At 50.6% G+C, this 139,801-nt stretch overlaps 7 protein-coding genes and 2 non-coding genes across 9 annotated transcripts in view; 4 read left to right on the forward strand and 5 right to left on the reverse strand.

The window, feature by feature from the left end:
• The first annotated feature begins 20,033 nt into the window (after nucleotides 1-20,033).
• On the forward strand, nucleotides 20,034-20,624 carry LOC133750590 (cytochrome c oxidase subunit 6A2, mitochondrial). Its single transcript, XM_062180170.1, has 3 exons — nucleotides 20,034-20,117; nucleotides 20,261-20,397; nucleotides 20,501-20,624. The coding sequence occupies exons 1-3, from the start codon at nucleotides 20,045-20,047 to the stop codon at nucleotides 20,582-20,584; spliced, it is 294 nt and encodes a 97-aa protein (XP_062036154.1). The 5' UTR covers nucleotides 20,034-20,044; the 3' UTR covers nucleotides 20,585-20,624.
• Nucleotides 20,625-29,582: 8,958 nt separating this feature from the next.
• LOC133751125 (U6 spliceosomal RNA) lies at nucleotides 29,583-29,689 on the forward strand. Its single transcript, XR_009864760.1, has one exon. It is a non-coding gene; the product is annotated as a U6 spliceosomal RNA (small nuclear RNA).
• Nucleotides 29,690-41,424: 11,735 nt separating this feature from the next.
• Nucleotides 41,425-92,278, forward strand: LOC133750477 (uncharacterized). The gene is made up of 4 exons (XM_062180077.1): nucleotides 41,425-41,733; nucleotides 43,411-43,484; nucleotides 64,269-64,465; nucleotides 92,202-92,278. Exons 1-4 carry the CDS (start codon nucleotides 41,425-41,427, stop codon nucleotides 92,261-92,263), a joined length of 642 nt encoding a protein of 213 aa, XP_062036061.1. The 3' UTR covers nucleotides 92,264-92,278.
• Nucleotides 67,540-67,646, reverse strand: LOC133751123 (U6 spliceosomal RNA). Its single transcript, XR_009864758.1, has one exon. It is a non-coding gene; the product is annotated as a U6 spliceosomal RNA (small nuclear RNA).
• A 191-nt stretch (nucleotides 92,279-92,469) lies between the features above and the next one.
• Nucleotides 92,470-92,989, reverse strand: AHSP (alpha hemoglobin stabilizing protein). Its single transcript, XM_062180963.1, has 2 exons — nucleotides 92,915-92,989; nucleotides 92,470-92,703 (listed from the first exon to the last, which is right to left on the reverse strand). Exons 1-2 carry the CDS (start codon nucleotides 92,987-92,989, stop codon nucleotides 92,470-92,472), a joined length of 309 nt encoding a protein of 102 aa, XP_062036947.1.
• An 11,176-nt stretch (nucleotides 92,990-104,165) lies between these two features.
• RUSF1 (RUS family member 1) lies at nucleotides 104,166-118,224 on the forward strand. Its single transcript, XM_062179650.1, has 13 exons — nucleotides 104,166-104,498; nucleotides 104,696-104,810; nucleotides 109,736-109,781; nucleotides 110,784-110,816; nucleotides 110,920-111,025; nucleotides 112,759-112,860; nucleotides 114,696-114,766; nucleotides 114,845-115,029; nucleotides 115,111-115,168; nucleotides 115,512-115,582; nucleotides 116,141-116,284; nucleotides 116,410-116,487; nucleotides 116,924-118,224. Exons 1-13 carry the CDS (start codon nucleotides 104,208-104,210, stop codon nucleotides 117,019-117,021), a joined length of 1,398 nt encoding a protein of 465 aa, XP_062035634.1. The 5' UTR covers nucleotides 104,166-104,207; the 3' UTR covers nucleotides 117,022-118,224.
• On the reverse strand, nucleotides 117,270-122,506 carry SLC5A2 (solute carrier family 5 member 2). Its single transcript, XM_062179649.1, has 14 exons — nucleotides 122,381-122,506; nucleotides 121,780-121,851; nucleotides 121,596-121,700; nucleotides 121,060-121,224; nucleotides 120,715-120,820; nucleotides 120,272-120,352; nucleotides 119,912-120,141; nucleotides 119,490-119,625; nucleotides 119,176-119,283; nucleotides 118,941-119,091; nucleotides 118,674-118,842; nucleotides 118,380-118,595; nucleotides 117,585-117,714; nucleotides 117,270-117,496 (listed from the first exon to the last, which is right to left on the reverse strand). Exons 1-14 carry the CDS (start codon nucleotides 122,504-122,506, stop codon nucleotides 117,270-117,272), a joined length of 2,022 nt encoding a protein of 673 aa, XP_062035633.1.
• Nucleotides 122,507-128,657: 6,151 nt separating this feature from the next.
• TGFB1I1 (transforming growth factor beta 1 induced transcript 1) lies at nucleotides 128,658-133,793 on the reverse strand. The gene is given in 14 exon segments (XM_062180405.1): nucleotides 128,658-129,338; nucleotides 129,475-129,590; nucleotides 129,593-129,622; nucleotides 129,782-129,860; nucleotides 130,089-130,265; nucleotides 131,313-131,456; nucleotides 131,458-131,511; nucleotides 131,606-131,711; nucleotides 131,816-131,903; nucleotides 132,045-132,170; nucleotides 132,173-132,186; nucleotides 132,303-132,355; nucleotides 132,471-132,586; nucleotides 133,728-133,793. Coding segments are annotated over 14 exon segments (1,383 nt in total). The 5' UTR covers nucleotides 133,741-133,793; the 3' UTR covers nucleotides 128,658-129,071.
• A 1,820-nt stretch (nucleotides 133,794-135,613) lies between these two features.
• The window catches only part of ARMC5 (armadillo repeat containing 5), an 8,367-nt gene continuing 4,179 nt past the window's right edge, over nucleotides 135,614-139,801 (reverse strand). Inside the window, 6 exon segments of the mRNA XM_062180169.1 lie at nucleotides 135,614-136,680; nucleotides 136,682-136,742; nucleotides 136,745-136,809; nucleotides 136,912-136,948; nucleotides 136,951-137,043; nucleotides 137,577-138,085. Coding sequence (XP_062036153.1) covers nucleotides 135,993-136,680; nucleotides 136,682-136,742; nucleotides 136,745-136,809; nucleotides 136,912-136,948; nucleotides 136,951-137,043; nucleotides 137,577-138,085 — 1,453 coding nt within the window. The 3' untranslated portion in view covers nucleotides 135,614-135,992.

Here is a 139,801-nt window from a genome sequence, read left to right on the forward strand (position 1 = left end):
TTTCCTGCTCACTTTGAAATAAGGAACAACGTTCTGTTTTCTGGTTTTCAGGCGACTGCCCAGGTGTCCGCTACCTGCACTGAGAGGCTTCCTCTAGGAGGTTCCGGCTGCTTTCTGGAGTGCGCCTTCTACGGTTCCTACCTGACACGTTCGCTGCACTGTTGCAACGACTGGAGACTCATCACTGAATGACTTTGAAGTAACGGCGACCTCTCTGTCACAGACTGGACAGAACTCGGCTCCCCGCACTCAGGCAGATTTTGAAACCCTGAGGTCTCAGGTTTGCAACCAGGGGATGGATGTGGTGGGCACTGGTGCTGGTGATGGTTGGTCTTGGTGGAGGTGTCGTGGCCCTGGGGGCTTGGCTCAGAAGGAAGTTCTCACAAGGCTTTGTATGTCAGCCGGGCCGGCCTCTGTGTCTCCTCTGCTTCCCGCCTCAGCAAGGGATCCTTCCTGTACTCACGCCCAGCCCCTGCCAGCCTCCCCCTGACGCCAGTCTAAGCGGGCAGCCCAATCTGGAGCTGGGACCTCCAAGTCAGAACGAACCTCACCCTTTCCAAGAAACTCCTCTGACATATTTCATTTAAAGACAGGAAAATCTGGTGAATGGGACTTGCACAACCAGTTGTGGCCGACACTTGGTCCTTGTGCGTTAGGGATTCCAGAGCAAGGTGGGAATTGCAGCTGGAACGTGCTCACTGGGCCAGTCCCCTGCCCCTAGAGACCAGCAGCCGACTTCATAAACCCAGGACCACGGTGCAGTCAGGGGAACCGTCTGTGCTGAGCCGCACCAGCTCTGAATTCCGCAGTGCGCAGGAATGCTCCATCCTCAGGGCCCACTCTGGGCAGGGGAAACCGGAGCTGAGTAGGGGACTCTGTGAGTGTGCAAGGGGAGAGTCAACCAGTGAATGAAGCCTCATTCACTGCTTCACCCTTCAAAACAGGACGGAGGTGTTTCCCCCAACAACCAAATGTGACCTGGGCCCCTCCCAGGTACAGGGCTGCACAGGGTTCGCTGGGCCACAAGGCTGGGAGCCCGGAGTTCAGTGCCTCCTCCTCCTCCTCCTCCAATTTCCAGAAACTGACAGAGCAACCCCCAGGCCTCAGCCTCCGAACTCTGCAGCTCCTGGGGTCACACCAGCTCTGCAGCTCCTGGGGCTGAGCTGGGAAGGGAGAGCCCTGTAGGCTCTGGGGGAAGATTTTGCTTTCTGAAATGCTGAAGACACAGCAAAGCTATCACAGAGTTCAGGAGACACAGGCTGGCATTGGGGCGCAGCACTGGGCCACTGCCTGCAATACCAGCATCCCATGTTGGAGCACGACTTCCAGTCCCGGCTGTTCCACTTCCCATCCAGCTCCCTGCTCCTGGCTTGGGAAAAGCAGCAGGAGATGTCTCAAGTGCTTGGGCCCCTGCTACCCATGTGGGAGAGCTGGTTGGAGCTCCTGGCTCCTGGCTTCAGCCTGCCCAGTCCTATCTGTTGCAATCATTTTGGAATGAACCAAGGATGGAGGGTATCTCTTTACCTTCTCTCTCTCTCACTCTGCCTTTCAAGTTAAAAAATAATAAATCATTAATAATTAAAAAGAGGACACAGAAGGCAGACCTGGGTCCAGGAGAAGGTGTGTGTGCAAGGAGAAGCTTTCTGAATGCATCGCGTTGAAAACGACCGCAGCATTTACCTTGTGCTCCGTGTCTCCTCGGGGCCCGGCCTGTGATGCTCGTGGACACTGCATGCAGTCCTGCACCTGCTGAAGGCCAAGAAGGGACCGTGCTGCCTCTGACTCATCGTTCTGCGCAGGAGAGCCCTGCTCGCCACACTCACCACCTTCCTCTCCATCCCAGGTCAGACCCCTGACCAGAGGCCCGGGATTTACCAGGTGGCTCAGATGAGCCTCGAGGACCAGGGGGTGGCCCCTGCACGGACCAGCAAGAAGGAGGGCACCTGAACCCAGGCGGGGGTCTTTGACAGCAAATCGCCTCACTGGGACACAGCAAGGCTAAAAGCAGCAGAAGCCTTCATGGAAACAGCGCCACTCAGGACACACAGGGGAACTACAATTTAGGGACAATAAGAACAGCTTGGGATAGAAAGATCAAAAAACCCAGGACAGGAGCGGCCCCAGCCTGTGAGCCACAGGTGGCTTTTCAGAGTCTGAGTCTACATGAAATCAGCTTTCCTTGTATGGCCAGGTATTATATCAACAGTTATGCCCCAAACGGACTTAAACAGACTAACAATCAGATGCTGAAAGGAAAGTGCCGTGGGGCTAAGTGCAAATGGTGAGGGTTCTGTTTATATAAGAGGCATGAAATTGCAGAGAACTTTGATTTACCAATGGAGTTCTATAGTTGACAGTAAAAAGATTAAACAAAAACATCCTAAAATAGCAAATGCATCAAAAACACCCCAAAATAGCAATTGCATCAAAAACATCCCAAAATAACAATTGCATGCCTGTTGTATCAGAGCAGACCTGGTAGGATATTATTCCAGAAGACAATGAAGATAATTGCACCTTTCTGCAAATTACACAGCATTTGTTCTAAAATGCCAGTGTCAGTTTTCTCACGCGAACCTAAGTAAGGCTGCACTGTGGACTCCAGATGGACAGGAGGCGCTGGCACGGGTTCCCTCTGGGCTTTGTCTGTGACGAGGAATCCCCAAAAGCCCCAGCACTGTGGGAGAGGCCCCGGTCAGGGTGGGGCCCTGAGCTCTGCCTTCCTTGGGGCCCAGCACAACCTCGCGGCCGGGGCATCTGCCACCTGCAGGGCAGGGCTTTCTTCACCCTGAGTGCACAGGGCTGTCATCAGGAGACAGAAGGATGCCCCTGGAGCAGGCATGGGGGGAGGGGGCTGTGGATGAGCAGTAGAAGGGAAGCCCCGCCCTTCCCCGCTGCTCCGACCTCTCCACAGAGGCCTCTTGGGGTCAGATCTTCCTAGCGCTGGCTTCTGCCTCCCTGCGTGTCTGCATTTTTCCAATCTAATGGACTTAAATAACAAGGACACCAAATCTCTTGCTAGATCTCAACATCCTGCTCTCATCAGAGTCACTCTTAAAATATTTGCTCTGAGGCCAGTGCTGTGGAGTAGCGGGTAAAGCCACTGCCTGCAAAGCCGGCATCCCATATGGGCACTGGTTCAAGACCCAGCTGTTCCACTTTTGATCCAGCTCTCTGCTAATGTGTCTGGGAAAGCAGAAGCTGGCCCAAGTCCCTGTTGGAGACCTGGAGGAAGCTCCTGGTTTTGGATAGGCCCAACTCCAGCTGCCGAGGCCTTTTGGGGGAGTGAACCCCGGCTGCGAGGTTGCCCAAGGAAGGCAGAGCTCAGGGCCCCACCCTGACCGGGGCCTCTCCCACAGTGCTGGCGCTTTTGGGGATTCCTCGTCACAGACAAAGCCCAGAGGGAACCCGTGCCAGCGCCTCCTGTCCATCTGGAGTCCACGGTGCAGCCTTACTTAGGTTCTTTCTCTGTCTCCCTCTCTCTCTGTAACTGTGACTTTCAAATAAATAAAATAAATATTTAAAAAGAAAAATGTCTGCCCCTTCCAGCAGCTGGGGCTCACGTGGGCAAGCTCCCTCCTCCTGGCCCAAAGCACAAGCCTCAATCTGTAGCGTACACATGCACATTCCACTGGGCATGTGGAAGGAAGGCAGTGAAGTCTTCCCCCGGTCTCCTGCGGCTTCTTCTCATAGCAGCCTCCTGGAAAAGCCCTCACCCCGGAAAGAGGAGCTGAGGGCTTCTAAGGCACTGTACCCATCTGCCTGAGGGGAGGAGAACTTTGCAGTGATCGGCAGAATGCAGGTTCCTCGCTCCCGCCGTTCCTGCAGTTCCTGAATTGTTCTCCTGTGATCCAGATACACGTTCATCAGATGCCGAACAGGTTTTGGCTATGATTTGATGTAACGCGCCCATGTGGCCAGTATCCTCCCACGGGGCCACAGCGTGTGCACCCAGATCCAACGTCTTACTCCCCCAGTGATAAAGGCTCAGTGGAACAAGAGCGCTGGCTGTGTCGTTTCCTTATTAAGAATATAAACCCACAGGGCTCTGAGCCGATGCAGTCTCCTCACCCATTCCATTTCCCCGGCTGAGCCTCCTGGGAGAGTCGTTTCTCCTGTCCCGCTGTATTTCCCAGAGTGGCCACATCTGGGATTACAAACTCGCACCAGCAGTGTGCTGGTCATCAATTATTCTCCAGCAAACTGCCTTCCTGCAGACCCCAACAACTTCCCCCCCTCAGCAACATCCTGGGAGCCCCGACCCCACAGCCTTTGGCCAGCATTAGGCACCAGGGACGGTGAGTTCACCATTCTGGATCATTTGTAAAATTTCCCTTGCCGGGTTCTTTCCACTGTGAGTTCTTTTTTTTTTTTTTTTAAGATTGTATTTATTGGCTGGTGCCATGGCTCACTTGGCTAATCCTCCGCCTGCAGCACTGGCACCCTGGGTTCTAGTCCCGGTTGGGGCACCAGATTCTGTCCTGCACCTGGCTCCTGGCTTCGGATTGGCATAGTGGCCATTTGTGGGGTGAACCAGTGGAAAGGAAGACCTTTCTGTCTCTCTCTCACTAACTCTGTTTGTCAAAATAAAGATTGTATTTATTTATTTGAAAGTCAGAGTTAAACAGAGAGGGAGAGGGAGAGGGAGAGGGAGAGGGAGAGGGAGAGGGAGAGGGAGAGGGAGAGGGAGAGGGAGAGGGAGAGGGAGAGGGAGGTCTTCCATCTGCTGATTCACTTTCCAATTGGCTGCAATGGCCAGAGCTGCACCAATCTGAAGCCAGGAGCCAGGAGCTTCTTCCAGATCTCCCACGCAGGTGCAGGGGCCCAAGGACTTGGGCCATCTTCTACTGCTTTCCCAGGCCACAGCAGAGAGCTGGATCGGAAGTGGAGCAGCCAGGACTCAAACTGACGCCCATATGAGATGCCAGCCCTGCAGTAGCGGCTTTACCTGCTACACCACAGTGCCAGCCCCTCATTTGTGAGTTTTTATCTCTGTCTGCAGCCCACTTGTTCCTATTTGCTTGTTATCAGGTGTGAGCATCACGCAGAATTCAAACAGAATCCAACTCAGGTTTCTGGGGAGCTCGGTGTTCAGTCTGGACGCACCTGTGCTTCTGTAGTTGTTGTTCGGCCGACTTCAGATTCCCCTCTGCCTCTGGCGGCTGCCTCTCCTTCCCACCTGCTCCTGTGGCTTCCTCACCTGCTGCCTGAGATGGGAAAGAAACGCACACTGCCCGGAAGCCCGTGGGAAACCCTGACCTTCTGCTAGTCTGAGGCGTGATGGGAAGGCATGGGCCTGGCCTTCCCCGTAAATGCACAGACCTGCTCTCACAGATGTGAACAATGCGCAGGAAGCCTGCGTCTTACAGGTAGGTGACGCTCGTAAGCACACCAAGCAGCCCGGGATTCCAGGCTCCTCTGATGCCCCAGAGCGCATCCTTGTCCTGTGCTTGTGTTTTCCCACGGTGTGAGCTTTGTGGCCCTGCAGTGCGTCTTCCCAGCACCACCCGACAGCGTTCACTGTGAGAAAGCAGCACTGTAGGCCCCGTGTGTGTCAGACAGCTGATTTGGCTCTCAATGGGCAGCATCATGTGAATCATCATGGTCTGTGAAGCCCATATGGAGTTCGTTACCCCCACTCTGCATCAAGCTCATCTCCATTCATTCTCTACTGGCATCAAAGGCTCTCTCCACGTAAGACTCAGCACATGTGAGTCAAAGCTCTCATGGGGCACACATGTTGTCCGGGAACCTGGATTCTCCTCTAAGCCTTAAGCTTGCTGTTAGGCTCAGGTCCTGACTGAATTATCTTCCATTTCCCCAAGAGCCAGGTCGTGCCAGGATACTCCCTCCTCCTCCCCCCTCCTTGCTTCCTAAACATTTCCCAGTAAAACTAAACTGATCTCATTCTCCAAATCCAAAGATTTCTCCCTCTTCCTGTTCTCCTATTTCAATAGATGACAACTCCGTCTCTGTCACCATTTAAGATTCACACCAGGAACATTAAACCATTCAGGGAGAAAGTAGTCAAGAAGATATCACAAATCACAGTATTTGCTCCTACTTGAATTAGACACAAGTGAAATACCAGTACTGAGAAAGTACTACAGTGCAAATGAAAGATGAAAATCATACCATATTGTAGTGGAGGCTTTACCTAGGAAAGGAAGAAATGATTATTTTTGATGAAAAACATCAGGAAATGAAGCTCCCAAGGAAAGTGAAAATAGGAATCCACTGACATTACAAAAATCATTTGAGTTAACATAATGGATTCATAGGGTTAAAAATAAGAAAAAGTTTGAGTTTCCTGTTTTCATGTTGATCCTTCATCAAACAATTTCTGATAAAGACCACAAAGGTAAATAAATTATTTTTTATCAAAACATCTGCTTACATTACATTAAATGAACACCAAACAATTCATCATAGAAATGGAGAACATTTTTCTAATTATTATACAACTGTACCATTAACTAATCCCTGTGTGTGTGAATCTCAATATCCATAATGAGTCCTGAACCAGGAATTGTTTTCAGAGTCTCCAAGAAAACAGATCAAAGGACAGAACTTTTGAACATTATTTCTCTTGAATGCAACACAGCAAGGGTGCGATCTTAAATGCAGCTGCACATTTGCTGAACTGAAAAACAGTTTGGACAAATTAGGTCTTCATGTTTCCAGACCACAGAAAGAGAGGAGGCTGATGTCAGAATAAGATCAGGCTGGCGCCGCGGCTCACTAGGCTAATCCTCCGCCTTGCGGCGCCGGCACACCGGGTTCTAGTCCCGGTCGGGGCACCGATCCTGTCCCGGTTGCCCCTCTTCCAGGCCAGCTCTCTGCGTGGCCAGGGAGTGCAGTGGAGGATGGCCCAAGTGCTTGGGCCCTGCACCCCATGGGAGACCAGGATAAGCACCTGGCTCCTGCCATCGGATCAGCGCGATGCGCAGGTCGCAGCGCGCCTACCGCGGCGGCCATTGGAGGGTGAACCAACGGCAAAAGGAAGACCTTTCTCTCTGTCTCTCTCTCTCACTATCCACTCTGCCTGTCAAAAAAAAAAAAAAAAAGAATAAGATCAGGCAACAGAGAAGGCAGCAGCACCAAAGACAGAGCAGCTAAGTAAGGAGAGGGAAAACAGTGCTTCCCAAGCCCGAGTCAGCCCCTGACTCCATCGCAGAAGTCAGGCTCCACAGCGCGCAGTCAGGTGCTCATCTTAAGCCATGGAAAGACACATGTGCTAGCCTCCCAGAAGAGAGGGCCCCCCTCAAAAGTTGAAAATGATGATCAGACGCCGAGAGCAGCCATAACCCTTGCCAAATGGCGGGGTAACCAGAGCATCCAGAGACCACTTGTTCCAATGTCGTCACAGGAAATCCCAGCCCGGAAGGGCAAAGAGGACGTCGGGGCTGTTCCTTTCACTGTGCACCCAGCGGAGGAAAGAGCAGTGTCCCTGCCCCTTGTCCCCATCCCTGTGGGTGGGCAAATAGGAAGAGCAAGGAGCTCACCAAGATTTAAGGTTTATTCTTGCTGTGTGAAGGGAAGTTCTTGTCACGTGGGTGTCTCACTGGGACTAGAGAGTTGTCTTGCTGAGATTCTCACTAAAACGTGTGGAGTGTTCTCGGGAGTAGCTTCCATCCCCACCACTAATTGTGTTCATGTGGGGAATCTAAGAGCCACAGGGTAGCTGGACTCTGGACGTAGGTCAGCCTTGTAAGGAGCTTGGAAATGGTCATTCCTGTCTATATTACGACAAAAAGGTGAACAAACTAGAAATCAAAAGCCCCCTTAGATCCATCAGGGAGTGGATGCTACAGCCCAAACTATTGTTTGCATTTTTTTCAAACTAAACTTACCTTAATATTCATGTTTACTTATATGTAACTATATATAATATTTGTGTTTTCCTATATAGAAATTTTAATGAAAAAATGTATAAAGAAACATGGACTACTAGTTCATGGTATTCACGTTGGTATTTAGGAGAAAGCATATTGATGTCTGAAACTGAACCTGTAACACAGCCACAATAAGGTGGGCTGACGGCCAGAGAAATGGATGCAGATGGCCGGATAAAGGTACACCCGGTTTGGTAAAATGTCAGTCTATCAGGTGTTCCATGGTTTAATGTTCTCGTAGGAAGTCGGTGGCATTTAGCTAAACTCAAATGTCTCCCATCAGTGACTTTTCTTCTGAAGAGTCCCCAAAATGCTTAGAATTCTACACATTTGGAAGAGTGTAGACATACTCCCAATTAGAGTTTCCCCCAGTGAATTCGGCACGGAGTAGGAAATGCAAGGACATACTGAGAAGTTTTATGGAGATTTTACATTTAGGGTTTTTGTTTTGTTTTGGTTTGGTTTGGTTTTTAGGGAGAGGATCAATGGGAAAAACAAGTCCCATGTCCCTTCCTAGGGAAATGATAGAGAAACTGTGGTATATCCAACAAACAATTCTACTCAGGCAAGGAGGGGAACAAATTACTAATACATAAAGCAATATGGGTCTGTTTCTGGCCATGCTGACTCAAGTGACCCAGGATAATAATAACCAGCAGCCGATCACAATGAGTCCCTTCTGTGACGTGTGGCTGACTGGGATCAGTGGTGCAGAGGGGCATGGGAGGACAGGAGGGCGGAGGGAGGGGCTCTGACAGATGCACAAGGGGCAGAAGCACCTGTCTGGGGGTGAAGGGTGAATTCCATCTTGAATGAGGTGATGGTTTCATTGCTTCCACAATGTTAAAAATGAATCATCCCAGGGCCGATGCTGTTGCATAGTGGGTAAAGCCACTGACTGCTACTCCCGTATCCTGATGGGCTCTGCTCCATTTCCAATCCACCTCCCTGCAAATGTGCCTGGGAAAGCAGGGGAAGATGGCCCAGATGCTTGAGGCCCTCCATGCAAGTGAGAGTCCTAGAAGAAACTCCTTGCTCCTGGCTTTGGCCTGGCCCAGCCCCAGCCATTGTTTGAGGAGTGAACCAGCAGGTGGAAGCACTTTCTCTCTCTCTCTCTCTCTCTCTCTCTCTCTCTCTCTCTCTCTCTCTCTCTGCCTTTCAAATAAATAAATAAATGAATCTTAAAAAATAAATCATTCGGGGCCAGAGCTGTGGCGTAGTGGGTTAACACCCTGGCCTGAAGCACCAGCATCCCATATGGGCACCGGTTCTAGTCCCGGCTGCTCCACTTCTGATCCGGCTCTCTGCTGTGGCCTGGGAAAGCAGTGGAAGATGGCCCAAATCCTTGGGCCCCTCTACCCACATGGGAGACCTGGAGGAAGCTCCTGAGTCCTGGCTTTGGATCCATGCAGCTCTGGCTGTTGCAGACAATTGGAGAGTGAACCAGTGGATGGAGGATCAATCTCTCTCTCTCTCTCTCTCTCTCTGCCTCTCCTCTCTCTCTGTGTAATCTTTCAAATAAATAAATAAATCTTTTAAAAAAAAATCATTCTATTCTTTAAAGAAATACTGCTTAACTTTACTGAACTTGATTTGTAGAAAAAAATCTGGTATATTCGCTGAGAGTTTTATTTTTCTGACAAAAACATGGACAATATTAAAAAATAATTGGGCCAGCGCCACGGCTCAATAGGCTAATCCTCCGCCTGTGGCGCCGGCACACCGGATTCTAGTCCCGGTTGGGGTGCCGGATTCTGTCCCGGTTGCCCCTCTTCCAGGCCAGCTCTCTGCTGTGGCCTGGGAGTGCAGTGGAGGATGGCCCAAGTGCTTGGGCCCTGCATCCCATGGGAGACAAGGATAAGCACCTGGCTCCTGCCTTCAGATCAGTGCAGTGCACTGGACGCAGTGTGCCGGCCGCAGTGCGCCAGCCACAGTGGCCATCGGAGGGTGAACCAATGGAAAAGGAAGACCTTTCTCTCTGTCTCTCTCTCACTGTCCACTCTGCCTGTCAAAAAAAAAATAAATAAATAATTGAAAGCATTTCACCTTTGAATTAATGTCAATGTATAATTGATTAATAAATAAATACGAGCTGACTTTGGGTGAGAAGCCAAGATCATCTTTAAATATTCATGAACTACCTGTTAAAGAATTTTGCAGCACATAATAAATAGTAACTTTATGAAAAATGAAGAAAAATGCATAAATGTGCTTAACATATCGGTAAGAATCTTATTTAGACACATGTTTATAGAAACGGACTTTACAGAGAGAGGCAGTTGCTGTAGCAATAATACTGAAGTCCTTTTTGCAGCAGAAATTAAGTGCAGATTCTTGTTTAGCCAAGTTTCTAAAAAGATTAACATTTTCTTTCACTGTTCACTATTTTTTAAACGAATTTAATAATAATCAAATTAACTTCAACAGAAAATGACTGAAGAAAACACACAGGTCAAATACACCAGCTGTGAGCTTCTTAGGCTAAGTATAACAAAGACAATCCCACTGTTTGAGTGCTTATCAGAGCCTGCTTGTCATTTCTTATGATGCAACGCATGTCCTCCTGAAAGCCACTGTGTTGGAGCCGGGGACGGGGCACAGCAGGTAAAGACACTGCCTGCAGCACCAGCATCAGCCATGGGCACCGGTTCCTGTCCTGGCTGCCCCACTTCCAATCAGCTCCCTGCGTATGGCCTGAAAACGCAGGGGGAGATGGCCCGAGTGCCTGGGCCCCTGCACCCACATGGGAGACCTGGATAAAGCTCCTGGCTCCTGGCTTCAGCCTGATCTGGTCCAGGCTGTGGGGGCCATCTAGGAGTGAACCATTAGGGGGAAGATCTCTCTCTCTCTCTCTCTCTCTCTCTCTCTCTCTCTCTCTCTCTCTCTCTCAACAAAACCACTGTACTGTGCACAATCAGCAGCACCACAGGTCTTAGAGGGAAACGGTTCAGCAGCACAACACTAAAATCCCCATCAGTGCCGCAGGAAACACACGCACTCCCCAAGGAACCTAACACATGGCAGCACTTGTTTTTTTGAAATATTTCTTTTGCTTTTCTTTCTTTCTTTGTGAGATGTAGGAAGCCGGGGGTGGGGGAAAGCTAAGAGAGCGCCCATCTGCTGGTTCAGCCCCCAGATGCCTGTGACAGCTGGGGCCAGGGTCAGGAGCCAGGAGCTCAGCCCAGGTCTCCCATCTTGGTGGCAGAACCCAAGCACTTGAGCCATCGCCTGCTGCTGCCCGGGGTCGGCACAGGTGGGAAGGTGGAGACAGAGTCCGGAGCAGGGAATCAGCCCAGGCCCTTGCTGTGGGCAGTGCGCTTTCCACTGCTCTCTTAACTACCAGGCCAAATGCCCGCCCTGACAGTAGGCTACTTTCATTGCTTTTTTAACACTTACTCAACAGTTAGGTAATGCATGAACGCTAAAGCAAGTGCGGCACTTTAACCTGGAAGCCCTGAGCCAGCTGTGGGCGCAGTGCCAGCGAGGTGCAGCTGTGAGACATGGTGGGGAGCAGGCGGGGGTTCCTGGGGCAGAGTGGTCACACACCATGGGCATTCAAATTGGCAGGAACTCCTGAGCTCCCTCTCTCAGCTGATGACAATCTCAGGCCCCCACTGGCTGCTGTCCACAGACCTGAGCCCTTTGCTTCCTAAGCCTCCTCTTAGGGAAGTGCCCAGTGTGGCAGGCGGCTTCCCCAGACCAAGAAGAGAGAGGAAGGTCACCCAAGTGGAATCCACGGTCAACTAGAGGGTGTCCATTGCCACCGGATACTGATTGGCATAATGGACCTTGCAAATAGCAGACAAACTCTCTTCAGAGGCAATCCAGAACGCTCAAAGAGAAACGGTGCTAGCAACAGGAAGCCAGGACGTGTGCCCGGAGCTGGCTAAAGGTGAAGGGTTTGGAGCCAACAGCCTTGGTCAGTGCATTTGGAGGCCCTTCCTGAAGCTGCCACTAGGAACAACTTACCCACCTCGTTCTGCACGTCTCCCCCACCCCAAGTAATCAACCTCCAGAATGTACTTCCTTAGAGAGGTTTGCTCAACTCTGTGAAAGGATCTTTCAATCAGACTGGCCTACATGTTTTACAAGTCTGGTAGGGATGAGAACCCTTGTGCATTCCACCCAGTGACTCGGCTCTTCTGGGACCCTAGGTGGACCCCAGCTCTCACAGAGGGGCCTGCACAGTGTAATGGGGATGTCAGGGGTGCTAATGGGGGGCTGTTGAGACATCCCCTCCCCTTCTCCACCTCAAGTTCTACACACATCCCACAGTACCTACACCTTCTCAGATTCCAACAGCAGCCTGCATGTGGCCATTCTTGTAACCATGCAAAGTAGTTGGGGCTGGCATTTTGCAGAACTAGGCTAAGATGAGTTAGGTACTAGTTTTTAACTCAAACTTTAAGAGGGCGCCAAAATACTCTCCCATCAAGATGAATAGTACCTTAACACAATTTTTAAAAAAGATTTATTTGAAAGGCAGGGTGGCGGGGGTGGGGTGGGGGGAGAACCAGAGAAAGAGATCATCTATCCACTGGTTTACACCTCAAATGGCTACAATGCTCGAAACTGGGCCTGGCTTAAATCAGGGGCCTGGAGCTCCCCTGGGGTCTCCCACATAGGTGGCAGGGGCCCAAGTACTTGAACCATCTTCTGCTGCTCTCCCAGGCACATTGGCAGGGAGCCAAAGGGGAAGCGGAGAAGATGGGACTCCAACCGATGATCAGATATGAGATGCTGGCATCACAGGCAGTGGCTTAACCCACAGCACAACGGCCCCTCTTAACCCAATTTAAAAAAAAAAAAAAGGGAACTACAGTCAGCGCTGGCCATCCGGTTTTGTACATCCCTCTGCCAGCAGCAGGCCAGGGGTCAGGCCCATTGGCTTTTTCTCAGGTCAGGCGCGCGCCTGCGAGCTGGGGGGGGGGGGGGGGGGGCGCCGCGGGCAGCCGAGACCTGCGCATGCGCATGCAGGTCGGCCCCACCGCCCTGGTGTCAGCGCCTCCCGATTTATGTAGCCTCGCCTGGCTTGGCCCCCCGGGACCTAAACCTCCTCATCTGAAGCGGGGTCGCCGCTGGCCACCTCCCCTTGCTTCTAGTTAGGGAGCAGAGCGCAGCGGTTCCTGGCGGCCTAGCGTGGCCCCGTGTCAGGAGGGGCAGGGGCAGGGGCAGGGGCAGGTCTGGGGAAGTAGGAAGCAAGCGGGGCGGCCGGGAACGGCAGTCCTCGTGGCCGAGGCGCGAGAGAACGAGGCACCTTCGCTTTCCTCGTCCTAGGGCTGCGGGGACTCCCTCACAGGCGGCCTTCGGACGGCTCAGCCCCCGGCTCCCAGCACCCCTTGCGGGGACTACATTTCCCAGCAGGCTTCGCGCGTACTCGGCGGCCAAGCCACGCCCTCATCTGCCTCCTCACCCGGGACCCGCCTCTGGTCGAGCTGGGGGCCTCTGTGGCGCTGGACTCTGGCCTCTCCGGAGGGTGGGGGTGAACACCGAGACCCGAGCACCCCAAGCCCCCACGGTTTGGGGCAACGCACCCTACACCTCGACTAACTCAGTGTTACAGGGCTGGGAAGGAGCGGGACAAGCACCCTGACTGCCCTCTTCAGCTGTTCCGAGCTGACTCCGTCCCCAAACTGCCCTGGCCGCGCCACAGCGGCTCGGCCCCCAGTCCCGGCCTCCGCCTGTTCCCGGATCCTGCCCCTTGCCACGCCGTGCGCTGGGGGCGGGAGCTCCCACTTTCCCTGCGGCCCCCTTGCTCTCAGACCGCTGTGACTTAAGCCTGTACGGGCTAGCCCCCCGCCCAGACGCTCCCTGAGGCTTGCACAGTTGGATGAGGTTAAAATGTAGCCTGTGACCTTTAGTCCAGCTCCGAGCGCATCCAATGCCTCAGTTCAGGGCCTTGACCTTTAATTATTAATAGCCTGGAGCCGCCCCCAGAAGGGAGACACTGTAGTGAAGACAGGATAAGCTGTAGAGGTTACAGAGAATTAACTTAGATAGCCCTCACCCCAACCAAAAGGGTCTCGGTGTTCCCTGTTTCTATTGCTTCTTGTGCAGCCTGGGCCAAAGGTAGACACACAGAATGTTTTGTTAGAGCAGGTGGATTATGGAGCAAAGAGGATTTAAAAAAAAAATTATTTATTTGGAAGTCAGAGTTACACAGAGAAGGAGAGGCAGAGAGAGAGAGGTTTTCCATCCGCTGGTTCGCTCCCCAATTAGCTGCAACAGTTGGAGCTACGCTGATCTGAAGTCAGGATCCAGGAGCTTCTTTCAGGTCTCCCACGCAGGTGCAGGGGCCCAAGGACTTGGGCCATCTTCTACTGCTTTCCCAGGCCATAGCAGAGACCTGGATCGGAAGTGGAGCAGCCAGGATTCGAACCAGTGTCTGTATGGGATGCTGGTGCTGCAGGTGGTGGCTTTACCCGCTACACCACAGCGCTGGCCCCACAAAGAGGATTTCTTTTACAAAATTAGCTAAATGAGGGGAATTGTAGCAGAGTAGCTAGGAGAAGCCAAACCTGAATCCTGGGTCCGTCACACACATGGTTGACCTCTGGCCAATCACTTAACCTTTCTGTGCCCCCAGAGATAGAGTAATGGTGGCCACCTATCTTAGAGGTGTTGTGATATTTAATCAGTATAAGGGGACTTCAAAAAGTTCATGGAAATATGGAATTAAAAGGTAAGTTTATTTCAGTGCAGAGTTTTGAAATCCATGCATGCAAGGGGTCATCAGTTAGTGGAAAATACATATTACAAAAAACTGCATGAAGGCCAGCGCCGTGGCTCAACAGGCTAATCCTCCGCCTGTGGTGCCGGCACACTGGGTTCTAGTCCCGGTCGGGGCGCTGGATTCTGTCCTGGTTGCCCCTCTTCCAGGCCAGCTCTCTGCTATGACCTGGGAGTGCAGTGGAGGATGGCCCAAGTGCTTGGCCCCTGCACCTGCGTGGGAGACCCGGAAGAAGTTCCTGACTCCTGGCTTTGGATCGGCCCAGCTCCGGCTGTTGCGGCCATCTGGGAAGTGAACCAGCAAATGGAAGACACCTCTTTCTCTCTCTCTTTGCCCCTCTGCCTCTCTGTAACTCTGCCTCTCAAATAAATAAATAAATAAATCCAGGGAGCTGGATTGGAAGGGAGTAGCTAAGATTTGAACCGGCACCCATATGATATGCCGTTACTGTGGGCAGATAGCCAGCCCACTATGCCACAGCACCAGCCCCTGCCTCAAATATTTTAAAATATGTGGAAACTCGGACCCGTACCTGGCATGTAGTCAGTATAAGTGCTAGCTAATTAACCTGTTTATTTATAATTTAATAAAAGGTCTTCAGAATAATTGGCCAGTCAGCACCAATGCTTTGTCCACCCTCGGTATCTGAGAAAAGGCTTAGCGTGTCTGTAGTGATAGTGTTATTGAAGTATAAGTTACACATAAAATGCACCCGTTAGAAGTGCACAGTTTGATGATCTTTGATGAATGTCAATACTGGTGTGACCACCTTCACCCTCATGCTGTAGAATATTTCCATCACCCCTTAAAGTTCTGCCACACCCCTTTGTTTACTTAATTTTTGCCAGTTTAACAGGTGCCTGGTACTCACTGGAATTTGCATTTCCCTGGTGAATGATGATAGCACATAACTTTTATTTTTCCATAACTTTTTGTTTCAAAGGCAGAAGGAGACAGGCAGAGAGAGCTTCCAGCCACCGACCAACTCTCCAAATGTCCACACGACAGCTGGGGCTAGACCAGGGCAAAACCAGGAATCAGGGACTAAATATGGGTCTCCCGCAGGGATGACAGGCACCCAAGTACTTGAGCTATCTTCTGGTACCTCCCGAGGTGTGTGTTAGAATTGGGACTTGAACCCAGGGACTTCAGTGTATGGGATGCAGGCATCCAAAGAAGCAGCTTTAGCATTGTGCCAAATGCTTGCCCCATTGCGTCACTTTCAAGTGGTAACTCACTTCTAGGGAAAGAATGAAAGGGGTGGGTCCGAAGAAGGCCCACCTGGAGCGGGCTTTGTGCCACAACAGGTTAAATCACTGCTGGGGATGCCTGCATCACATAACAGAGCGCACAGTCATGTCCCAGCTAGCGTCCTGCTACTGCATCCAGAGGTGACCGGCCATGGCTCAAGAGCATGAAGCTCTCTGGTGCTGGCTGTTGGCGGGGTTCAGACACTGCCTGAGATGCCTGCAGCACATCTCAGAAAGCCTGGGTGAAGTCCCAGCTCTGCTCCTGACTCCAGCTTCCTGCTGACGAGCAGCCTGGGAGCCAGCCGGTTGGGCCTCAAGCACTTGCTCCCCTGCCATCCACATGGAAAACCTGGATTGGGTTTCTGCTTTCAGCCTGGCCCAGACCTGGCTGCTGTTAGCATTTGGGGAGTGAAGCAGTGCATTGAATAGCTCTATCTTTGTCTTAAGTAAATCAATAAAAAATGAATGACTTTTTTTAAAAAAAGATTTATTTATTTATTTGAAAGTCAGAGTTACACAGAGAGAGAAGGAGAGGCAGAGGTCTTCCATCTGCTGGTTCATTCCCCAATTGGCTGCAACAGCTGGAGCTGCGCTGATCCAAAGCCAGGAGCCAGGAGCTTATTTCGGGTCTCCCACACAGGTGCAGGGGCCCAAGGACTTGGTCCATCTTCTACTGCTTTCCCAGGCCATAGCAGAGACCTGGATTGGAAGTGGAGCATCCTGGACTCGAACCGGCACCCACATGGGATGCTGGTGCTGCAGGCTGCGGCTTTACCGCTATGCCACAGTGCTCCCCGCCCCTTTTAAAAGCTTCCTGCAAGGGGAACTCTCTGACATGTTTCAGTTTAGGGCCCTGCCCAAATCGTATATCATTCTTTGCTCAAATAAACCTTTTTATTTAATTTCTTTATTTTTTCTGTTAAGAGAAGTTGGGCAGATGACACAAGGCAATGGATGTTCACTAGAACAGGCTCCCAAGCCTCTCCCAAGGGCTGAGGGAGACAAGAGCCCCTCTTCTGAGGCTCCCATCCTACTGCCATCAGCCCACGGGTGGGCTCCGCCCTTGGCTCTGCCGTATCTGCAGCTCCCTCTGCCGGTCAGCCTGGCTAGTGCAGGTCCTGTAGCATTACACGGTTGCCCTTGAGAGATAATTCCGACTTCGAGTATTCTGTCCTAGGGCACCATGAACAAATTTTGATGTAATAGATTGTATGCTGTGATTGAGCTTTTTTAAAGGTTCAGTTGTTTTATTTGAAAGACAAGACAGAAAGAGAGAGAGAGAGATCTTCCATCATTGGTTCACTCCCCCCAGTGGCTGCAGTATCCAGGGTTGGGCAAGGCCAAAGCCAGGAGCCAAGACCATTTCAGCCTCCCAAGTGAGTGGCAGGAGCAAAAGGAGCTGAGCCATCATCTGGTTCCCAGGTACGTTGGAAAGGAGCTGGACTGGAGGTAGAGTAGCCGGGACTTGCATAGGCACTCAGATACGGGATGCTGGCATTACGAGTGGCGCAGCTTAACCCACCATGCCACAATACCCACCCCTGATCTTTTCAAGGTATGGCCAGGGTACAGAGCATCCCAGAAGCCTAGAGAAATACACTGAGCTGTGGACCACACCCTCACTGCCCACAGCAGAGGTGTGTGTGGCACAGGGCTGGGATGCTGTGGACTGAGTGTGCTCTTCCCTCATCTACAACCAAGAAGAGCTGAACCTCTAGAAGCCAGCAGCCGTGGAAGGAACCCAGTTACCCACTCGTGTTAGGAAGAATGTAGGACACAAAGAGGGTAGCAACGATTGCAGAGGACAACTCTGCTCGCCTACATTCAGAGGCATTGGAGACAAAACCCAGATACTCCTGCGGAGCCAAAGTCTCTGGGCACTGCGGCCAAGCACCGCACGAGGGCGCAAGCGACCATGCACAACAAGAGGACGCCAGGTGCAGAGGGTGGGAGCAGTGTTGGGGGCATTCCTTGAATTCTCAAGGTTGGAGCTCCCACGCTGAGAACACAGGATGGGAAGCCGCAAGGCACTGTTAGACAATGTCCATCAAGACATGGTGTCAGAGGAAGAGGTGCTATATAGTGGCAGAAAACGGAGGGCGGAACCTTCTCAAGTTAAAATTCCCCTCCTGGTTTCATGTCTCCAAAGCCATTCTCTTACATGAGCTGGGAGGGAATCTGAGGGGCCTGTGTGGAGGGAGACGCCAGGTCACTTTACCTGTACTAAGGCCCCATGTCTGCAGCCATGCCAAAGGCCAAGGCAGGAAAAGCAACCATCGGCAATGCTCCATTTCATCTCAGGGCTCAGGGGTACTTTAGCAACATGTGACAGTTCGACAAGGTCCCTAAAAGAAAACAGCAGCAGCCTCTTGGAAGCTACTGTTCAGCTGAGAATCTGAGGAGGAGCAGGTGCACAGCCCCTTCAGGAAATGCACCTTCCTCACTGTTCCTCCCTTGGGTTCCTCGGCCTTTGCTCACAGCTGAGACATCCTGCTGGACGGCTGCTCTGAGACGCCATTTCTGCAGGGGCGCAATGCAGCAATGCTCACGCATTTACCAAATACGGGTTTCAGGACAGCCACTCTGTGCCGGGTGCGGAGGACGTCGCGGCGAACGCGCCCAGCCCTGCAGCTTTCCCGAGCGCTGCTGGGGTCTAGAGTTGCTGTAGTCCTGCCCAGGCTTTCTCTCTCCTCCAGGCAGTCCGAGTTTCAGACTGCAAGGACCTGATTTGCAGTAGGCACCGTCAGGTCCGTGGCTACCCCGGATCTTTTCAATGGTCTTCCTGTGTTTGGGGATTTTCTCTGCAATGCAGCTCCCACTCCATGCAGCTGAAGGCAGAACTCGCCTTCCCTCCCAGCCTTTCTCAGAGCAAGGGCACAGCGGTGATGCAGGCACAGCTGATGGGTGCACCTGTGTGGCCTGCTGACTCAGCAGAGAGAGACCCAAGGGCACAGGCATGGTGCAGCGCTCCTTCGGGTGCAAAAGGGAGCACGGTGTGAGTGCGTGGTTCTCCAAGCAACGCTGACGAAGGTTCTGGCAGCAAGAGTGCAGCAGTGGGGGCCCTGGTGGGCTCTCGGGGCAGCTGGCCCACACGGAGGCTTCTGGCTGTGCAGTTTGCAGTGGCCATAGCAGAGACACTGTGGGCTACCCACGGTTCTCACGTGCTTACCTTATACCATGCTGAGAGTGAGTCCTGCTCCTTGCAAAGAACTGTGACTTGACCGGTGCACTCCCAGGTCAAAGGGCGTGAAGGGCAGGTGTGGGGTCAGCAGGGGAGACGCTGCTTGGGATGCCTGCATCCTGCAGTGCAGGGCCTGGGTCTGATCCCAACTCCACCTCCAAAACCAGCTTCCTGCAGGTGCATCCTGGGGCAGCAGAAGGGGCCCAAGTAGCTGAGTCCCTGCCACCACGTGGGAGACAGGGGCTGAGTTCTGGGCTCATGGCTTCCGACCAATGCCTTCTCTGTTGTGGGCATTTGAGAAATGACCAGGGAATGGAGATCTCTCTCTCTCTCTCCCTCTCTCCCTCTCCCTGCCCCCTCCCTCTCTCCTCTGTCTCACTCTGCCTTTCTAAGTAAAAATTGAATAAATACAGCTCTCTGCTAATGCACCTAAGAAAGCAGCAGAAGATGGCCCAAGTGCTTGGGCCCTGCACCCCTGTGGGAGACCTGGATGAAGCTCCTGGCTCCTGGCTTTGGCATACCCAGCCCTGGCCATGGCCAACATCTGGGGAGTGAATCAGCGGATGGAAGATCTGTCTTTGTCTCTTTCTCTGCCTCTCCCTTTCTGTAACTCTGCCTTTCAAATGAATAAATAAATCTTTTTTTAAAAAATGAACAAGCAGAAGACACAATGAATTCCACAAATATTTATTAAAAGCATACCCTGTATCAGCCAATTAGCCTAGGTACAGCATAAAATACTTCTCTCAGCCACAGTAACACTGGCATTTCAGACTCCAGATGCCTGCTTGCTAAGATAAAAGGCAGCCGCGGGCAGCTGTCCGCAGAGCCCTCCTGCCAGTCAGGGCACATTTTAAAGATAGAATCGCCCTAAAAATAGGCCCGCACGTCCCAGGCTGGACAGGTGATTGGCCAGAGAGAGGGGAGGAGAGCGCTGCCTCAGGGAAGGAGCCTGGAGCACAGAGCCCTGCCCAGCGTCCTCGCCGCCATGGCCCTGCCGCTGAGGTCCTTGAGCCGGGGCTTGGCCACCGCAGCCAAGGGCGACCACGGAGGCGCCGGAGGTGAGTGGGGCCGCGCCCTGCCCCTGCCCAGCTGGTCCACCCCCGGGGTCCCGGAGACTGCCCTCCCCTCGTGTGTTGCATGGCCACAGTGCCACGGGGCCTCCTCCAGCCTGGCTCACTGGCCTTCCCCTGGCCGCCCGCAGCCAACACCTGGCGCCTCCTGACCTTCGTGCTGGCGCTGCCCAGCGTGGCCCTGTGCACCCTCAACTGCTGGCTCCACGCGGGTCACCGCGAGCGCCCCGAGTTCATCCCCTACCACCACCTGCGCATCCGCACCAAGGTAGGCGGCGGAGGCCCTGGCGCCGGGCGGGACGGGGTGCAGGACTGGGTGCGGGACCCCAGGCGGGCGGCGCTGACCTGTGCTCCCCTCCCTCTCTCCGCAGCCCTACTCCTGGGGGGACGGCAACCACACGCTTTTCCACAACCCGCACTTCAACGCCCTGCCCACGGGCTACGAGAACCCCTGAGCCTGGGCGGCCCAGGCCAATAAAGGTGTAGAAGCCCCGAGTCCGAGTCCGGCTCGCGGGGACGGCGGGGTGGGCGGGACCTCGCGCAGGTGCAGTGCCCTCTGCGCGCCACTAGCTTTCTCCTCCTTGTCCCCGTCGCTGATTCGGGGGTGCCCGAGGCCGTGGCCTTCGTGAGTAAGTGGGAGTCCCCTCGGGGCTCTAGGCGGCAGAGGGCTTTCCCTTACACGGAATTGTCGCAGGAACGGGGAGAGGGGACAAGATAGACTCGCTGAGGTGCCGGGAGATTCAATGGCTGGTCTCGGCTCAGGCAGCTGGGACGAGGTCCAAGCGAACCCAGGGTCGCAGACCTTGCATCCCCACTGTCCCCTGACGCGCACAGCCCAGAGTGACAGCCTCTGAACCCTGGCCATCTGGAGGGAACCCCATCTCAATCGCGGCCTCTGAGCCAATGCGTGCGGCCTCGGGTCCTAAATCTGGGCTCGGAATATTCTAGTCACGCTCTACGACCGCAGTCAGGAGTCTTTCGGGGTAGTCTGGGAAATCAGCTCCTTCCTGGAAGCCTGGACTTCCTGGCTTTTGGAGACCAAATTCAGGGCGGCACTGGTGCATATGAGCTGCGTGTCTCATTCACCTCCTAGGACAGCCTGCCCCCTGGCCAGACGGAAGCCACTACTGAGACCCAGGACACACACCCACATACATGCACACTCACACACAGTCACACAGGTGCACACGTGTACCAGTACACACACGAACACACACGTACACTAGCACACACATACATGCATACATGCACACTCCCACACACGGGTGTACACCTGCATGCACACACATGTACACTCCCACGTGTACATTAGCACACATGTGTGTGCAGACCTACACTCGCACACACATGTACACTCCCACACACACGTGCACGCACACGACCTTGCCCCACTCCCCTTATATTCCTCATGGAACATCAGGCAAAGATGACCTACGGCCCAGGCACAAGAGAAAAGTGAGAGAACTTTTTCTGCACACATAAGTGGGTTCCCTCAACTCTACCTACGGTAGCACCCCAGTGCCTGCATTAGGGCGTTTTACATTCAAGGCAAATGCATCATTGACATCCTCATTCCACGTGGCCATTCTTCCACACGAGCACATCCTTAGTCCTGCGTCAGCAGTCTGTCACTGGAGCAGCCTGGCAGAGGTGCAGACGTAGAAGAACCTTTCCACTGTTGGGACGGGCTCAGCACCCAGGGATGCTCAGACCAGTCGACTCAAACAGAGGTTGCTCCCATGGAGACAGCTTTACAGCGGGAGGCAGGACCAGCCCCAGGAGGAGACGGGCAGGAGAGGGGATCACTGGGACAAAGGCAAATCTGAAGCCCCGCAGCTGGCGTCCTCCCCGGGGAAGGTGGCCGTGTCTCCCGGCTTCTCACCCAGCATCTCCTTGTACTGGTGCTTGAAGAAGCCAAGCTTGGAGGGGAAAGAAACCACAGAATCTGGGTGAGAGGGCAGGGGCGAAGGTGGGGGCAGGAAGGAGCTGAGTGGGGAGAAGGGTAGGGGGCTGCACGGGATTGAGACTCTGGGCCAGATCACGAATGTGCCCCGCGGCTGCGATGCTGTGTCTGGGGGAAAGCAGGCGCTGGGTCCATGGCTGTCTCACTCCAGCCGCTCTGTACTGTGGGTACTGTGAGTGTTTAGAAGGGACACACTGACTCGGGGAGGTCGAGCGACTCCTCCGGCCTTAAACAGGAGTCGGGAACAGAGCCAACAATGAGGCCAGGCCTGCGGGACCGGTGCTCTGAGCACTGGCTCTGCCGCCTGTCTGGGGAAGACTGGTGGGTGCAGGTGGTGTGGAGGGAGGGCCACGCGCTCACCTTGTACAGTGTGGCTGAGATGAGAGCCAGCAGCAGCAGGCCGCCCACGCAGCTGCCCACCACCAGGGGGACGGGGTCGTGCTCCTCATACTCCTCCAGCACCGTCTCCACCTGCAGGGCATCAGGCCTTCTGCCCCCCACTCCCTCCCAGCTCCCGCCTCCTCTCCCCCCTGCCCCTGCTCCAAGGGCTGCCAGGCAGAGACCCCTGACCTCAGGGACAACTGTCCTGCCCAGAGACCTTCACCCCTCCTCCTCCCTGCACGCTGGCGACCGCCACCCAGCATTAGCGATGCAGCACCAGGAGCCCTGGGGGCCTGGCCTTGGCCTCTCACGCAGCCCCTACCTGGGTTCTCATAAAGCGATTCTGGCCAGGAAGCTGGGAGTACACGGTCCTGTTGAAGGTGATCTCGGCCTCGCTCACCACCGACACCTTCTTTTGCAGCATCTGCAGGGGGGAAAGAGCCTGCCAGTTGGCTCTGGGGGCGCTCAGAGTTCCAGAACTGTCCTGGCTGGAGCATGGCCCAGCCACAGCAGGTGCCGCCCGCGGGTGGGGGAGAGGCGCTGCCTCTGGGGCCTCCGCACCTGGCTGACCCAGGTGAAGCTGAGGTTGCCCTTCAGGGTGAAGTGGAGCTCCTCCTGGATGCCGAAGGAGGGGATGTGGCAGCGGAACCTCAGGCAGTGCGCGACGCTGCAGTCCTAGGGACAGTCCAGAGGAGCGTGAGGCCGCCAGGGCTTCACTTAGGAAGGGGCCCAGGCAGAGAACCCAGGCTGTGTGGGTGGGGCAGCGCGGAAGGAGCCCAGGATGCGGTCCTGCCCCTAAGCCCAGCGCTGCACCTCTACCTCCTCAGCGCAGCTGTCCCCACACTGACTGGGGGCTCAGAGCCTTTCTCACCAGCACGGGACTCCCTGAGACCCGGCTCAGGTCAGAGGTCCTCGGAGGTTCCTTCTCCCGCACACAGGGCAGGCTCTGGAGAGAGACGCAAATCCTCAGCCACCCAAGTGTGGACGGTGCCCCTGCCAGGGTGTGCGGGCTCTGGGACGGGGTCCTGGCCAGCGAGGCCAGGTGGGCACCTGGGCAGGGGCCTCCACCGCCACGTCCCACACAGCCGCTCCGTTCAGGTGCACGGGGGCCCAGAAGGCTATGCTGACGGCCAGATCCCACACACTCAGGTTGTTCACCTGCGGCAACCCGAGACAGGACGTGACGGTGGTCCCCGGAGCGGCCCAAGCCCACCTCTTTGCTAGAGGGGCCCTCAGCTCCTCTCCATCTTCCCCCACCAACTTCCTGCTCGGTCCTCCCGTGGATGCATGGACATGGGGGCTCCCCGGGCGCTCACCCGATAACGGTGCTCGGCCTCTTTGCTGCTCTTCTCGGCGGAAGTGGAAAAGTTGAAGAACCTGGTGGAGCCTTCGTGCCTGGACAGAGAGGCCAGCTGGTGATGGCCTGCCCGAGGCTGTGCCTGGCTGTGCCCGGGTCAGGCACAGGGACTCGGAGGGGCCCAGCAGAGGACCTGGGGGCAGAACGGGGTCTCCACCGCCTCCATGCCTTTTGCCTCTGTCACTGGATTACGCACTGGTCCCCTGCCAGCCCTGGGTCCTCCATGACGTTGCCCAAGCTCTTGTTCTGCCTAGAGTGTCCTTACTCCCACTCTGGAAATTTTCACCTAAAGTCCCACCTGAACCTTCACCCTACTCAGCATCACAACATCTCCCGGTGGGAAAAGGGGTTCACATTGCATCTGGAGCAGGTGCATGTGAGCCTGGGGCTGAGCTTGGGGAGGCTGCAAGGGGCCTGCAGGGACAATAGCTGGGCCACCTGGGAGACGTGGCAGTGGGAGCCTCCATGGCGGGAGTGCAGGAAAGAGCTGGTGGCTAAGTAAGCATGAGGCAGGAGGGCACATGGTCACCAGGCTGCAGGAGGATTTCTCTCCTTCCTCCCCGCCCCCCATCATCCATCCAACCCACTCATCAGTCCCTCCTCCCTTATCCCCTTTAACTGTCCATCCATCCTTCTCTCTATTGGTCCTCCCACCCACCACCCATCCGTCCATCCGTCTTACCCACCCATCCACCTGCCTATCACTCTGTCAGTCCACTTAGCATCCCTCCCTCTCTGTTGGTCCTCCTACCCAGCCACCCACCCATCCATCTATCCATCCAAACCACCCATCCACTACTCTTGTCAGTCCACTCATCATCCCTCCTTCTCTTCATTTTCCACCCACTCACCCACCCATCCATCCACTCACCCACCCATCCATCCACTCACCCACCCATCCATCCACTCACCCACACATCCATCCACTCATCCCCTCATCCATCACCCTGTCGGTCCACTCCTCCATCCATGGCCTCCATCAGTGTTTTGTGTGCTTCTGTGCTGGCCCTGGAGTCAGCAGTTAAGCCACAACCTCTGCCCCCTTGGAGCTGAACCTCTCAAGTCTCAGCAGAATCAAGGGGACCAGCAGAGGAGCCTTCCCTCTGCACAGCCCCCAGCACCCAGAAGCCCTGCAGGCCAGGCAGTCTTCTCCCAGCCTGCCTGGCGACTCAGAACACACGGGCACTGGGGCAGGACCACCTGGCTCCACGTCTGAGGCCCCACTGCCTGAGTAACCCGAGGCAAGCTACTGAACCTTGCTGGAGCCCTGCCTGCATTTCTCCCTCTTTAAAAGAGATGCTGATGGGGGATTTCGCCTTGTGATGAAGACGCGCACATGTGGGGCCAGCGTTATATCTCAGTGAAGCCGCGGCTTGTGCCAGTGTCCCATAGCAGAGCACGGGTTCAAGTCCTGGCTGCTCTGCTTCTGCTCCAGCTACCATGCCCACCCCAGAAGTATTTCTTAATCAGGACAAAGACACTAAATACAAATAAGATTGATAAAATCATCTACAATCAAATTAAAACATTCTGCTTATTAAGAGACACTATAAAGAGACTGACATGACAAACAGCCAGTTTGGAAAAATATTTAGACACATGTAACTAGTAAAGGATAGTAACCTTGGGGCTGGTGGAATGGCACTGCCTGCAGTGCTGGCATCCCAGTGGGCGCTGGTTTGAGTCCCTGCTGCTCCACTTCCAATCCAGCTCTCTGCTATGGCCTGGGAAAGCAGTAGAAGATGACCTAATTCCATAGACCCTTGCAGCCACGTGGAAGACCCAAAGAAGCTCCTGGCTCCTGCCTTCAGATCAGCTCAACTCTGGCCATTGTGGTCATTTGAGGAGTGATCCAGCAGATAGAAGACCTTTCTCTCTCCCTGGCTCTATCTCTGTATGTAACTCCATCTTTCAAATAAATAAGAATAAATATTTCAAAAAAAGGATCAATAACCAGAATACATAAAGAACTCTTGAAAAATACAGACCTCCCACTGAACATTGAAAAAACAAATGTGGAAATTCACTTCTGAAATGGAAATATCTAAATGACCCAGGAAAACATGAACAGTTGTTTAATGTCATTAGAAAAATCCAAATTAAAATTGCAAGGAATGATGAATGTTTGGAGCAATGGTTAAGATGCCACATGAGACATCCACATACCATACCAGAGTGCCCAGGTTAAAGTCCCAGCTCTGTTTCAGATTCCAGCTTCCTGCGGCTGTGCACACTGGGAGGCAGTAGATTGTGAGCCAAATAGTTGGGTTCCTGCCACCCACAATGGAGACCAGGATTGACTTCCCAGCCCCTGGCTGTTGTGAGCATTTGACAAGTGAACCAGCAGGGGGCGATCTCTCTCTCTCTCTCTCTCTCTCTCCCTTTCAAATAATTAAAGTAAATAATTTTTAAAATTTTACATTTTTTAAAGATTTTTTCATTTGGAAGTCACAGTTACAGAGAGACAGAGAGAGACAGAGAGAGAGAGAGAAAGAGAAAGTCTTGCATCCACTGGTTGACTCCAAAATGGCTACAATGGTTAGACCTGGGCCAATCCAAAGCCAAGAGCTATGAGCTTCTTCCAGGTCTCCCATGTGGATACAGGGGTACAAGGATGTGGGTCATCTTATGATGCTTTCCCAGGCCATTTGCAGGGAGCTGGATTGGAAGTAGAGCAGCCAGGACACAAATGGGCACTCATATGGGATGCTGCATCCTAGTTGGTGGCTTTCTTTGCTATGCCACAATGGTAACCCCTAAATTATCTTTTTTTTTTTTTTGGACAGGCAGAGTTAGACAGTGAGAGAGAGAGAGATAGAAAGGTCTTCCTTCTGTTGGTTCACCCCCCAAATGGCCACTACAGCCAGCGCTGCGCCAATCCGAAGCCAGGAGCCAGGTACTTCCTCCAGGTCTCCCATGTGGGTACAGGGCCCAAGCACTTGGGCCATCCTCCGCTGCCTTCCTGGGCCACAGTAGAGAGCTGGACTGGAAGAGGAGCAACTGGGACAGAACTGGCGCCCCAGCCGGGGCTAGAATCTGGAGTGCCGGCACTGCAGGTGGAGGATTAGCCTAGTGAGCAGTGGTGCCGGCCTAAATTATCTATTTTAAAAAACCCAGGAATGGACTCTGAAGGTTAAAATGTATGACAAAATCTCTACCTCTGGCATAAATTATTTTGGTATAGATGTGGCAATTATTTAAAGCATTTATAATTTCGATCAGTTGTCAGCATTGTGGCACAGAGGGTTAAGCCATCACTTGTGATATAGGCATCCCATACGAATGCTAGGTCAAGTCCCAGATGCTCTACTTCTGATCCAGCTCCCTGCTAATGCACTTGGGGGAGGCAGCAGGTTATGGACCAAGTGCTTGGGTCCCTGTCACCTGTGTGGGAGACCTGGATGGAATTCCAGACTCCTTGGCTTCAGCCTGGCCATTGCAGCCATTTGGGGAGTGAAAAAACAGATGGAAGATCTCTCACATTCTCTGTTTCTCTCTCCCTTTCAAATAAATAAATAAATAAATCTTTAAAAAAATCATCATGTCCATGTAATCAGAAAAAATAGCAAAGAGCTGGTTTCCTAACCTTTTCAAAATAACTGGGGGGGGGGGGCATTGTTCCAACCTCTCCCCCAGTGAGCCCCGCCCTCCTCGGCCAGGGAGAGTGCGGCCCACAGCTCCCCCAGTTGAGGACCAGAGCGGGGAGGGGTTGCTCCTGTTCTTCATTGTCATCACCATGTGTTGTTTGTGTCTCGGTGACACCTAATCTTTGTGTCTGTTTAGGGCCTAGTGTGATATTTCAACACACGAACATGCACCAACCATGCCAGGATCAGATCAGGGTCAAGAGCACCTCCAGCCCCTCAGACATGCGCTGGGACCCTGTGAACTCACTTGCAGTAGTGAGTTTGAGATCCATCGTAAGCCGGTGGTGTAGACAACAGCCCCCTGTATGAGGACGACCAAGCCTGACTGCCCCCACCTTGTCTCCCTGTGTAACTCTGTGCTCTGTGCCCTTGCTCCCCTGTCCCTTGCTCCTGTGACCTCTCTCCCATGCCCTTCTTCTGGGAGATCCATTTTTCAGCTTCCAGAAATGAATGAGATCATGTGATCTCAAGTGTTGGACCCCTCCTTCCTTGGGGAATGTCCAGTGGGAATGGACGACACCCCCTAGTTGACCGTGGCTTCCACTTGGGTGACCTTCCTCACTCTTCTTGGTCTGGGGAAGCCACCTGTCACATTGGACACTGCCCTAAGTAGAGGCTCAGGAAGCAAAGGGCTCAGGTCTGGATGACAGCCAGGGGGGGCCTGAGACTGTCGTCAGCCCAGAGAAGGAGCTCAGGAGTGGACCCCTGCCAGGCAAGCCTTGTGATGACTGCAGCTGCCATGTGTTAGGTTCCTTAGGGAGTGCGTGTGTTTCCTGCGGCACTGATGGGGATTTTAGTGTTGTGCTGCTGAACCGTTTCCCTCTAAGACCTATGGTGCTGCTGATTGTGCACAGTACAGTGGTTTTGTAGGGGGGTGGGGGAGTGAGAGAGAGAGAGAGAGATCTTCCCCCTAATGGTTCACTCCTAGATGGCCCCCACAGCCTGGACCAGATCAGGCTGAAGCCAGGAGCCAGGAGCTTCATCCAGGTCTCCCATGTGGGTGCAGGGGCCCAGGCACTCGGGCCATCTCCCCCTGCGTTTTCAGGCCATACGCAGGGAGCTGATTGGAAGTGGGGCAGCCAGGACAGGAACCGGTGCCGATGGCTGATGCTGGTGCTGCAGGCAGTGTCTTTACCTGCTGTGCCCCGTCCCCGGCTCCAACACAGTGGCTTTCAGGAGGACATGAGTTGCATCATAAGAAATGACAAGCAGGCTCTGATAAGCACTCAAACAGTAGGATTGTCTTTGTTATACTTAGCCTAAGAAGCTCACAGCTGGTGTATTTGACCTGTGTGTTTTCTTCAGTCATTTTCTGTTGAAGTTAATTTGATTATTATTAAATTCGTTTAAAAAATAGTGAACAGTGAAAGAAAATGTTAATCTTTTTAGAAACTTGGCTAAACAAGAATCTGCACTTAATTTCTGCTGCAAAAAGGACTTCAGTATTATTGCTACGGCAGCTGCCTCTCTCTGTAAAGTCCGTTTCTATAAACATGTGTCCAAATAAGATTCTTACCAATATGTTAAGCACATTCATGCATTTTTCTTCATTTTTCATAAAGTTACTATTTATTATGTCCTGCAAAATTCTTTAACAGGTAGTTCATGAATATTTAAAGATGGTCTTGGCTTCTCACCCAAAGTCAGCTCGTATTTATTTATTAATCAATTATACATTGACATTAATTCAGAGGTGAAATCCTATCAATTATTTTTTAATATTGTCCACGTTTTTGGCAGAAAAATCTTTATCTCATCTTATATATCAGGTTTTTTCCTACAAATCAAGTTCAGTAAAGTTACTTATATTAAGCAGTATTTCTTTAAATAATAGAATGATTTATTTTTATGAGATTTATTTATTTACTTGAAAAGCAGAGCTCGAGAGCTTGAGAGAGAAAGAGAGAGAGAGAGAGAGAGAGAGAGAGAGAGCGCTTCCATCTGCTGGTTCACTCCTCAAGCAATGGCTGGGGCTGGGCCAGGCCAAAGCCAGGAGCAAGGAGTTTCTTCTAGGACTCTCACCTGGATGGAGGCCCCAAGCACTTGGGCCATCTCCCCCTGCTTTCCCAGGCATATTGTCAGGGAGCTGGATTAGAAGTGGAGCAGTGCTCGCTTCAGCAGCACATATACTAAAATTGGAATGATACAGAGCAGATTAGCATGGCCCCTGCGCAAGGATGACATGCAAATTCATGAAGCATTCATATTTTTTTCAGGAAGCTTAGGGATAATTTTTAAATGAAAGGAAATTAGACTTCTGTTACTTACTTTTCTTGACAGTTTTATTGAGTATGTAAAAGATGGGCTGAAATACATGCATGTGAAATTCTACATTGAGGGCTCTGAGCCAGGGAAGCAAGGAACAGTGCACATAGAAGTGAAAGAGAACCCAAAGAGTGGCGAATGTGATTTTCTATATATATTTGTAGAAGTTGAATCTTATCCTTCAAGAACTATTGTCATTGAGGATAATCGATTTCAAGAGAATTAAAGAAATCCTGCAAGCCTGCTGTTTCTGGATGGGTGGGGGATGGTGCAAGCGGTCTTTGCAGCATCTTCCAGGATCTATTCAGAAGAATAAGACAGGAGAGAATACCTGTCTCACAAAAGTGAATTTAGACAGGCTAGAAAAAGCATGACATAGGGCATTTTTTTTTAGTTATCTCATTGAATTGTCAATCAGTTACAGTATTTCTGCTGTACTTATACATCTTTTGTGATGGGAAATTTTGCTACTGAAAATTTCACACTGTTAATAAAAACAGATTTCAATATTTTGTGCTTTTTAAAATATTGGATAACTATATAAAGCCTCCACAGTAAAAATTAAAACCAACAAAAGAAGAAGAAGAAGAAGAAGAAGAAGAAGAAGAAGAAGAAGAAGAAGAAGAAGAAGAAGAAGAAGAAGAAGTGGAGCAGCCGCTCCCTAATGTCATATGGGATTGGGGAGTTGCTGGTGGTGGCTCTACCCACTATGCAACAGCACCAGCCCTGGAATGATTTATTTTTAACAAACGTATAAGCAATGACCCCATCACCTCATTCAAGATGGAATTCACCCTTCACCCCCAGACAGGTGCTTCTGCCCCTCGTGTATCCGTCTGAGCCCCTCCCTCCACCCTCCCATGCCCCTCTGCACCACTGGTCCCAGTCAGCCACACGTCACAGAAGGGACTCATTGTGATCGGCTGCTGGTTATTATTATCCTGGGTCACTTGAGTCAGCATGGCCAGAAACAGACCCATATTGCTTTATGTATTAGTAATTTGTTCCCCTCCTTGCCTGAGTAGAATTGTTTGTTGGATATACCACAGTTTCTCTATCATTTCCCTAGGAAGGGACATGGGACTTGTTTTTCCCATTGATCCTCTCCCTAAAAAACAAACCAAACCAAAACAAAACAAAAACCCTAAATGTAAAATCTCCATAAAACTTCTCAGTATGTCCTTGCATTTTCCAACTCCAAGCCGAATTCACTGGGAAAACTCCAGTTGGGAGTACTCTACACTTTTCCAAATGTGTAGAATTCTAAGCATTTTGGGGACTCTTCAGAAGAAAAGTCACTGATGGGAGACATTTGAGTTTAGCTAAATGCCACCAACTTCCTATGAGAACACTAAACCATGGAACACCTGATAGACTGACATTTTACCAAACTGGGTGTACCTTTATCCGGCCATCTGTGCATCCACCCCTCTGGCCATCAGCCCACCTTATTGTGGCTGTGTTACAGGTTCAGTTTCAGACTTCAGTATGCTACTCCAAAATATCAACATAATTGTCATGAACTAGCAGTCCATGTTTCTTTATACGTTTCTTCATTAAAAGTTATATATAAGAAGACTTAAATATTATATATAGTTATATATAGGAAGACATGTAAATATTAAAGGTAAGTTTGCTTTGCAAAAATGTGGGTGTGAAGCCCTAATACTGATCTGTAAGTGAAGGAACTGCCTAATCCCAGGGAGGAGTGTGCTGAAGAAGGACTCCTGCATGGCACTGGGCGCTGGCGAGGGTGGAGCCCGTGGGACCCTCGCTCTGTGACGCCCTCGCCACAGCACCCACCAGGCTGCTAGCCACGCAGGAACTGTGAGACCTGAAGCAGTGGGCTGCCCTGCCTCACTGAGGAGTAGGATCACCTCGGGGAAGCTTGCTGATTTTTTGCACTGAAATACTGTACGTGGTTGGAGACCTCTCACAATTGCAAATGTCATCATTGCACATATTCCCTCTCTGGCCTGGCCATTTTCATTGTGTGCGTGATTGCTTGGGAATTTCTTGGAAGTTGCTCGGTGTTGCTGGCTCCTTGGGAATTTGCCATTTTCTTCTGGAGAACTGGCCTTGCTGGGAGAATCCAGCAGTAGCACACGGGTGTCTGTGGAGTCACACGGCGCGTGATGGGGGGCATCCCGGGACCCTGTGGCTGCACTCAGCACTCGAACCTGCCCTCAGAGCTCCACGTGGACCGCCTCCTGCCCCTTGCACTGTCATTTACGCTGAAGTGTTTTGTTTGTCTCAACACTGCTTCTCTGACTCAGGTGCTCTCTAGAGTGCTGTTGTCTAATCTCCAAGTACTTTGTAGCTTCCCAGCATCCTTCACTGTGGATTCCTATGTGAAGTCTGTGATCAGAGAGGAAAATCCCTATCACGACTGTCCCATTAGCTTGCTTGGTGAGAGCTTCACGGCCCCATTTAGCCTACTGGAGCTGCTGCACCTGCCATGCAACAATGCCGGCCATCAGGGGCTTATATTAATTCATGTGCTTCATATTGATCATACTGATTTCTTAAAAGATTATTTATTTATTTATTTATCTGAGATGTAGAGTTAGAGAGAGAAACAGAGACAGAGACAGACAGAGAGGTCTTCATCCACTGCTTCACTCCCCAAATGGACACAACGACCGGAGGTGAACCAATGTGAAGCCAGGATTCAGGAGCTTCTTCCAGGTATCCCATGTGGGCTCAGGGGACCAAGCACTTGGGCCGTCTTCTACTGCTTTCCCAGGGCATAGCAGAGAGATGGACCGGAAGTGGAGCAGCCGAAACACAAACCAGCACCCGTATGGGATGCTGGTGCCACAGGTGGAGGCTTAGCTGGCTTTACCATACCATGGCTCTTTAAGGAGATATTTTTTCTCCAGTATATACTGGGAGACTCTGTTGAAACGCACTGAGAGAAAACACACAAAGTGTGGCAGCCCTGGTGTGACCGGGCACTCGTGGCATTGTGAAACATCATGTGTGTCCCCATGGGCCTTCAGGGCCTCAGCAGTTACATCCCAGGTTGCCCTAGCCCCGCGTACTGACCCCTCTGAGAATTCCACTCTGGGGTGTGCTCAGTCACTGTATCTGGCTGTCACTCCAATTTTGCAAGCAATAGTTTGGGCTGTAGCATCCACTCCCTGATGGATCTAAGGGAGCTTTTGATTTCTAGTTTGTTCACCTTTTTGTCGTAATGTAGACAGGAATGACCATTTCCAAGCTCCTTACAAGGCTGACCTACGTCCAGAGTCCAGCTACCCTGTGGCTCTTAGATTCCCCACATGAACACAATTAGTGGTGGGGATGGAAGCTACTCCCGAGAACACTCCACACGTTTTAGTGAGAATCTCAGCAAGACAACTCTCTAGTCCCAGTGAGACACCACATGACAAGAACTTCCCTTCACACAGCAAGAGTAAACCTTAAATCTAGGTGAGCTCCTTGCTCTTCCTATTTGCCCACCCACAGGGATGGGGACAAGGGGCAGGGACACTGCTCTTTCCTCCGCTGGGTGCACAGTGAAAGGAACAGCCCCGACGTCCTCTTTGCCCTTCCGGGCTGGGATTTCCTGTGACGACATTGGAACAAGTGGTCTCTGGATGCTCTGGTTACCCCCGCCATTTGGCAAGGGTTATGGCTGCTCTCAGCATCTGATCATCATTTTCAACTTTTGAGGGGGGCCCTCTCTTCTGGGAGGCTAGCACATGTGTCTTTCCATGGCTTAAGATGAGCACCTGACTACACGCATGTAGCCGCACTTCTGGGATGGAGTCAGGGGCTGACTCGGGCTTGGGAAGCACTGTTTTCCCTCTCCTTACTTAGCTGCTCTGTCTTTGGTGCTGCTGCCTTCTCTGTCACCTGATCTTATTCTGACATCAGCCTCCTCTCTTTCTGTGGTCTGGAAACATGAAGACCTAATTTGTCCAAACTGTTTTTCAGTTCAGCAAACGTGCAGCTGCATTTAAGATCGCACCCTTGCTGTGTTGCATTCAAGAGAAATAATGTTCAAAAGTTCTGTCCTTTGATCTGTTTTCTTGGAGACTCTGATAACAATCCCTGGTACAGGACTTCATTATGTATATTGAGATTCACACACACAGTGTGGTGGAAAGAGAAGGCCATGCCAAGATGGCCGCTGGCAACAGGCTGTGATTGGATAGCTTCAGAAATTGCCTGGCAATTATTTAGGGCATAAACTGCCCCTTGACCGGATTGGCTGCCTCAGCTATATAAGCTGCTGTACCAACTGAAATAAACGAGCCTGCAGGCTGCTCGTCTTTGGCCTGCTTTCACCCGACTCCCAGGGTCTGTGTGGTAACTCCGCGCCTCTTGCCCCCACCATGCTCCTCCTCTCAGAACGAATCCACCTCAACAACACAGGGATTAGTCAATGGTACAGTTTTATAATAATTAGAAAAATGTTTTCCATTTCTATGATATAAGTTAAATATATTGATGCTCATTTAATATAATGTAAGCAGGTGTTTTTATCAAAATAAGTTATTTCTAGGGACTAGTGTTGTGGCATAGTGGGTAAAACCACCTCCTGCAGCTCCTGCATCCCATATGGGCACTGGTTGAAGTCCTGGCTGATGCACTTCTGATCCAGCTCTCTGCTCTGGCCTGGGAAAGCAATAGAAGATGGCCCAAATCCTTGGGCCCCTACACCTGCATGGGAAGACCTGGGGTAATCTCCTGGCTCCTGGTTTTGGATCAGTGCAGCTCCAGCCACTGCAGCCAACTGGGGAGTGAACCAGCAGATGGAAGACCTCTCTCTCTGCCTCTCCTCTCTCTGTATAACTCTGACTTTCAAATAAATAAAAAAACCTTTGGGGCTGATGCAGTGGTGTAGCCGCTAAAGCCGCCACCTGCAATGCTGGCATCCCATATGGGTGCCAGTTCAAGTCCCTGATGTTCCTCTTCTGATCCAGCTCTCTGCTTATGGCCTGGAAAAGCAGCAGAAGATGGCCTGAGTACTTGGGCCCCAGAACCCATGTGGGAGAACTGGAAGAAGCTCTTGGCTTCAGATCGGCACAACTCTGGCCATTTTGGCCATTTGAGGAGTGAACCAGTGGATGGAAGACCTTTCTATCTCTCCCTCTCTCTGTAATTCTACCTCTGAAATAATAAAAAAAAGATCTTATTTATTTATTTGAGAGGTAGAGTTACAGAAAGTGAGAGGGAGAGACAAAAAGAAAGGTCTTCCATCCACTGGTTCTCTTTCCAAATGGCCACAATGGCCAGAGCTGGGCCAATGCAAAGCCAGGAGCCAGGAGCTTCTTCTAGGTCTCCCACGTGGGTACAGGGGCCCAAATGCTTGGAATATCCTCCACTGCCTTCCCGGACCACAGCAGAGAGCTGGACTGGAAGAGGAGCAGCCGGCACCCATATGGGATGCCGGCGCCACAGGCGAAGGATTAACCTACTGCGCCACAGTGCCAGCCCCATGACTTCTGTTCATTCTTCCAGGGTCCTGTCTCTCACCACTGAATACAAATACTGTGCTCATGCATCAGAACCTGCTACCATTAGTTCTGGCTTCCATGCACACAGCGCACTGAGCTCCTGTGACCCTGAGCCGTGCTTTTCCTATGCTCTGGAGGAGTGCAGTAGTTTCTGGATTCTCTTGTAGAACCTTCCACTTGCTGCTCTGTGGGCCTCTGCTCTTTGCAAGTGGCCAGGATCATCTTAGCAGCCTTGTGGAATCATCTTCCAGGGTCTTTGCCCAAGACCTTGGGAGATCCAGCAGATGGCAGGACTGGAGAGATTCTGAATCCAACTGCGCACAGCACACTGTAGTGTAAAAGAGAAGAATAAGTTAACTGTGAGTATTTTCTTATTGCAGGGCTGCTGTGATACATTATTTTACTTTTTCCTTGTGTGTGGATATTTAACCATTTTAACAAGTTTTGGTCCATGGAAATCATCAAGGAATGGTTGGAAAAATATTGATTTGGGTTGTCATAATATGGGTCTGATACTATTATCTATATGACTGAACATAAGCATAGACCTGAATGGTGTTATTTTCAAAATAAGACAGCAAAGATAAGTCAGGTTACTCAAGGAACAAATTGCTCTTGACCGTTAAGTCATTCAAAACAAATATCAATTTGCAAAGGATCCACACAAAATGTGCTATTAATCTTCATGTGAATATGTCATATAGCAAAGTAATCTCTTTTTTTCATTCAATACATATCTATTTCAAATAGTTGCATGTGACTAAGCCATACTGTCAGAACTAGTTTTTTTTTTTTTAATTGTAAAACAGATGAGTTAGACATCAAGTAAGTTTGGCAATTATCATTAGCGTTATGTTTGTAAAACTAAGCACAAGTCACCATATCTAGTAAAATGAAACAATATCCTCTTAAACTAGATATCAGCTCCAATCAAGGGAAAATTCTATCATGATCTATTTCTATTCATTGGTATGTCATCACCATTTCTGATTTGTAACATCATTTCAGCTCGTGAACTCTGAACAAAGAATATGAACAATATCAAGAGGAAGAGATAGCCATCATGAGCGACCACTGAGGTAATGGCGCTTGTAGTGATTGCTGTTCTTTGTCCCACAACAGAACTTCCACCCTCTGAAGACAACGAGTCTTTCAATATGGCGTCCACACAACCTGGATCAGTACCTGGCACATTGATGCCCAAAGAAGGTTAGATAAAGCAAAGTCCATTTGGGAAACTGGTCATCCATCCCCATTGTCCAGAGGTATTAGAATAGATTATTTGTTGAATTCCCAATGTTAATTTTATATAGACCCATAACCCTTATCATCAAACATCAAAATTCTTCAGTAATTAAAAACTGATTAAAGGCCGGCGCTGTGGCTCAACAGGCTAATCCTCCGCCTGTGGCGTCAGCACACCGGGTTCTAGTCCCGGTCAGGGGGCCAGATTCTGTCCCAGTTGCCCCTCTTCCAGGCCAGCTCTCTGCTATGGCCCGGGAGTGCAGTGGAGGATGGCCCAAGTGCTTGGGCCCTGCACCCCATGGGAGACCAGGATAAGCACCTGGCTCCTGCTTTTGGATTAGTGTGGTGCGCTGGCCACAGCGCGCCAGCTGCAGTGGCCATTTTGGGGGTAAATCAATGGCAAAGGAAGACCTTTCTTTCTGTCTCTCTCTCTCACTGTCCACTCTGCCTGTCAAAAAAAATAAAAATAAAAAAAACTGATTAAAATGTGTTACTTATGACTTTTTATTCTTGGCTTAAGGCAGAAAATTAAAATTTGGACCCTAAAATTGTTCGATTCTGATCAATGTTTGTTTATTTCTAAGTCAAAAATAATACATTCAAGACAGTTCAATGACCAGCTTGTATCTATTGTGAATTAATCATCAAATTTAGTGCTTAAACTTGGACAACTCAATGACTACTAAGATTTCAATTACATCTTAATTAATCCAGAATTATTAAACTATAGATTTATAATTAGGAGCCAGCATTGTGGCACAGTGGGTAAAGTCACTGTTTGTAGCATCCCATATCAGAATACCAGTTCCAGTCCGCTGCTCCACTTCCAATCCAGTTAATGTGCCTGGGACAGCAGTGGAAGATGACTCAAGTACTTGGGCCCCTATCACCCATGTGGGAGACCTGTATGAGTTCCTTGCTCCTGGTTCAGCCTGGCCCAGCTTGACCACTGCAGCCTATTTGTGGAGTGAAACAGTCAACGAAAGATCTCTCTCTCTATCTATCTATCTATCTCTCCCTCTCCCTCAGTCTCACACTCTCTCTCTGCTTTTCAAGTAAATAAATCTTTTGAAAAACTTATAACTAAAGTACCAAACATTTCTTTAGTGTTTGCTTTTAGCAGCCAGTAACAAGTGAATGGACTTCATTCTGACATATTATTTTAAAACTTATTAAATTTAATCCATGTTACATCTTGGATAAATGTCTATATATACATATTTATATATATAAAACAATGCCAGTCAATGAGATGGGTATGGTGTTGGGTATTTAAAAACTTGAATTAATTCTAAACCTTAAAGTTGGCTGTAGCACAGTAGGTTAATCCTCTGCCTGTGGTGCCGGCATCCCCTATGGGCGCCGGTTCAAGTCCCGGCTGCCTTTCTTCTGATCCAGCTCCTACTTTGGCCTGGGAAAGCAATAGAAGATGGCCAAAGCACTTGGGACCCTGAACCCACGTGGGAGAAATGGAAGAAGCTCCTGGCTTTGCATTGGCCCAGCTCTGGCCATTGTGGCCATTTGGGAAGTGAACCAGTGGGTGGAAGACTTTTCTCTCTGTCTCTCCCTTGCACTGTCTGTAACTCTATCTCTCAAATAAATAAAAAAAAAAATCTTAAAAAAAATCGTTGGCTCTCTCTCTCTCTGGCTCATCTCATCCAGGATGTATTGGCACAGCACTGTAGTAAAACATCCCTAATGCACGGGTGGAGATACTTCTCCAAGGTTATAGCCAGAGCTGTCACATAAAGAAGACTGGCAAAGCACATAGAATTCTGAGATAAAACAGGAAGAAAGACCTGAGCACCTGGGCTTGGGCTGATCAGGAAGCAGGGAGGAGCCAGATGACAGCTTCCAAGTGATAAGGAGACACATCTGCTCACTCTCTCCTTAGCATTCACTGTCAAGACAGACGTTTACTTCTCTCCATGTTAATCAGTGCCTGCAAACCTGCATGCCCCCTACATTCCATGTCGCGTAGTCCCCCTGGTTGGGGCCAGAATTGCCTGACTGTTCCTTGTTTGCAGGGAGGGAGTGTATGTGTTAGAACAGCACACGGATTCATGAGAGCGTTTGTGGCCAGGTGATGACCTTGTGGCCAGAGTGAATGCTTCCATGCATGAAAAAGGAATTGCAACAAAATCTCCTTGGAACTTTCAGGCACAGAGGATTAGCTAAGGCAACAGCAAGCGCTGTTGAAGTGAGGGAGCGGAGGAGTGCACAGATGCCCAAATTCAGTCATCTGGCGTTAAGTTGTATCTGTGGGAGCAGAAATGGGCCCAGAAACAGCCAATGCTGTGCAAGCCAGGGAGAACATTTCTCTGGATTTCCATTCTAGCAATCCCAGGAGGAATGTGTTATTCGTGCTTCTATTTTTTAGTGTATTCAGAATCAATTCATTAGTTCACATTTCTCTATTGTTAGGCATTTTTGGTAATTATGGTGGCAGTTAAGGGAGGTAGGAAGATAATATGTCTCTCTATAAGATGACTTACATTCTTTATCTCATAATTCTCCCTTCATTTAATCTTTTAAAGATTCATTTATTTATTTGAGAGTCAGAGTTATAGAGGAGAGAGAGAAAGAAAGAGAGAGAGAGAGAGAGAGATCTTCCATCTGCTGGTTCATTCCCCCAAATGGCCACAATGGCTAGGGCTGGTCCAGGCCCAAGCCAGGAGCCAGGAGCTTCACCTGGGTCTCCCAACGTGGGTGCAGGGGCCCAATACTTGGGTCATCTTCAGCTGCTTTTCTTAAGTCATCAGCAGGGAGCTGGATTGGAAGTGGAACAGCCAGGACACGAACCGGCACCCATATGGGATGCCAGTGTCACAGCCAGTGGCACTACTCACAATGCCACAACACTGGCTCCAATGCAAATGGAGGCCTAGGGAGTTGCTGCAAACCACTGGGGTCAGGAGAGGGTAGAAGCGTCAGGGAGATCATTCGTGGTCACAAACACGGCTATAGAGAATGCTTGCCTTGCCTCTGGAATCTGATAGCTGGCCTTGTGTGACCTCAGCCAACATTAGTGAATTTTTTGAAACCTCATTTTCATCACTCACGAAATGCAGTTTCTCAAAGTACTTTCTTAAAGGTAAAACGTGGTGAGACATTTAAAGTTAATGTCACAGTGATGAAGTTAGGACTCAAAGCTGTGCATATTTTTAGGATTCCAGTCTGCTTCCTATTGGGGTTTGAGACATTAGCCCAACCTGATACACTAAGAACTCAAAGGAGTTTCCATAACTGGTCATAAGGATGTATACTATATTTTGAACAAGCATAATATCCCAGAATCTAAATTTACAAGGTAAATACAATTTTCATTGCAAAAGTCTGTTCTGTGGCATTCACCAAATGGTTCTTTTTATGAAAAGCCAAGTTCTAAATGTTGGAAATGTGTCTGCAGTGGAATATTCCCTGTGAGGCAACCCAGCTCAGAGACAAGAGAATATAAAATTTTATAAAAATGTATACATGTATGATTTGATGTTTAGTTTTGTAGAATGATCGAGAATATTGCTGTTAGGGTCAGTTGAATGCATGCTTAAGCATTTGGTTTTAGCTTTTAGCTCTTTGACCTCGGGCAAGCTGCTCAATTTTTTCTGTTTCCTCATCTGTGATGATTAAAACACTTACCTCATGTTGGTGTCGTGAGCGTTGACTGACACTGAAGTGTTGATGTACAGGATATATAAGGAACGAGACTTCCTGGCAGCTTCCCTGGGTTCTGATCTTTAAATGTCTCTGAATTGTGGCTGAAATTCACCAGAAATGTGGCCTGTTAATCTGGGTGCCCATGTATCTCTTCATGTTTGATTTGGAATAGGAAAATATTTTTTGCAATGCGAGAAAACAGCCTCAGGTTTTGGAAAAAAAAAACGAATTTTTTATTTAACTTTACTGAATAGTGTGTGTGTGTGTGTGTGTTTGAGAGGGGGGATACCTTCTGTGTTGGCAAACAGATATTTAGAAGTACCCCATGATTCTAAATCAAAATACAACCTGCGCTTGTACCAGAACACCACAACAAAAAGTGGAAACCACATTTGAGTTGAATGCACCCTTACCATATGCCAACTCTAAGTCAATTACTTTACGAGTGTTGTTTTATTTGTTGCTCACAACACAAGCTGAATTAGATACCATGAATGCTCTCATTTTCTAACAGGAAAAGTGATGATAAGTGCTAGGGTCCCCCCCCCAACGCTTTTGAGGCTTAATTCCTTAATACAGCAGTCTTGGGAGGTTAGACCTAGGGGCAGGTATTCATGTGGGCGGGGCCCTCCTGGATGGATTAGTGCCGTGCCGTCTCCCAGGAATGGGTTAGCCACCGTGAAAGTTAGGCCCCTTGTTCTTCAGCCCTGAAGCATTTACCAGAAGCTGACCACGTGAAGCCATCCAATTTTGGGCTTTCAGGCTCCAGAACTCCAAAAGAAAATGTTTCTTTTACTTATTGTTATTATTACTTGTTATTATTTACTTATTGTTATTATTCTATTAGAGCCACAGAAAGTGCACATCGACAATTGAGGAGGTTCAGTAACTCTCCTAAGACAACATAGCCAGGATGTAGCAGATTAATTTCAAACCTAGTTACTCTGCTCAAAATCCGTTACACTACGCCATATTTTGCTATTGACTGTGATTGCTATTATTCCATGAATTATAAGCCCTTCCTAAAGAAGCTCTCTCTGGTTTAGCCTCTTACAAACTAGAGTTACAGATGTTAGAGAAATGCCTTTGCAAAACGGATTTTAATGGGTTCTGTCTCGGTTCACAGATTTCTGAGTCAGGAATCCCAGATCCGGCTGCAATTTGTCTGCAGTCACACACCCAGTGGGCGTCGAGGCTTGACTGTAAAATTCTGAACTGAGCATAGGGAATCCAAAATCTATCCTTGAGGCAACGAGTTCGCAGTTTCTGCCGGGATGCCCGGCACCGCGCCTGCCCCGGGCATTTCCGCCGAATGCCTGGAGAGCCAGGAGTGTGGCCGCTGATCGCTGAGACTACGAATGCCAGCCACACCCGAGCCAGCCCGGGAGGGCCGCAGTGCTCCCAGGGACCAGCAGGGGGCGCGCGCCGCCCGGCCCCGGGGGGAGGGGCGGGTGGGCGGGGCGTTGCGCTGGGCGCTTCCGGTTCCGGCGCTGGGAGGAGCTCAGCCGCTGGCGCAGTGGGTGCTGCTGCAGGCAGTGGGCTGCTCCCGGTGTCCCCTGCTCCGTCCTCTCAGACGCGCCGCCGCCGCCTGCGGACTCTGCCGCGAGCTCGGCTTTCGTCGGTGAGGCTGTTTCAGAGCTAGGGGCGTCGCGGGGAGGAGCGGGGCGGCCGAGGTGCGGGGCTGGCGGGCGCGGGCGCGGCGGTGTCTCGCGTGGCCTCCTCGCCGGGGCCATGGCCGCCTCCCCGCGGCCTCGCGCGTGGCCAAGGTCGCTTCCCTGCAGCGCCGCGGGGCTGCCCCTCGGTTCGCCTCGCGGGGAGAGGACCGCGGGGGCCAGCGGGGTGCGGCCGCCCGGGCCCCGGCGCTGACGTCAGCCTGGCGGGGCGCGGGGCGGGGCCGCCGCCTGGATCCCGGCCTCCCTTTGTTCTGCGGCCCCCGAAAGGGCGGCTGCTCGGGCGCCGCGGCCTCCCGTGAGCTTCTGATGAAAAGGGAGCGCTCGATCGGGACGGCTCGGGAGGCTCGGAGGCTGCCTTAGGGCAGTCCGCCGTTTGACAAGATCCACATATTAACACTAGCAGAACACCCGCGACCGACTGATGCGTGCCGTGTTCTGCAATATTGTCTCTTTATTCTTTTAGGGTTTCGGAGCACGTAGCTTATAAATAGCTGTACAGTCTTCCTCTTTAGCCTGAGAACCGAGAGTAGTGCTTTTAATGAGATTTTAATGTTGAAGCATCAAACGAGAGTCGCCAAAAAAAAAAAATAATAATATGGCTTTCCTACACCGTTCTTGCACCTGCTAGTTGTAATGGCATGTTTTGAAGGCAGAGGTAGCCTTCAGAAATAGTTCAGAAGTTCTCTGCTGCATAGTGCTCTCTGGGCAGGAAGAATAGAATTTTTTTCTTAAGGCTGGTGTCTGAGCCTGAAAAACTAATTTGCTTCTGAAACTGATTTGAGTTGTATATGTTGGGCATGCCTTGTCCCTCCCTCCTTTGTCTTAACTGCAGCCTTTGGGGAACATTGTATTTTGGAATTTAGAGCTATTGAGGTTTCATCTTTATGTGTTAGACAAAGAGGAGATGTGACACCCCTGGGGTACAGGAGGTGGAGGTGGCGCTGTTATCCCATATTGCTATTTGTGCAGCTGCTGAAGTGAATATTCACTCCAAGTGGGGATTATTAGAAATTATAGATAGCCTCAGGTCAGATTTTGCCATCAGGTGGGTTTTGTGCCAAACCTGGGGATGCTGCTTTTCATTTTCAGAGATTCCTGCGTGAGAGTGGCAGCTAAAGGAGTTTACAGACCTGTTGTAAAAGCTGATTGTTGAGGTTTTGCTGTGTGCCACGCAGTGACTAGGATTTGTGTCTCTTTGAGTCTCACAGCAAATCTGAGAGGTGATTACTATTCCTGTCCCCTCTGAGACGTGAAGAGCAGGGCTTGTCCAGGGTCCAGCCTGCCAGTGAAGAGCTGCAGGTTTATGTACGTAGTTCATCACTCACTCTTGACTGTATGCTGTATGTCCACATACAAAGGAAGACCCAAGGATTTGGTATTTGTTGCCTGCTCAGTGCTTCCAAGCACTGTTGGAGGTACTTGGTTGGGCAGAGTGCCATATAGCCCCTCACAGCCTTACTGGTTCTTTCTGTATACTTGAAAAAAATCTGGGGTTCATTCAGGTGAGCTCGCTGTGAAATGAACTGATTCAAATGATGGGGTGAGGCCTGCCTGTTAAGACATCCATATCCCTTCCTTTGCTTGCTGTTTTCAGACCAATCAGAACTGCTTGTTCTTCCCCACAGATTGGCTCAACTCTCACACCAACTGTCTCTATTCCTCTTCTGTACTGCAAAGACCACTTTCCAGGAGTTTTCAGGTAATACTGCTAATTCCTTCAAAGCCCAACATAGTGCCTGGCATATGATGTCCCAAGATGTATCTGAATAAATGTAAAACATTTTCTTAGAGATTTGAACTGTTCAGAAACTTTCAGAGCCCATGTTTCTTGAGTTGACCAAATGTAAAAAATGGCACACAATCTGATAAATGAGGGAAAAGCTGGCATATATGAGTGTTCTAGGTCATAATTTATCTTTTCAACCTAGTAGCATAGCATCATCCTCTGCTACCCAGTACTAAACCAATTGATGCAAAAAATCCCAATTTCCCCTAGTTTCTCTTAGTAGATACCTTAATATATGCATAGCAGTTTATAGAGTATTGTGTTACTTTTATTTACCGATTAGATAGTGAAGAATTTTAACCTTTACAGAAGGGAGAATGGTGCACTGTTAAGTAACTTGCCTTTGTCAACAGCTTCAGTCAAAAAAATAAAACCACAAACAGACTCAATCAAATGTCTTGATGCCCAGATGTCATAACAGTGTAGTCTTACTGTTTATTACAGCATCACAGTTGGATGGCCCGTGGAAATATTACTTATCTAGTCACTTAGTAGTTTGTGGAGTTTTACTTAAATTTCCTGATAATTAAATTTTTGTTTTTATTCTGAAGGCCATGGGAGTTACCAAAATTAACTTCTCAGATGTCAAAAGACATTTTTACCGTTTTAGAAGTGCTGTTGTAGGGGCTGGTGTTATGCTGCAGTGGGTTAAGCTGCTGCTTCAGCACCGGCATCCCATATCTGATTGCTAATTTGAGTCCTGGCTGCTCTGCTTCTCACCCAGCTTCCTGCTAATGTGCTTGGGAAGGCAGCAGAAGACGGCCCAAGTCCTTGAGCCCCTGCCGCCCATGTGGGAGATGAGGATGGAGCTCCTGGCCTCAGCTTAGCCCAGATCAAGCTGTGACAGGATTTTGTTGTTGTTATTTTTTAGATTGATTGATTTATTTGACAGAGTAAACAGAGAGAGAGGGAGAGAGCGATCTTCCATCCACTGGTTCACTCCCCACATGGCTATAGCAGCTGGGGCTGGGCCAGGCCAAAGCCAAGAGCCTAGAACTCCACCCGGGTCTCCCACACAAGTAGCAGGGGCCTCAGTACTTAGGCCATCCTCCACTGCATTCCCAGACACATCAGCAAGGAGCTGGATCAGAAGTGGAGCAGCTGGCTCTCGAACTGGCCCTTACATGGGGTGCTGGCATCACAGGCAGTGGTTTAACCCACTGTGTCACAGTGCGTACCCCACAATGTTTCTAATGAATAGTGTTTATTCCAGGCATTGAGAGCAGGCCACTTTATTTCGGCAGTGCCATAGAACACAAAGTGACTTTTTAAAATAAATTTATATATTTAAGAGACAGAACAAACTCCCATCTGCTGGTTAATTCACCAAATGCCCACAATGGAATGGCTTAGCCTGGACCCAGGAGTCAGGAATTCAATCCGGGTCTCTCACATGGATGGCAAGAACCCAGTCACTTGAGCCATAGCTATTGCCTCCCAGCGTCTGCATTAGCAAGAAACTGTAGTCAGGAGTGGAACCAGATACCACATGTAGGAACCCCAAGATGGACATGACCTGTTTCTAACTCCTTTGGTTAAAGCTTCATTATTTTATCATAAGGTTCTAATACCTTCTCTTACCTTCCACACTGTGATTCTGACTAAATATTTTAAATCCCGTTTTGTGAATTTTAACCCATTATATCCCATTGTTGTATATGTAGGACACCTATAAAGACTTAAAGGGAGCAATAAATATACCACTTAGGTTAACTTTGAAATAAATAATATGTCATTGAAATATTCATACAGTTGAAACTTGGGACTTAAAAGATTAACGTTACCTTGTGAAATAATTTGTGTCTTACAAATTTAGTGACTAGTAAACTGTATTATATTAATGGAAAATGTGTATTATGAGAAAAACCATGCATGGACTTCAAAAATATTTTTCATAAAAATAAATTTGTACTAACTTATTATAACATGTCTGAACAGAACCTAGTTTGACAAAAGAAGGCTAAGACATCAGTTTGAGAAGAATCCTTATCAGAGCAACATGAATTCAGCTAAGATTGAAGCAAGAACAAACATCAAATTTATGATGAAGCTTGGGTGGAAGAATGGTGAAATCATTGATGCTTTACGAAAAGTTTATGGGGACAGTGCACCAAAGAAGTCAGCAGTTTACAAATGGATAACTCGTTTTAAGGAGGGTCGAGAGGATGTCGAAGATGAAGCTCGCAGTGGCAGGCCATCTACATCGATTTGTGAGGAAAAGATTAATCTTGTTCGTGCCCTCATTGAAGAGGACCGACCATTAACAGCAAAAGCAATTGCCAACACCATAGACATCTCGATTGGTTCAGCTTACAAAATTCTGACTGAAAAGTTAAAGCTGAGCAAGCTGTCTGCTCGATGGGTCCCGAGATTGTTGGGCCCAGATCAGCTACACACAAGAGCGGAGCTTGCAAAGGAAATTTTAAATGAGTGGGATCAAGACCCTGAAGCATTTCTTAGAAGAATTGTAACAGGAGATGAAACGGCTTTACCCGTGCTGTCCTGAAGACAAAGCACAATCAGAGCAATGACTACCAAGAGGTGGAAGTGGTCCAGTCAAGAAAAAAGGTCAAAAGGTCATAGCAACCTTTTTTTTTTTTTTTTTTTTGAATACTCAATGCATTTTACTTGTTGACTTTGTGGAGGGCCAAATAATGATATTTGTGAGTTGTGAGAGTATTTTGAAACTATTGCTCAAAGCTTTAGTGGAAAATTGGCCAGGAAAGCCCCATCAGAGAGCCCTTCTGCACCATACCAGTGCTCTTGCTTATTCCTCTGACCAAACAGATGCAGCTTTGCTAGTCTGGATTTGACTCCTTTGACTTCTTTTTGTTTCCTAGTGTTAGTAAGGCTTAAAAAGCCCATTTTTATTCACTTAAAAATGTAAAAACAGACTGTATTCACATAGTTAAATGCCTAGTATCCTCAGTTCTTTAGGAATTGTCTAGATGACTGCTATTATCCCTTGCAACTGTATCTTGATGTTGATGGAGCTTATGTTGAAAAATAAAGCTTATATATTTTATTCTGTCTTTCAACTTTTTTACAAACATTTTTGAGCTCTCACATATATATATAGGTATATATTTTTGAATTTGTATTTGTGAAACTGGGGTATTACTGGCTGAGGTGTCTATTCATGACTCTTAACATGAGAACCAAGAGATGTGTAAAAATGTCAGCAAGCTACTGCCCTAACATTCTTAATAGGGTCCATGGCCTGGGGCCTATCATATTGACCACAGAGTCTCCTAACAACTATGAGAAATTCTCCCCACAGAAGGTGAGCCCACACTTAACCCATTCACCTGGGGATACAAACTCAGCTTTTGATCTCGTTTCCTTGGTGGCCAGAAAGGATTTGCAGGCTAGTTTCCTGCATTAAGTGATTCTCAAACTATTGGATATGTCTCAAGTACTTGGCCTGCAGGTGTAGCTAATCCACGTCTCATTCAGGCCTAATCTGTGGGGCTCCAGATCTAGCCAGAACAAAACACTTCCAGTTTGCTGTGAAATACATAGCTTTCAGTGTCCAATCCCAAATCCTGACCTTTGCAATCCCCAAAGGACATTCCAAATGTGGTGAGTCCTTCCTGTAGCCCATTTCCATCTTCCTCCGTGCAGATTCAGTGACACTGTAGGACTCCAAAGGCTTAGGAAAAGCTGGTCTTTGTTTCCTGTGAATAACACACCACCCGTCCAAGCCAGAACTCTAGTTTACATGCCTCCATTGGGAGTTGCAATGATGAGATCTCATCAAGATTGGGATTTAGGTGACCTAAGACAGTGTAGATTATATGTAAACATAGATAAGCAAAGCAGAATATTAATACATAAACACCAAAATATAAAACAAAAGAATAACACACTATCTTACGTATATATACACAGGAATGTGCTCTCTTACCAGAGACCCGTGGCCACTCATTGAATGGCAAGAATGGGAGCCAAAAACCCTAGCAGGGTCCATGGTTGCTACTGTCAGGTGGCCCTTCCCTTATCCCAAACACAGGGGAAATGCCCTTTGAGCAGAATAAAACCATGGGCTCTAATCCTCCTGCCAGGAGCTGGAATGTTGCCTTAAACTGACAGTGTGAATGGACCCCAAGAGAGACACAAAGTGTGGGATTCTGGTTTGTGTGTGGGGTGCTCGGTTCTCCCAGTACATGCAGAATACCTTGTTCTGAGTCCTCCCTGTGCTTTAGGAACAAGTAAGTGCTTGTAGGGTAAGATGGCACTAGGCAGGGCGGGCGCCTTGGCACAATAGGTGAATCCTCCACCTGTGGCCCTGGCATCCTGTATGGGCGCTGGTTCTAGTCCCGGCTGCTCCTCTTCCAATCCGGCTTTCTGCTGTGGAGTAGGAAAGCAGTGGAGGATGGCCCAAGTGCTTGGGCCCCTGCACGCACATGGGAGACCAGGAAGAAGCACCTGGCTCCTGGCTTTGGATTGGTGCAGCTCCGGCCATTGCAGCCATTTGGAGAGTGAGCCAATGGGAGGAAGACCTTTCTCTGTCTCTTCCTCTTACTGTCTGTAACTCTTGCTCAAATAAATAAAAATCTTAAAAAAAAAAAAAAAAGGCACAGGGATACAGGGAAAGTGGCATTAGACAGTGAAAGCTACACATTGCAGAGCCAACCAGTTCTGGATTCTAACTAGAATGGAGCCTTGCAAATTCAGACTGAGAGTCCTGGATTGGAAGCACCTGGGAATAAGCACCGCATGTTTAATTGAGAAGCTTCCATTGAGAAGATAGGATTGGCCTGCCAACCCTTCTGACCACCAAAGCAACTGGTCCATTAAGGGAAGTAAGTCAAAAATCAAGTGTTGGGCTGTTTTCCCTAATTGAGTAGATGGTGAATATGACCAAAGTAGGATTCAACTTGTATGGGAAAACAGCTGGTGTTTGGGTTATAGGCATTGAAATATCCTCAGGGCACCTGAAGGGAAAGACCCCAGGCTATAGTCCTTGAAAGGGATATTAAGACAGAAATTTGGTGATATTTCTATCCACCTCTTGGTTCTCAATGCTGGTGTGAGTCCTGGATAGTCCCTTCAGCCAGCACTAGCCAGGTTTGAAGAATGTTAATAGAATCACACACATCCAAAATACATACTTATAAGTATGTACACAGAAAAATAAGCACCCAATAAATAAACAATAAAAACAGTAGGAGTATAAAATGGGATATAATAGGAATATACTGTGCTTAAAGTCCAGATTGTTCTGAACTCTCAGGTTGCTGATGGAGTCTGCATGGGGTGAGATGACAACAGGCTGCAGGGATAGCCCTCCCTTGTCTGGAGTTTGGTGGTTGGATGATTCCCAAGTTCAAGGATTTGTATCAGATGCTGAAAGCGACACATTCCACAGCAAGCTTTTTTTTTTTTTTTTTCCTAGTTCCAGGTGGTTGTAGATGAAGCCAGATGAGGCCTGGATTAAGAAAATTTGAGGGCCAGGTTCCTGAAGTGTATGTCACTGAGAGGCTTCCAAGGCAGGAATGGGACTGCCCACCCATTCTGGCCATCAAAGCGGGTGGACCACTAATGAAACTGGGTCAGAGCTTGACTGTTGGGCTGTTAACTACTCAATGGGTAGATCATTGGAGCCATGTTAGGGCTCAGCATGCTGGGGGAGACAGATCATTCAGAAGAAGTATTGGGAAATGTGTAGTGAATGTTCCCACAACACCACAGTTACAGAGGTGCCTCAGAGAATGGGCCCTACAGAAGCTCTGAGGCTACCAGCTTGGTAATATTTACCCTCATCTCTTGGTTCTCAGTGCTAGTCTATGTCATGAACAGTTACCTCAGCCATAATTGCCTGGCTCAATAATAAAGTATATATACTGGAAAATATTCACAAATGCATGCAGGAAAAAATAGAAATTAAACATTTTGATATGCATAAATACACAGAAATTTATTATGTTTTGCTTCATCTACCGTTGTAGAGGAAAATATCACTAGGCTTACATACAATATAAACATACCCACATAAAATGTGTAGGTATATAAAGCAGAATATTAACATAAATATCGCCAGTGCTGTGGCTTAACAGGCTAATCCTCCGCCTTGCGGCGCCGGCACACCAGGTTCTAGTCCTGGTTGGGGCACCAGATTCTATCCCGGTTGGCCCTCTTCCAGGCCAGCTCTCTGCTATGGCCCGGGAAGGCAGTGGAGGATGGCCCAAGTCCTTGGGCCCTGCACCCACATGGGAGACCAGGAGAAGCACCTGGCTCCTGGCTTTGGATCAGCGAGATGCACCGGCCGCAGCGGCCATTGGAGGGTGAACCAACGGCAAAAAGGAAGACCTTTCTCTCTGTCTCTCTCTCTCACTATCCACTGTGCCTGTCAAAAAAAAAAAAAAAAGTATCTGATTAATTAAAAAAAACATAAATATCAAAATAGATATTTCTGGCATAAAGCTGAAAAGAGCACACTTTCATATACACATAGTTTTTCCATAAATTTTTTTGTTATTTTTAATTAAAATACTACATTATTTGAAAGAGAGGCAAGGGCTTTTTATTTATTTATTTTTACTTATTTATTTGAAAGAGTTATACAGAAAGAAGGAGAAGCAGAGAGAGTCCTCAGTTGGCTGCAATGGCTGGAACTGCGCCAGTCTGAATCCAGGAGCCAGGAGCTTCTTCCAGGTCTCCCACACGGGGGCAGGGGCCCAAGGACTTAGACCATCTTCTACCACTTTCGCAGTAGGTATGTCCACCAGGCCATAAGCAGAGAGCTGGATTGGAAGTGGAGCAGCTGGGTCTCAAACCAGCACCCATATGGGATGCTGGCACTGCAGGCGGTGGCTTTACCTGCTGTGCCACAGTGCTGACCCCGCAAGGGCATTCATGCTAGCAGGATCATGCAACACGAGACAAGAGGGGCATATCAGGAGTTTCCATCCATGAATGGCAGCCAAGGGAGTTCCTCAGAGCCAGTTTCTAGGGTCTCTTGCCTCAATTACCAGTGCATTGCCCATTTAACCAACAAGACCAAGTGCCTTAGCCCTCCTGTGAGGAGCTGGGATACTTAGAACATCTCTCTGGATTAGAACCCTTCTTTAGAACTGCCAAAGGAGTCACATATAGTGGAGGCCTGGTTTGTGTGAGTGGTGTGGGGATCTCTCTGGAAATGAAAGCCAGCTTTTTCAGAGTTTTCCCAGCGCTCTGGCAGTAAGCATTTGTGGGTAAGATGGCACAAAACCACATGGATGGCCTTGCTGATGTTGGAGTATCCTCTCCTCTTGGCATTTGGGAGATTCCCAGGGCCCAAATTTGAAAGTAACACATTCCATGACGTACCAGTTCTCTGTTCTGAATGGGACCCGAGATTTGAAAAATCTGCAGGTCAAATATCTGAAACATACTCTGTGTTTTGGGGAATTTCTCACACAGAACAGGTGCCAACCCTGTTTGGCCACCAACATAAGTGATCCAAGGGAAACCAGGGAAAAAGTCCAGTAATGGGCTCCATCTCCCCAGTTGGATAGATGATGGTTGTAGCCAAATTAGGGCGCAGCTTGTGGGGACAGACAGTTCTTGCAGAGTTGGTGTTTGACAAATGGTCAGTGAAGATGTTCAGTGCAGCTGAATTGAGGGGAATTAGGAATAGATCTTTCAAGAGATCAGACTGGCGGCTTGGTGATAGTTTCATACATCTCCTGGTTCTTAATGCTGGTCTGAGTCATGAATAGTCACTTCAGCCAATGATAACCCAGTTTGATAAATAATTAAATATAACCCCCACCAAATTATATGTGTACAAATATGTATACAGAAGTATGAAGCAAATTTTAAAACATGAATATGCATAAATATAGAAATTTATTAATATAAACATGTATCTTTATCTGCCACACTGGGGTGCTTCACTAAACAGTATAAAAAATTGTGTGTATGTGATTGCTAAATAGAAATTACCCATAAGATATATATATATAAAAATGAAACTATTAATACATAAATATGTAGGTATCAAAATATTTATTTCTTAAACAAGACACCCCCCTCCCCCCAGGAAAAGCATGGTTTTTTGTATACACAGGAATTGTCATGCAGGGACCAATGAGGACTCTCTGCAGCTACTTACAAAGATAAGAGCTGAAACTAAGGCAGTCGGAGATTGCCATTTCAGGTTTCCTTTTCTGGATCTGACGCACCAGGTTATTCCTCTCTGATTATAAGACCCAGTGCCATCATGCTCCTGAGCAGGTAAGATTTTTCTAAGTCTGTCCACCTGGATGAGAGTACTTTGGAATTCCCAAGAGAGGTGCACACAGTAAACTCCTGGCTTGTGTGCGCCGTGTAGGGTTCTGCTAGGAGGGAAACACCAGCTTGTTTAGAGCCCTCCTGGTGCTCTGGCATGAAGCAGGTATGCATGAAAAAAGTGGTCCTGGGCTTTGGGGATAACCCTTCCATATTTGGAATATCCTCCAGATAGATGAGAGATTCCCAGGAACTGGCATCATGGGCCAGTGTTGTGGTGTAGCAGGTTAAGTTGCCACCTACGATGCCTGCATCCCTTATAAGTTCTGGTTCAAGTCCTGGCTGCTCTGCTTCCTGGCTGCTCATGTGGGAGTCCTGGATGCGGCTCCATGCTCCTGGCTTTGGCCTGTCCCAGCCTTGGCCATTTGGGAAATGAGTCAGTGGATGGAGGATTTCTGTCTGTCTCTCTTTGTAACTGGCTTTCAAATATATATAATATATTCTGCATCAGACACTTAAAACTACACATTCCAGAGCAAACCAGTTATGTCAGGTTCTAGATGTATCTAGAGTACCACGGATTAAACCTGAATTTGATCTGCATTGGAAACTCCAAGGGGCCGAGTACTTTTGCTTGAGAAAGTCCTAACACAGGAGATTGACCTGTAACCCTGTCTGACCACCCAAGCAGGTGGTCCACTACTGCATGGATGAGTGTAGAGAAACTAGGGCTCAGCTGGTGGGGTAAGAGTTTTTTTGTTGGTGTTTTCAAAATGTGTGATAAATACACCCAAGGCACACGACTATAGAAATAAGCCCCACATGGCCTTGCAAGGATCTTAGGCCAGGAACTTGGTGATATTTCTACACAATCTTTGGATTTCAGTGTGAATCTGAGTTATCAATAGCCACCTCAGTGTATAATTGCTCAGTTTGATAAATATTAGTATAAATATTCATATCTATAGATACATACTTACAAGTATATACAGGGTAATATGCAACAAATTTAAATACATAATATGAATATGCATAAACAAAATTAGAAATATATTAATGTGAACATGCAACTTTATTTACCACACTAGGGTACCTCACTAGACAGTATAATACAGAAATTTATATACATATATGCACACATACAAAAATATACATGTTAATAAATACAGATGACAATAAAATATGTAGACATAAAAAAGAATATTAATAAATATACACCTATCAGTATATTTGTTTAGAAAACTAAAGAAAACATTCCTGGGATGGGCATTTGGCTTAGCAGTTAAGACACAGATTGGGGCCTGCGCCGTGGCTCAACAGGCTAATCCTCCGCCTTGCGGCGCCGGCACACCGGGTTCTAGTCCCGGTCTGGGCACCGATTCTGTCCCGGTCCCCCTCTTCCAGGCCAGCTCTCTGCTGTGGCCAGGGAGTGCAGTGGAGGATGGCCCAAGTGCTTGGGCCCTGCACCCCATGGGAGACCAGGAGAAGCACCTGGCTCCTGCCATCGGATCAGCGCGGTGCGCCGGCCGCGGTGCGCCAGCCGCGGCGGCCATTGGAGTGTGAACCAACGGCAAAAAGGAAGACCTTTCTGTCTCTTTCTCTCACTGTCCACTCTGCCTGTCAAAAAAAAAAAAAAAAAAAAGACACAGATTGGGGTGCTCGCATCCCACTTGGGAATGCCTGGCTCCTTATTCCATCTTCCTGCTAATGCAAACCCTGGAAGGCAGCAGTGATGGCTCAAGTAATTGGGTTTCTTCACCCACATGGTATTCCCAGATTGAGTTTCTGGCTCCTGGCCGTGGCCCCAGCCCAACCCCAGATGTTGTGGGCATTTGAGGAGTGAATCCATGGATGAAAGTGCTATCTTCTCTTTCTTCCCCTCTCCCTCTTCCTTTCCCTCTCCCCCCTCCCACAAATAAGTGAATAAATATATTTTTAAAGATTTATTTATTTATTTATTTAAAGGTCAGAGTTACACAAAGAGGCAGAGAGAGAGAGGTCTTCCCTCCACACGTTCACTCCCCAGATGGCCGCAATGGCCCGGAACTGAGCTGATCGGAAGCCAGGAGCCAGGAGCTTCTTCCAGGTCTCCCATGCAGTGCAGGGACCCAAGGACTTGGGCCATCCTCCACTGCTTTCCCAGGCCACAGCAGAGAGCTGGATCAGAAGTGGAGCCTGGCTTTGATTGACAACACCTGGAAGCCAAGCATCTGGCCCATACTTAATTATTTGAGAAGTTCTTCACATGGGTAATTGGCTTGCCAACCCAAAGCACCCAAAAGCAGGTGGTTCTCTAAGAAAATTAAGTAAAAGTTTGAGTATTGGGCCATTTTCTCCCAATTAGATGGATAATGAGTATAGCAAAACCAGGGTTCTGCTTGTTGGGGAAGACGGTAGGGAATGTGCAGTGAATATGCAGAAGGTACCAGTCTACAGAGAGGCCAAGGACCTGGCAGGGATCTTAAGCCAGTGCTTAGTCAAATTTCTGTACACTCTTGATTCCTAATGCTTTTCTGAATCATTAATATTCATCTCAGCCAACAATAGACTTTTATAAATATTAATATACACAGATGAAAATGTATATTTATACAGAAAAATTGGAATAATTCAAATAAATACATAAATGGAACATATATACATATAAAATGTAGAAATTCACTAGTAGAAACATGTATCTCTAACTGTCAGAATGGGTACTTTAGCAGACAATGTAGAGGAGACAACATAAATGAACCTATGAATGCGTCTATGTGTGTGTGTTTATGTAATATGCCCAGAATAGGCAGAGAGTTAGGGAAAATGAGCTGGAAGACTTTTCAACAATGTCTATCTCTAGAGCTACACCAGAACTCTACCTCCTTACATACCAATGCAGTATGCCCAATTTCCCATGGTGCACCAGTCTCCTGTACCAGGAAGAAAGTGCCCTGATGAGCACATGTCCGTACAGCTCAATGTAAAGAAGCCATGAAACTCCCAGAAGATCTCATGTGCACTAACTCTCCCCCCAACTCCACCCTGTTAATATATTTGCTTAGGGTACCACCCCCTACCCCATAAAGGGGACCACTGAGTGTGTGGGGGGGGTAACCCTTTTTGACCCCCTCATGCTCTCTCCTTGTGGACAGCTCTCTCTTGCTCTCTGACTCTCTCATGGTAAGTATCTCTTCTTGTGGGTTTGTCTACATTTATGCCCAAATACATATTCACTCACTTTAAATAAACCCTGCTGTCATTACCACACTTTACATATGCTCTGCTTTTAATTCCTGTCTCATATGGAGGCAAGAATCTGGCATTAAAAGTGGGAAACACATCTTACAACATATGCACAAAATATGTACATGGATAAATGTAGGTTATATATAAAAATGTGTAGATAGCAAGCAGAATATGATTATGTGAATTCATAAATATCAAAATATGAATATATTAAAACTTAAAGAAATAGTATCTCTTGTATACACTGGAACTTATATTCTTACCAGGGACCAATCAGCACTCTTATCATTTACTGGAACTTTGGGACCTAATAACACCAGGGAGCCAAGGGCTCCATGTTTCCTGTGGACCTTGCTGACCTCGGTCACCAGGGTAGTCACCTTATGACTTAGCAAAACCATATCCCATACCTGATTGTGAAAAACTAAAATGTTTCCTAAATCTAACAGTTTAGGTGAGAGCCCTCTTTTGGAACTCCCAGACAGAGTGCTGTCATCCCTCATGGGTACTGGTTCAAGTCCCAGCTACTCCACTTTCCATCCAGATCCCTGCTAAAGCGGCTGGGAAAGCAGTGGAAGATGCCTCAAGTGCTTGGGCCCCTGCACCCACATGGGAGACCTGAATGAAGCTCCTGGCTTTGATTTGGCCCAGCCTTGGCTGTTGAGGCCATTTGGGGGAGTGAATAGGCAGGTAGAAGACTTCTCTACCTCTTTATAACTTTGCCTTTCAAATAAATGAATAAATCTTAAAAAAAAAAAAGGGAGCTCTCAATGGAGGGCCATGCAGCATGCAGTACAATTCTGGTTTGACTGGGAGTCATGGGATCTCCCCGGAAATGAAGCCCAGCTTGTTTGAGTTTCGGTCTGCTCTGGCATCAAGCCAGTGTCCATGGGGTAAGATGGCATCAGGATCAGCGGTGGCTCTACCATGTGTCTGCACTGTCCTCTGGGAATTCACAGGGCCGAAACTTGGCATGAGACACTGAAACCTACACATTCCAGAAGCAACCATTCCTGTTTGATTCTAGCTAGTTCTAGAGCCCCTATTCAGATTGAGCCTGAATGAGAGTTGGATTGGAAACACCTTAGGGCCAAATACTGAAGCACAGTCAATTGTTTGTGAGTAGATCCTGATATACAAGATTGGCCAGCTAACCATTTCTGGTCACCAAAGAAAGCAGGCATCCATATGGAAACTAGATCAGATTTCCAGGTTTGGGCTTTGTTTTTCCAACAGTATCTTTGATGAGTGTAACATAACTAGGATTCAGCTTGTGAGGGAAGCAATTTCTTCATAGCTGGTGTTTGGTTAATGTGCAGTGAATATGTGCAAGCCACCAGTCTATAGAAAGGGCTCAGGCCATGGGCCACATTCCATGCCAGGGGTCCTAGACCAACATTGTGGTGATAGCTCAACACATCTCATTGTTAGTTTGAGTCATGAAAAGTCACCTCATTCGGCCAGCACCGCGGCTCTCTTGGCTAATCCTCCGCCTGTGGCGCCGGCACCCTGGGTTCTAGTCCCGGTTGGGGTGCCGGATTCTGTCCCGGTTGCTCCTCTTCCAGTCCAGCTCTCTGCTGTGGCCCAGGAAGGCAGTGGAGGATGGCCCAAGTGCTTGGGCCCTGCACCCGCATGGGAGACCAGGAGGAAGCACCTGGATCCTGGCTTCGGATCAGCATAGTGCACCAGCCGTGGCAGCCATTTTGGGGGTGAAACAATGGAAAAAGGAAGACCTTTCTGTCTCTCTCTCTCTCTCTCTCTCTCTCACTGTCTAACTCTGCCTGTCAAAAAAAAAAAAAAAAAAGGAAGAAAAGTCACCTGTCACCTCATTCAATGATAGCCCAGTTTGATAAATATTAATACAAATATACACACCTGAAAACATGTTTATAAATATCTAGAAATAAATATGGGACAAATTCAAATAAATACAGAAACATATGAGTATGTGTAGAGAATGTAGAAATTTATTCATATAAACAAGTAGCTTTATATGGATGCTTCACCAGACAGTACAGATGAGAAAACAAAATTATACAAAAAAGTATTTTTAAATAAGTAGGTATAGATTACATATAAATGATATATAAAGTGGAATATTAATACATAAGTATGAAATGTTTATCCTTTTTAAAGATTATTTATTTGAAAGGCAGTTATAGAGAGAAAGAGAGAGAGAGACCTTCCATCTGTTGATTCACTCCCCAACAGCTGGAGCTGAGCCTATCTAAAATCAGGAGCTAGGAGCTTCTTCTGCATCTCTCACATGGGTGCAGAGGCCTAAGGATTTGGGTCATCCTTCACTGCTTTCCCAGGTGCGCAAGTAGAGAGCTGGATCAGATAGTAGAGCAGCAGAGACTCAAACTGGCACCTAAAAAGAATGCTGGTACTGCAGGCAGTGGCTTTACCTGCTTGACCACAATGCCAGCCAAAATATTTGTTAAATAAAACTTAAAAATCCATAAAGCACCTTATTGTATACACAGGAGTTGTATTCATGCCAGTGGCAGTTCTCATTTGCTGGCATTGATGAGAGCCAAAAACTCCAACTCGGTCCTTGCTGGCCACTTTCAGATGGCCCTTGACTGACCTCAAGCCCCAGGGCATTCCCCTCTTTTACATGACAATCTAAAATACCAATTAAAGAGAGATTTAAAGAATAATGATATCTGTGAATAAGCAGAGAGTTGTAGTCAGATTATGCATGCACAAAGTATAAAGCATGAGTGTATCCAAGGAGGTTTAAGCAAAGGAGAGTTTGTAAAGGCAAAAATATGGATCCCTTAGTCAGATGTTTTGAAATAATAGTGTTTGGTCACAATGATTAATAACCAGGGTGACTTAGTTCTAGTTTGGGGGAAAAAAGCAGATCATCTGTAGAAGTAAGTTTGAGCCATATTTGACAGAAACATTAACTAAGTTAGACAAAAGGATTGGAGAGAAGTAGATGGGGCTTTCTGTATATCCTTGGGGAAGGATTGTCTTTTCCAGGTGCAAAGAGGTTCTGGCTTTGAGGGTATACTGGTATACTGGAAAAGGTGCTACAGAGATCAGTAGTTGGAAATTCACTTTAAAAATTTTTGAAAGGATACTTCTCCTCATCTTTGAGAGGTTCTGTATTTCCTTCACTAGACAAATTTTGAAATTTCAAAATAACTCCATTTTGGCCAGCAAAGTAGGATGTCATCCCAGGTTATTTGGGTCCAGAGACAGCCAATTGTAACTCTTGAGAACAAATTGCCCCTGAAAAGCCTGCCAACAGTTCAAGAGAAACACCTACTGAGATACCTGTTTGAAGTGTTTGGAAAGGGGCCAGCACTGTGGGGTAGTTGGATGGGAACCAGCACCATGGGCAGCTGGACAAAGGCTGACACCGTGGGGTAGTAGGTTAAGCCTCTGCCTGCAGTGCCAGCATCCCATATGGGTGGCTAGTTTGAGTCCCAGCTGCTCCACTTCTGATTCAGCTCCATGGGAAAACAGTGGAAAATTGCCCAATTGCTTGGGCCCCTACACCCACACGGGAGACATGGAAGAAGGTCTGGGCTCCTGGCTTTGGATCAGCCCAGCTGTTGTGGCCATTTCGGGAGTGAAACGGCAGGTGGAAGACCTCTCTCGCTGTCTCTCCCTCCTCTCCCTCTCTCTGTAACTCTGCCTTCAAATAAATAAATAATAAATATTTTTTTTAAAAGTGTGTGAACAAAGCTACTCATCTATCAGGTCAATTTGACATGGGAGCTGTACACAGAACACATAGCTGTCTAATGTTGGCCATCTTGCTCAACCTTAAGGGGTCCTTTGATCTTTATGCAATCGTTTTCTATTCCCAGAAATGTCTGTCTTAAAATTTATCAGTATCTTTCTTTTCAGCAGCCTGTTTTCAGAGAAAGTACTCTCCCTGTCTGTAAAGATGTTTGTAATAACTCATGTCCTAACCTGTGAGAAATTTGCCCCTGCTCACCTCAATCCTGCATTTTTGGCAAAAGCCAATGTGCTCACTGTGTGATGACAATGAAAATTTACTATCACAGAATACAGAAATTCTGACTAGAATTTGACCACTTTGGAATACTGCCCAAGAATCATTAAAAGTCATTGGCCTTGTGTCTCCTGGGCCTGTGCGAATGAGCCTTATATTAACTTTATGTTAACTTTTTTTACAGAGCTTGTTTTGTGTAAGGCCGCTACAAAACACACCAAACACTGGAGTTAAGGGAAAGGTTTATTGTCAGATAGGGGAAGCCCGATGAGCCCCTGGGGGAGAGGGCGAGAGAGCAAGAGAGAGAGGGATCAGGAGAGGGGGCACGTGTTCGAGAAACAGGCCCTGTTATACCTTTGCAGGGGCAGGGAAATAGGAGCAGTGAATCCCATTAGAATCAGGGTGGATCTGACACCTGTGGTTGGGCCATCTGGTCACCTGGCTTCTATCAATGACAGCAGGGGCTAGAGCCTAGCATGGTGTCCAGGACATAGATTGGTAAGACCTGAACCATTTTACTTGCATTTTTTTAATGTTGACCCTCTCTGGACAGTGATTTTTAATCATGAAACAGGCGGTGGCTGATTAAACAAATTTAGAACATGGGTTACCCTTCCTGGGCCTCTTTGTTGTGGATGAAATCAGGTGATCTGAATGAGGGCATATTAATATGCCCCCTTCTGACTTGAAATGAATTCTCTGAGACCTCCACCTGAAGCATGGAGGTGGGAATCAAGGAGGATGTATTCCATAGGCCCTGGCACGGCTGGAAAAGCTGAGGTCAAGGGGCTCTTGCAGGCACTGCTGCGGGGGTCCGAGAGTGTGCAGTGAAAAACTGGGAAGTTTGCTTTCATTCCTAGCCAATAATGTCAGTAGAAATCCATTAGAAAAGAATGTGGAGGGTTGGGGGTGCAGGCGGGAAACAGGCTTTATTTCAGCAAACAGCTTTCTACAAAACCTAAGTTCACTCCTGGGAACAAAGGAGGGGGCTGCCTCCTAAAGGCAAAACAGAGCAGGCCGAGAGCACCTCGTCCTGATTGGTCGACACTCAAAGGAAACTCTGAGTTTGACTGTCTTGGCTGAGCTCCTGCAGCATATTAGAGACATTTTTCCATCTTGGCAGTTGAAATAGAAACATGTCCAGGCAGGGGCTGCCAAGTCCAGCTTGTGGTTTATCCAGGAATGCAGAGCACAGCAGAGAACTTGGGCAGCCAGCAGTCAGCAAACCGCTGCTCGACTCCATTTTGAATCTGGGCCCCGCTAACCACTCAGGATCCATCTTGTAGGTTCAGCTTTGCTCAGAGTGCACGTGGTCCTGTTTCAATACATGCAGGCACATACAATATGTATGAATGTATAATAGAGAAACTTAATAAAATAAATGTGTAGCTTTATCTGACAAATTTGGGTGCTTTGCCAGACAATGTAGAAGAGAAAACTTTATATATCTATGTGTTTTACATATATATACAAACACAGAGTATAATAAATACTTATGAATAAATAATGTAGCTTATAAATGCATAGGCATGTAAAGTAGAATATTAAAACATGAATATGTAAACATCAAAATACATATTTCTTAAATGAAATGGAAAGAAACTACCTAGTATATCATATACTCACAGTCAGTGGTTTTCATGCCAGAGACCAGTGGGCATTCAATGATGGGAGCAAAAATCTCTAATGGATTTGCTAGTTGCCAATTTCAAATGGTCCCTAACCTCAAGCTCTGGGACGATCCCTTTAACCTATAAAAACCAAGTACCACTACATCCTGTGAAGAGCTGAAATAGTTCCTAAATCTGTCAAACTGGAGAGAGACTTTTCAAAAAAAAAGGTTTATTTATAGTTTTTTATTTGAGATTTATTTATTTATTTGAAAGAGAGTTACAGAGAGGCAGAGAGAGAGAGAAAAGAGAGAGGAAAGAGAAAGAGAGTGAGAAAGAGAAAGAGAGAGAGATTGTCTAGTTGTTGGTTCACTCCCCAAATGTCCACCATGACCAGTTCCCAAGCCTGGAACTCCATCTGGGTCACCCATGTGGGTGGCAGGGCCCCAAGCACTTGGACCATCATCTACTTCCTTCCCAGGTGCAATAGCAGGAAGCTGGATCAGAAGTGGAGCAGCTGGAACTTGAACCTGTGCTCATGTGGGATGCCGGCATCACAGGTGGCAGCTTAACCTGTTGCACAACGGCAGCCCCGAGAGATTTTTTTTTAGATTCCTCTGGGAAGCACAAACACTGAAGTCCACGTTTGTGTAGATGTGTTAGGGTTCTCCAAGTAAGTGAAGAACAGCTTGTTCTGTCTTCAGGCTGCTCTGAGGATAAGCAAGTGTGCCTGGGTTATGGGGGTGCCTTTGCCAAGTATGGAGTGTCAGCTGGCATCAGACGTTGAAAGCTACACATTCTAGAACAAACTGGTTCCAAATGGTGTTAACTAGACCTAGAGCCCCACAGATTAACCATGAATGAGGCTTGGATTGGCAACACCAGCGGATCAAGTAGTCAAGACACACTCAACTGTCTGAGAAGCTGAAAACCTAGGATTGCATTCCAAACTCCGTCTGCTCACCAAAGCAAGTGATCCCCTGTGGAACCAGGACCACATGTCCAGTGCTGGGCTCTGTCTGCCCAGTGGGATGGATAATGAGGGTGGCCAAACAAGGTCTGAACTTGCGAGGGAAGATTCTTCATATCTTGTGTTTGGGGACTATGCAGTGGATATGCATGACACCAGACTACAGACAGACTTCAGCCTCCCAGGGAACTTGGGCTGGCATCTTGATGATATTTTTATATATCTTTTGATTCTCAGTGCTGGTTTGAGTCACCTCAACCAATAGTAGCCCAGTTTAATATATATATATATATATATATATATATATATATATATATATAGGGGCAGGCGCTGTGGTGTAGCAGTAAAGCTGCCAGTTCGAGTCCCAGCTGCTCCACTTCTGATCCAGCTCTCTGCTATGGCCTGGGAAAGCAGTAGAAGATGGCCCAAGTCCTTGGGCCCCTGCACCCATGTGGGAGACTCAGAAGAAGCTCCTGGTTCCTGCCTTCTGATCGGCCCAGCTCCTGCCATTGTGGCCAGTTGGGGAGTGAACCAGCGGATGGAAGACCTCTCTCTCTCTCTCTCTCTCTCTCTCCTTCTCTCTTTGTGTAACTCTGACTTTCAAAAAATAAATAAATCTTAAAAAAATAAATATGTATATATACACACCAGAAAATACATATTTTACAGAGGTATGTGGGACTACTTAAGCAAATACATAAACTATGGGTATGTATATATAAAAGCAGAAAAATTTACTAACCTAAACATTTAGTTTTATCTTAAGGATATCTTCACCAGACAGTGCAGAAGAAGAAAACATAAATGAACAAATACAATAAATAGGTCTTTTAAATGTAGATTACATAAAATTCATAGATATAAAAAGCAGAATATTAATATATGATACATATATATCAAAATATATATTTATTAAATTAAGAAAACTGAATAAAGTACACACTATCTCCTATACACATAGGAACTTGATTATGCCAGCACCCAGTGTGCATTCTTGTCATCTGCTGGCAAGGATGGGAGCTAAAAATTCCAACCAGTATTCCTGCTTGCCTAATTTGGGTGGCCCTCGTGGAACCTCCTGCAACAGGGCAGTCCCCTTTTAACCGAATAAGAGCAGGTGCCATCACTCCCTTGTGCAAAGCTGGAAAGTGCCCTCAATTTGTCAGAAATGGTTGGGATCACTTGTTTAGAACCCCCGACGGAGGTACATACAGTAGAATCCTGGTATGTGTGGATGCTGTGGGGCTCTGCCAGGAAATGGAAGACCAGCCTGTGCTGAGCCTCGGTGTGCTTTGGCATCAAGGGAGCATGCTGGGTAAGATGGCTGCAGGTTGCAGGGATGGCCCTGCCAAGATTGGAGCATCCTACAGGCAGCTGGAGGACTCCCGGGGCCAAGATTTGGCATTAAACTCTAAAAGCAAACCAGTTTTTGTATCTGGTTCTGGCGGAATCTAGAGCCCCACAAATGTGTAAATGAGACTTCAGTTGGAAACATTTGGAGGCCAAGTACGTGAGAGATACTGAATTATTTGAGAAACTTCTAAAACGGGAGATTGGCCTGCCAATCCTTTCATGCCACCAAAGTATGTGATTCACCAGGGAAATTGTGTTGGGGTCTCTGTCTCCCCAGCGGGATGGGTGATGAGAACAGCAAAACTGAGGCCCAGCTTGTGGGTAAAGACAGGTCTTCCAGAGCTGAGTTAGGACAATGTAAAGTGAGTAGGCTCCTCACAATGGAGGCCCTGGGCTGTGAGGGCCTCTGAGGCCAGCAGGGATCCTAGGCTAGTAGCTTGGTGATTTTTGCATACATCCCTTGGTCCTCAATGCAAATTGAGTCACAAATAAACCTCACCAGTACTGGTCAAGTTTGATAGTTATCAATGTAAATATACACTCCAGAAAATACCTATTTAGAACTATATACAGAAACATGTGAAACAAGTAAATGCATAAACACCTGAATATATAGACATATAAAATACACAAATGAATATGAATGTGTTGTTTTTGGTCAGACTGGTTGCTTCCCAAAATAAAATATAAATAGATATAACTATGTGCACAAATATATGTTTTCATAAATAAATTTTTTTTTTTTTTGACAGGCAGAGTGGATAGTGAGAGAGAGAGACAGAGAGAAAGGTCTTCCTTTTTGCCGCTGGTTCACCCTCCAATGGCCACTGTGGCCGGCGCATCTCGCTGATCCGAAGCCAGGAGCCAGGTGCTTCTCCTGGTCTCCCATGTGGGTGCAGGGCCCAAGGACTTGGGCCATCCTCCACTGCCTTCCCGGGCCATAGCAGAGAGCTGGCCTGGAAGAGAGGCAACCGGGATAGAATCCGGCGCCCCAACCGGGACTAGAACCCGGTGTGCCGGTGCCACAAGGCGGAGGATTAGCCTGTTAAGCCATGGCGCCGGCCGAGAGTGGTTTTTTTTTAGAACCTCCAAGATCAGCACATACAGTGGACACCTGCTCAGTGTGGGGGCTGTGGAGTCCTCACAGGAAATGAAGACCAGTTGCTCTGACACCTGAAGGTGCTCAAGTGTCAAAGGAGTCTGCATCTGATAAAATGATGCTGGGCTGTAGTGATGGCCCTGCCAAGTCTGGAGTGGCCTCCGGGTGGCTGGAGGATTCCAGAGCTAAGATTTGGCATCAGACACTGAATGCCACATATTCCTGAGAAAACCACTTCTGTCTGCTTCAGGTTGCATCTAGAGGTTCTCTCCCCCACCAAGATTAAGCCTGAAAGAGACCTGGATTGGAAAAACCTGGAGACCAAGTGCAGTAGTGACGCTCCATTACCTGAGATGCTCCAACCCAGGAGACAAGACGGGCTGGCCAACCTGTCCACTGGGAAAACTAGGTTAGAGTTCAAGTGTTGCCTTCTGTCTCTAGAATCAGGTGAGTGATAACTGTAGTCACACAAGGGCCCAGCGTGTGGAGGAAGACAGTCCTTTCAGAGCTGGTGTTTGGAGAATGGGCAGTGAGGATGTGCAATGCACCAGACCACAGAGAGGGCCCAGGTCATGGACTGGGTAGGGTTCCTAGGCCAGCAGCCTGGAGATCTTACTCTGATGTCTTGTGTCTCAGCGCTTGTCTGAGTCATGAATAACATGATAATTAATAACCTGGTTTCATCAGAGGTAATGTGAATATACATATCTTAAAATATATATTTACAAATATGTGGAGACATATGAAACAAATGAAATAAACATATGAATATCTTTTCTATTTTTATTTTTTAAGATTTATTTTTATTTATTTGAAAGAGCTACAGAGAGAGGTAGAGACAGAGAGAGAGGTCTTCCATCTGCTGCTTCACTCCCCAGATGGCCGCAACGGCTGGAGCTGCGCCAATCCAAAGGCAGGAGCCAGGAGCTTCTTTCGGGTCTCCCACGTGGGTGCAGAGGCCCAAAGACTTGGGCCATCTTCCACTGCTATCTCAGGCCATAGCAGAGATCTGGATCAGAAGAGGAGCAGCTGGGACTAGAACCAGTGTCCATATGGGATGCCAGTGCTTCAGGCCGGGGCTTTAACCTACTGCGCCACAGCACCAGCCCCCAACATATAAATATCTTAAATTAAACATGTTAAAAATTATTAATACTGGGGTTACGCTATGGCGTAACCTGTAAAGCTGCCGCCTGCAGTGCCGGCATCCCATATGGTGCCGGTTTGAGTCCCAGCTACTCCTCTTCTGGTCCCGTTTCTGCTTGTGGCCTGGGAAATCAGTGGACAATGGCCCAAGCACTTGGGCCCTTGCACCCATGTGGGACACTGGGAAAGCACCTGGCTCCTAGCTTCAGATCAGCACAGCTCTGGCCATTGCGGCCATGTGGAGAGTGAGCCAACAGATGGAAGATCTTTCTCTCTCTCGCTCCCTCCCTCTCAATGTCTGTAACTCCACCTCTCAAATAAATAAATAAAATATTTTTTTTTTAAAAAAGACATCCACATCTGGAGCTGGGGTTGTGGCATAGCGGGTAAAGCTGCCACCTGTGATGCTGGCATCCTAGTTGGGTGCCAGTTGGAGTCCCAGCTGCTCCACTTCCAATCCAGCTCCCTGCTAATGTGCCTGGAAAAGCAGCAGAAGATGGCTCAAGTCTGTGGGTCCCTGTACCCACGTGGGACACCCAGAAGAAGCTCCTGCTTGTCCTGGCTGTTGTGGCCATTTGGGGATGAACTAGTGAATTAGTCAATGGAAGACCTCTCTGTCTCTCCCTTTCTCTGTAACTGTGCCTTTCAGATAAATAAAAATAAATATTTAACTTAACCACTAGGCTAAGTGCCTATTCCAGTAACACGTCTTTCTTTCTTTCTTTTTCTTTCTTTCTTTCTTTCTTTCTTTCTTTCTTTCTTTCTTTCTTTCTTTCTTTCTTTCTTTTCTTTTCTTTTCTTTTCTTTTCTTTTCTTCCTTCCTTCCTTCCCTCCTTCCTTCCTAGGCTAAGTGCCTATTCCAGTAACACGTTTCTTCCTTCCTTCCTTCCTTCCTTCCTTCCTTCCTTCCTTCCTTCCTTCCTTCCTTCCTTTTCTTCTTCCTTCCTCCCTCCCTTCCTTCCTTCCATTGTAAAGATTTACTTATTTATTTTGAAAGTCAGAGTTACAGAGAGCGAGAGCAAGAGTGAGAGGGATGTTCCATCTGCTGTTTCACTCCCCACATGGCAAAACGGTCAGTGCTAGGCCAGACTGAAGCCAGGAGCCAGGATCTCCACCTGGTCTCCAAGCACTTGGACCATCTTTTGCTGCTTTTCCCAGGCTATTACAGGGAGCTGGATCAGAAATGGCACCGCTGAGACATGAACTGCCACCCATATGGGACGCTGGCATCACAGGCAGCGGCTTTACCCGCTATGTCACATTGCTGGCCCCAACACATACTATTTAAAAAAGATTTAAAAATGATGTTAATCTACAAAATTCTGGTTCACAATTACTAAGAATTAATATGTGAGTAAATCTATTAAAAATAAAGGGATGATGTGGTGGCTTAGCAGGTTAAGCCACTGCCTGCAATGGCAGCATCCCCTGTGTGCAGCCATTCATGTCCCAGCGACTGCACTTCTGATCCAGCTCCCTGCTAATGGCCTGGGAAAGCAGCAACAGATATCCAAGTGCCGGGCCCCTGCATCCACCTGGGAGACCTGGGAGAAGCTCTAGGCTCCTGGCTTTGGGCCCGGCCCAGTCTGGGCCATTGTGGCCATCTGGGGAGTGATAGGAGACTTCCCTCTTCTCTCTCTGTCTCTCCCTTTCTCTTTCTTGTAACTGCCTTTCAAATAAATAAAAATATTTTTAAAAAACTACTAAAAATAAAGGAAACAGGTCTGTTAGGAATATACAGGAAAAATAAGATATTTTGATTTAAAAAGTTATAAGAATTTGGTTTTGTTAAGGGAAAAGTAATTTTGTCTAGTTTAGAGGTTATTTAAATTTTGTTTCAAAGAAAAAATAAAAAATTGTGTAAACTTTATAAAAGGTAAGTCTTCTAAGAGAAATTCTATGTGTGATCAAGTTGGCTAAAATTATAAAAAAGTCCTTTAAAAATTAAACATATAATGATTCAAAACTAGAATTTGACTCATTTAAGCAAGTTTATTTTTTAGATTTATTTATTTTATTTGAAAGACAGAGTTACAGAGAGAGAAAGACAGAGACCGAGAGAGAAAGACAGATTGAGGGAGACAGAGAGATCTTTCATCCTCTGGTTCACTCTCCAAGTGGCCTCATGGCCAGGGCTGGGCCAGGTTGAAGCCAGGAGCCAGGAGCTTCATCCAGGTCTCCCAGCGAGGTGGCAGGGGACTGAGGACTCAGGCCATCTTCTGCTACTTTCCCAGGTGCATTAGCAGGGTGCTGGATCAGAAGTGGAACAGGAGGAACTTGAACCAGCGCCCACATGGGATGCTGGCGTTGCAGGCAATGGCTTAACCTGCTACACCACAGTGCTGGCCCCGTGCAAGATTTTTTTTTTTTTTTCCAAAAATATGGAACGCTTCACGAATTTGCGTGTCATCCTTGCGCAGGGGCCATGCTAATCTTCTCTGTATCGTTCCAATTTTAGTATATGTGCTGCCGAAGCGAGCACCCCGTGCAAGATTTTTATGTGATAATAGTATGAGGTAACTTTTGAGTAAACTGTAAAAAAAAAAAAAAAAAAAAAAAGGAGGGGCATGGAGAGCCAGATTCTGTATGCTGTGCCTCATGTTGTCTTTACCAGGTATTTTGAATTTCTCTTAAAAGAGTTGTACTTTTACAGCCATGTAGTTTCCTGTATTTGCTTTTAAAGTCTTCTAATTATTATTCCATCATCTGAATGACCATTATTTTTACAATGACCTGTGATCCTATTTTGATCAAGTGTTTTAAACTTTCAGGATTTGACAAACTTCCCAAAATTAATTTCTAAATTAAGTCTTTTGACCTCAGACTAACTCTGAACATTCCAGAGAGCCCTGGAAATCCAAGAGGGCCTAATAAATCTAGACTTACTTGATATGTTAAAATTAAATGAGAAACGGGGCCGGCATATGTGGCGTGGCGGGTAGGGCCCCTGCCATCCCATATGGGCACCGATTCAAGTCCCGGGGCTCCACTTCTGATCTGGGTCTCTGCTATGGTCTGGGAAAGCTTTGGAAGATGGCACCAATGCTTGGGCCCCTGCACCCGCATGGGAGATCCAGAGGAGGCTCCTGGCTTCGGATTGGCATAGCTCCAGCCATTGAGGCAGATTGGGGAGTGAACCAGCAGTTGGAAGACCTCTCTCTCTCTTTCTCTCTCTCTGCCTCTCCTTCTCTCTTTGTGTATAACTCTGACTTTCAAATAAATAAATAAATCTTATAAAAAAAAGAAAAATTATATGGGAAACACTGTCAGATAATAAATAATGTTTATCCTTCCTCGAGTTATGCTTGTATAAATATATTATTCATGGATGTTCCAAACTGTGTGAGATTTCTAAAAATCTGATGGCTATGTTATCAGTATCTATGTTATCAGTAATCCTGGCATTGAATTGTTATATACCATAGAGATAACCACTGGTAAACTGTCATCAGATGTTTAATCATGCTTATTTTTAAAGTCTCATCCATGGTTAAATTGTTTTATTCTGACGCTTTTCCAAAAAAAAATTTTTTTTACAAGCTATTATAATTCCAAAGTGTTGTCATCAAGGAGTTCCATGGGAAGGGTAAAAAGAGCTCTGAGAATGTGTGGTTGGTTCCACTAATTCCAACTGGGCAAGAGTTTTTCAAAACTTTGAAAAAGGAACTGATTGGGGGGCAGACATTTGACATAGCAGTTAAAATGCCATTTGGGGGGAGGGCAGCACTGTGGCACAGCGGGTTAAGCACCCCCTTCTCACCTGCAACCCTGACATTCCATTTCGGAGTGCCAGTTTGAATCCTGCCTGCTCCACTTCCAATCCAGCTTCCTGCTAATGTGCCTGGGAAAGCAGCAGATGATGGGCCAAGTTCTTGGACCCCTGCCACTCATCTGGGAGACCTGGATGGAGTTTCAGGCTCTTGGCTTCTACCTAGCCTAGCTCTGGCCATTGCCTGCATTTGAGGAGTGTACCAGTGGAAAAATGATCTCTCTCTCTCTCTCTCTCTGACTTACCCCACCCCCATCCTGTTACTCTGCCTTTCAAATGAATAAACAAGTAAGCAAATGTTAAAAAAAAAAAAAAAAAAAAAGATGTCACCTTAGATGCCCACATTGCTTATCGAAATCCTGGGTACGAGTTCCAGCTCTGTTCTGATCCAGCTAGATCCATTCCAATGTAGCCCCTGGAGGCAGCAGGCTCAAGTAGTTGGGTCCCTGCCACCCACAGAGGATGCATGGATAGAATTCTGGGGTCCTGGCTTTGACCTAGCCCAGCTCCAGCTCTTGTAGGCATTTGGGGAGTGAACCAGTAGATGGAAGATCTCTCTGCCTTTCAAATAAAAAAATAAATTTTTTAAATGACAGCTGGGCTCATAAAACTGCTAACCAAAATCAGACAACACAAAAATTAACATGAGACTAAATAAACCAATAAAAACTGTTATGAATTTCTGTGACTTTTTGTTTTGACTTAAAATCCATTGACTCTAAAATTCTCAAAGATAAAATCCGATGGGACTCCAGGGAACAGAGAGGCTGCCTTCCGTGCCTTCTTTAAATTCTTTGGGAGAAACATTTATTCAAACTGAACCTCTTTCCTGGTGCTTCTCTCTCCTTTAACCCTACACACATCCAGCAGACCCTCCCTCAGAGTACAAAATAATCAAAGCTGTTGGGATTAAATATTCCTCTCACTCAATCTTTTCAAACCCTATCATATATTTAGGCCACAATTCTCTACAAAAGAAGAAAAAGTGGGCCAACTAGTTCTAGATGATTATAGCCAGATCTAGTAGCCCGCAGGTTAAGCCTGAATGAGACCTACATGGAAACAACTGGAAGTCAAGTCCATCAGCAGCCTGCCCAACAAACATTTCTGGGCACCAAGGCCAGGAAGAAAACCAGGTCAAAGGTCAAGTTCAGGGCTCTCACTGCAAGATCTAATGTTTGATCAGAGAAACCAAACTAGGGCTGAAATCATTCTCTCTGAGCTGGTGTTTGGGATACGTGCAGTGAATATGCGCAAGGGACACCAGACCACAGAGAAGGCCCAGGCCATGTACACTGCCTGGAATCTTTATTAGGCCAGCAGTTGGTGACGTTTCCACACACTTAAGTTTTTTAGCACTAATATGAGTCATGAATATTCAGCTCACCCAGTGACAGCCTAAACAGAAAAAATATTGATATAGGGGCCGACACTGTGACATAGCTGGTAAAGCCACCACCTGTGGAAATGGCATCCCATGTGGGCGCCAGTTCGTGTCCCATCTGCTCCACTTCTGATCCAGCTCTCTGCTATGGCCTGGGAAAGCAGTGGAAGATGACCCAAGTCCTTGGGCCCTTGCACCCATGTGAGAGACCTGAAAGAAGCTCTTGGCTTCAGATGAGCCCAGCTCCGGTGGTTGTGGTCATTTGGGGAGTGAACCAGTGGATGGAAGATCTCTCTCTCTCTGTCTTTCTCTCTCTCCCTGTCTATAATTCTGCCTTAAAAATAAATAAATAAATGTTTAAAATATTGATATAAATATTTATGCATCGAAAGACTTTTTCACAAATATATACCAAGAAATATAGAACAGATTTAAATAAATAAACATATGGACGTGTATAAATATTAAACAAACACATGAATTAATACAAGCATATAACTATCTGCCAGACTAGATAGTGCTTCACCTGTGTAGAAAACATAAATGGGCTCACATACTTATTATATGAGTAAATAAATATTACATATAAAATGTATAGGTATGTAAGGGAAAATATTAATATAAGAATATATAACTTTGAAAACATGTATAAAACAGTACTGAGAAACACATACTATCCTGTATATATGGGGTAACTGGCATTCATGCAAGGGACAAATGGGTACTCTTTTCCTATTGGTAATGATCAGAGCCAAAATCTCACACTGAGTTGCTGGCTGCCAGTTTCAGGTGGCCCCTGCCTGACCTCAAGCACCAGGGAGGTCCCCTTTTAACCGAACAAGAATATGGCTTAAATCTGTGAATCCAGGTGAGAGCCCTTCTCTAGAACTCCTGAGGGGGGCACGTACCATAGAGCCCTGGTTTACATGGGTCATGCCAGGCACATCCCAGAAAATGAACCCCAGCTTTGTCTGCATCCTCAGGGTGCTCTGGCACCAGGTGAATCTGTGTAGGGTGAGATTACACCTGACTACAGGAGTGGCCCTGCCAACTCCATAAGGTTATCTGGGTGCTGGGCCGATATCCAAGGCCAAGATCTGGCATCAGACACTGGAACCTACACCTTTCAAAGCAAACCAGTTGAGTCTGGTTGAAACAGGATCTAGATAGAGCCACATAGAACAATCCTGAATGAGACCTGCATTGGAAACACCTCGGGGCCAGTATATGCGGGAGACACCATTATCTGAGAAGCTTCAACACAGGGGAACAATGTGCCAACACCTTCCAGCCACCAAGACAGGAGGTGCACCATGGAAAGTAGGCCACATGGGAGGAGCTGGGCTATGGCTCCTGCACTGGATTTAAGGGCACTGTGGGCAAACTAGGCTCAGGCAGTCGGGGGGAGGCAGTTGTTTCAGACCTGGTGTTTAAGGAAAGTGCTGTGAAGATGCAGGAAGCACCAGACCCCACAGAAGCCCTAGGCCATGGGCTTCCCAAGGAATTTCAGGCCTGCAGCTTGGTGATATGTCCACACATCTCTTGGCTGTCAGTGCTAGTCTAAGTCAGGAACAGTGACCTCACACAATAATGGCCTTGTTTCATGCATATCAGTAAAATACACACACCTAAAATATATATTCAAAAATATTCGAGTGCATGAAGAAATGTGGAACAAAGTTAAATAAACACATGAACAGGTATAAATATTTATAACAGAAATTTATTAATATCAATTCATTCTTTTATCTACCAGACTGGTGATATTCACCAGACAGTGTAAAGAAAACATAAATGAACACCCAGCTGTATACATACAGATGCGCACAAACAGCAAGTCTCTGTTGATTTATATATAGATAAATATCTATTAGTTACAAAAATATGTAGGTCTCTCATAAGGCAGAAAAGTAATACATGAATATTCAGAATGAAGGGAGACTTTATAAAGAGGTATGACAGGGGCTGGCGCTGTGGCATAGCAGGTAAAACCATCACCTGCAGTGCTGGTATCCCATATGGGCGTTGGTTCAAGTCCCAGCTGCTCCACTTCCAATCCAGCTCTCTGCTGTGGCCTAGGAAAGCAGTAGAAGATGGCCCAAGTCCTCGGGCCCCTGCACCCATGTGGGAGACCTGGAGGAAGCTCCTGGCTCCTGGCTTCAGAACAGCACAGCTCCGGCTGTTGCAGCCATCTGGAGAGTGAACCAGCAGATGGAAGACCTCTCTCTCTCTCCCTCTCTGCCTCTCCTTCTCTCTCTGTGTGTATCTCTGAATTTCAAATAAATAAAAAAATCTTTAAAGAAAATAAATAAAAGAGCTGTGACAACTAAGGGCAATGTGATGTTCTTGACCAGATACTATATGAAACAAACAAACAAAAAATAGCTAGGGAAGCCATCTTGAGGCAATTGGGGAAATTTGAATATGGGCTGTAGATTAAGTAATATTTATTGTATCAATTTTAATTTCTTTTGAAAGATTTATTTATTTGAAAAGCAGACCAACAGAGAAGAGTTTAAGACAGAGAGACAGAGACAGAGACAGAGACAGAGATCTTCCACCTGCTGGTTCACTTCCCAAATGCCCACAACAGCCAGAGCTGGGCCAGGCTGAAGCCAGGAGCCAGGAACTCCATCTGGATCTCCCACATGGGTGGCAGGGACCCAAACATTTGAGCCATCTTCCACTGCCTTTCCAGGTGCATTAGCAGGAAGCTGGATCAAAAGCAGAGCAGCCGAGACTGCAATATTAGATGTTATGGGAGAATATCCTTATTTTCAAGTATTTATACAAATATAAAGTATATTCTTATATATAAAACTGCAAAAAACACCCACAATCTCATTCACACACAAGAACGTCCTTGCATGCCAGGGACCAATGGGCACTCAACTGGTCTACTGGAGGAAATGGGAGGTGATGACACCAAATGAGTCCCTGGTGGCCCAGTTTTATGTGGCCCTTGCCTACTTCTGGCACCGGGGAAGTCCCCTTTGAAGCTACCAAGACCAGGTTCCATCACCCACCTTTGAGGAGCAGGACTATGAGACTATTTCCTCCATTTCTCCATCCGAATGACAGCCTTTCTTTAGAACCCAACATGCAGTAGAGTCCTGGTTCATGAGATTGATTTAGGGGTCTCCTAGGAAACCAAGATGAGCTTGTATGAACCTTTGGGGTGCTCTGGCATCAGTGAGTCCACACAGGCATGAGCTACAGGAATGGACCTGCCAAGGCTGAAGTGGCCTCTTGCATGTCAGTGAATTCCTTGCGCCCGATTTGGATCAGACACTGAACGCTCCACATTGGACAGCAGCCCTGTTCTGTATAATTCTAGATGGATCCAGAGTTCCACAGAAGAATCCTGAGTGAGACCTAGATTGGATAGATACACATGGGCCATCTATCAGGAAAAACTCAATTATTTGAGGAGCTTTGAACAGAGAGGGTCAGGTTGTCAATTATCTTTGGCCACCAAGGGAGGTCAGTTTAGAGACTGGGCCAAAAGTGCTGAGTGCCCTCCGAGCTCTTTCTCCTGAACTGGGGAGATAATGAGTGCAGTCAAATCAAGGCTCAGCTTGTGGGAAAGACTTCTTTCAGAGCCGTGAAGGGTGCAGTGAGCATTAAATGAACCAGACTACAGAGGAGTCTCAGACAATGTGCTGCACAAGGTATGGTTTCACCAGGGTGTGTAGAAGAGAAAGCCTAAGGGGCAGGAGTTTAATGGTTCAGAAGCCTTTTGGGAGGCCTGCATCTCATATTGGACTCCCTGTGTTCTAGTTCCTGGCTCTGTTCCCAATTCCAGCTTCCTGCTAATGTACACCCCAGGAGGCAGCAGGTGATGGACCAAATACTTGGGTCCCTGCCACCCATGTGGGAGACCTGGAGTGAGTTCTTGGCTCCTGGTTCAGCCTAGCCTTGGCTTAGCCATTCATGGAGTGAACCAGTGGATGGGAGATGTCTCTGTTTCTCTCTTTCTCTTTCTCTTCCTACATTTCAAGTAAATTTAAAAATTTAAGTTTTAAATAACAAAAAACGAATGAACCCATGTTTCTATATACATAAGAAATCTATATATATACATATATATGTAATATATAAGTATATAAGGCAGAGTATTAACATTAATATGTAAATATAAAATGATATATTAAACAAATACTGAAAAAGACACAGTACATCATACACATACCAGAACTAGCGTTCATGCCAGGCAGTCACGAGCACTCTCATCATCCAATGGCAAAGATGGGACCCATGGATGCCAAGCTCCAGCTGACCCTGGTCTGACCCCTAGCACTAGGGCAGTCTCATTTTGACCAAAGAAGAAAATTGTGGAGGTGCTCCTGTGGAGGACTGGAATGTTTCCTGTGTCTGTGGCTCTGGGTGAGAGCTGTTTAGGACCCAGAAGGGAGCCAGGTGCAGCAGAATCCTGGCTATTGTGGGTGACCTGCTTCTTCTTCTGCCCCCAGGGTGCTCCTGCATCATGCCAGGCGGGGTGGGGTAAGATTATTCCAGGCCACAGGAATAGCCCTGCTATGTCCTCTGGGTGGTTAAGTGTTCCCCAGGGCCGGGATTTGACATCAGACACAGAAACCCACCATATGCACAGAACAAACAGCTTCTGTCTGGCTCTCGCTTTGAGCTTCACAGATTAAGCCAGAGTGAGACCTGGATTGTCAACAACTGATGAGCGTAGTGAACTTGTTGCTTGGCTTGCGTGGAAAAACTGTCATTTCGGAGCTGGCATTTAGGCAATGTGCAGTGAATATGTGACCACACTGAGGTCCCAGGAAGTGGGGAACTGAAGCGATCGGCTTCCTGAGATTTCCACGCATCTCTGCTCCCAGTGCGAGTCTGGGTGGAATCCTCACCTCAGCACATAATAGCCAAATTTGATAAATGATAGCATGAATCTGCACCAGGACATTTGTAATTACAAAGATACTCAGAGAACTCTGGGGCAATTTTAAATAAATACATAAGCACATGGGTAGGTATAAATGAAGAGAAAATGTAAATTAAAGTCTATGTTTAAACACACACACAAATACAAAAAAATATATAGAGAGATTATAAATAAAAATATATGGATATAAAAAGAAAATTTTAATACATGAACATGGAAGTGTCAAAATGTACATATTTCTTAAATAGAGAAAAATGAGAAATATACACACATGGTAATTTGCATCCCTGCCAGGAAGCAACACGTTCTCTCTCAACTACTGGCAAGGACAGGAGTCAAAAGTGCCAAGGGAATCCCTGGTTGCCACATTTAGGTGGTCTTTCCCTGACCTCAAGCATGAGGCCAGTCCTCTTTCTTTAAAAATTTTAATTACTTACTTTTTTTTTTTTTTTTTGACAGGCAGGGTGGACAGTGTGAGAGAGAGAGACAGAGAGAAAGGTCTTCCTTTTGCCATTGGTTCACCCTCCAAAGGGCCGCCGCGGCCAGTGCGCTGCGGCCGGCGCACCGCACTGATCCGAAGGCAGGAGCCAGGTGCTTATCCTGGTCTCCCATGGGGTGCAGGGCCCAAGCACTTGGGCCATCCTCCACTTCACTCCCAGGCCACAGCAGAGAGCTGGCCTGGAAGAGGGGCAACCGGGACAGAATCCGGTGCCCCAACTGGGACTAGAACCCGGTGTGCCGGCGCCGCAAGGCGGAGGATTAGCCTATTGAACCACAGCACCGGCCTTAATTATTTACTTTTAAAAGCTATTTATTTGAAAGGCAGAGTGACAAAGAGAGAGGGATAGGGGCCGCCATTGTGAGCAGTGGGTTAAGTCACTGCTTGCAATGCTGGCAACCCATATCAAAACGCTAGTTTGAGTCCTGGCTCTTCTTCTTCTTCTTCTCCTTCCTCCTTCCTCCTTCCTCCTCCTTCTTCTTCTTCTTCATTTGAAAGGCAGAGTTACAGAGAGGCAGAGGCAGAGAGAGAGAGAGAGATATCTTCCTTCTGTCAATCTACTCCCCAGATGGCCGCAATGGCTGGAGCTGGGCTGATCCAAAGCCAGAAGCCAGGAACTTCTTCTGGATCTCCCATTCGGGTGTAGGGGCCCAAGGACTTGGGCCATCCTTTAAAAAAAAAAAAAAAGATTTATATATTTGAAAGGCAGAGTTACAGAGAGGCAGAGGCTGAGAGAGAGAGAGAGAGAGAGAGAGAGAGAGATCTTCCATCTGCTGGTTCACTCCCCAGATGGCCGCAATGGCTAGAGCTGGGCTGATACTAAACTAGCAGCCAGGACCTTCCTCCCGGTCTCCCACGAGGGTGCAGGGGCCCAAGCATTTGGACCATCTTATACTGCTTTCTCAGGCCATAGCAGAGAGCTGGATTGGAAGTGGAGCAGCCCAGGACTCAAACTGGCACCCATATGGGATGCTGGCACTTTACCCAGTATGCCACAGCAACCATCCCTGCTCCACTTCTGATGTGCCTGGGAAGACAGTGGAAGATGGCCCAAGTCCTTGGGTCCCTGCCATCCATGTGGGACACCTGGATGAGGCTCTTCGCTTTTGGCTTCAGTCTGGCCCAGCCCAACCATTGCAGCTTTTGGGGAGTGAACCAATGAATAGATGATCTCCTCTCTCTCTCTCTGCCTTTAAAATTAATTAATTAATTAATTAATCTTTAAAGGAGAGAGGGAGACAGAGACAGAGATGGGGGGGTGCAGAGAGAGAGAGAGGTCTTCCATCTGCAGGTCCACTCCCTAGATAGCTGCAACTGCTGGGACTAGGCCAGGCCAAAACCAAGAGTCAGGAACTCCATCCAGGTGTCCCATGTGGGTGGGCAGAGGCCCAAGCACTTGAGCCATCTTCTGCTGCTTTCCCAGGCACATTAGCAGGGAGCTGGATCAGAAGCAGAGAAGCTGGGACTCAAACAGGCACTCACATGGAAGGAACGCTGATATCTCAGGTGATGGTTTAACGTGCTGTGCCCCAACACCAGCCCCAGCTTTTTAAATTTTTTAACTAGTTAGTGTATTTCCATTTTATTTAAGAGAGGGAGAGGGGAGAGGGGAGGGGGAGTGGGAGGGGGGAGAAGGGACATGGGAGGGAGAGAGGGAGAGGGAGAGCGAGAGCAAGAGCAACAGCCAGAGGGAGAAGACAGAGATCTTCCATCTGCTGGTTCACTCCTCAAACGCTCTCAGCAGCCAGGGCTGGGTCAACCTGAAGCCGGGAACCCGGAACTTTAGGTCTCCCCACATTGGCAGGGATCCAGATATTTGAGCCATCGTCTGCTGCCTCCATGCATTAGCAGGACGCTGGATCAGAAGCAGAGGAGTCAGGACTTGAACCCAAGCACTCCAATATGGGATGCAGGCATCTCAAGCAGCATCTTAACCACTCTTGCTAAATGCCCACCCCTGAAGCAGTTCCCTTTTGACCTAACAAGACCAGGTGCCATCAACCTCCTGCAGGCTGCACTATATCCTGACTGTGTGGGGAGGAGGTGTTCTCAAGAACCCCCAGGGAGGCACAGAGCATAGAGTTCTGTTTGCTGCAAGGCTCTGCCAAGAAATGAAGCCCATCTTGTTCTGAGCCTTCTGTGTGCTCTGGCATCAAGCCTGTGCCTGTGGTAGGATGGCACGGGGCTCCAAGGATGGCCAGCTAAGTTTGGGGTGTCCCTTAGGCAGCTGGAGGACTCTTAGGGCCAAAATTTGACATCAGAGACTGAAAGCTACACATCCCAGAGCAAACAGCTCCTTCAGAGCCAGTGTTTGGAATATACAGTGAAGGTTCAAGGCACCGAACTAAAAGGAGATGCCAGGCCATGGGCCCTGCACCAGACCTTAGGCCGGCAGCTTGGTGATGTTCCCACACGTCTCTTGCTTCTCAGTGCCAGTCTGTATCACCCAATAATATCCACTACAATGAATTTATACCTACCCAAACCTTTGTTTATTCATTTATTTATTAAAGACTTATTTAATTTACTTGAAAGGCAGAGTGACAGAGAGAAGGGGAGAGACAGATAGAGAGAGATCTTTACCCACTGGTTCACTCTCCAAATGGCCACAACAGCCAGAGAGCTGGGCAAGGCTGAAGCCAGGAGGCAGGAACTCCATCTGAGTCTCCCACATGGGTGGCAGGGACTCAAGCACTTGGGCCATCTTCCACTGCCTTCCCAGGCACATTAGCAGGGAGCTGGATTGGAGGAAGAATAGCTGGGATTTTTTTTCCCCAGAAGGCTTTTGTTTAAGGAATACAAACTTCATGCATTTCATATGTACAACTTTAGGAACATGGTGATTCTTCCCACCATACCCTCCCACCCCTCTTCCTCCTTCCTCTCTTATTCTCACTCTTATTTTTCACTAAAATCTATTTTCAATTAACTTTATACACATATGATTAACTCTATACTAAGCAGAGTTTAATAAATAGCATAAAAAAAAAAGCTTCCTCAACAGTTAAGACAAGAGCTGTTCAAAGTCATTGAATCTCTATGTTTCAATTTCATTCCTGTAGATTACCTTTTAGGGGCTCTATCAGTTCTCACAAATCAGGGAGAATATATGGTATTTGTCCTTTTGGGACCAGCTTATTTCACTAAGTTTTTTTTTTTTAAGATTTATTTATTTATTTTGTGGAGTTCAGTTATGCGTAATTAATTCAAACCATAAGTTAGTTTAGATTAAGTACATTTGCAGTTAAGACTTAATAGTAATGTAGTATGTTAAGACTAAATGATATGAAATATGGGCAACATATTAAAGTCAAGCTAAATTTTGGTCTTAGGAGCTTTTAGGACCTGTTGTGAGAACCGCCATTCTTCCATGACAGGCCTTATTTTAAGCCAGAAAAGACAGGCCTAAGGGTATGGTAGTGAAACTATTCCTAGAATTTAGATTTTTCCACCTTCCTGTGTGATGCCTAGCCCCTAAGTTGCTCAAATGCACCAATAAAATGCATAAATTTAGGTAATTACCATATAAGGAATAAGGAACTCGCCTACGTGTGTAGTGATGAATGTACTTGTTTATTGAGTGCATAAAAATACTGGCAGGGGGAGGGACGGGGCTTCTCGCTCAGCACAGTGCTATGCCATATGTGCCGGTGGGAGCCCCAGCTAGCTGGAAATAAATCCTCTTGCTGTTGCATCCAGCCTGGCTTTTGTGAGTTGTTTAGTTGTTTTGGGGAGGGTCTCATACCAGACATAACAATTTGAAAGTCAGAGTTAACATAGAGTGAGAAGGAGAGAGAGAGAGAGAGAGAGAGAGAGAGAGAGAGAGAGAGAGAGAGTCTTCCATCCACTTGTTCACTCCCCAATTGGCTACAATGGCCGGAGCTGTGCCAATTCAAAGCCAGGAGCTGGGAGCTTCTTCCAGGTCTCCCCATGCAGGTGCAAGGGTCCAAGGACTTGGGCCATCTTCTATTGTTTTCCCAGGCCACAAGAGAGAGTTGGATCGGAAATGAAGCAGCCGGGACTCAAACTGGCGCCCATATGGGATGCTGGCACTACAGGCCATGGCTTTACCCACTACGCCACAGTGCCGGCCCCTATTTCACTAAGTTTGATGTTATCTAGTTTCATTCATTTTGTTGCAAACAACAGGATTTCATTTTTTTTACCACTGTGTAGTATTCCATTGTGTACATATCCTATAGTTTTTTTATCCAGTCTTCGGTTGACGGACATTTGGGATGACTGCATATCTTGAATAGCTGGGATTTGAACCTGTGCTCCCATATAGGATGACAGCATTGCAGGCAGTGGCTTACTTGCTGTGCCACAGTGCTGGCCCCCTAAAATGCTTACAAATATATTCAGAGGATATGGAACATATTTAAATTAATATATACATAAACATACACATATGTATTTTATAAAATAAGGAAATTTCTTGATATAAACTTGAAACTTTATCTGCTACAATGAAGTTCTTAAGACAATGTAGAAGAGGGAACAAGTAGCCGGCGCCGCAGTTCACTAGGCTAATCCTCCACCTTGCGGCGCCGGCACACCGGGTTCTAGTCCCGGTCGGGGCACCGATCCTGTCCCGGTTGCCCCTCTTCCAGCCAGCTCTCTGCTGTGGCCAGGGAGTGCAGTGGAGGATGGCCCAAGTGCTTGGGCCCTGCACCCCATGGGAGACCAGGATAAGCCCCTGGCTCCTGCCATCGGATCAGCGCAGTGCGCGGGCTGCAGCGCACCTACCGCGGTGGCCATTGGAGGGTGAACCAACGGCAAAAGGAAGATCTTTCTCTCTGTCTCTCTCTCACTGTCCACTCTGCCTGTCAAAAAAAATAAAATAAATAAAAATAAATAAATAAAGCACTTTCAAAAAAAAAAAAAGGAGAGGGAACAAGTGAATTTATGTTTATAAACACACACATATATAATATATGTTTATAAATCAATATAGATTGCATGTGAAAATAAGTAGACATGTAAAATAAGACCATTTATGCATGTATACGTAAATATCAAATGTGGAGGTGGGCGTTTGGTGCAGAAGTTAAGATGCCCCCTGGGATGCTTACATCCTATATATAGTGTTGGATCTGAGTTCAAGTTCTAGTTCTGCTTTAGATTCCAGCTTTCCTGCTAACTTGGGGGCTGGGAGGCAGTAGTGATGGTTCAAGTAGTTAAGTCTCGGCCATGCACACAGAAGTCCTTGATTGTGATCCTGGCTTCTGGCTCCTGCCTGGACCAGCCCTGGCCATTTTGGGCATTTGGGAGGTGCACTAGAAGATGGGAGTTCTCTCTCTCTCTCTTTGACCATCTCTCTATGCATATATCAAATAAATTAAAAATGAATAAATTTGAACTATGTATTTTAAAGATTTATTTTATTTGAAAGGCAGAGTTAGAGAGAGGGAAGGAAAGACTGAGAGAGAGAGAGAGATCTTTCATCCACTGCTTCACTCTCCAAAAGGACCACAACTACCAGGTCTGGGCCAGGCTGAAGCCAGGAGCCTGGAGCTCCAGTTGGGTCACGTTGGTGGCAGGGGCCCAAGCAGTTGGGATAGCTTGGGATGTCTCTTCAGGCACTTTAGCAGGGAGCTGGGTCAGAAGCCAAGCAGTGAGAGACTTGAGCCAACACGTGTATGGGATGCTAACATCGCAGGCAGGGGCTTAATCCTCTGTGCCACAACACGGGCCGCTTCAACATATATATTTGTTAGGCATAATTTAAAGCCGCAGTATCTCGTGTGTACCCAGGTACCTGCATTAGGAGGGGAACCCTGAGCACTCTCATCTACTGGCAAAATGTGAACCAAAAATGCCAAGGGGTCCCCGGCTGCCAGTTCAAACAGCCTGTGCCTGATCCCAACACCAGGACAAGACCCCTTAGTAGACCAAGTGCCATTTGCCCTCCTGCCAAAGCTGGGATAGTTCCTTCCATATGTCTATCTGGATGAGAATTCTTCTTTACGTAACAGTAACACAGACTGGGGCACTCCCGGAACATCAGGCCAGGAGGACGCCGGAGGCCTGAGACTCCAGCCCTCCAGCTGTGTGCACATCAGATACTCCTCACCCTGCACAGATGTGCATTCCTGCTCCAGCATATGCTGAGGCCCTGTCAGGCCCAAACCACATCCTGTTATTTCCCTGCTGAGAACTGAAGTTTTCATTAAAGTGGAACAGTCCTACCCCACGGCTAGCCATCGGAGTCTTTCCCACAGATTGCTGTGTTCCTGTCTGTTTTCCCTCTCTCTTATTGAGACCTGCTTTACATGCATTCCTTTCTTATCCAGTCCTTACTTAAAAGAGTGTCTACGCTACCCTGCCTGCTCCCATCTAAATTCTTGGCACATACCTGATGTACTTGATGCACTTCTAGTGCTCGCCTTTTTTTTATTTTTTTTTTGACAGGCAGAGTGGACAGTGAGAGAGAGACAGAGAGAAAGGTCCTCCTTTGCCGTTGGTTCACCCTCCAATGGCCGCCGCGGTAGCGCGCTGCGGCCGGCGCACCACACTGATCCGATGGCAGGAGCCAGGTGCTTCTCCTGGTCTCCCATGGGGTGCAGGGCCCAAGCACTTGGGCCATCCTCCACTGCACTCCCTGGCCACAGCAGAGAGCTGGCCTGGAAGAGGGGCAACCGGGACAGGATCGGTGCCCCGACCGGGACTAGAACCCGGTGTGCCGGCGCCGCAAGGCGGAGGATTAGCCTAGTGAGCCGCGGCGCCGGCCTAGTGCTCGCCTTTAAAACCTATTTTAAGTCTGTAAGGCCTCAGAGTACAAATTCAGGACTGAGTTTTTTTACTGTGTGTTTTTTTGGGCCGTACCTTGAAACAATTCCAAATCAACTCTTCTGTTTTTTAATAAATTTGTACCTCTATTTCTTTTAAGTATTGATGTACATTTAAGATAATTTTTATTTATTTGAGAAGTAGAAAGAGACATACACACACACACACAGAGAGAGAGAGAGAGAGAAAGAGAATCTGCCATACACTGGTTCACTTCCACAGATGCCTGCAACAGCCAGGGCTGGGCCATGTCAAAGAGAAAAGCCAGAAACTCAATCCAGGTCTCTGACGTGGTGGAGGGACTCAAGTACTTGAACTACCACCTGCTGCCTCCCAAGGTGCAGGTTAGCAAGGAGGGAAGCAAGTTGGAATTAGGAGGGGAGCTGGGACTTGAATCCAGGCACTCCATCCGATGTGGGGATACAAGCATTCCAAGTGGTGTCTTAGCTTCTACACCAAAGGCCCAGCCCTAAATGTCAACATTCTTGATACAGTCAGCAAGATCCAGAACAATCCCACCACCAGCACCTGGCGTTTCTTGGACTCAATGTTCAGTACCAGCATGGAATGTTCAGGTTCACTGAGCTCCATTTTTCTTGGGATACAAGTTGGAAGTCTTCTTGGATTTGGAATCTTACACTCCTTGTTGCTGATGTCTATGTTTTGTTTGGGACTTAAGAGATAATTCCCTTAGCTTAGGGATTCTATGTTTACCTTTACAAGAGAGAGAGAGAGAGAGAGAGAGAGAGAGAGAGAGAGATTTGGCTCAAAGGATTTTTTTCCCCACTCCCAGAGAGTCATTTGGGTAAAATTCTGTTTTCTACCTCCCAGCTGGGAAAGCAGGATATAACCTGGGTGATTTAAATGTTTATCATGTAGCAGACCCTGTTCAAAAAATTCTGGGTGTGGTGCGCATTAGGTGCAGAGGTAAAGATGCTACTTACAACACCCATATCCCATATAAGAGTTGTCTGAGACAGAGTCCCAGGTCTGCTTCTGATTAGAAAGCTTCCTGGGTTGTTTTTTTTTTTTTTTTTTTTTTTTTTTTACAGGCAGAGTTAGACAATGAGAGAGAGAGAGAGACAGAGAGAAAGGTCTTCCTTCTGTTGGTTCACCCCCCAAATGGCCACTATGGCTGGCACTGCGCCAATCCAAAGCCAGGAGCCAGGTGCTTCCTCCTGGTCTCCCATGCGGGTGCAGGGCCCAAGCACTTGGACCATCCTCCACTGCATTCCCGGGCCACAGCAGAGAACTGGACTGAAAGAGGAACAACCGGGACAGAATCTGGCACCCCAACAGGGACTAGAACCCGAGGTACTGGCGCCACAGGCGAAGGATTAGCCTAGTGAGCCACGGTGCCGGCCAAAGCTTCCTGTTGATGTGTGCCCTGGGAGGCAGCCGGTAAGGCACCAGGACCCTGCCATCCTGATGGGAGACCCACCCTGAGTCCTGAGCTCCTGGCTACAGCCTTGCCTAGTCTCAGTGGTAAGATGCATGTGGGTTGGTGTCCTGGTGTCGATGACAGTTTACGAGACTAGACACAACAGTGAGAGAAGAGGAAAGGAAGTTTTGAGTAGAAACAAAGAAGCTTTGAGCAAACAGAGGGACTGGTAGAGAGACCAAGCTGCTGAGGTCTTGCAGTCTAGGCCCTGAGAAGGTCTTGCCTAATATTTAGAGAAGAATTCTAAATAAATAAACGAGGCATAAATAAATGAGGCAGCATGGTACATTTTAAGATTTTATTTAGTGTGAAAGATGGGTAAATCTGAGTTTACCCTGAAGGCGCAGGGCTACAGCCAGCTCTCTCCTGGTAAGAGGCCAGGGCAAAAAAGAAAAGAGCCAGACACACCGTATCCCAGGCTTTTTTTTTTTTTTTTTTTTTTTTTTTTTTTTAACTTGACAAGTAGAGTTACAGACAGTGAGAGAGAGAGAGACAGAAGGTCTTTCTTCCGTTGGTTCACCCGACAAATGGCCACTACAGCCGGCGCTGCACTGATCCGAAGCCAGGAGCCAGGTGCTTCCTCCTGGTCTCCCATGAGGGTGCAGGGACCCAAGCACTTGGGCCATCCTCTGCTGCCCTCCAGGCCACAGCAGAGAGCTGAACTGGAAGAGGAGTAACCGGGACTAGTACCTGGCACCCCAACCGGGACTAGAATCCGGGATGCCGGTGCCGCAGGCGGAGGATTAGCCAAGTGAGCCATGGCGCCGGCCCATGTCCCAGGCTTTTAACCCACTTCCAAAGGGGAGTGGTTAATTAACCCGATTGACTGGTGGGCACCCAGGTGTGGCCAGGTAGGGGCATGAGGTCACAGGGGCGTGAAGATATCAGGTAGGGTGTGAGGACACACAGGGGTACGGTGAAGGCGTGGTCTTCCCAGCTCACAAACCTAATCGATTTTAACCTGTATGCCTGCCTACTTCAATACCTCTGGCCCTACTGGACTACATACAGGAGATATTTGCTTCTCCAATAAACAAGAGCCCTGATGGCCAAGTATTGTCCAGAGACATTTGTTTAGGGAATTCCACATCTAAAAATCCCCCATAAAGACTTTCCCAGAAGAGGGAGGTGGGGAGAAAAAACGGGGGACCCCAGTCTGAATGCAGACAATGCTCTCAGTCCTTTACTGAGACGCCCGCCTGATCCATCGGATGTAGTAGTGTCTGTCTCTTCATTCTTTCTGATACACTGTGTTAAAATCGCCTTCTCTTCTGCTCCTTCATTGGCCACATTCTTCATCATTGATAGAACAAGTTCCCAGGGGTTCAAATCAGGGCTACAGAACTGGACCTGGGCTGCTGGAAGGCCAGTCTCCCAGAGATGAGTTGATACAGGGAAATCAAAGTTATTCAAGAGGATAGCAGCATGGGGAGGGAGACATGGGCCTTCTTTGTCTCAGAAAACAATTCTCTCCCCCTTGCCAGTTAGAAAGCACATTTTTTAAGTTGGAAAGAGGAGTTGGAGTTGGGGGAAGTTAGGAGGATAATGGGCACAGTGTTGGGCAGAATCCCAAGGTTCACTTGGAACTCGATGGGCAGGGCTCCTTTTGATCTAAGACGTGACAATTTACAGTGGTCGATCACAGTTCCTGGATAGGTGTGGAATGAATGCTTCGGCGGATTTTTTGGCATTAAACTTGACGACTGCAAATTCCTTCCTTGTGTGATTCTAGCCATTTCCCTGTAGTTGGTCCCTGGAATTCGTCAGCACAAATTATTTGTTGGGTTAAACATGAGTTGGATTAATCATAAGGCCAAGCAATTAGCTTTTGATAAGCAGAATGTGAAAAGAGAGGAAAAAAATATATCCACTTTAGTTACAGCACTTAGAGTGCTTCTTCGTGCAAATTTATTGGAAAAATTCTGACTTACTCCTCAAATGCATGGTACAACGGTTGGCTGGCAAGAACCCAATTGCTTGGGCCTTCACCATTGCCTACCAGAGCCTGCATGGACTGCAATGCTGAATTCAGGAGCCAGAGCCAGGAATTGAACCTAGATACTCTGCGGTTAGGATGCAGGCCCGTTAACTTGAAGACTAAATGCCTGTACCCTGCCTTCTGAAAGTCTTAAGCTCTTAAATTACCGTGACAAAAATAGAAGGAACTTTCAAAATCCCCAAATCGGTTTATTTGTGTGCTCAGGGGAGAAATCCTCAGAAAGTGTCTTTTTCTCTCTGCTCTTTGTTCTTTTGCCTGTCAGCTGCCTCCTAGGCAGCTTTGAAATGTAAACATCTGGGAAATTAGCTGTGGGGCGGGGGAGGGCTTCGCTTCCTGTTCTCAGGAACTTTCTTTGGCTGCTAAAAAAAAAAAAAAAAAAAAAAAAAGTTTTTTTTTTTTTTGCTTTTTGCCTTTCATCTGGGCTGAAATTAACTATATACTGAGAAAGAAAGAGCTCCCTTTTATGCAGACAAAAGGAAAATGTGCCTGTAATGGATCCCTTTATGTCTTTCTCATTTCAATCCAAACAAAAATTGAGCAGAAAGACGGGCCTCCCTCTACAGCTGGAAACGAGCAGCAAGCTCTCCCCGCAGCCAGGGAGAGGGCAGCGCAGGGGCATGGAAAGACTTCCCTCCGGCAGCCACCACAGGCGCCTCAGCTCTCCCAGCTCCGCACTAATCCTTTGGCTTTTAACAAAAAGCCACTGTGTGTGTCTGCTGGGGAAGTTCTCAACACCCACCTGTGGTCACCAACCCCAGGGCAAAAACAAACTCCTTCTTTGTGTGCCTTTAATATGGGAACTGCACTTCCCCATCTTGTGGAAAAGAAATCATTAAACAAAATCTTAAAGATCCTTTCTACTAGTATTTTTTTTTTTTTTGACAGGCAGAGTGGATAGTGAGAGAGAGACAGAGAGAAAGGTCTTCCTTTTTGCCGCTGGTTCACCTCCAATGGCCGCTGCGGCCGGCGCATCTCGCTGATCCGAAGCCAGGAGCCAGGTGCTTATCCTGGTCTCCCATGTGGGTGCAGGGCCCAAGGACTTGGGCCATCCTCCACTGCATTCCCTGGCCACAGCAGAGAGCTGGCCTGGAAGAGGGGCAACCGGGACAGGATCGGTGCCCCGACCGGGACTAGAACCCGGTGTGCTGGTGCCGCAAGGCGGAGGATTAGCCTGTTGAGCCACAGCGCCCGCCTTCTACTAGTATTTGTAAAAACGGATTTAAAAAAATATTTTGCTTGTTTGAGAAGCAGAGACACACAGAGAGAAATTAACTTGCTGGTTCACTCCCAAACACCTTCAACAATCAAGGCACAGAACCCAATACAGTTCTCCCACATGAGTGTCAGGGACCCAACCACTTGAGCCACAATCTGCTGCCTCCCAGGGTGCCATTAGCAGGAAGCTGGAATAGGAAACAGAGCTGGGTCTTGAACCCAACGACTCCAGATTGGGATAGGCAAGAAGCTAGGTTAGGACCAGGGAGCAGGAAGTCACAAGCCACACTCACACCCACCCCAAGTACCCTCCTCCTTGTCATTCAAAATGCTGCTTCCCAGGAAACATCTCCTCCATCTGGAACCTAGAGGGGAGGCACCACGCAAATTGCCACTCCCACTTCCCACCTTACACAAGAGAAAGGCAACTAGGAGAGGGACTGTTCTGCTGGAGACCACGACTGGAGCAGGTGCTGGGCTGCTCTCTCTGCATCCCCTCTTCTTCTGGGCTCTCTTCCCACTCATGTGGGTATCTCTGGGGGGCAACCCGTGTACTTGTGTTGTGTGCACGCTTCTCACCTGTTAAGTAAACTTTATCACTTTGTGTGCCTTATCAGCCTGTCCTTAGAATGCTTCTCTAGGTACAAGGCAATGACCTGGAATGAGACAATAAACCCTACTCCCCCACATCAATGGTGCTTTCATGTGCAACTCAATTTCCACCTGGCTATTATGGTGTCTCCTCCTTCCTGGTCCTGGATTAGACACTGGTGCATTATGGGAAAGTGGGTTTACTGCATTGACGGGTAAAGGGATAGAATTACAATAGAGTGCTACACAGAAATTATGATTTATTTACTTATTTATTTGAAAGGCAGAGTAACTGAAAGGGAGAGACAGAAACAGAGATCTTTCATCTGCTGGTTCACTCCCTAGATGGCTGCAATAGCCAGGGCCAGGCCAGAAAGTCGGGAGTGGGATTCCATTCAAGTTTCCCACATGGGTCATGGGTCCAAGCACTTGAACTAACACTCTCGGCCTTCCCTGGTACATTAGCAGGAAGCAGAGTAGCCGGGACTCGAACCTGTACTCTACTAAGGAATGCCAGCATTGCAAGCAGCAGCTTAATCTACTGTAACTCTGCCTTTCAGATAAATAAATAAATCTTTAAAAAGTGTAAATCACTTAAGTTAAAAATATTAATTTAAGGAAGGGTAGGACATTTGGTGCAGTAGTTAAGATGTAGCTGTCCTATGTAGGAGTGTCTAAGATTAAGCCCTAGGTCCATTTCCGATTTGCTTCCTGCTGAGGGGCACCCTGGGAGGCAGCAGCTGATGACGCAAGTACTTGGATCATGGGAGACCTAGATTGCATTCTGGGCTCCTGGCTTCAGCCTGGCCCAGCCCTGGCTGTGGTATTTAGAGAGTGAACCAGTGGATGGAAGATCTCTCTCTTTATCTCTGCTTTTCAAATAAATAACATTTTAAAAAAATGTAGGAAACACTGGAAGAAAGAAAATATAAAGCAAGTCAATAGGTGAATAGGTGGTGAGAAAAAGGATATTTTCCCCTACATTCCATTTTCTGAGTGTTCCAATTTTCCATTATAAATATGTATTGCTTTAAAAAAAACAGCAGGAAAAACATTTTTTAAAAGACACAACTAGCAATACAGAATACAAAGCAGTTTATAAACACAAATTAGTCCTTAGACCTTAAGACAGAATGTCTCAAGAGAACAAAAGTTCAGACTCACTTCAGGAAAAGGTTTACTTACCGAAGCCTGTAATTTGTTCTTTGGAAAGGGCTGTACGCCACTTTTACTTGCTGAAGTTCTTCAATTCTGTGTTTATTTGATGTGGATGGTACCTCACCTAGAGCAGGAATTGATTCATTGTAGCAGAAAAAAAAAAACCAGGAAATATTTCAGTAAACAGCCCAATGGACAGGTTATTAACAAAATATATTTATTTATTCATTGTTTATTTGAAAGGCAGAGAGACAGAAGAGGGGGAGGGAGAGTTTCAAAAGTCAGGAGCCAGAACTCCAACCTGGTCTCCCACAGGGGTGACAGGGTCCTGAGTATTTGGGCCATCATCTGCTGCCTTCCCAGGTGCATTAGCAGGAAGTTGGCTCGGAAGCAGAGCAGCGGAGACTGGAACTAGAGCTCCAATATGGGATGTGGGCCTTGCAAGGGCAGCTTAAGCCTCTGTGCCAGGACGCTGGCCCCAGCACACGCTCACATCCATCCCACAGCAAAGGGATGAGCCAACAGGCCACACACACACACACACACACACACCCGGCCTCTCCCTCTGAGCCCAACAGCCCAAAATCGATGTTCAAAGTGATTCAGCCTGGACTGGTGTGGCCTTCTGGGGAGTGAACCAGAGGATGAAGGTGCTCGCCTCGCTCTCTCTCTTTTGCCCTGCCCTTCAAATAAATAAATAATCTTAAAAGACAAGGAAAGAAGTGTCTTCATACTGATTGACAGTACTGAAAGTCCAGCTACCCATTGCAGGGCGATAGTGCTTTGCCAGGTGTGTAAAAGTGCACTACCCAGGGCTTTCCCATCGGCAAGGGCCACAGGGAAATGGCAGTGAGGCACCCCGTGGGCAATTTTTGGGTCCCATCTTTTCCAGGGCACGGCCAGGGAGCCCACTACTCTCGGGAATGGATGCTAGTTATGTGGGCGGAGTGTGTTTCCTAGGATTACAGACATGAATTCAATATTTCTGTTTATTTCTGATTATTGTATCGTCTACACTAGCCGGTGACTTCCCCAGATTCCCAGATACAGCTAAGTATTTTTCACATTTTGCGCACACACACACACATTAATATGCTTATGTGAAAATTATGTGTTTTACGTATTCTTCTCCGTGTGTGTGTTACAACCAGGCTTTCCATTACTTGAGGCGGCCATTGCCATCTCAGCCCGGCACCGAATTCACACAACGGCGCTTCCTCACGGAGAAGGACGCCAGGGGACCCCGCGTCGGTTTCCTTTCTACCCATGAACCAGGCCGCGGAGACTTAAAAAAAGAGGGGCACAGATCCCACCGCTGCCTACAGGGACGGAAACACCCTCCTCAGCCTCCCCCCTCTTTTTTCCCCCCACAAAAGCAAAAACCCCAAAGACGGCGCGGACAGCGCCCCGCTGCGTCCAGGCGCGCGCGCGCGCCACACCTCCTGCGCCGCAGGTGATTGGCGCGCTCCGCCTGCCGGGCCCGCCCCCTCCATCCCCGCCTCGCGCGCTCCGCCTGCCGGGCCCGCCCCCCCCGCCTCCGCCTCGCGCGCTCCGCCTGCCGGGCCCGCCCCCCCCGCCCCCGCCTCGCGCGCTCCGCCTGCCGGGCCCGCCCCCCCCGCCCCCGCCTCGCGCGCTCCGCCTGCCGGGCCCGCCCCCCCCCGCCCCCGCCTCGCGCGCTCCGCCTGCCGGGCCCGCCCCTCCATCCCCGCCTCGCGCGCTCCGCCTGCCGGGCCCGCCCCCCCCGCCCCCGCCTCGCGCGCTCCGCCTGCCGGGCCCGCCCCCCCCCGCCCCCGCCTCGCGCGCTCCGCCTGCCGGGCCCGCCCCTCCATCCCCGCCTCGCGCGCTCCGCCTGCCGGCCCCGCCCCCTCCATCCCCGCCTCGCGCGCTCCGCCTGCCGGGCCCGCCCCCCCGCCCCCGCCTCGCGCGCTCCGCCTGCCGGGCCCGCCCCCCCCGCCCCCGCCTCGCGCGCTCCGCCTGCCGGGCCGCCCCTCCATCCCCGCCTCGCGCGCTCCGCCTGCCGGGCCCCCCTCCGCCCCCGCCTCGCGCGCTCCGCCTGCCCGGCCCCGCCCCCTCCATCCCCGCCTCGCGCGCTCCGCCTGCCGGGCCCCCCCCCGCCCCCGCCTCGCGCGCTCCGCCTGCCGGGCCGCCCCTCCATCCCCGCCTCGCGCGCTCCGCCTGCTGGGCCCGCCCCTCCCGCCCCCGCCTCCGCCTCGCGCGCTCCGCCTGCCCGGCCCCGCCCCCTCCATCCCCGCCTCGCGCGCTCCGCCTGCCGGGCCGCCCCCCCCCGCCCCCGCCTCGCGCGCTCCGCCTGCCGGGCCCGCCCCCCCCGCCCCCGCCTCGCGCGCTCCGCCTGCCGGCCCCGCCCCCTCCATCCCCGCCTCGCGCGCTCCGCCTGCCGGGCCCGCCCCCCCCGCCCCCGCCTCGCGCGCTCCGCCTGCCGGGCCCGCCCCCCCCGCCCCCGCCTCGCGCGCTCCGCCTGCCGGGCCCGCCCCTCCATCCCCGCCTCGCGCGCTCCGCCTGCCGGCCCCGCCCCCTCCATCCCCGCCTCGCGCGCTCCGCCTGCCGGGCCCGCCCCCCCCCGCCCCCGCCTCGCGCGCTCCGCCTGCCGGGCCCGCCCCCCCCGCCCCCGCCTCGCGCGCTCCGCCTGCCGGGCCGCCCCTCCATCCCCGCCTCGCGCGCTCCGCCTGCCGGGCCCCCCTCCGCCCCCGCCTCGCGCGCTCCGCCTGCCCGGCCCCGCCCCCTCCATCCCCGCCTCGCGCGCTCCGCCTGCCGGGCCCCCCCCCGCCCCCGCCTCGCGCGCTCCGCCTGCCGGGCCCCCCTCCATCCCCGCCTCGCGCGCTCCGCCTGCCCGGCCCCCCTCCGCCCCCGCCTCGCGGGTCGTCCTCGTCCTCTCCCCAGCCCTCCGTCCACCCGCATTACACGCCCCCACCCCCGAAGTCCTAAAACAAGGAGGCTGAGTCTGCGGGTCTAGGCCGGGGAGGCTTGGGGCAGAGCCGGCCGCTTGTGCTTCCCGGCGCGGGGGAGCTGGGCCGAGGGGCGCCGGCCCCGAGGAGAAGGGCGTCTCTGTCGAAGTGTGAGGGGCCAGAGTCCCGCCGGACGCCAGGGAGGTCTCCTGCGGCCGTGTGGGACTCGGCCCTTCAGGCCGAGGGCAGGGTGCGGCGGGCCTGCGTGGCGCAGGAGGAGCGGGGCTGGGCAGTTTCCGAAAGCCAACCACAAGCCCCCTCCACCGCCCATTCCCCCCGCTTTTCTACGACCTCTCGCCCCCGCACTTTCTCCCTAGTCCCTGTCTGGCTGGCCGCCCAGTGCACACTTAAGGCTGCGAATCTCCGCTCTGAGGAGTGACGTCTCCTAAGATGGCATCTAAAGAGAGCTGAAAAGCAGAGGGACCGACTGCCTCGACCAGCTAGGGACGGGCGGTCAAAGAAGAGCCGGGAACTCCAGCGAAACCAGTGTCGGGTTTTATTGTGATGTCCGGGCAGAGCGCCGTGGCGAAGCACACGAGCCAGAACAGAAGGGTTTCTGAGCCCCAGGCAGGCCTGGGTCTTGGGCTAGGAGGAAGGCAGCTGGTGATCTGGGTGCTCTCGGGACTTCAGGAAGATGCTGTATTTGCTCAGGAAAGGTTTGGCCAGACCATTCAGCTCTTGCCGAAGCACCTCCAGAGCCCTGTCCAGCTCTTGCTGATCCCCGGTCAGCTGCTTCCTGTAGTAGTTGACGTAGAGGTTCACCCAGTCGTCCAGCACGACCTGCATGGCCTCCTCCGATAGAAGCGGGTCGTTGAAGACCTGGGCGGGCAGGGGCAGAGGGTTGGAAAGCGAGAATAGAGTCAGCAATGGGATCCGGGGGCCCTAGGAGCTCTCATGTCCTCTCTCCTTCTAGATGTGTCCATTAACTCCACTGTCCTCCCAGCTGCAAGCTAGTCTCCCTTTTCTGCCTTCAGCGCCCACTCCCAGCACACTGAGGCCTGTGTGTGTGACCCAAACTGCCTGGGCCTACCTGCTGATTCAGCAGAACGTTGAATTCCTTCAGGCCCTTAGAAATGAGATCCTTATTGGCCGGAAGAAGCGCCATCTGCTTGTCTGGAGAAAGAGAGAATTTAAGCTTTCTTGGCTTTAGCCTCGGGATAGTTCCCCCAATCCTCACATCCCGCTTAAGGAAGCTCCCTCCACCCCCACCCCTACTCTCTACTCTGGGGTCACAGTTCCTCCGAGCTGGGCTCACCTTCAAGTCCAGCAGTGCTGTGATGTCTCACCCACACTCCTCAGGGTGTGTGAATCCTCTGTGCTCAGCTGGATGCCGACAGGCAGTCAAGCGGCAGCCTCAGGAGACGCCCCGCATTTAGGTCCTGAGCAGGGGTGATAGATAGGTCAGCCTGGGGAGGAGAAGGCGGGTGGGGCTGCCCTGGACACAGAAAGATAGCGAGGCCAAGAACACCAGATAAATTAGGAGACCCTGAAAATGCAAGAACCAAACCAGGCACGTTCAATGGCTGTCTGCCCAGGATCCAGGCGCCAAATGCTGAGGCAATGAACTTTGACATGACAAGACATTTTGCCATTGTCACAACGTGGTGGCAATCATTCTCTCAGTTTATAGATGACATATCAGTAGCAGCTTATGTCACATTGGTGCCAGGCTCTGTTTCAAACATGTATTGAGGATTTATCCTTATTTAAAAAATCTCTCTAGACATATCATGCAGCTGAAGCATCTGGAAGATTGGGCTCTATGCACCAGGCTGTGCTGCAAGAGTGGAGATGCATTTGTCTTGCTCTCCACCACATCATCAGGTGCACGACAAGGTGGAAATACTGTTTTTCACTTTGAGTAATTTTCCCAGTGTTTTCCATTTTCAGCAGTTGTTATTCTGAGTACTAATTTTGCATACTAATTGAATAGTACAAAAATGTACACTGAAAATGTCATCATATCTAGCTGTTACCTCCTCTCCAGAAGTAACCAGCATTAAAGTTATGAGTGTCTCCTGTTGTATGTTTTTTCATTCATCCTGTCAACTGTTTCTTCATTTAAAAACCAACATTCACAGGCACCTATATATTCGTGGAGGTTTGTTGCTTGTGGGGTGTGTGTGTGTGTGTGTGTCCTTGGATATAGCATTTTCTCCTATACATATGCTGTATACTCATACACAGCAGAAGTGGAGTGGGATTTGTGCCACAGTGGGTTAAGCCACCACTATCGCACAGTCCCATATTGGAGTGCCAGTTTGAGTCCCAGCTACTCTACACTTCATCCTGCTTCCTGTTAATGTGCCTGGGAGGCAATACCTAATGGTCCAAGTGTGTGGATTCCTACCACCCATGCGGGAGAACTGGATGGAATTCCAGGTTTCTGGCTTTGGCCTGGCATAGTCCTGGCTATTGCAGGCATTTGGGGAGTGAACCAACATATGGAAGCTCTCTCTCTCTCTCTTTCTTTCTCTCTCTCTCTAGCAATCTACCTTTCAAATAAATAAATAAATAAATATTTTAATAAAAAAATCTAATTCATATATACAGATTTAGGAGCAGGATATTTGCCACCCTACCCTCCCTCCTGTCCATGTTCCCCACCCTTCTTTTTTTTTTCTTGTGAAGATTTATTTATTATTTACTTGAAAGTTAGAGTTACACAGAGAGAGAAGGAAAGGCAGAGAGAGAGAGGTCTTCCATCTGCTGGTTCACTCCCCAATTGGCCGCAATGGCCGGAGCTGTGCTGATCCAAAGCCAGGAGCCAGGAGGTTCTTCCGGGTCTCCCACATGGGTGCAGGGGCCCAAGGACTTGGGCCAACTTCTACTGCTTTCCCAGGCCATAGCAGAGAAGTGGAGCAGCCAGAACTCAAACCGGTGCCCATATGGGATGCCGGTACTGCAGGTGGTTGCTTTATCTGCTCAGCCACAGTGCCAGCCCCTCCCTCCTTCTTGCTTTCTTATTCTTTCTTTTAACTTTCATAATAACATACTTGTGGTTTATTTTATAACCATAAGCTTAACCTTCCAGTAAGGAAAGAATTCAACAATTAGTAAGAAGAAAATAATAATAATAAAAAACCCCACTGTTCCTCAACAGTTGATCCAAGGGCTATTAATAATAATCAAATCTCAAAATGTCAATTTCACTAATAGAAATAAATCTTTTGGGGCCGGCGCCATGGCTCATTTGGTTAATCCTCTGCCTGTAGCGCTGGCATTCCATATGGGCACTGGGTTCTAGTCCCGGTTGCTCCTCTTCCAGTCCAGCTCTCTGCTGTGGCCCAGGAGGGCAGTGGAGGATGGCCCAAGTGCTTGGGCGCTGCACCCCATGGGATACCAGGAGGAAGCACCTGGCTCTTGGCTTCGGATCAGCGTAGCTCTGGCCATAGCGGCCATTTGTGGGGTGAACCAATGGAAGGAAGACCTTTCTCTCTGTCTCTCTCTCTCTCTCACTGTCTACCTCTACCTGTCAAATAAATTTTTAAAAAAGAAATAAATCTTTTAAAAAATACAGCAAAATTGATTTTGGGTGTACCATTTAAACACATATATAGATTCAGGTAATTACATCACAAACAGTATCCAGCCCATTTCCATCACCCCCAAAAACTCTTTCCTGCTTCCCCTTTGTAGTCACTCCCAGCCCCACTTCCAGACCCTGGCAGCCACTGATCGGGTCTCCATTATGGCAGCTCAGTTTTTTGAGACTGTCATGTCAATAGAATCATATGGTATATGTCATCCGAGACAGGCTTCTTTCTCTCAGCATAACGCCCAAGTCGTTGCAAATACCAGTTAATTGTTCCTTTTTCTGTAGCAGAACCGTCACTGTATGAATGCTCCACACTTTGTTTATCCACTCAGCCACTGGTGGACAGTTAGGCTGAAAGTTTTTGCCAGATATAGGTAGGGTTGCTAAAAACTTTCATGTACAGGTTTTTGTATGTATTTATAACAAATTCTTACATTTCAAAAATGAATCAAATAGGTAGGCTTTTAGCGTGGCAGTTGTGATACCTTTTGGGATTCCCACATCCTGTATCAAAGGGCCTGTTTTAGGTCATGGCTTCATGGCTCCTCTCTTCCTTCCTTCCTTCCTTCCTTCCTTCCTTCCTTCCTTCCTTCCTTCCTTCCAAGATTTATTTGAGTTACAGAGAGGCAGAGAGAGAGAGAGAGAGAGAGAGAGAGAGAGAGAATCCATCTTCCATTTGCTGGTTCATTTCCTAAATGATCTCAATGGCTGGAGCTGCGCCAATCCAAAGCCAGGAGCCAAGAGCCTCCTCCAGGTCTCCCATGTGGCTGCAGGGGCCCAAGGACTTAGGAGCCATCTTCTACTGCTTTCCCAGGCCATAGCAAAGAGCTGGATCGGAAGTGGAACAGCCGGGACTTGAAGTGGCACCCATATGGGATGCCGGCACTGTAGGCAGAAGCTTTACCCACTACGCCAAAGCGCTGGCCCCTCTGTTTCTGATTCAGCTGATGCACACCCTGGCAAGCAGCAAGTGATGACTCAAGTACTTGGGTCCCTGCTGCTCACACGGGAGACCTGGACAGAGTTTTGGGCTCCTGATTTTGGCCTGGCCCAGCCCTGGCTGTTATGGGCATTTAGGAAGTGAACCACTAAATGGAAGTTCTTTCTGTCTCTCTTGTCTCTTTCTCTGCCTTTCAAATGAAGTGAAAAATTTAAAAATAGAAACAAGGGTGCATTATAAAAAAGACAAAACAACTCAGCTTTTTAAAAATATATGTATGTATGTATGTATGTATGTATGTATTCATGTATTTATTTGAAAGGTGGAGTTACAGAGAGGCAGAAGCAGAAAAAAGAGAGCAAGGTTTTCCATCTGCTGGTTTGCTCCCCAAATGGCTGCAAGGGCCAGAGCTGGGTTGCTGTGAAGCCAGGAGACAGGAGCTTCTTCCGGGTTCCCCATGCAGGAGCAGGGGTCTAAGGACTTGGGCCATCTTCTACTTTTTTTTCCCAGTTGTAGCAGAGAGCTGTATTGGAAGTAGAGCAGCCAGGACTCAGCTGGTGCCCATATGGGATGCTAGCACGGCAGGTGGTGGCTTTACCTGCTATGCCACAGTGCTGGCCCCAACAATTCAGCTTTTTAACATGGCCAAAAGATTGAAACAGACTTCCTAAAGAAGATAAATAGCAAATAAGCACATGAAAAGATGTTCAGAGTCATTCATCATTAGGGAAATGTAAATTAAAGACACTATGTGTCCATTACAATGACTAAAATTTTAAAAATTGGTTAAGGGTTTGTGAGGTTGTGAAACTACTAGAATTCTCATTCATGGCTGGTGGGAGTATAAAATGATGCAGCTACTACTGTGAAAAACAGTTTGGTGGTTTCTTTAATAAAAAAAAAGACTTCTTTCTCATTTTAAAAAATTTATTTGACAGATAGAGTTAGACAGTGAGAGAGAGAGAGACAGAGAGAAAGGTCTTCCTTCCATTGGTTCACCCCACAAATGGCCGCTATGGCCAGAGCTACGCTGATCCGAAGCCAAGAGCCAGGTGCTTCCTCTTGGTATCCCATGGGGTGCAGGGCCCAAGCACTTGGGCTATCCTCAACTGCCCTCCTGGGCCACAGCAGAGAGCTGGACTGGAAGAGGAGCAACCGGGACTAGAACCCGGCGCCCATATGGGATGCCAGCGCTGCAGGCAGAGGATTAACCAAGTGAGCCATGGCGCCGGCCCCAGATTTATTTCTTTGAAAGGCAGAATTCCAGAGAGTCAGAGGGAGAGACAGAAAGATAATCCAACCACTGGTTCACTCCCCAAATGGCGACAATGGCTGGGCCTGTGCCAGGCCAAAGCCAGAAGCCAAGTATTTGGGCCATCTTCCACTGCTTTCCCAGGCATTTTATCAGGGAGCTGGATGAGAAGTGGAGCAGCTGGGATTCCTGCAGTGTGGGCAGCAGCTTAACTCACTGTGCCACAATGCCAGCCCTAGTTTAGTTGTTTCTTACCAAGCTTAACATACTCTTACCATATGACTCAACAATTCCACTCCTAGGTACTTTACCCATGAGATAGTTTTGTAAAACTATTCACATACAAATGAAAATATTCACAGGAGCTTCATTTATAATAGTGCTAAACTGGAAACAATCCAAATGTCTGAAAACCAGTCTGAAATCCAAATGTCTGAAAACCAGTGTGTGGGTATACAAATTGTGATATATTTATTCAGTGGAATTCTCATTGACAATAAGAAGCAACAGATGGGTGATATTCATGACAATGTAGATGGATCTCAGACACATTCTGAGCAAAAGAAGAGACATAAAGGCTTATATAGGCTGGCGCCGTGGCTTAACAGGCTAATCCTCCGCCTTGCGGCACCGGCACACTGGGTTCTATCCTGGTTGCCCCTCTTCCAGGCCAGCTCTCTGCTATGGCCTGGGAAGGCAGTGGAGGATGGCCCAAGTCCCTGGGCCCTGCACCTGCATGGGATACCAGGAGGAAGCACCTGGCTCCTGGCTTCGGATCAGCATGACGCGCCAGCCGCAGCGGCCATTGGAGGGTGAACCAATGGCAAAAAGGAAGACCTTTCTCTCTGTCTCTCTCTCTCACTATCCACTCTGCTTGTCAAAAAAAAAAAAAAAAAAAAAAAAAAAAAAAAAAAAAAAAGGTGGGGGGGGCTTATATACAGCACACAGTAATTTCATTTCTGTGAAATTCTAGAAAAAGTAAAATTAACCTGTAATAGAAGAAAGCAGATCAGTGGTTACCTGGGATCAGAATGCAAGTGTTGGGATTTTTTTTAAACGATTTATTTTATTTATTTGATAGGCAGGGTTGGGGGGGGGGAGGGTTGATTGTCCATCCACTGGTTTATTCCCCAAATGGCCACAACAGCCAGAGGTGAGCCAGACAGAAAGACCCAGTTCATCTGGGTCTTCCAACTTGATAGCAGGAGCCCAAGCACTTGGGCTGGTTTCCTAGGCACATTAACAAGGAGTTGGATCAGAAATGGAGCAGCCAGGACTTGAACTGACGCTTATAAGGGATGCTGGCAACATAGATGGTGCCTTAACAAAAGCACCTGAGGAAACCTTAACAAAGATGCAAAGGTACCTGAGGAAACATTTTTGGACAATAAAAAATACGTATATCTTGATTATGACAAGCATTTTCACACACTGTTAGAAGCCTAAATTGGTAGAGCTTTTAAAAAATACTTTGAATCGGGGCTGACACTGTGGCTAGTGGGTAAAGCCGCTGCCTGCAGTGCCGGCATCCCATATGGGCGCCGGTTCAAGTCCCGGCTGCTCCTCTTCCAATTCAGCTCTCTGCTATGGCCTGGGAAAGCAGTAGAAGATGGCCCAAGTCCCTGGGCCCCTGCACCCCGTGCGAGAGACCCGGAAGAAGCTCCTGGCTCCTGGTTTTGGATTGGCTCAAGTCCAGCTATTGCGGCCATTTGGGGAGTGAACCAGCTGATGGAAGACCTCTTTCTCTCTCTCTCTCTCTCTCTGCCTCTCATTCTCTGTGTAACTGTGACTTTCAAGTAAAATAAATAACTCTTTAAAAAATACTTTGAATTAAAATACACATGTCCTTCAACCCATATTTGTTCAGCAACAAATATTCATACTATTTTTAAAAGTTATTTATTTGAGAGTCGGGGGAGGGGGGGAGAAAGAGAATCTTCCATCTGTTGGTTAACTCCTCAAATGCTTACACAACCAGAACGCAGACAGGTAGAAGCCAGGAGTCATGAACTCCATTAAAAGTTCCCATGGGTGTCAGGGACTCAAGTACTTGGGCCATCTCAGCTGCCTACCCAGGTGAATTAACAGGGAACTAAATTGGAAGCCGAGTATTACCCGGGACTGGAACCAGCACTCTGATATGGGATACCAGCATCACAAGCAGTGGCTTAACCTGCTGCACCACAATGTTGGCTTTGTGAATATTTATATTGCAAATACAGAAAGGCCTGGACAAGGAATTTTCCATACCAGTTTGTAATAATGAAAAGATAGACACAATTTAAAGTTCCATAAATATGGAGACACTTCAAAGAAACTATGGCATGATATGTAGCTATTAAAATTAATGAGGTAGACCTGTGCTGATATGAAGGCTAAGACAATGTCAGACAAACTACAGATAGAATAGCTGACCTAGGCCAGGAGGATGGAAGTGGGAATTAAATGCAAAAGTGTACATTTTGTGTGTATGTGTGTCACTGCGTACATGTATTATGAGTATGTGTGTGTGCATGTATTGTATGTGTATGTATTCTGAATGTGTATGTGTTGTGTATGTGAATGCGTGTGTATAGGATGTTTACTTCTGGGGGAACTGGTATTTGTAGAGAAATGGAAAAGAAGTCATTGTCAAAGAATGTGATCTTTCCGTTTATACTGTTTGAATTATTTTACAGCAAGAATGTTTCTATTATTTCTAGAATTTATTTTTTTAAAGATTTATTTATTTATTTATTTGAAAGTCAGAGTTACACTGAGAGAGGAGAGGCAGAGAGAGAGAGAGAGAGAGAGAGAGAGAGAGAGTTCTTCCATCCAATGGTTCACTCCCCAGTTGGCCACAATGGCCAGAGCTGTGCCAATCCGAAGCCAGGAGCCAGGAGCTTCTTCAGGGTCTCCCACACAGGTGCAGGGGCCCAAGGACTTGGGCCATCTTCTACTGCTTTCCCAGGCCATAGCAGAGAGCTGTATTGGAAGAGGAGCAGCCAGGACTTGAACTGGCGCCCATATGGGATGCTGCACTGCAGGCAACGGCTTTACCCACCATACCACAGCACCGACTCCTATTTCTAGAATTTAAAAAGAATACAAACCCAAAAAGAAAGTAAGGAAGTCACTGAAAGGGCTTTCAGCAGGGGAGATTTTAGCTGTGTGGAAAGTGGAGTATCTGGGCAGGAGTGGCGGTTGGGAGATCCCTGAGGGGAACGTGCAGGAGACGAGGTGCTTGATGTACCACTGTGTGCTAGGACTGAGGGGCAGGCTTCCAAGACTCTTCATGAAGTCAGGAAAGGGCAAATGCTACTCCTCTCTTCGTCAAGTTGCTGATCCTTCCACTCCTGTCACAGGCAAATCTAGGATGGGTCCTGTTCCCCAGACACTTGGGAGTCTGCATAAGAAGACTGGATGTGAAGACCTAACACAAGCAAATATAGCCTGGCTCCTGGCAGCTTATGCCAACAGCTAAACAAATGCCAAATCAGAATAGCCACGGTCTCTGGGCCAGGGGCTGTCAGTGTGATGCTGGCAACATATGGTGACCACTGACGCTGTCAAGGGTTCAGAACTAGTGTGACTGTGTATTCCAGTTCACCCCGGAAGCTCCACTTTAGATATGTTATCTCAACAAAATTATCAATAATGCCCCCTTTTCCAAGTCATTTCCAAATCATTTACTTATTTTGAGAGAGAGAGAGAGAGAGAGAGGGAGGGAGAAAGAGAGAGAGGAGAGAAAGAAACACATTTCTGTTCACTGGTTCACTCCCAAATGCCCACAACAGCCAGGGCACTCAGCTGGGGTCTTCCACATGGGTGGCAGGGACCCAGGTACTTCTTTTTTTTTTTTTTTTAAAGATTTATCTATTTATTTGAAGATCAGAGTTATACAGAGAGAAGGAGAAGCAGAGAGAGAAATATCTTCCATCTGCTGGTTCACTCCCCAGTTGGCCACAGCAGTTGGAGCTGGCCGATCCAAACGAAGCCAGGAGCCAGGAGCTTCTTCCAGTCTCCCATGTAGGTGCAGGGGCCCAAGGACTTGGGGCATCTTCTACTGCTTTCCCAGGCCATGGCAGAGAGCTGGATTGGAAGTGGAGCAGCTGGGCATCGAACCGGCACCCATATGGCCAGGCCTTTAACCTGCTGCACCATAGCACTGGCCCCGAGGGACCCACTGCCTCCGAGGGTGGGCATCGGTAGGAAGCTGGAATTAAAGACAGAGCTGGGACTCAAATCTAGGCATTCTGTATGGGATGTGGGCATCTCATGTGGCATCTTAACCCCTATGCCAAATGCCCATCCTAATAGAGCCCCTTTGAATGACACTCAAAAACTCTATACCCAACGATACATTATACAGTGACACTAGTTACAAGAGCCACTTGAACCACCTCCTACAGAACAATGGGCCTCCCATTTGAACACTTGTCACCCTCTCCAATAAGAGTTCAGGAGCTTTATTCACATGACCCATTTAATCCTCATCCCAACTGTATGTGGTACATGCCAGTATTATTTCCATTTTGCAGATGAAGAAACTGAAGAGCAAAGAGATAAGCAAGCAACTTACCCAAGATCTCACAGCTACACTCAGAGTAAGCCACTCTCTTGGGACTTATTCACAGATGTTGGTCTCAGAGGTCAGCATATTCACAGAGGCACCATTGAAAATTTAACACCAGGGAGGTGGGCATTTGGTGCAGTGGTTACACTGCCACTTGGGGACCCATATCATACCCAAGGAGGCAGGAGGTGATGGCTCCAGTACTTGGGTCCCTGCCACCCATGTGGGAGACCTGGATTGAGTTCTGGGCTCCTCTGGCTTTGGCCTGGCCCAGCTCTGGTTGTTATAGGTATTTTGGGAGTGAACCAGCAAATGGGAGATCTCTCTCTCTTCCTGTCATTCAAGTAAGTAAACAAGAAAAACTTTAGGAAGAAAATGTAACACAATGTTTGTAGCCTTTCAACTTTTCATGCTATCAGGAAACTAATTCTTTTTTTTTTTTTTTTTTTCAAATTAACTGCTTGGGGTTATCTCCACCTCAGACTGCTTTGCTGTGAGATAAGGTGAGGCTGGATAGAAGGGCGTTCCAGGTTCAAGTCCATGAGGAAGGTGATAGTTTGGAACAATCAGAAGCTTCAAATAGGGAGTTGTCAGCTTAAGTCAAACTGGCGGGAGGCTGGCTAAAGAACCAGGGTATTTTATTTTCTGATTAAAAAGAGGATGCTTGGGGCCAGCACTCAGCTGCCACCTGCAGTGCTGGCATTCCATATGGCTGCTGCATTTCTGATCCAGCTGCCTGCTAATGTGCATGGGAAAGCAGCAGCAAATAGCCCAAGTGCTTGGGCCCCTGCATTCACGTGGGAGACCTAGAAGAAGCTCCTGGCTCCTGGCTTCGACCTGGCCCACCCCTGGCTGTTGCAGCCATCTGGGGAGTGAACCAGGAGATGGAAGACTCTACCTTTCAAATAAATAAATAAATATATATATTTTTGACAGGCAGAGTGGATAGTGAGAGAGAGACAGAGAGAAAGGTCTTCCTTTTTGCCGTTGGTTCACCCCCCAATGGCCGCTGTGGCCGGCGCATCTCGCTGATCCGAAGCCAGGAGCCAGGTGCTTCTCCTGGTCTCCCATGTGGGTGCAGGGCCCAAGGACTTGGGCCATCCTCCACTGCCTTCCCGGGCCACAGCAGAGAGCTGGACTGGAAGAGGGGCAACCGGGACAGAATCTGGCGCCCCGACCAGGACTAGAACCCGGTGTGCCAACGCCGCAAGGTGGAGGATTAGCCTGTTAAGCCACGGCGCCGGCCATAAATATTTTTTAAAGAAAGAATGCATTTGGCAAATTTCTTCTTAAGAGTAAATATATTGCACTGCATGTGAAGGAGAGGGAAAAAGAGATAAAGGTGATCTGGAAGGGAAAGAAACACCTGTCTTAAACTTCTGGTTTCCTGTGCTCCCTCTCCCGTTAAATAAACAAGAACTTCTTGTTTTCTGACACTATTACTGAATTCTCTCAGCCTTGCATGAGGTTTCGGAAATCAAATTCCCCCAGGCTCAGAGCTAGAGAGAATTTCTAGTGGAGGCCAGGGGCTCCCAGAAGGAAAAAACAACGAAACACAGATCCTGGGCAGCTCTGCATGCGTTCACTCACACACATGCCCTTGAAACACCTCATGCGAGCCACCGGGGAAATAAAAGAATAAAGATATGGTCCCTGTCCTCAACACTGCGGAAGAGAGAGCCGCGGACTTGCGTAAAGATGTGGCTGCAGCAAGTCTCACACACAACTGTCTCTCCGGACATCGTCTTTCCTTTTCTCCATTACTGGAAGTTTTCAGGTCACAAGGGATTCAGGGGACCCCGGGACGGGCAGAGGCCACATGAAACCGTACAGAGATAAAAGGCCCGACAGCTCCGAGGGCGTGGGAGGCGGGCCGGGAAGCTAGGGACAGCTGTTAACAAGATGCTGGGGCCGCGCGCCCTTCGCGAAGGAAGATTGTCCCTCCGCAGCCGCCGTCGCCGAGCCGGAAGTGAAGCTGGTGGTCGTGGCAGCTGAGACCGTGGCCACGTCCGGCGGGGCTCGGACGGGGAGCTTCGCGATGGCTGAGGACGGGGCTCATGGGGCCGCTGTGTGCTCCGAGCAGTTCGGCTCCGGGACGGCCCGGGGCTGTCGCGTCGCGGCCGACGGCAGCCTGCAGTGGGAGCCGGGAGGGTGGCACTGGCGGGGGTTCTCCCGGGTCTTCCAGGCGAAACCAGATGGGGGTGGAGGGGGCTCGCCCAGCACCGCTTCCCGGACGCTCTCGGGGCTCCAGGCCGTGTTCTTGCCGCAGGGCTTCCCTGAGAGCGTCAGCCCGGACTACCTGCCCTACCAGCTGTGGGATTCTGTGCAGGTCAGCCCGGTGGACACAGGGCGATGGGAGAGGGATCTGTGCAGGCTCTGGCTGTCTCCACACATTTAAGCGAGCGAGCGAGGCCCGGAGCGGGGCCGTGACGTGTCCCAGGCCACACACCAAGAAGGATGGCGGGGGACGACGTAAACCTCTGTGCCCCAGCGCCCACTCCTCACTCCGCCTCTTTTCTTCTCCAGGCCTTTGCTTCCAGTCTCTCCGGCTCCCTGGCCACCCAGGCAGTCTTGCTGGGCCTAGGGGTGGGGAACGCAAAAGCCACTGTCTCAGCTGCCACGGCCACCTGGCTCGTGAAAGGTGAGCTGCACCCCCTGGAAGCCTTAGCGGTTGCCGCTCTCGCCTTGGCCTCTTTGTCTTCCCATTGCAAAGCCCAGCCCCTCCTTTGTGCCTCTGCCAGTATCCTGGGCTCCCGAAGGGTGTGAGATTATTATGAACTCCTGCGTGATGAGGTAGCATGCAGGAGCCAAGTGTCCCCAGTATCTCACACAGTGTCTTATCGCACCCCAGTCTTACCCCTCACAGCTGGCGTACCCTTATCCCACACAGCAATCTAGCAGCCGTGCTGCATTCCCCATACAAACCTCAGAGCCCCTAATCACCTGGTCCCGTCTCTCCCCATTACACCTTGTCTGTCTGTGGAGGATTGCACGAGAATGCACTTTGTCCAATAAAAGTGCCCGCTGCCCGTGATGGTGGGAATGGGTTATTTTCAGAAAGAAAGGACGCGGCTGATCCCGAAGAGAAGGGAGATTCTGGAAAGCACGAAAGGTGCTCTTCCCCTCCTGGGATCCTAAATCGTGCCCTGAATGAGAACCCTAATGACTGTGTGCTGGGTGTGTACGGCTTGGTGCACAATCACTAAGAAACAAAGATGGTGTCTGCCCTCTGCCTCCTAGGGAGAGAAGTAGAGGGGGTTCCATGCCCAGAGGACCTGTGGCTTTGTCCACTGGCCTGTCCACTGGCCTTCGCCTCTCAGCACCCTTCCCAGAGGGTACTCAGGGTATTTCGATCAGAGCCTGATCACGAGATGCAGCTGGTCCAGGTGGCAGCTTCATCCACTGTGCCACAACAGCTGCTCCCCAAACCCTGTCAGTCTTCCAAATAGTTCTGTGGCAAGTGGCCGTTATCCTCCATTTACAGGTGAGGAAAGTGAGGCATGGTGTCCTGTCCAGGGTCACATAGACATTAGGTGGTAGGCTTGGCTTTAAATTTGGGTGGTGAAGCTCCAGAGTCGGTTTTCATTCCACCACACTGGGATTACTTTGGATCTTGTCCATTGCTCTCCTGTGGGTTAAGTGCTCGGAATGAAGTTGGGGCTTGGGTCAGTAGCTAATATTTCTGTGTCATTTCTAAGCATCCCCATCTCACCACCAACATGGTGGCCTAGATACATTTTCACCTCAGACAGGTTATTAGGGTTAAAAATAAGGCTGTTTCAAGATACGAAAAAATATCCACTTACTCTGGAGCGTGTTACTGATGCTAAAGGGTGCCGCCTTCATTAGAAAGGATTTCATGGGGTTATTACCATCAAACATGGAAAAATTGTGGGCCTGGCTTTGTATGCAAAACTACCTTGGACTTTCTTTTTTTTTTTTTTTTTTCTTTTTTGACAGGCAGAGTTAGACAGTGAGAGAGAGAGAGAGAGACAGAGAGAAAGGTCTTCCTTTTTCCGTTGATTCACCCCCCAAGTGGCTGCTACAGCCAGTGCGCTGCACTGATCCGAATCCAGGAGCCAGGTGCTTCCTCCTGGTCTCCCATGCCGGTGCAGGGCCCAAGGATCTGGGCCATCCTCCACTGCACTCCCGGGCCACAGCAGAGAGCTGGACTGGAAGAGGAGCAACCGGGACTAGAACCCGGAGTGCCGGCGCTGCAGGCGGAGGATTAGCCTAGTGAGCTGAGGCGCCGGCCAACTTTGGACTTTCTTGATACAATCCTTTTCAGATACAGATCTCTATGAAACACGGTGTTGACTGTCACAACCCACGTGGTATGACTCCTTGCAGCCCACCATAGGGCATGCATATGGGTCTTGATCTCTGCAGCCAGCTATGTTGGATGCCATTATTCACTTTTCACATGGAGAAATTGAGGCACAGTATCACTTAGGGCCAGGATTTGGGCCCAGGACTCCTGAGTCTCACTCTTTGCTGCAACTCTTTTGCCTAATAGGATTTCAAAGTGGAGCCAAATAGCAACTTGTGGACAGCTGACTGCTTTTTAAGACTCAGAAGTTTCTAGATCTTTTTTTTTTTTTTTAATATTTATTTATTTGAAAGAGTTACACAGAGAGAGGAGAGACAGAGAGAGAGAGAGAGAGAGAGAGAGGTCTTCCATCCAATGGTTCACTCCCCAACTGGCCACAACTCCCAGAGCTGTGCTGATCCGAAGCCAGGAGCCAGGAGCTTCTTCAGGGTCTCCCATGCGGGTGCAGGGGCCCAAGCACTTGGGCCATCTTCTACTGCTTTCCCAGGCCATAGCAGAGAGCTGGATCGGAAGAGGAGCAGCTGGGACTCGAACCGGCGCCCATATGGGATGCCGGCACTTCAGGCCAGGGCTTTAACCCACTGTGCCACAGTGCCGGCCCCAAGTTTCTAGATCTTACAGCTCAGTTAACTAAGAGAGGCAAGAGCAGGTGAGAATTACGTTTCCTATTCTGATGGACAGATTGCCTTTCAGATATCAGGCAGGATGTGCGTCATCAGTGTGTCCGAGCGCCACCCTCTTGATTCAGACACGGGCTCTGGAAACTGACATTAGAGGGGCAGAGAGGGCCCCCTTTGTGTCGAGTGTCCTAGGGAAGACATGCATCTGGTTGGAAATAAATGTGCAAAGGGAAGAAAAATACAGTCTGTCCTTGCGGGCTCCCTCTTGGTTAGCGAGAGTAATCTTGCCATGTTCCAAATCACTAACCCAATCCAATACCAGAATCTTAAATGGAAAAGCAAACTGTTGAGAATAGAATGTACTTGAAGGGGAGAGATGAGGGTGATTGACAGGAGAGAGGAGGCCTGTGAAGCCACCCTGATGGGTGTTGCTCCGGGAAGCAGAGCAGGCTGGATGGGAACGTGTTGTCCACATGCTGCCCAGCCCCAGCTGATGGTGGCAGGGAAGGAAGGCAGCCCCAGACATTGGCATGTCTTCAGGGAGATCAGAAAAGCTGGAAATCCAAATTTCCTCGAAAGAAAAATCCATGTTGTTTACCTGTCTTCTTGGAATTTCAGTTGCTTCCTCTGTGAAGGAACAATTCCTCCCGAGCTCAGAGGCTTTTTGTGTGAAAATAGAGGAGCCTCTGTGTTTCTGGTGTCCGCAGGGTGCTTAGCAGCCTCTCTCGGACCCAGAGACAGTAAACTGGGTGAGCCTGCCTGTTACAAGGCCTCAGTGAGGCAGGTGCTGTGGTACAGCGGGTTAAGCTGCCCCTTGGGATTCCCACATCCCATACTAGAATGCCAATTCCAGTCCCAACTACTCTGCTTGGGCATCTGCTACCCACATGGCAGTCCCAGCTGGAGTTTTGGGCTCCTGGCTTTGGCCTGGCCCAGCCCTAGTGGTTGCAGTGAACCATCAGATGGGACAGTCAGTCTCTCTCTCTCACTCTGCTCGCTCTCTCTCTGAATGCCTTTCAAGTAGATAAAAATAAATGAATAAATGGGTCTCCATGTCCAAGGATAGAGGCTCCTGCGGGGGTGGGGGTGGGGCTCAGTGCATCTGTCTGCAGTGCAGTATATCATCACCATTGTGGTCTTGCTTCCTCTGTGTCCTTTGTAGTGTCCCCTGGGGGAGTCCCTACCAGTTCGTCCTCGTGATCCCCCTGCTGGCGGTAATGGGTACTGTCTCAGTATAAAGGAGGATTGGAATTTGCCAAGGTTTTCTGTAGAGGGTGAGGTGGTAAACATTCTGCCTTTTGCTGGCCCCAGTCTCAGTCACAGCTCTTGTGTCACAGAAACAGCCACAGACAAACGAGCATAGCTGTGCTCCAATAAAACTTGACAAAAACAAGGTGGAAGCCACATGATTTACCAATCCCTGGTCTGCATCAGTATTTTTCATATTGACAGCTGTCTGCTGTTGGCTGGATTCTGAGCCTGGAGCTGTGACTTCCTGGGCCACTGCAGTATCCCTCTGGCTTCAGGAAGTCCCTGGTGCACAGTAAGCAGCCAGGAAGCAGTTGTGCAACTGAACACCCAGCTGGTTCTAGGTACTTGGTTATTCTCCCTAGCCTGAGTGGGCCCCTCCTTCTGCCCTCCCCCCTCTGTGTGTGTGTCACTAACCCACAGTCCAAATCCTTTATTTCTCCTATAATGCACTGCTAGCCTAAGAGCTAGAACATCAACAGTAACCTCTGAACTTTCCACTTAGGATTTCCTGCTTTTTGGAATAGTTTTACCAAATAGAGATATGTTCCCAAAAATTATACAGTGTGAGTTGTTTTAGAGCTTTATGAAAACTATTTTGTGCTGTGTGTTGTCTTTGTGAGTTAGTCTTTTTTTTTTTTTTAAGATTTTATTTATATTTGAGGGATCGAGTTACAGACAGAGAGGGAGAGAGAAATCTTCATCTGGTTCACTCCCCAAATGGCCACAACGGCTGGAGCTGGGCTGATCCAAAGCCAGGAGCTAGGAGTTTCTTCCAGGTCTCTCATGTGGATGCAGGGACCCAAGTACTTGGGCTATCTTCTACTGCTTTCCCAGGCCATAGCAGAGAGCTGCATTAGAAGAGGAGCAGCCGGGACATGAACCGGTGAGCATATGGGATGCCGGCACCACAGGTGGAGGCTTAGCCTACTACGTCACAGTGCCAGCCCTGAGTTACTCTCATACTACATTATAACGTTAGTATTCATCCGTGTTGCTGTGAATAGTTGTAGTTCATTGGATTTTCACTGCTGAGGTTTGAGTGAACATTCGAGAGTTAATTTTTTTGGTCTCCTGCCAGTGAACATTTGTATTATCCCAGTTATGAACAATGCTGCAAAGACCATTTCTTGTCCATGTCTCTCTGTATGCTTGTACACATAGTTCTTTTGAGTGCATACCGAGGAACTAAGTCTAGGCACTTCTGAGCCTTCATGCAACTGTGTCCTTCCGGAATTTACCAAACCAAGCCAGGTTTCCGAGGCAGCAACTCTGGGTGAATCCATCGCTTCAGTGCCAGGGACTGCCAAACCCCGCAGCTCCCAAGTCTCATCCTCCTTCCTTACCAATGGTGTCTTCTCTCCCCAGATTCAACTGGCATGCTGGGCCGCATCCTCTTTGCCTGGTGGAAGGGGTGAGTCTGTGTTCCTGGTCAGTGGACGCAGGACACCCCAGTGGCGGGAGTCAGCCACTGCACTGGTGAGGGTTCCAGGACATAAATGTGCCAAGTGCCCAGCATGTTACCTGCCCGTAGTAACATTTGCTGCCCTAACCAGCTTCCCCTGCGGCCCCCAGCCCCTCTGTGTGCCATCTCTAACCCTTGTGACAACATCGTAGGGTAGCATTGTGTGTGCAGTTGTACAGGTATGAACACCTGGAAGAGGGAAATGGCTTGCGCCAGCCCAATGGCCTGCAGCTAGTGAGATGAGGTCCCCACAGCATCAAGCTGCTTTATTGGGCAGAACCCTAGGCCAGGCCACAGTGTTCAAGAGCTGCCCTGTGTGTGCTCCCGATGCAGGAGTGCTCCCTTTCCCTCCAGACTCCAAGTTACAACTCGAGGCTGTGCTACAGATTCTTTCTTTTTAAATTTATTTTACTTGAAAGGCAGAAAGAGAGATGGATCCTTCGCCCATCTGCAGGCTCTTTCCTCACGGGCCTGCAGTAGCCCTGGCTAGACCAGGCCAAAGGTGGGACCTGGGAGATTAATCCAGGTCTCCCACAGGGGTGTCAAGGACCCAGTTATTCAAGCTATCACCTGCTTCCCTCCAGGGTGAACATAGCAGGAGGGGAGCTAGGACTGGAACCCATTCACTCCGATATGGGATGCCGGCATTCCAGGCAGTGGCCAGTTACTCGCTCTGGCTGGAGGGTGGGCAGCAGCCACGGAACAGTCAGGTTTTCCCTTTGTATGTCATGGGTTAGTAAGGGGGACAGCACTGCGGGATCACTGCAGGGCCTCCCAGCTGATGACCACGATTCAGGCAGCAGGGTCAGGGTATAGGGATAGGCCTCTAGCTGGAGGTGTGGGTTTTTCCTAGGCCCCTCAGACCTTACTACGGCCTAGGACTCCCCACCCTGCCCGCAGGATGTGTTTCCTCCTAAAATCTGAATTGCAGCAACCTCTCCTCCCCGACAGGAGCAAACTGGACTGTAACGCGAAGCAGTGGAGGTGAGGAGGGGCTGGGCCCGGGGTGGGGGTGGGGGGAGAGTCCTCTGTTCTGAAGGTCTCCTACCTCTGACCCCTGACCTCTGGCCTCTGATCCTTCCCCCAGGCTTTTTGCTGATATCCTCAATGATATTGCCATGTTCTTGGAGATTATGGCTCCTGTGTTCCCAGTCTGTTTCACCATGACCATCAGCACCAGCAACCTGGCCAAGGTACCCACCTTTGGGAACACCCCTAGCCCAAGACACCTGCCTTGGTGATACTGTGTGTGGGGGCACCCCTGGGCCCTGGGTACTTCTAGAAGAGTGAGCAAGTTCAGACATTTCTTCTCACACCCAGCCATATACTGGGTACAACGGTGCTTTATGGTAGAGGACTCCCTGGGCACAGTGTGTTAACCAGCTTTTCATCCCTGTAACAAAATGGCTAAGACAAGCTACTGAGGAAGGAGGAGCTTTCTTTTTGGCTTACGTTTTTGGAGGTTCCCAGCCCAAAGCTGGTTCTACTATCTGGTGAGCCTGGTGGGTGGGAGTGGTAGAGCCAGTGTGGAGGAGTGATGTGGAGCTTGCCCCTCATCTATGCCTGCAGGGCCTCTCCTTATAAAGCCACCGTGACTGGCTCACGGAGGCACTACCCTGACCACTTACTGCAGTCTCTTCACTTGCCAAAGGCCCCGCCTTCAGACACCGCATCAGGGTTACATTTCCACTCTTCATCCCTTGGCTGTTACTATAATCCATGAACATGAGCCTTTGGGGATCCAGTCTGTAACACATGGGTCTTTGGGATGACCCAAGCTAGTTCCTGAGCATAGCGCTAAGCACCCCTTTCCCCCACCCCTGGGGACCAAGAGGTTGGACCGAGGATTGCGACTTTGGACGTGTGCTTCAGATTCTGGGTTAACCTCTACCTTTGGGGCCTCAGTCTCTGCCCGTCCCCTCACCTTCAGCTAAACCTTGACTCGGCTCTGTAGCTTTTCCCTCCTTGCTGTCTGCAGCCCATTCACTCCTCCACCTCCCTGTCACCTCGGCTGAAACAGCACGATGCGTTCCTGGGTGGTGTCCCTGCTTCTGTTCTCGTCCCTCCTTTGTCCTTGTCAGAGCGGCCCAATAATCCTTTACAAATGGGAGTCAGGTCAAGGCAGCTCCCTGCCCTGTTTCTCTTAGGATAAACGTTTGGCAAGGCTCACAGGACTTGCCGTGGTCCACTCCCTGCCAGTCGCTCCAGCCTCTTTTTTGTCCTGCATTTCTCTTGGCTGTGTAAGCTTTCTCTGTCTATGGAGTAACTGGTTTGTCATCTGTTGATCTCTGCTGCATGAGGGCAGGGCCCATGTTTAACTTGTACTGCAGCACCTCCTTCTGTATTGGCATCTGAAAGACGTGTAGTGAGATGTGGGATGAATGAGAGTGACCAGAGACCTTTGCCGCCATGAGATCTCAGAGGAAGAGATTTTGGGTGCCCTGGGGGTTCAGTCAGAGCCACCGGCATACGTTTTGGACTGGCTTGCTAGGCCGGCCAGGGCTTCATGGGGCCAGGAATTGTAATAGAATTACAGGTTAGGGGGAACGCCACGTGAAGTGGGAAGCCAGGCTGGGCCTGGTTGCTGGTCAGTGGAGAGGACGCAGCCAAAGTAGGAGTTGGAGGAGGGGGACCTTCTGGGCGAAGAGTGACCTTGGGGCCTCTGCCCTGGGGAAGGAAATTGAGTTTCCTTGCGACTAGGTCTACAGGGGATAGTGCAGGAAGGACTTCAGCTTTCTTCTGGAACGAGATGGGAGGTGAGCTGAGAGGAAGTGCGTGGTGGGAACCACATGCAAGGACAGCATTCAGGAATTTGCCCTGGGGTCACTCGAGGCCTGGTCCTCTCACATGGCTGGTCCACTGAAACGCTTGTGTTGTGCGCACCATGTGGCTGCCCTGACCCATGCCCTTCCCTCTGTCCACCCAGTGCATTGTGAGCGTGGCTGGTGGGGCCACGCGGGCCGCGCTGACCGTGCACCAGGCCCGCAGGAACAACATGGCCGACGTGTCCGCTAAGGATAGCAGCCAGGTGAGCAGCCAGGAGCGGAGGGAGTGTGTGCTGGGGATAGCAGGGGCTGCAGGCCAAGTGACACTGGGTGGTCAGGAGAGAAGCACCTGAGCACCCCCGGGTGGGAGGGAGGGGAAGGAACCTAAGTGCTGTGTGCTCGGACTCTGAGCATCTATTGTTGGGCTCTGGTGGCGGCAGGTCCACGAATGCTCATAGCCCTGCCCACTGTGTGTGCATGGCCAGGAGTGAGCCCCTGCCCCTGCCCTTGCCCTGTGGGCGCTGCCCCAACCTGGGAGCTGACTGTTCTGATCACATGAGGGCCCCCATGTGAAGCTCTTGGCAAGTCAGAAGGTGTTCAGCATGTGGGTTCATCAGGGTCACTGGCCGGAGGTGTCCACTCAGCAGTTTAGCAAGCTCTGCTGACCAGGTTGGTCCACCTGACCAGTATACACCCCTCAGACCAAACCTGCAAGCACTAGATTCCCCCAGCCCCTGTGCTAAGCGCTCGTGTGTATAGAACAATTTAACCCTTTCCAGCCCTGCAAGGTGGCTGGGTTGCCACCTGGGGCTAACAGATGGGGAGCATAAGGCCGGGGATCCCGGAAGTCCAAGGTAGTTTTCTTTTGACACTAAAACAATTTGGAAACCTCCGTTCTCTCCAGTCCTACTTTCTGACCTAATAGTGACACAAGCTGATAGTAACTAGTCGTTAACCACGTGCCAAGTATTTCATGTCTGTGAACTCATTAAGTCCTTGTGATGGTCTTGTGCAAGAAAGGACTTCTTGTGGCCATTTCAGTTGAGGAAATGGAGCACAGAGAGGTCCAGTACCCCTGAGTGCCCTTGGACAAGTCCCTTCTCTCAGGAAATGACTGAACCAGTTTTTCCCCTTAACTTCCCCTGGCCCTAGATCTGGAGGCCATGGGGTTGGGCGTGGGGATGGGGAGGAATTGCACATCCTGGGCTGTCCTCTTCAGGGTCCCCTGGCTTTGTGCCAGCTCTCACCTGCGCTCTTGCTGGTGCCAAGCACTACCCCCACTCCCGGGCTGTTCCTTCCAAAGGCTCTAGACTTTCTCAGTCCATAGCAGCATCACGTCACAGGGCGGCCTGGCACAGGTGCCTCACCCCACCTGCTGCTGATGTCTCCTTGTTGCCCCTCGATACAGCTGCTGGGAGTGACTGTTCCCACCTTCTGCTCCTGAGCCCCCCAGGTCCCTGACCCCAGTTCACTGCCACACCCTCGGCCTTTATGCCCTTAGCCCACGAGGGCTGAGGGAGGAGAGCTGTCTACCTAAGGCCCCCTCTGTGCCAAGACTGACTCTTCCCGGGGCGTTAGTGGTCAGCGTCACCAGTCCAGTTTCCTTTTTCATGACGAGCTAAGGGCAGGGAGCTGAGGGTCTTTTCCCCTGGGGTGACCTCAGTCCAGCCATCAGAGGGTCTGATAACAGATTGGCGAGGGGAAAGGTTTGGTCTGGTTCTTTCTCTTCCTGTGTGGTTCCTTGAGCCCTCTGTGGATTTGTCTGCACACTAAGGCATCTCCAGGTTTGACCTTTGCAAGCCACCAGTAAGAATTGTCACCCACTCACAGGGGAATGAGTCTCTGAGTGTGGGCTACAGAGATGAGTCTTGCCAATCAAAGGTGTGTTCCAGAGGCTGTGTGTGTGCCCCGGCTGAGGAGCGGCTGGTTTCTTTCCATTGACAGCTCACTCCCCAAAAATCTTAAGAATGTACTTGGCAGCCCCCTCAGAGGAAGGGGCCGCGGGAGGCCTTGGAGCGGGAGGAGAGTGCTGGAAGCACTCAGGGGCGTTTGGTGTGGAGGGTGCCCTCTAGCTCCCGACCCCTCTGCCATCTTCCAGGAGACACTGGTGAACCTGGCAGGGCTCCTGGTCAGCCTCTTGATGCTTCCCCTGGTGTCAGGTTGCCCTAGGTAAGCCGGGAGCAAGGGCCGGAGTTGGTGCCGGCTGGGCCGCCGCCCGCACTGGCCACCTCACCCTGTCTTCCCCAGCGTCAGCCTCGGGTGTTTCTTCCTCCTCACTGCCCTCCACATCTACGCCAACTACCGGGCCGTCCGAGCCCTTGTCATGGAGACCTTGAACGAAAGCCGGCTGCGGCTGGTCCTGAAGCACTTTCTTCAGCAGGGGGAGGTACTTGACCCCACGCCAGCCAATCATATGGAGCCGCTGTGGACAGGTGACTCAACCCCTCGTCCCGAGGCCTGTGTCTCCCCAGCCTCTCCCCGCTGCCCAGCATCCTGATTCCAGCTTCCCATAGGTTTCTCACCATCTCCAGCTCTATCCCTGGGGGTCCCTCTACACTGTTTGGTCTCCAGGTGAGCGGCCCAGTGCCTCCCACTCCTCACAGCTGCCGTCAGGCTCCTGGGTGGGTCACACAGTGGCTTCCCAGCTGTATCCCCCGTCTGAATAAACCTGGGGTTCAGTGTGTGTGGGAGGTGGGGCAGCAGGGTGTGTGCCTCAGAGGAGGTACAGGGATGTGTTTGTTGGGGGTAGGAAGGATGGGTGGATGGGGAGCATGGATGGCTGGGTACAAGAGAAAGGCTGGGCTAGGTGGAGGGGGGTGAGTGACGGAAAGATGCTGGAAGTGCGCCCAGTGGCACTGACAGCTGTCTGTGGCCTTCCTTCTCGGCTTCCCCACTGCACTCTCTTCCCTGCCAGTGTGTCTGAGCTGCAGCAGTTGGTTGAGGGGCACCAGGAGCCCTACCTCCTCTGCTGGGACCAGTCACGAAGTAAGTGGGGCACATCCTCCCAGCCCTTGACTGGGGCCTGGACCCAGACCTTGGACCAGCTGGAGGCCGCTGGTGTCCCGGGCGGGGGGTGCTCCAGACTAGGACTTAGAGCTGCTGCCCCGGTGCAGCAAGGTGGTGCTAACAGTGCCTGCCTTATCTCCCACAGTGTTAATCTGAGGATCAAATAAGGTGGTTAAAGAAAGGCACTGGGTGCGTTGTCCCTGGGGAGCCACTCTTCTTGGGGGAACAAGTCCCTGAGTTTACTGATACTACTGGTTATAGGTTAAAGGTGCTTATTCTCAGTAGCCACTAAAGAAGTGCAAAATAAGCCCACCTCACTGAGCTGCGGTGAAGTAGTATTTGGGAATTGGGAATTTCTGTTTGGCCAGAACACTGTGGGGAGGGGGGCGCAGGAAGTGAAGTGGGGAGGAAATAGTGAGAAGATGGCCTTCCAGGGCCAGCTCAGCCCCCTGGGGCAGACAGACGTGAAGCAGGGGGGATGGGTTGAGGGTGGGAGGCGGCCCCTCCCTGCTACCCGTCTGCCCGGGCTCTCTCCAGACCAGGTGCAGGTAGTTCTGAGCCAGATGGCAGGCCCTGAGACCGTCCTAAGAGCCGCCACACACGGGCTGGTGCTGGGAGCCTTGCGGGGAGATGGACCCCTTCCAGGAGAGCTGGAGGAGCTGAGGAGCTGGGTGCGGGCAGGTGAGGGCCTCATAAACTGGACCACTCATGACGTGGAGTGGAGTAGAGTGGCGTGGGGGGCAGGGGGGGGGGAAGTACCGCCTGTGCCCCTGGAGGGCTGTAGAATTGCTGGTTGTGCACCCCAGGTCCTGAGAAAGATAGCTGGGTGGTCGTGAAGGAGACGCACAAGGTGTTGGACAAGCTGTTCCCAAAGTTCTTGAAAGGTAACATCCTTGAGCCCCCAGCTCTCTGCTGCCTTCTCCCCCGCTCTCCCACCTACCTGGCTTTTCTGGGTGTTCTGAGGTTCAGGGACCCAGTCCCCCCTCTATAGGACGGTGTCTGGAGCTGTGTCGCGCTGACAGACTGTGTAATCCTGGTTGGCTTTTGGGAGGTGGGGGTGGAGAGGGGCTCCCGCTGACTGATGGTGATCTTTTGTGCAGCACTTCCTCCATTCTAGCATTTTCCTTGTGCTAGTTCGGTGAATTCTTGCTGTCAGCAGGTGAAGTTTTCACCTCTTTTATGCCAGAAGGGAAGGCAGCCCAGGTCGCCCCGGAAGCCTAAGCACCTGGCCCGTGTCCTCCTTCCCCGCCTCCCCAGGGCCAGGGCCAGCCTGCAGTCTCCTCCCCAGCATTCTCAGCAGCACCCTGACCTCTCCCCCAGGGCTGCAGGCTGCCGGCTGGAAGACCGAGAAGCACCAGCTTGAGGTGGATGAGTGGAGGGCCTCGTGGCTCCAGACTCCGGAAAAGAAGGTCTCGTGAGCAGCCCGGACAAGGACACCGGCCACGGCAGCTTGTGGAAACGGCTGCTTTATTTTTGCTGAGGGAAACCATTAGGGCAGCTTGGCCGAGGCCTCGTGGAAGTGACTGCCAATCAAATGGACTGGGCCTTCCCATACCGCTTCTGCCCCTTCCCCCTTTCCGGGGACTGCTGCAGGCTCCCGATCCCCGCTCACTGTCTGGCCAGCCCTGTCCTGACCTGTGGCTCGTGATGCCCAACACAGTTGGCCCTAGGCATAAAAGCCCCAGAAAAACATGGCCACGGCCATCATGAGCAGGGCATTGAGGTTGACCACCCGGGACCAGCGCGGGTCCTCGTTGATGTCCTCCAGCCGCCTGGCTGCTGCAGCCTCCTCTTCCTGGGTAGGGGGTGCGGGGCCACCTGCCTTGCCCCTGTTCATTCCACAGAACCACAGCAAGCACTGGCGGAACAGGCCTGGGCCCGGGGCCTGGGGCTCTGAGGGAAATTGAGGCCCGCCAGTGAGTTTGAGGGAGCTTGCCCCCAGCTCCCCCTCCTTAGCACCCCTCCCTGATCAGTCCCATACCTTCCATCTCCACTGCGTGCTCTGGGCGCCCGTTCTGGACAGGGGGAGAGGCCGGGGCTTCCAGCTCGTCAGCATCCAGGTCCTCCCGTTCCTCCTTGCTGTGCCGCAGACTGAAAACCAGGCGGTGGAGCTGGGGAGGGTGGGAGCAGGGGCCGAGTGGGAGTCCTGTTCTCCCAGCCCAGGCCCGGGTCCTGAGGTCTCTTGTCCTCATTGTCACACCAGCCCTGGGACTGCCCACCCTCTATCCAGTGCACACCCAACCCAGGCTCAGCTCACTCAGACCTTCATCACCTCAAGCCTGCTGTCTGCACCCGGAACTGGACTCAGCACTCTGGTCTGTTCGGTTTCCTCCTGCTGCTGTGGCATCCCACCCATCCTTCCTGGCCCACCATTTCTGTCCCGCCCCTCCCCCACTCGCTCAGCCCTGCCCTGCAGCTGCACAAAACCGAAGCGTTTGTGAGCTCTCAGGAGGGCACTCTGTCTCAGCCACCAGCAAGGTCCTGTGGGTCGGGTTCCAAAGGCTATGTTGGATTGGCTTGGGAGGGGAGTGGAGCTTTAATTAGCAGCCTTCTAAAATCTTCAGGCTCCCTCCTCCCAAACCACTTGAAATAAATGTCATTGAAATAAAAACAGGCTTGCTCTGGACCCCAGTCTGCCAACCTCACAGCCACAAACAGGCAGAACCTGAGTTCTCCCCACAGGTGGGGCTGGAAGAAGATGGGGGTGGCGACGGTGGTTCTGGCTCGCAGTGGGGCATATTTGGGGCCCCCAGGCCACCCAGAGGCTGCCACTTACGTGCTTGCGTGGGATGGGTGCGGTGCACAAGGAGACGATGATGATGAGGAGGCCCGAGCAGAAGAAGAGCACAATGGCGAAGTAGAGGTAGTGCACCCGGCACAGGAACGCCGGGCAAGCGGAGGGTCGCACGCAGCTGCCCGTGCCGAAGGAGAACTCGGGAATAAGGCGTGCCAGGCCCATTAGCAGGCCCCCTATCAGTCCCCAGAAGGCGCCCTGTGGGGGATGACGGAATCAGCCGGCTCAGGACTACCAAATCCTGTCCCAAGGTCGCCAACCAGGAACGATGCGCACCTTCTCATTAACGCGCGGCACGAAGAGCGCCAGCACGAAGACGGCAGACACAGGCGGTGCCAAGTAGCTGGAAACAGACTGGATGTAATCGAAGAGCTGCCCGCCCTGCGCCGCCTGCACCACAGGTAGCCAGGCCACCGACACCGCCACGATGAACACCACCCAGAGCCTGCCATGGGAAGCCAGCGGGAGGTTGTAGCCAGGGTGCTTGGTGCCTTCCACCCGGGCTGAGCATTGCGCGGCAGGAGTCGGGAGCCCGGGCCGCACCGTCCTACTAGCAGCAGCTCGCCTTCGCCGGCGCGGGGCCGCAGGCGTGTGTAGATGTCCATGGTGAAGAGGGTGCTGCTGCTGTTGAAGATGGAGGCCAGTGAAGACATGAGCGCGGCCAGCATGACCGCCAGCATGAGTCCGCGCAGACCTGTGAGGGCGACAGGAGCCGTGAGGCGGGGGCGGGGGTGGGGGGGCTTGGCTAGGGGTGTGCTCTCCAGGCGCCCGCCCTCACCGTTGGGCATGAGCTTCACGACGAGCCGCGGATAGGCGATGTTGGAGCAGCCCACTTCCGTGCCACACACGCGCTTACACACCTCGGGCGCCACGCACGCCACCTCGTCTGCAGGAAAGAGGCCACTGCGCGGCTAGGAGCGGTCCTAGACTGGGATCTGAGCTCCCCTGAAGCAGGAGGTGGGAATCCTAGCAGAGGGTAGAAGGGGCGCCTCATGGGAGGCAGGGCTGGGAGACGGGCACCCTGATTCTTGCACAAAAAAGGGGACTGGACGGGACCCAAGGCTGCGTGCGGGGTGAGGGTGCGTACGTTACCAGGGTAAAGGATGCGGCTGATCATGCCTGGCATGACCATGAGGAACATAGGCGTCAGCTTCAGGTAGCCGCACAAGATGCAGCCTGCCTTGATGTGAGTCAGGTTCCTCCCGGCCAGGCAGCGCTGCACTATGACCTGCGACGGGGGAGGGGAGGTTCAACTCCCTGCCTTGGCTCCCTGAACCCCCCTGCCTGGGTCTTCCTCTCCCGCAGCCTCCCGACCCCACTAATTCAGCGTCTGGCCCAGCCTCATCTCCTTTCTCAGATCCTGCCTTAGGGATCAACAGCATCCAGCTCCATCTGGTTTAGCGCCACCCTGGCTTGGTTCCTACCCCTCAGGCTGCACCTGTCTTAGCTCCGCCCCCTAGAAGTTAGGGCTCTGCTCCAACCCAGCCTCCGCTGCCCAAGCCCTGATGGCACACCTGGTCACTGCACCAGTACCAGCCCGAGACGATGGTGAGCCCCAGGAGCAGCGCGGGCCATGGTAGGTCCCCCGTCACAGGGTCCCGGAGCAGATGATAGGAGTCGGGCCGGGGTCGGTAGCAGGAGCTGGAGATGTTGCCCACAGCCGGGTCCTCGGACACCGTCAGTGTAGTCATCGCTCCCATGTATTTGTCGAAGAGCCCGGAATACCCGCCCACCTCGTGGAAGGCTGTGTGGGCACCGGTGCCAGAGTCCTGCTTAGGACCCACGTGCCAGGGATGCGCGATGTCCCTGCCCCAAGGTGGAGACCCTCTCTGCCCTCAACCCCGGTGCCGTCCCCTGCTGGCTGTGCCCCCTACCGTAACCGGTGAGGATGAAGGCCCCCGCGATGATGACAAAGGTCTGCACCGTGTCTGTGTACATCAGCGCTGCTAGCCCTCCTGCAACAGGCCTGCGTCAGTGGGGACAGCCCAGCTGGTGACCTCATAAATTGGGAGAATGAATTTCAAAATGACCGGCCCAGTGTCACTGTTGGTCGTGCTCTTGGGCACCAGGAAGCAGGGCTCAGTGAGCAGAGAATCGCTGAGTTTGAGGCTCCGCTGATGCTCTCTTGGGCAGACATCCCCCCGCGAGACCCCTCTCCAAGCCTCTACCAGGTCCCAGTTGCTTCTCTGAGCAGTAGGAGAGAGTGACTTTCTAAGGTCTAAGCTTCAGCTCCATGCTATCCTGGCTGGGCCCTTAAGCCCGCCTTAGCATCAGGCTCCCCGAAGCCCCGCCCGCAGCTCCACCTCCCGCAGGCCACCTGTCACGGTGTAAACCATGGTGATGCCCAGGAGCGCGATGACCGAAGCGTAAATGTTCCAGCCTAGAGCCTGCTGAATAAACACCGCCCCGGAGAACATGTCCACCTTGGAGGAAGGAAGGAGGGAGCCCAGAGGTCAGGACTCCCGGGCCTGAGCGCTGACCCAGGTCCCCTTCCCGTGTGGGCCACGACCCTACCACACCGCCAAGGTTCCCAGGGCCCACCCACCACGGCCGCGGCTCCTTCCACGGACCCTCAGCCATCTCTCCCCAGGCTCTCCGGCGACCTCCACTAGGTGGGCCCGGGGCCTGCTAGGATCCCGCCCTGCCCACCGCGCGTGCGCACCGAGATCTTGGTGAAGATGTACAGAAAAAGCGAGAGCACGGACAGGTAGAGGCGGATCCGATGGCCGCCGAAGCGCTTGCGCAGGTACTGCGGCATCGTAATGACGCCTGCGGTCAGGTACACCGGCGCGAACAGCCAACCCAGGAGCAGCACCACGAACAGCGCCTGCGGGCATTGCGCGACAGACAGACAAGGGTGTCTCGGTGTCGGTGCCTGCGAGCCTGCCCTGAGCCTGCCCTCGACCCAGAAGGCTCCAGGAGATGTTTGCTTTGGAAGGTGCCACGGATGACCCTGAGAAGGGTCATCCTTGGCGCCGCCCAGCGGACAACTGCGCAGGACTGCCCTGGACCCTGGGCATTCAAGGGATGCTCGTTTGACACATTCCTGGGCCTCTTTGCTCTCTCCCTAGCCATCATCCCTGGCCAGCCCCTCCCAAGAGAGTCCCTGTATTCCTCCCACTCCCTGCTCAAGAACTGAAGCACAGCCAGCTGCGGATGGGGTTATTGTCAATTAAAAAAAAAAAAAAAAGGTCTCACATTCCACTCAAATCCAGCCACAGCCAAGCCGTTTGCAGCACCGGTCCCCGCCAGGCCCACAAAGTGGCCACTGCCGATATTGCTAGCAAAGAGAGAGGCCCCGACCTAGATGGGCGGGAGATGGGAATTGAGCCAGGCAATGGTCCCCTGGGCCCCCTCCCTTCCCTGGCCCAGCCCCTCTTACCGGCCACCACACCATGCTTCGTCCTGCCAGGAAGTAGCCACCCACGGTGCCTCTGTTGGTTCTGCACATGGACTGGGGGGTAGAAGTTGGGGGAGGGAGAGATTGGGGTTTGAGGCACATCTTTGGACCTCATTAGCTCATTAGCCTCCTCAACACATTCCTCAGCCTTGTCTCAGGCTGAAGATTAACTGCCCTCAACTCCCCTGATTGTTTGCACCCCATCCCCCAGCCACCTGCCAGGTACCCAGAGCCACCCAGGCCCTGAGCCTCTTAGCCAACTTCTCCAGCCCAAACATTGCTGGAGTCAGCCTGATTTTCCTGGGGGCCTTGGACCCAGGCTGCTGGCCAGTTGTACTAGGGACAGGGAAGCAGAGGCCTCTCCCTATAAAATGTTGCCCCAAAAGAGAACCCACTGACCACTCAACTAGCAAAACCCAAGGGGAGCAAGATGAGAGATGAATGTAGACCAGACTTGGAAGAGGCACTTGCCCTCCCCCAGCCCAGAGTCTCTCCCTCCCCCCAGCGGCACCTGGGTCTCCCTAAGGCTTTTATCCCAAACCCCAGAAACTCAGCCTTCCGCAGCAGCCCCTCAACTTCTCACCCACAAGCCGACACCAATGACCAGCAGGAAATAAGCAGCAATGACCGCGATGTCAGCAGGATTGTCGATGAGAGCCCGCTGGTCCCCCAGCCCCAGTCTGGAGCCTGCCTCCGTGTGTTCCTCCATTCTGCCCAGGATCTGCTCCTTGAGGGACCAGGCCCTGGACTCCCCCAGGGGAGGGATTAATGGTTACCTCGGGGGCAGTGAGCCGACAAGTCCCCCAGGGGCTTGTTCCTCCCCTCCCCAGCTTTATTTAGCTGAATCAGGCCCTATCAAGGCAGAAGGCTGCTCCCGGGAGCACCATTTCCTGGCGCAACCTCCACCCTCTCTCCACTGCCTCAAGCTCAGGATCACTTCTTTGCCTAAAGCTGTGTACCCTTCGACCTAGGGACTTGGGTGAGTCAGCCCTCAGGTTCTGACCAATCCAGAGAGGATCTGTGCTGAGTCATCCCTCCTGTCCAAGATCCCCCAATAAGGGCAGGAGTTGTGGTACAGCGGGTAAAGCTGCAGCCTGGGACAGCTGCATGCCATGTTAGAGTGCAGGCTCCAGGCCCAGATGCTCTGCTTCCTATCCAGCTTCCTGTGGATGCATTCTGGGTGACAGCAGATGATGGCCCAAGTGCTTGGGCCCCTGCCTGCCACGTGGGAGACCTGGATGGAGTTCTGGGCTCCTGGCTTGGGGCATGGCACCGCCTTGGCTGTTGCACACATTTGGAGAGTGGATTAGTGGGTGGAAGACCTCTCTCTCTCTCTCTCTCTCTCTTTCTCTCTCTCCCCCCTTTCTGTTACTCTGCCTTTCAAGTGAATAAAGTATCTAGCATCTCCATGAAGCCCATAGAAAACACCTATTCCGGTACCGCAGCTCACTTGGCTAATCCTCCGCCTGCGGCGCCGGCACACCGGGTTCTAGTCCTGGTAGGAGTGCCAGATTCTGTCCCAATTGCTCCTCTTCCAGTCCAGCTCTCTGCTGTGGCCCGGGAAGGCAGTGGAGGATGGCCCAAGTGCTTGGGCCCTGCACCCGCATGGGGGACCAGGCGGAAGCACCTGGCTCCTGGCTTTGGATCAATGCAGTGTGCTGGCAGTAGCAGCCATTTGGAGGGGTGAACCAACAGCAAAAGGAAGACCTTTCTCTCTGTCTCTCTGTCTAACTCGGCCTGTCCAAAAAAAAAAAAAAAAAAAAAAAAAAAAGCTATTAGTTTCAAAATTATTTTGCACCAAAACAAACTTATATTTGAATTTCAGTTTTCTATGAAATTCATGTTTTAATTTTCTTATTTTTTAAAAAAGGATTTATTTATTATTTTTTTTGAAAGGCAGAGTTACAAAGAGGCAGAGTGGGGGTCTTCCATCCACTGATTCACTCCTCAAATGGCTGCAAAGGCTGGAGCTGGGCCGATCTGAAGCCAGGAACTTCTTCTGGGTCTCCCATGTGGGTGCAGGGGCCCAGGGACTTGGGTCATTTTCTATTGCTTTCCCAGGCCATTAGCAGATAGTTGGATGGGAAGTGGAGCAGCCAGGACTCAAACTGGCACCTACATGGGATGCCAGCACTGCAGGTAGCAGCTTTATCTGCTATGCTGCAGCACACGGCCCCTTATTTGTCAGAGAGATGGAGAGATGGAGAGAGAGAGAAAAAGAGAGGGAGAGAGAGAGAGAGAAAGAGAGAGAGAGAGAGAGAGAGAGAGGAACAGATAGAGACCTATCTGCTTGGCTCGTTTCCCACATACCCGCAACAACTGGGGCTGGAGTAAACCAAAGCCAGGAGTCCTGAGCTCAAGCCAGGGCTCTCACGTGGGTGGCAGGGATTCAAGTACTTGAATCATCACTACTGACCCCCAAGGTACACACACAAGAAGCTGGAATTGGAGTTGGTTCTTGCCATAATGCAGTGCACAGCTCCACTCTCACTAATTCTAGCTAAGTGATGTTTTCCAGGCTGCTGTTACAAAGTGTTATGTTACATTATGCTTCAGGCTACATTGTTGTCCTTTTGCCCATGCTCCGGGAATGGCATTCCAAGGTAGGGTTAATCTCTCCACTTACAGACAGTCTAAAGGCCTGAGCCCCAACGTTATGGCAAGCTTCAAACTGGCTGACCAGTTTTGGCTTTTATCAAAGCTACCCCTTCCCCTAAATGTGCTACTCCTCCTGCATGTTCTGTGATACCAGCCCTCCTGACTGCCCTCTTAGCAGCTTCAACAAACCCCAGACCGCCCTCACTAAAGCAGGACAGAAGTGCTTGAGATTGCTAAGCTGCTCTTGTCCTCATCTGTTAACAGATAAAACTCTTTCCTTTACCCTTAAACCTTGTCCTCAGTATTTGGTTTTGGCACCAAGGACAGGGACAGAGCTTTGGGTAACAGAAGTGCAGCCTGGACTTGAACACAGGTACTTCGATATGGGATATGAGCATCCCAAGGAGCAGCTGAAGCACTGTGCCAAACGCCCACCCCTCCCCAAATGTTCCAACTGCCTTGCGTGCGCTCCTTACCCTGATTTTCCAGGCCTGCCATAACCTGACCCTGACTTCTCCATACCCTTCTCACTCCCTTTCCCTTCCCAACCCAGACATCTTCTTTTTCTACTTATTTCCCCCTGGGTATTTCCATATCTCCAAAACCTTCGAGTAAGCTGTGTCTTCTCCTTAGGTGCCCCATGCCTCCCAATGGACCAGCTCCTACTCAGCTTATGTCACCTCATCAGCAAAGAGTTCTATGACAATTGACACAGTTCAGAGCACATGGTGTGGTCCCTGTCTGGGTCTAGGTCTGTCTCCCCAGTAGGCCAGAAGTTCTACAAGAACAAGGACTGCTTGGATTCAGACATGGAGTCCCAGGCTGCTCAGCACAGGGCTGGATATGAGAATGGTCAGCCAGAGCCGGTGTTTGGTGCAGCAGCTACGACACCACCAGTTGTTGTTGGGAAAGAAATGGGATGCCCAAACCCCATATCGAGTGCCAGTATGCAAGTCCTGGCTCCACAAAGATTATTTATTTATTTGAAAGGCAGAGTTAGAGAGAGGGAAGAATGGAGAGAGTCTTTTCTCTGCTGGTTCAGTCCTCAAATGGCAGAAATGGCTGAAGCTGGGCCACTCCAAAACCAGGAGGTAGGAGCCAGAAGCTTCTTCTGAGTCTCCTACAAGGTGCAGGGGTGCAAGCACTTGGGCTATCTTCTGCTGCTTTCCCAGGTGCATTAGCAGGGAGCTGGATTGGGCAGCTGGGACTCGAACTGATGTCCACATGAGATGCTGGCATTCCAAGTCATGGCTTAACCTGCTGTGCCACAACATTGGTTCCATAAATAAATCTTTTTAAAAAATAAAGTAGGAGCCAGTGCTGTGGTGTAGCGGGTAAAGCTGCCGCCTGCAGTGCCAGCATCCCATATGGGCACCAGTTTGAGTCCTGGCTGCTCCACTTCTGATCCAGCTCTCTGCTGTGGCCTGGGAAGGCAATAGAAGATGGCCTAAGTTCTTGGGCCCCTGCACCCACATGGGAGACCTGGAAGAAACTCCTGGCTCCTGGCTTCGGTTTGGCTCAGCTCCAGCCATTGTGGCCATCTGGGGAGCGAACCAGCAGGTGGAAGACTTCTCTCTCTCTCTCTCTCTCTCTCTCTCTCTCTCTCTCTCTCTGCATCTGCCTCTCTGTAACTCTGCCTTTAAAATAGATAAACAAATCTTTAAAAAAGATGAAATAAAATAGAGGGGCTGGCATCGTGGCCTAGCAGGTTAAGCTGCCACCTGCAGTGCTGGCATCCCTATGAGTGGTGGCTCTAGTCTCAGCTGGACCACTTCCCATCCAACTCCCTGATAACGGCCTGGGAAAGCAGCAGAAGATGGCCCACAAGTTTGAGCTTTTATACCCATGTGGGAGACCTGGAAGAAGCTCTGAACTCCTGGCTTTGGTTTGGCCCAGCTCTGGCTATTGTGGCCATTTGGGGAGTGAACTGGCAGCTGGCAGATTCTTTCTCTCTCTCTCTCTCTGTAACTCTGCCTTTCAAATAAAAAGTAAATCTTCAAGAAATAATAAACAAATATGTTCTCACCATTGCTTACAAGGCCCTCTTTGAACAACATGCATTTCTGCTTTGAGCACTTCCAACTCTAATGACTGATTGATTTTATTTGGAAAGAGACAGATGGACAGAGATCTTCCATCTACTAACTCACTCCCCCTGGTGCCCACGGGTGGCCAAAGTCAGGAACCAAGAACCTGAGCTAGGTCTTCCACATGGGTAGCAGGGGCCCAAGCACTTGAACCATCACTACTGGTGCTTCTCCCTCTGCTCTCCCCACCCCCAACCAGAGTGTGCATTAGCAGGAAACTGGAGTCAGGGCAGGAACCTAGGAACTGCAATATGGGATGTGGGCATTCCAAGTGGAGTCTTGAGCACTGCACCAAATGCCTGCCCTCTTCTTCCTGTTTTCATCTGCTCCCAGATGAAAATCTAGCCAGACTGGCCTTTTCCCCTGTTTCCCAGTTTGCCAACTCCAGCCTTGGTTCTTGCTGTCGCTTCTGTCTGGAAAGCTCTTCGCTGTCTTCAAGCTCAGACACTGCCTTCTCACAGGGGCTTCTCCAACTACCTGGTTCTCTCGTTGCCTTCTGTAATTTGTTCTCTGGCTTTTCCTCTTCACCTTCCCTCCTTTCCTGTTGTCCTGCAATAACTGTTATCAAGCACCCACCTCATTCTATAAACCATTCCAGACCCGAGGTGCACAAAGCAATGCCTATTTACCACAGTGACCAGTGCTATTGAGGAACTGGGGAGGTGCTGGGATTGGTTTGAGGGGAGGACTGGGGGAAAGCACTTGTTTTCTCAAGGTGGTCAGGGAAGGTGCATTCCTTCATCACACTTGTCATCCTGTGCTTGTTTGTCATCCGTGTCCCCTCCCTGAGGGGGAGGAGGAGTCTCAGAGCCAGGCATGGTTAAGTGCTCAGTGAACAGTTGTTGAATGAATGTGTCGAGGTTGGAGGTAGCCAATTTGAGCATCCAGTTTGAGGGATGGGCTGCATTCCCAGGGAGGATATGTGACAGAGGATGAGCAGGAGGCCTGGGAAGACCCCAGGGGAGGAGCCTTGGAGAGGAAAAGGTCAGGGGAGTAGCCAGAGACCACAGCAAAGGAGAACTCAGGGGTGTCTTCTGCCCACAGTGCTCTCTGTGAATCCATCATCTCTGCCCCAAAGGCCCCTATAGTCTGGACCCAGAGGGCCCAGGCCTCCTCCCTAAGGGATCGCAGGGCCCAAGGTGAGGGTTCTGGGCCTCAAGAAATGTCCCTGGGACTTGCAAACACATCTGAACACCCCGGCCTCGCCTTTCTCTGCTGGGACTTAGCTCAGGCACCGCTTCCTCCAGAGAGCCTTCTTTGACTCTCAATCTGTGTTAGAAGCCTCCTTCCAAGTCCTGCAGCTCCCAGTGCTCCCCCTGGTGCCTTCTGTGGCCTCCAAGTGTCAGCCTCTGTTAAGTATTTTCTCCTCCATCAGCCTGGAGCTTTCCAGGGCAGTGACTGTCTAGGCTGGCCCAGGGCTGGCCCAGGAAAGGGAGTGACTGGTGAACCAGCAGGGAAAGTGAATGACTAAACATCCACGAGGCTGTTTGAGGATGGGCGTGAGAAAGGGCTAAGCCGCATGGTTAAGCTGTCGATGGGGATGCCTGCATCCCATAGAGACCTGCCAGATTTAGAATCCTGGCTCTGCTTCTGATTCCAACTTCCTGTTAATGTGCACCCTGGGAAGAAGCAGGTGATGGCTCAAGGACTGTAATCCCTGCCGTACACATGGGAAACCCAGAATCAGTTGCAGGCTCCTGGCTTTGCCTGGCCCAGTCCTGGCCATTATGGGCATCTGGGGAGTGCTCCAGTGGAAGGAAGTGCCCCCCCCCACCCCCGCCCTATGCCTTTCAAGTGAATACAGTAAAATACAATTTAAAAAACAAAGAAACCCACAGATGATGTCATGGGTCAATATTAGTGCAGGGGAATGGGAACTGTGGATAAGAAGAATGGGGGACTGGTTGGTTCGCTGGGGCCCTGGTTTGAGCTCTGGTCCTGGCTCCCTTGGTAGCTGCACAATCCTGAGGCGGGGGTGAGGCTTGGAGTAGTGGGGGTGGGGGAGGGGCTCCCTTTCCAGCTCAACTGGCTTCGGAAGAGCAGGAGTGGTCACTTGTGAGGGTTGAGGCCACAGGGCCGTGACCCAGGGCCCAGGGTAGGGGGACAGATCCAGAAGGCGCGTCCCGCCATCCCAGGCAAGGCTCCCGCCCGCGCACAGAGACACCGCACCAGTGACACGTGGAATGTGTGTTTATGCGGGCAAGAAAAAAAAAAAGTGCACAGAGCAGTGAGGGAGCGTGGAGCAGGGCAGGCCAGGCTTCCGATTAGTCGGCATTGCAGGAACTCTCTTCCTTCAGAGTCCGCCTAAAGGTACGAGCAGGGCGAGGGCCTCGCGAGTCCCTCCACGATCCGCTTTGGAGGCGCATAGTTTCGGGATCGGTGGCGCCGGTTCTGAACTTGACGGGCGGAGAACGTTGAGTACCTCAGGGGGTTAGGTCTGTCCGGTGGGCGGAGCCTCACGGAGCTGGGGGTGGGGTGGGGGCAACTCCAAACTCAAAGAGCCAGGCCTTGTGGTCTGGAGAACCTGGGCTCTTGCGCAAGCGAGGACCTGTGGAGCGAGGCGTCCGGACCAGCGAACCCCGCGCGCGGTCAGCCGAAGAGCTTGAGGAAGCAAGGCTGGCAGTAAGGTTTGCCCGCGCGCTCCTGGAAGGAGCCCTTGGTGAGCGGGCGTAGGCAGAAGGTGCAGGTGAAGTGGTCCGGGTGGAAGCGGCGGCCCAGCGCCGACACGCAGCGACCGGTCACGGGGAGGCCGCAAGTGGCGCACAGCGAGCCGCGCCTCGCGTGGAAGTGGTTCTCGCACAGCGGGCGGCCCTCGTGCTCAAAAAAGCTGCCTCCCGAGAAGGGCGCGAAACATTCCTGGGGAAGTGCGGTGCCAAAGACCAGTCAGCGGCCACAGCCCTGCCCCCAGGAACCCACGCCCAATCAGCGCTCAGCCCCGGACTCCTAACCCCGCCCCAGACCCACCCAGGCCCCGCCCCGCGGCCGCGCGCACCCTGCAGACGAAGCAGTCCGGGTGCCAGAGCGCGCTGAGTGCTGAAATGTAGTTGTCCAGGATGGGGCCCTGGCAGCCCTGGCAGCGTGGGGCGAACAGCTGCAGGAAGTCCCGCGGCAGTAGGGGCGGCCCTCGCGCTCGTGGAAGCCTAGGGATGGGAACCGAGTGGGCTCAGAGCCAGGGGGTGCGGGTGGGACCAGGGACAGGCGCCACGAGGGGCAATCAGAGGGAGCGAGGGACGTTGGTGCGAGGTGGGATGGGAGCCCCCGGACAAGGGGTGGGTGGAGGCGGGATGTCTGGGTCTTACCCTCTTCTCCGAAGGGCTCCCCGCAACTGACGCAGCAGAAATGCTCTGGGTGCCAGTGGGTGCCCAGGGCAGTCACCATCTTCTGCGTGGGAACCAAAGGGGGCACTCAGCTGGTGGGCGGGCGACAGCTGTCTTCCCTCCCTCTCCCACCCGGGACCTCGGTGCCTTGAGTTTGAGGGAGGCAGCAGATTTAACCCTTGGGGAGTGAGTCTGATGGGGGGGGGGGGGGGCAGATCTAACAGGGACTTCGTGAGGGAGCACGCTGTCCCAGGTGCCGTGGGTGTGGAGGGTGCGGCCGGGCCAGAGCTCAGCTGTCGGATGGTTGGTTGCAGAAGCCGCATCGTGGCGAGAAGCGCTCGAAGTAGCACTCGGGGCAGAAGGGAGCTCCGTCTTTCTCGAAGAAGCTGCTGCCTCCCAGCGCCGTGGAGCAGCTACCGCAAATGAAGTGCTCCGGGTGCCAGGCGCGTCCCAAAGCTGTCACCACCTGCGAGTTGGGGGTGGGGCCGCCGGGCGGCCACAGGCCCAGTGAGTTTCGATTTTACCTGGCGCTTTTGGAGTCCTATCCCTTTCAGACCAGGATGAATCCTCCCACGTTCAAGATCATGTAAGTAGGGCTGGCGCTGTAGCGTAGCAGGTAAAGGTGCCGCTTGCAATGCCGGCATCCCATAGGGCGCCAGTTCAAGACCTGGCTGCTCGACTTCTGATCCAACTCTCTGCTATGGCCTGGGAAAGCAGTAGAAGATGGCCCAAGTCCTTGGGCCCCTGCACCCGTGTGGGAGACCTGGAGGAAGCTCCTGGCTCCTGGCTTTGGATTGGCACAGCTCCGGCCATCGTGACCAATTGGGGTCATTGGGCACAGCTGTTGTGACTCACACTCGCTCCATCAATAAGCCAAGAACCAGAGCCCCCAGCTCTCCTCTGACAGAGGAGGTACTGTCTTGGTGGGTGCCTGAGAGAGGGTGAGTGGAGACTGGAAATAGGTTTTACAGAGGACCTGGCACAGTCTGACCACAATACATGGTAACTAGGATGGAATTCTGCCCTTACTGCCTACTTGCTAAGTGACCCAAGCTTCAATCACCCTGTCCATAACATAAAACATAAATAGTCATATGCACTTCATGGAGTTATTAAAAGGGAACAGCACTTGGGGGCCAGTGCTGTGGCGTGGTGGGCTAAGCCTCTGCCTGCAGTGCCTGCATCCCATATGGGTGCTGGTTTGAGTCCTGGCTGCTCCACTTCCAATCCAGCTCTCTACTAGGGCCTGGGAAAGCAGTGGAAGATGGCCCAAGTTCCTGGGCCCCTGCACCTACATGGGAGACCCAGAAGAAGCTCCTGGCTCCTGCTTCAGATCAGCCCAGCTCCAGCCATTGCAGCCACTTGGGGAGTGAACCAGCGGATGGGAGATCTCTCTCTCTCTCTCTCTCTCTCTCTGTAACTCTCTCCAATAAATAACAATAATAACTTAAAAGGGGGACAGCACCAAGCCAGGTTCTCAGAAAAGGTGGGCCTCTTGTAGGAATCCACTTACTTGCCCAGCAATTGGTTTATTGCAGGAGCCACAGAGGCCCTTGGCCTGGGTGGGAACCCCCCGGCGGCTGAGGTCAGACTGCAGCAGCCCCAGCATGGTGTCCAGGCTGCCCTTGCTTGTTGGTGCCGGCGGGGGTGGGGAGGGTTTCACTCACGGAATTCGCCGGCGCGGGCGGCTGGGTGGGTGCAGGGGCTGGAAGCTGCAGAGGGGAGAACGTGAGCATTGAGTCAGCACGGCAGCAGATGTGGAAGGGAACCAGACACTGATGCCAGCCCACACTCTGCCTGACTCACATGGTTCTGGACACGGAAGTCAGAGAGTGAGGCCATCAGTCTGTCCAGCTCCAGAGTGGCCGACGTGGCTGAAGGCTTGGGGAGGACAGGGGTTGGACTGGGAGGGCTGTGAAGAGCACAGGTGTGTCATCTCTGGGTCTCCTCTAATAACTCAAACACCCAGGACCTATATCACCTCTCTCCCAGCCTTGCCACCTATGCCAGACTCACAGGCTGGGTCTTTTCTTATCTTCAGATTGGTCTTCCTTCTGCTCTCCTGTAGCCACCTTGCTGGATGGGAACTGAGACATTATTTCATCTGGAGAGAGGAGAGATAGGCACTGGGCATGGGGCCATGAGCAACCCACTCTCCCAGTTAAGGTTTTGTGCCCCTGTAACTGTTATTCTGCGCTCTTTGCTCTGCTCTATCCCACCAAGGTCTGGCCCTGTGACCCTGTACCTGTGATGTTGAACTGGGTGGCGTTAAGTTCCTGAAGCAGTCGGTCTAGCTCACAGAGCCCTGTGCCCAAGACACCACTGGAAGAGGAGAATGGAGGGGCCGCAGGGGCTGCAGGCTTCGGGGACCGGGTTTGCATACCGTACTGAGAAGCAAAGTGGAGCTTGGGTTCAGTGTGGGGAATCCAGGCCTTCTCACCTGAGCCTCAGTTGGCTCCTCTATCTATATACCCCAGTTCCCCATTGTTCCCCGTCTCCTCACCTGTACAGATGGTCCTTGTCCCCAGAGGTTCCTGAAGACTCCCCAGACCCTGTCTACAGAGATAGGAGAGGTTTGTGCAAGAAGACCAGCCATACTTGGCTTGGCTAAGGCCCAGAGTCCCCAGACCTGGCCCTCGTGGCTGCCCCGGTTCCCAGCATCTGATCTCACCTGTGGCTGGTGGCCATAGGGTGGGGGAGGTGTGAGTGGCTCTGAGGGGCGCTGTTTTGGAGCCCCTGACCTTGGCATGTGTGAGGTGGTGGTCTCCAGGTCAGAAAGCAGGGCATCTGCAGGGAGAGGCCCTCAGGGTTAGAGAGTGGGGGTGGGGGTCACAGGGCAGAAGACAGGGCCTTGAGAGATCAGAGAAGGGTTCTGAGTGGGTGGCATTTGAGGACAGAAGCCAATGTTAAGAGCAGAGGTCTAGAAAGGGGATGAAACAGGGCCAGCCCAAGGCAGAGACATGGAACTGTAGCAAGGAGACCGGAACGTCCTGATTGCTCATCCAGGAGTCAAGCGCAGACCTAACCACCTGATTCTTTTATTCTCTCCCCATCTCCCTGATGCAGTCAACGTTGGCTCTTCACTTAAGCTAAATTGGGCCCCACTCCAAATTGCTCAACTGGCCGGTGCCTGGCACCCAGCTTTCTGATTGGACGCTCTTTCTGCCACACTCGCTAATTCCTCCCCCTACCTGAAGAGGTCCTGCCCCACCTGGCTCATTTCCAGGTCCCACCGAGTCCCGCCCTAGGCTCCTCATTGGTGAGTTGCCCGGACCTGCTTTCTGATTGGCCTGTTTCCCACAGTCCGGGTGCCCGTTACCCCTGCTGAGGAGCACCCTCTGCTGCAGGGGTGCGGGAACGTCTTTGCTCTGATGGCGGGCACAACCCTTCTAGTCACCACCACCCACAGGGAGGACAAGCTACCTGGGTCCTCCCTGCTGTCCCCAACCGTCTCCCCAACCCAGGATCTGGTCCTTTGACTTCCTTTCCTGCCAGAACATGGGACCTCCGCCCCCAACCTTCTCACACTCCCTGTCCATCACTCTCTGTTCTGCCCCTTGGACCGGACCCCTGACGCACTCCGCACCCCGAAACTCCCGACACAGCCCCGCGCTTTCTTCTCCGAAACTCGCTGTCACACTCTGTCCTCCCGTCTACTTTCCCAGTTCCCGACTCCGGGGCCTCGTTAACTCCTCCCTGCCCGCAGCCCCGGAGACCCAGCGCCCACCCGAGGCCGCGAGCGGCCAGCCCAGGAAAGGCAGGAAGGAGAGGCAGGAAGGGGGACGTGGAGTCGGGAAGCAGGCGCGCGCAGGAGGCGAGAAGCCGGCGCGAGAAGCCAGGGATGGGGAGGCGCGCGGTCGTGAGGCTGGGGAAGCGGATCCAGACCGCGGCAAGGGGCTGGCGACCCAGGGATCGGCGCCCCACTCACCCAGGTCCTCCATGGCGGGGCGCGGGCGGGCGGCGCGGGGCGAGCAGGGCGGGGCCGTGTCCGGTGGGGGCGGGGGGCGGGGGACGTCCGGGAGCTGGAAGCCCGGCCGTGACCATGTAAGGAAGCCAGGACCCGCTGGGATGGCGATGGGGGGGCAATGAACGGGGGAACCCGGGGTGGGGGCGTGGACGGGAGAGAGCGCCACGGCCCACCCAGGGCCGGCCTCGGAGGCGGCCACACCCCAGCCGTGGCCTCAGCGGCAGGGAGCCCCAGGCGGCCAGAGCCGGAGTCGGAGAAGTGGCTCTTTTAGACCAAACTCCAGAGCCCTTGCCTGGTGAGACTTAGGGGTGCAGACTGGGGCTTCCAAGCAGATATCCCCACCCGCAGCCAGCACTGAGTCCTAGACAGAGCGTCCCCCACCTTCTTCCCTGCCCTCTGTAGCTCCATTCCTGAGAGCCTGGTCCCAGGAAGCATCTTTTGGGTAGGGGCAGGAGTGATCCTGTAAGGTGAGACCCTGATAACCAAGTGAGTCACACTCACAGACACAGTCATAACTCAGGGACACAGACTGAGCTGGAGCACACAGTGAACTCAAACCCAGGACCAGGCCCCATGCAGAATTAGAGAAAACGCTCCCTGGTGGCCAGACCCCAGCCAGCCCACAGGACCCTGAAAACCATTGCCTAACATTGGCCTGACCCTGGCCTGTTCCCAAACAGCTCTTTGCCAAGCTACCGATGGACAAAGGAGACAGGCTCCACACACAGGGTAACAGGGCGCCCTCCTGGGACTGAGACCCTGAGAAATCAAGGTAGAAACAAATCACTCCACAGATGGTTATGGGCAGGCACAACTGGATGGACCCGAGCATCAGACTGTGGGTTTCCACCCAACCACCACCTCCCTGGCCCAGTTCAATGCAATGAGAAAAGGCCTTTGGCATCTGTGTGGCTTCAAGAGCTCCCTGTGTGGTTCTCATGCACAGCCTGAGAAACCAGCCTTGGAAGACCACTCACAGAGGCACAGGAGCTGCCAGTGCCAACCACAAGCTCCCTAGCAGCAGACCCTGCCACAGGCCCAGTCCGGGTCTCTCCTCAAACTCAGGGTCTGGAGGCCAGGCCAAAGCAGTGTCTCCCTCAGGCTGGGGGTCAGCAATGGGGCTTGGGCTTTCTCTGGGCCTCATAGAATCTAGGACTGCAGAGGGGCTTTTCCCTACGCAGACAGCATGAATACACTTGGCCTGATAGATGCAAATGATCCCAGGAATTGAGGGCGTGGGATGGGTGGACGAGTCAGGGAGAGTAATGCCAAGACCTCGGACACACATTATGCACTCCCACAGCCCTCTTGGCCTTGACCGAGGTCTGTCTGTGGCTGGGTGGCTGGCTGAGCCAGGAGACCCTCTGAGCAGGAAACAGGCCTCCCTTGGGGTCTAAAACCACATCCTAAGGAGAGGCCTGGAAACTCCACCCTATCCCAGGGCTCTAGAAATCCCTGGACAATGGCTTATTAAACTGGTTTTTTTTTTTTTTTTAATCTTTATTTTTTTGACAGGCAGAGTGGATAGTGAGAGAGAGAGACAGAGAGAAAGGTCTTCCTTTTTGCCGCTGGTTCACCCTCCAATGGCCGCCATGGCCGGCGCACCGCGCTGATCCGATGGCAGAAGCCAGGTGCTTCTCCTGGTCTCCCATGGGGTGCAGGGCCCAACCACTTGGGCCATCCTCCACTGCACTCCTGGGCCACAGCAGAGGCTGGACTGGAAGAGGGGCAACCGGGACAGAATCCGGCGCCCCGACCAGGACTAGAACCTGGTGTGCCGGCGCCGCAAGGTGAGGATTAGCCTGTTAAGCCACGGCGCTGGCCAAGGCTTATTAAAACTGTTATGTGCCAAGGGTGGCCTGTGGCAATTCATAGAGACATGGGCAGATCTTGCTTGGCGGTGAAGGGCAGGGTCCTCCCACAGGAAAGTGAGAAGAGACAGCACACGACAGAGGCAAACAACTCTAAAGCTTTTTAATCTCAACTCCAGAGGCTGGGCCTGGCCAGGCCAGGGACTTGGGGCCCTGGGCTATTCTCTTGGGCCCCACGCCCAGACCCTGGCCTTGACTTCTCACTCCTGGATCCTCAGAAACATCATCCTGGGGTCTAGCTCCATCCTCTCCTCAGTCCTTGGTGATGTCTCCTTCTGCCTGGCCTCTTTCCCAGCCACTCTGGGGGAGGCCTCCTCTGTAGTCAATTCATCCTGGGGTCTCTTCCCAGGGGCCGTCAACAGTCTGGGCTGGGACCCCTGGCCCCTGGCTCAATCCCCATCACCACAGCCAGCAGCGCCTCCGTCAGGGGCCCTGCCTCCTCACCTGCTGCCTCCACAAGCCCCACCAGTGCCAGGGCCCGCTTCCGTGGGCACTGACCTGGCCCCAGGGTCCAGCGGGCACAGTGGGCAGCCAGCCGGGGCCGGCCCAGGCGGAACACCTCACCCACTGACTCTGGGGCACCCTGAGGCCCCAGGTGGATGCGGCCTACAGCCTCTTCTAGCTCCTCCTCCAAGCTGGGCAGCAGGAAGCGGCCGGCAGCCTCCAATGCCTCCTCGGCTTCTGAGCCCAGCAGGGGCTGGCCTGGTGGGGGCACGGGTCCCAGGGCAGCCCCGCAGCCCCGGCAGCCATGCACGTGGTGCAGGATGGGCCAGGCCGCACTGGGTGACAGGCCTCGCAGTGGCACTAGGTCCATCTGGGCTTCGGCAAAGCTGCCTGAGAGCAGGGCCCGGAAGAAAGGGGAGGCAGTGGCCGAGGCAGCTCGTTGGGCAGGGAGCTGTAGGCCTGAGTCCAACAGGAAGTGCAGGTCAGGAGCTGGGACAGGGGCTGGGCCCAGCAGAGGTTTGTAGAGGCAAGGGGAAGGAGGGTCTGAGTCCGTGGCAGTTGCAGAAGGGAGGGCTGGGCTCACAGTGGGAACCAGCAGCATCGAGGCAGGACAGGGAGTCTGCAGCGAAGAAGAGGAAGAGTGGGTGTGGAGCTGGCCGGTCAACGCTGTGAGGAGGAGACGGAGGCCACCCTGGTCCAGAAGCAGCCGGCGCCACAGAGAAGGCTTCCTGCGGGGAGACAGGAAGTCACTCAGGAGGCAGAACAGGGTGCAACTGGGAACCAGCAACCTTGCTCCCTGGGTCCCCCGCAGGCACCCACATTCCCCTCACCGACAGATGAAGGGCAAGGTCAGCGCGCAGGCCACACGTCCTCGGGGCTCCCGGAGAGCAGCAGGTGGGTGAGGGCGCCGACCCCGAAGGGCGACTCAGCTTGCACAGTCAGGTTCTGCAGCAGCATCTCACCTGCAGATGGAAGGGGCGGGGAGGCTCAGGCTGAGAGCTGGGGCCACTGCTGGTGCAGGACGGGCAAGAAATCAGGGCACAGAGGATGGGGGAGGCTGCAGGCCGGAGGGGACGGGGTCAGGCTGCTGGCCGCAGAGCCTGAGCCCCAGATCACCATAACCTAGATCTTGGCCCAGTAGAGTTATTCTGCCTTACCCTGACTGCTGCATGCTGGGCACGATGCTTGTGAACCACACTATCTGGGAAGCAGGGCCTGGGTCTGGGTTCACAAGCCATCGTGCCCAGCATGCAGCAGTCAGGGTAAGGCAGAATCAACCTCTACTGGGCCAAGATCTAGGTTATGGTGATCTGGGGCTCAGGCCTGGGCAGCAGCCAGAGCAGAACTCTGCAGGCTGGGGCTGTGACGCTGCCCTGCCGGTTAATCTGGACACTGGAGGGTGGAACAGGTTAACTGGAATGTGGGCTTTGGGTCCATGGGAGGCGACAGAAGAGGATAGTAACTTGCATGTGGGCAGCAAGGCAGGGGCATTTACCCAGCTCTCGGTGCTGGCTGCGGCGAGTAGGCCGGGCCCGCGCGGAGGGCCAGTCGTCAGGCGCCACTCCCAGCACCAGCCAGGCGCGCAGTAGCGCCGCGCCGTAGCTGCGCACGAAGGCCTCGAGGCAGGCAGGGTTGCAGGTGAGGCGTGCCAGGATGCGCAGTGCCCGCGGGCTGGGGGGGCCCGGTGCACCTGTCACGTAGGCCAGCAGGCCACACAGCGCCGGCCCCGTCACCAGTGCCCCACTGGGGTCAGGAGCCTGGGAGAAGCGCGACAGCAGCAGCAGCGCCGGCCCCTCGCGGCCCCAAGGCTCTTCAGCGGCGCACGCAGCAGGGCTGTGCGCCGGCGTGCGTGGGGTGCGCAGTGTGCGCGGGGGCCGCAGCGACACTGGGCCAGGGCTGGGGCTGGTGGGTTCCGCAGACTCAGGCAGGGGACAATGCTCGGGAGACCAGTCTGGAGAGATGTCTTCAGAGTCTGCTGCGTAGCCCTCGGAGATCAGCCACGACCTGCAGAGGGCAGTGAGAGGAGACTGACCCTCAAGCCAAGGGGGAAAAGAAGAAAGCAGACCCAGGCGGGTGGTTGGTACAGGCCACTTTGGGACCCCTGCGTCCCTTAGCGACTGGGTTGGAGTCTTGGCTCTGCTTTGGATTCCAGCTTCCTGCTAATACTTGGGTCCTTGACATGGTCCAGCTCTGGCTGTTGGATATTTGGGCATCTAGCCTTTCAAATAAATAAAAAAAACAATTACAATCCACTTATTTAAAAATATTTATTATTCAATTAAAAAAATTTTTTTTTGTTTATTTGAAAGGCAGTTACAGAGCAAGACAGAGAGGAGAAAGAAAGAGACAGAAAGACTGATCTTCTGTTCACTAATTTACTCCCCAAATGGTCACAATGGCCGGGCCTCGGCCAAACTGAAGGCAGGAGCTGGGAGATTCATCCTGGTCTTCCAGGTGGGTGCAGGGGCCCAAGCACCTGGGCCATCTTCTGCTGCCTTCCCAGATGTGTTAACAGGGAGCAGCTGCGACCCAAATGGCACTCAGATAAGGGATGCTGGTGTCGCTTAACTGGCTGCTCCACGACAGCAGCCTCAGAACATAATTTTTTTTCAAGTGGTCCTTTGTAAGCAGGTGAAGCTGAGGGAGAGGGATAGTGCAGATAAAGGGGGGATGGGTGAAAACAGAAATGGATGGGGCGTTGGCACTGTGGAGTAGTGGGTTAAGCTGCCGCCTGCAGCACTGGCATCCCAGATGGGCACCAGTTCAAATCCCAGCTGCTCCACTTCCTATCTAGCTTCCTGCTAATGCACCCAGGAAAGCAGCAGAAGATGGCCCAAGTGCTTGGGACCCTGCACCCACGTGGGAGACCTGGGTGAAGCTCTTGGCCCCTGGCTTCGGTCTGGCCCAGCTGTGGCCATTATGACCATTTGGAAAGTGAGCCAGTGGATGGAAGATCTCTCTCTGCCTCTCCCTCTCTGTAACTCTGCCTTTCAAGTAAATAAATACATCTTTAAAAAAACAAAAAAGTGGATGGACAAACCCAAAACTTATTCAGTAATTACTGATTATGTGGAAAGTCCTGTGTTAGGTGTTCGGGAAAGGCAATTAACAAAGTTGCTGTCCTCCTGGAGTTTATGTTCTAGGGAGAAGAACCAAACAAGGGTACAGAAAGGGCCAGAGCGGGGAGAGATGAAATCATCAGTAGGATGGAGATGGTAGCCTTCACTGAGAAGGTTACGACTGGAACAAGATCTGAAGGAGGTGAGAGATGAGGGTGTACGGGGGTAAGGGTCATCTTGGCTCTGGGATGGCACTTACCTAGGACATTCAAACACTAGCTAGGAGGACCATGTGCAAGAGTACCAAGGACAGGTGGAGGAAGTGGAGGCGGAGAATTTACAAGACGGCTGATATATAGTGAGCACTGTTTAGGGCCAGGAAAGGGGCCAACCACCTTCAGTTAATCTTTACGACAACCCCGTGGGGCAATGTTCATTAGTATTCTCCATTTTATGTAGCAGAATCTATCCTCCATGTTACACATAGATATCAGAGGCTCAGAGAAGTTCGTTAACTTCCCCATGTTTCAGCTTATAAGTGATGGTTACAAAATAAGAACTTGGGCTCCAGTGGCACCACTGTGGGTTAAGCTGCCACTTACAAGGCTAGCACCCCACACTGGAGTGCCGGTCTGAGTCCTGGCTACTCCACTTCCAATAC

The sequence above is a fragment of the Lepus europaeus genome, chromosome 21, assembly GCF_033115175.1.
Source record: "Lepus europaeus isolate LE1 chromosome 21, mLepTim1.pri, whole genome shotgun sequence".
Taxonomy (NCBI): domain Eukaryota; kingdom Metazoa; phylum Chordata; class Mammalia; order Lagomorpha; family Leporidae; genus Lepus; species Lepus europaeus.

Bases quoted from the DNA above. Each gene is read 5' to 3' on its own strand.
- LOC133750590 (XM_062180170.1), top strand. From the start codon at position 20,045: ATGGCCCTGCCGCTGAGGTCCTTGAGCCGGGGCTTGGCCACCGCAGCC. The intron at 20,118-20,260 runs GTGAGTGGGGCC...GGCCGCCCGCAG, and splicing joins CGACCACGGAGGCGCCGGAG to CCAACACCTGGCGCCTCCTG. The intron at 20,398-20,500 runs GTAGGCGGCGGA...CTCTCTCCGCAG, and splicing joins ACCTGCGCATCCGCACCAAG to CCCTACTCCTGGGGGGACGG.
- LOC133750477 (XM_062180077.1), top strand. From the start codon at position 41,425: ATGCCTGGAGAGCCAGGAGTGTGGCCGCTGATCGCTGAGACTACGAAT. The intron at 41,734-43,410 runs GTGAGGCTGTTT...TCTTCCCCACAG, and splicing joins CGCGAGCTCGGCTTTCGTCG to ATTGGCTCAACTCTCACACC. The intron at 64,466-92,201 runs GTGAGTGATAAC...CTTTCTCCCTAG, and splicing joins CCTTCTGTCTCTAGAATCAG to TCCCTGTCTGGCTGGCCGCC.
- AHSP (XM_062180963.1), bottom strand. From the start codon at position 92,989: ATGGCGCTTCTTCCGGCCAATAAGGATCTCATTTCTAAGGGCCTGAAG. The intron at 92,704-92,914 runs GTAGGCCCAGGC...CTGCCCGCCCAG, and splicing joins ACGTTCTGCTGAATCAGCAG to GTCTTCAACGACCCGCTTCT.
- RUSF1 (XM_062179650.1), top strand. From the start codon at position 104,208: ATGGCTGAGGACGGGGCTCATGGGGCCGCTGTGTGCTCCGAGCAGTTC. The intron at 112,861-114,695 runs GTGAGCAGCCAG...GCCATCTTCCAG, and splicing joins CCGCTAAGGATAGCAGCCAG to GAGACACTGGTGAACCTGGC. The intron at 116,488-116,923 runs GTAACATCCTTG...CCTCTCCCCCAG, and splicing joins GTTCCCAAAGTTCTTGAAAG to GGCTGCAGGCTGCCGGCTGG.
- SLC5A2 (XM_062179649.1), bottom strand. From the start codon at position 122,506: ATGGAGGAACACACGGAGGCAGGCTCCAGACTGGGGCTGGGGGACCAG. The intron at 120,821-121,059 runs GTGCGCACGCGC...CCTTCCTCCAAG, and splicing joins ACATCTTCACCAAGATCTCG to GTGGACATGTTCTCCGGGGC. The intron at 119,284-119,489 runs GTAACGTACGCA...TCTTTCCTGCAG, and splicing joins CAGCCGCATCCTTTACCCTG to ACGAGGTGGCGTGCGTGGCG.